At 43.7% G+C, this 120,259-nt stretch overlaps 10 protein-coding genes, 1 long non-coding RNA gene and 1 pseudogene across 23 annotated transcripts; 5 read left to right on the forward strand and 7 right to left on the reverse strand.

The window, feature by feature from the left end:
- Positions 1-5,456: 5,456 nt before the first annotated feature.
- LOC133931046 (glutaminyl-peptide cyclotransferase-like) lies at positions 5,457-9,285 on the forward strand. 2 transcript variants are annotated; one of them, XM_062377878.1, is made up of 11 exons: positions 5,460-5,815; positions 6,017-6,073; positions 6,172-6,207; positions 6,348-6,412; positions 6,532-6,595; positions 7,236-7,353; positions 7,431-7,528; positions 8,228-8,298; positions 8,379-8,406; positions 8,620-8,674; positions 8,802-9,285. In XM_062377878.1, the coding sequence occupies exons 1-11, from the start codon at positions 5,519-5,521 to the stop codon at positions 8,909-8,911; spliced, it is 999 nt and encodes a 332-aa protein (XP_062233862.1). In that variant the 5' UTR covers positions 5,460-5,518; the 3' UTR covers positions 8,912-9,285. The 2 variants fall into 2 exon arrangements, 1 of the variants encoding a protein (XP_062233862.1); XR_009911837.1 differs by lacking the exon at positions 8,802-9,285 and having other exon boundaries at positions 5,457-5,815; positions 7,431-7,741; positions 8,620-8,636.
- LOC133931043 (glycine--tRNA ligase, chloroplastic/mitochondrial 2) lies at positions 9,221-21,853 on the reverse strand. 2 transcript variants are annotated; one of them, XM_062377875.1, is made up of 37 exons: positions 21,417-21,853; positions 21,289-21,339; positions 21,132-21,199; positions 20,447-20,528; positions 20,259-20,322; positions 20,027-20,082; positions 19,773-19,850; positions 18,935-19,009; positions 18,596-18,666; positions 18,243-18,359; positions 18,061-18,162; positions 17,377-17,497; positions 17,155-17,241; positions 16,898-16,984; positions 16,559-16,660; positions 16,234-16,297; positions 15,755-15,810; positions 15,094-15,165; positions 14,388-14,470; positions 14,222-14,270; positions 13,707-13,769; positions 13,343-13,432; positions 13,161-13,247; positions 12,963-13,037; positions 12,815-12,873; positions 12,516-12,609; positions 12,212-12,430; positions 12,015-12,109; positions 11,735-11,825; positions 11,564-11,668; positions 11,439-11,477; positions 10,938-11,027; positions 10,658-10,759; positions 10,474-10,555; positions 10,260-10,360; positions 10,024-10,158; positions 9,221-9,674 (listed from the first exon to the last, which is right to left on the reverse strand). In XM_062377875.1, the coding sequence occupies exons 1-36, from the start codon at positions 21,651-21,653 to the stop codon at positions 10,060-10,062; spliced, it is 3,213 nt and encodes a 1,070-aa protein (XP_062233859.1). In that variant the 5' UTR covers positions 21,654-21,853; the 3' UTR covers positions 9,221-9,674; positions 10,024-10,059. The 2 variants fall into 2 exon arrangements, with proteins under 2 accessions (XP_062233859.1, XP_062233860.1); XM_062377876.1 differs by lacking the exon at positions 9,221-9,674 and having other exon boundaries at positions 9,768-10,158; positions 10,260-10,345; positions 21,417-21,850.
- Positions 21,854-22,001: 148 nt separating this feature from the next.
- On the reverse strand, positions 22,002-28,867 carry LOC133931044 (peroxisomal acyl-coenzyme A oxidase 1-like). 2 transcript variants are annotated; one of them, XR_009911836.1, is made up of 15 exons: positions 28,554-28,867; positions 27,584-27,692; positions 27,429-27,490; positions 26,883-27,092; positions 26,680-26,767; positions 26,443-26,605; positions 26,160-26,358; positions 24,308-24,505; positions 23,709-23,840; positions 23,418-23,538; positions 23,160-23,270; positions 22,970-23,039; positions 22,671-22,854; positions 22,279-22,582; positions 22,002-22,143 (listed from the first exon to the last, which is right to left on the reverse strand). XR_009911836.1 is itself a non-coding variant. In XM_062377877.1 (14 exons), the coding sequence occupies exons 1-14, from the start codon at positions 28,701-28,703 to the stop codon at positions 22,373-22,375; spliced, it is 2,007 nt and encodes a 668-aa protein (XP_062233861.1). In that variant the 5' UTR covers positions 28,704-28,867; the 3' UTR covers positions 22,158-22,372. The 2 variants fall into 2 exon arrangements, 1 of the variants encoding a protein (XP_062233861.1); XM_062377877.1 differs by lacking the exon at positions 22,002-22,143 and having other exon boundaries at positions 22,158-22,582.
- Positions 28,079-28,669, forward strand: LOC133931047 (uncharacterized). Its single transcript, XR_009911838.1, has 2 exons — positions 28,079-28,193; positions 28,281-28,669. It is a non-coding gene; the product is annotated as an uncharacterized LOC133931047 (long non-coding RNA).
- Positions 28,868-30,528: 1,661 nt separating the features above from the next.
- Positions 30,529-32,385, forward strand: LOC133931048 (uncharacterized protein At4g28440-like). The gene is made up of 2 exons (XM_062377879.1): positions 30,529-30,954; positions 31,824-32,385. Exons 1-2 carry the CDS (start codon positions 30,657-30,659, stop codon positions 32,018-32,020), a joined length of 495 nt encoding a protein of 164 aa, XP_062233863.1. The 5' UTR covers positions 30,529-30,656; the 3' UTR covers positions 32,021-32,385.
- A 764-nt stretch (positions 32,386-33,149) lies between these two features.
- LOC133883705 (GDSL esterase/lipase At5g45950-like) lies at positions 33,150-35,605 on the reverse strand. Its single transcript, XM_062323123.1, has 5 exons — positions 35,029-35,605; positions 34,526-34,656; positions 33,771-34,001; positions 33,428-33,680; positions 33,150-33,337 (listed from the first exon to the last, which is right to left on the reverse strand). Exons 1-5 carry the CDS (start codon positions 35,498-35,500, stop codon positions 33,150-33,152), a joined length of 1,275 nt encoding a protein of 424 aa, XP_062179107.1. The 5' UTR covers positions 35,501-35,605.
- A 10,869-nt stretch (positions 35,606-46,474) lies between these two features.
- Positions 46,475-47,975, reverse strand: LOC133931050 (uncharacterized). Its single transcript, XM_062377881.1, has 2 exons — positions 47,593-47,975; positions 46,475-47,354 (listed from the first exon to the last, which is right to left on the reverse strand). Exons 1-2 carry the CDS (start codon positions 47,884-47,886, stop codon positions 46,635-46,637), a joined length of 1,014 nt encoding a protein of 337 aa, XP_062233865.1. The 5' UTR covers positions 47,887-47,975; the 3' UTR covers positions 46,475-46,634.
- A 373-nt stretch (positions 47,976-48,348) lies between these two features.
- LOC133931051 (uncharacterized) lies at positions 48,349-52,354 on the reverse strand. Of its 4 annotated transcripts, none has more exons than XM_062377883.1 (5): positions 52,196-52,354; positions 49,945-50,043; positions 49,487-49,705; positions 48,893-49,289; positions 48,349-48,795 (listed from the first exon to the last, which is right to left on the reverse strand). In XM_062377883.1, exons 3-5 carry the CDS (start codon positions 49,694-49,696, stop codon positions 48,776-48,778), a joined length of 627 nt encoding a protein of 208 aa, XP_062233867.1. In that variant the 5' UTR covers positions 49,697-49,705; positions 49,945-50,043; positions 52,196-52,354; the 3' UTR covers positions 48,349-48,775. The 4 variants fall into 4 exon arrangements, with proteins under 4 accessions (XP_062233867.1, XP_062233866.1, XP_062233868.1 ...); XM_062377882.1 differs by having other exon boundaries at positions 49,487-49,778; XM_062377884.1 differs by lacking the exon at positions 49,945-50,043.
- A 13-nt stretch (positions 52,355-52,367) lies between these two features.
- LOC133931049 (U-box domain-containing protein 12) lies at positions 52,368-54,899 on the reverse strand. Its single transcript, XM_062377880.1, has 4 exons — positions 54,464-54,899; positions 54,270-54,386; positions 53,751-54,164; positions 52,368-53,664 (listed from the first exon to the last, which is right to left on the reverse strand). Exons 1-4 carry the CDS (start codon positions 54,680-54,682, stop codon positions 52,603-52,605), a joined length of 1,812 nt encoding a protein of 603 aa, XP_062233864.1. The 5' UTR covers positions 54,683-54,899; the 3' UTR covers positions 52,368-52,602.
- Positions 54,900-55,237: 338 nt separating this feature from the next.
- LOC133931052 (uncharacterized) lies at positions 55,238-62,553 on the reverse strand. Of its 2 annotated transcripts, none has more exons than XM_062377887.1 (18): positions 61,337-62,553; positions 60,779-60,850; positions 60,489-60,693; positions 60,299-60,410; positions 59,888-59,971; positions 59,734-59,809; positions 59,589-59,648; positions 59,451-59,503; positions 59,211-59,368; positions 58,869-59,073; positions 57,909-57,966; positions 57,659-57,715; positions 57,264-57,509; positions 56,519-56,583; positions 56,360-56,428; positions 56,188-56,281; positions 55,876-56,016; positions 55,238-55,791 (listed from the first exon to the last, which is right to left on the reverse strand). In XM_062377887.1, exons 1-18 carry the CDS (start codon positions 62,345-62,347, stop codon positions 55,708-55,710), a joined length of 2,850 nt encoding a protein of 949 aa, XP_062233871.1. In that variant the 5' UTR covers positions 62,348-62,553; the 3' UTR covers positions 55,238-55,707. The 2 variants fall into 2 exon arrangements, with proteins under 2 accessions (XP_062233871.1, XP_062233870.1); XM_062377886.1 differs by having other exon boundaries at positions 60,779-60,856.
- Positions 62,554-86,150: 23,597 nt separating this feature from the next.
- LOC133931054 (E3 ubiquitin-protein ligase RING1-like) lies at positions 86,151-89,904 on the forward strand. 6 transcript variants are annotated; one of them, XR_009911842.1, is made up of 3 exons: positions 86,151-87,205; positions 88,685-88,760; positions 88,867-89,904. XR_009911842.1 is itself a non-coding variant. In XM_062377888.1 (2 exons), the coding sequence occupies exon 1, from the start codon at positions 86,248-86,250 to the stop codon at positions 87,157-87,159; it is 912 nt and encodes a 303-aa protein (XP_062233872.1). In that variant the 5' UTR covers positions 86,151-86,247; the 3' UTR covers positions 87,160-87,205; positions 88,685-89,904. The 6 variants fall into 6 exon arrangements, 1 of the variants encoding a protein (XP_062233872.1); XR_009911843.1 differs by having other exon boundaries at positions 88,903-89,904; XR_009911840.1 differs by having other exon boundaries at positions 86,152-88,580.
- A 17,421-nt stretch (positions 89,905-107,325) lies between these two features.
- LOC133930298 (BTB/POZ domain-containing protein At2g30600-like) lies at positions 107,326-110,601 on the forward strand (annotated as a pseudogene).
- The last annotated feature ends 9,658 nt before the right edge of the window (positions 110,602-120,259 follow it).

Consider the following 120,259-nt stretch of genomic DNA (forward strand, 5'->3'; position numbering starts at 1 on the left):
TTATGGTTCTTCTTGGTTCACCAAATTGGACCTTAGGGCCGGTTACCACCAGTTTAGAATGTGCGAAGAAGATGAGATGAAGACTGCATTTCAGACACACAATGGACATTTTGAATTCAAAGTGATGCCCTACGGTCTATGTAATGCCCCAGCCACATTCCAATGTGCAATGAATGAAATATTGGGCCCCTTCTTGAGAAAGTTTGTTTTGGTCTTTATTGATGACATTCTAGTTTACAGCTCCTCTCTGCCTGATCATTTGAACCATGTGAGGCAAGTGTTTGAGTTACTTCAGTCTCATGGTTTGAAAGTCAAGAGGTCCAAATGTACTTTTGCTCAACCTCAAGTATCATATCTTGGTCACTTAATTTCTGTTGCTGGAGTATCTCCTGGTGACAAAGTGCAAGCAGTGCAGCATTGGCCTCCCCCTGCTAATGTTAAGGAGTTGAGAAGTTTCCTAGGATTGGCAGGTTACTATAGGAAGTTTGTACCACAATTTGGTCTAATTAGTAAACCTTTGACAGATCTTTTGAAAAAGCAGGCCGTTTTTGTATGGACTCCTTTGGAGCAGACTGCATTTCAGGAGCTCAAGGATAAATTAACAAATGCACCAGTCTTAGCTTTGCCTAATTTTTAGAAAACTTTTGTGGTTGAAACTGATGCCAGCGACAAGGGAATTGGGGCTGTTCTTATGCAGGATAATCATCCTATTGCATACTTAAGTAAAGCACTTTGTTCAAAGAATCAAGGACTAGCAGTTTATGAGAAGGAATGTTTGGCAATCTTGTTAGTTGTGGACCATTGGCGCCCTTATCTCCAGCAAGCTGCTTTTCTGATTAGGACAGACCATAAAAGTCTAATACATCTTACTGAGCAGAAAGTAAACACACCTATTCAGCAAAGGGCCTTGACTAAACTGCTGGGATTGAATTATCAGATTCAATATAAGCAAGGCCACTTCAACAGGGTGGCAGCATGCATTATCAAGAAGACCACCAGCTGAAGACACCGAACTGGTTTCTATCTCCATTAGTCAGCCAGCATGGTTGCAGACCATAATCCATAGCTATCAGGCTGATCCTCACACCAAGCAAATCCTCGAGATCCTGTCAATACCTGGAGGCACTCATCAAGATTACACACTAGTAGACGGTCTTCTCAGATTCAGGGGCAGAATATGGGTAGGAGCAGACCCTGAAATTCAGCAGCAACTTATCTCTACTTTACATGCAAGTGCAGTGGGTGGGCACTCAGGATTCTTTGCCACTTACCACAGGATCAAACGACTTTTTGCATGGTACAACATGAAGCAACATATCAAGAGTTTTGTCCAACAGTGCTCCATCTGTCAACAGGCAAAATTTGAGAGGATCTTCACCAGCAGGTCTGTTACAACCTCTCCAAATTCCTGACCAACCATGGGTGGTGGTCACTTTAGATTTCATTGAAGGACTTCCCAAGTCAGCTAACTTTGACACCATCCTAGTAGTGGTAGATAAATTCTCCAAATTTGCTCATTTTATACCACTCACACACCCTTTTACATCCCTCACAGTAGCCAAATCCTATATGAATCATGTGTTTAAGATTCACGGTATGCCTAGAGCCATCATATCAGATAGAGATAGAATCTTTACTAGTAACCTTTGGCAAGAACTATTTAGACTCTCTGACACCGAATTGAGAATGAGCTCAAGTTATCACCCACAAACCGATGGGCAAACCGAAAGAGTCAACCAATGTTTAGAATCCTACTTGAGATGCTCAGTTCACTCATGTCCAAAAAATTGGTCCCATTGGCTACCTCTTGCTCAGTATTGGTATAATACCACTTATCATACTGCACTTGGCACCACACCTTTTGAAGTCATTTTTGGAAGGAAACCAAGAGACTTTGGCATCATACAACTCTCTGAAGCCACTGTCCTTGATCTGGTCACTTGGCTGAAAGAACGAGCAGTGATGCAAGAGCTGTTACAGCAGCAACTTCAGAGGGCTCAGACTCGTATGAAGAACCAAGCGGATAAACACCGTACGGAGCGACAATTCGCTGTGGGTGACGAAGTCTATCTCAAATTGCAACCATACATCCAAACATCAGTTGCTTCTCGTCCCAATCAAAAACTGGCTTTCAGATACTATGGCCCATATGTTATTCTTCAGAAAATTGGCACTGTAGCTTACAAGCTCCAGCTTCCTCCAGGCAGTTGGATTCACCTAGTGGTGCATGTATCTCAACTCAAGAAAGCTATTTCTTCTTCTACCCCTGTTAGTACTCAATTACCTCCAAGTGTTTCAGTTTTGCAGATTGATTCAGTCCCTGAAGCGTTTCTCACCTGCAAATTGGTCAAGAGAGGCTCCTCGTCAGTTCGTCGCTTGCTCGTCAAGTGGACCGGGTTGCCCACAAATCTGGCCACCTGGGAAGATCAGACCACTCTACTCCAACGATTTCCCTCCTCACCGGCTTGGGGTCAAGCCGTTTCTGAACCGGAGGGGAATGTCACGGAGGACCAGGCGGGCGAGCAGCCTGACGATACTGAAGGCAAGCCTGATACTGTTATCAGTGAGACAACAACGAGCTGAAGGCAGAAGCGGCTGAAGACTGGTCTGTAGCCGACGTATGCTATCAAGGCGCAACGTTATTGCTTTGGCGTAATCAGAGGTAATACGTTAAGTGAATACTGAACTTGTAATTCGTGGTATGCGGACTGGCGGGATATATAAGTCAGCCGGGAAACACTTATTGGATCATCGATGAAAATAGAACCTGCGCAATGACCATGCCGGTCTTGCGGCTACCCTCCCAGATTCCCCTTTCCGTTGGATTTCTCCCTGAATTTGTGCTCTGATTCTCTCCTTCATCCTCCCTCTACTCCAGTCTACTCTCCGATCGAGTTATTTTACCTTGGTTAACAGGGGCCAAGGCATGGTGATGCAGCCAGTCCAAGGCTTGGTGTTGGTTAACAGGGTGCCAAGAGGAGTGATCGACGCACGACAAGAAATGGCCGATCTCGCCACCTCGTCATTGGCTTGACTACCGAAAGCCAACACTAAGGTCTGTAGCTTCGTGATCACATGTGTCGCCTACTGATCTCACGACTCCCTAGCTAGAGGCTGCGTGGTCACGAGCTGATTGAGTGGAAACTCAATGCTCCCTTTGCAAAGACGGGCGGTGACACAGGCCGGCTCACCATGGACATGGAGCTTTCAGCATTGAGCTTTTTCTTCTTTTGCCTTGAACAATTTGTTGAAAGAGCTCGGCATCCCTAGGAGCTACTCTCGATTTTCTACCAAATTGCATAGTATATGCTTCAGATTACATTTTGGATGAACATTTTTTTGCTAGGCATTACCGATTTGCTTTTCAATTTGTACCAATTTTAATTTCCTAGAAGATGCATCAAGTGTCGTTTAGATTAACATGTATTTATTTTTTAAAATTTATCCTTGCTATTCAAAATTATGCCTAATCGATTTGCTTTCCGTTTGTACTAATTTGTCTAGAAGATTCTTCAAATTGCTTTTATACGAACATTTATTTGCTTCGGAATTATTGCAGTGCCTCCAAATGTACTAATTTGGATTTCAATGGTTTCTCATTTTGCAACAAAAGTTTTTCTAATTCACACAACAATCTGCTTTGACTTTGTTGAATAATTAATTTGAATTGCCTTCACAGGGTTCATCAAGATTCATTCTGGATGAAGTGCTGAAACAGTTAGGTCTAGACCTAGCAACATACATAAACACATGAAAGTTACAGAAGACGGGCGTTATTGTATTGAAGCTTCTACCCTTCTCAGAGCACAAGAAGAAGCAGCTGACGCCACCGAGCTATCTTACTTATGCAAAAACAGCGGAGATTCAAGTGTGTTATTACAGCTACGCAGCAGTTCATGATTTGGAGCAAAAAAATTATCTGTGCCTCAGTTTAAGTGTCTGGATAAGCAGTGGCGGAGCTTCAACAAAAATTAAGGGGGGGCCAGTTCAAAAGATTCATCAACAAACTTATGTAAAAAACTAATTTATTACTTGATAAATACATGTTTACTGTGCATTACTAAGTATTTTTTTTAAAGATAAGGAGGGGCCAAGGCCCCCCTTGGTCTCCATTAAGCTCCGCCAGTGTGGATAAGCATGATACATACCCTAGACGGCCTAAAAACATCTGCAAGCACGCAATAGTCTTACGCTGCCCTCCAGATCACATGGGTAGCCTTTTTATTTTGTGGTACTTGATGTGTTATCTTTATACATGTTTGTTGGTACGATGTTCCTTGTGGCATATTTTCGCCTTTTGAAGGTGTTAATGTACAACTGAATCGATTTTGTTTGTTATTTATAGACTGCTGAATTTAGGGTGACTGCTATGCTAGCACGACCCCATCCAAACCATGCTAGCTAGGACACCAATGCAATGTGATGCGGAAGAGGAACACAATATGGCTTTTTAATTTTCTAGTTTTTGAGGCAGAGTGAGTTCATGGTTTTGATTCTTAAATTCGGTAACAAGATGCTTCCCTAGCTAGGCCTCAAGAACACTCTCGATCTTGTTTGTGTTCTGATTTCTTTCCTTTGAAAGAAATCAGAACACAAACAAGCATTAGGCTTTTCAAAACAGGGATAACGGGCCTAGCCTCGTGTGTGGGCCGAGCGGGAGGGAAGGCCTGAGAATTTTTATATTTACAAAATTACACTTCTAAAAATTTATAACAATAGATTACCTTCGCCGGTTTATCGGACGAAGCAAAGTCTCGCTCCATGAACTTGCGACAACCTGCGGGCTACTCATGTTCGGCAAAAGTCCTACAATACTTTTAAGTTAATTTTTTTAGCACGGTAAGTACATGATAACAATTTATGTGCATGCTTTAATAGAAAGTTTACACTTAAACTACGTAAAATGTCTTCAAAACATATGCAGTATCAATATCATCATATTGGGCTCATCGCATAGGACACAACGGTACAAACAGAACTTCCACTCCACGTAAAATACATATGATTTAAAGTAGGAGCTAAGGAGGGGGCACGGGATATCCCGATCATTTTTACAAATCTAAAAGCTACTTGAAGACTTAACTAAAAGCCAATTTATTTAGAAATAGTACATGTATTTCAAAAAATAATAATTTGGATGTCCCGACAATAAGACGAGAAATCATTTCACGAAGAAACTTGATACCAAATAGTCTCTTAGCCATGTTTTTAACCTCGGAACCTGCTCCTCTGATAGAGAGGAGTCAGGGAGTTTAAATTTCCTCCATAAACCGTAGTAGTAAACAGTATTTTATAAGCAGTAACCAATAAACAGCAACTTATGAACAGTATGTTTATAGACAGTATTTGTGAACCATTTCTGTAACCAGTAAATCACTGTTCATCCGGACTTGTAAGGCTGTCCGTTTGTGTTCCCGTGACTTAGCCCCTCTACGTCAGATGAGCCGGTTCCAGATATAGAATAACCTGTTGACTTTTCTACTACCCAAAGGCAGAGCTGTTGACCTCCCCTCCCCAGATGCCCGTCGGCTCCCAACGGAAGCCCCCGCCGCTGCACCACCGTCGCGCCATGCCCCCCGCCCCCTTCTCCTTCTCCGCCCCCAGCGCCGAATCGCCCTCTCCACTCTACCCCCGCCGCCCGGTCATCGCCGCCGCCGCCGCGCTTGCCGCGCTCCTCCCCCTCGCCGCCGCCTGCGCCCCCTGGCGCGCCGACTCCCCACCAACCGCCCTCTTAAGCCGGCCAGTGGCAGCCACCAGGTTCTACTCCTTCGACCTGGTCCGCGAGTACCCCCACGACCCTGACGCATTCACCCAGGTATGTCTGCTTCCCCCCATTCCTTCTTGACATGTCATCTGTCCAGTGGGGAATTCCTTTCTTGATGACTGTATCGCTCAAGAAACCATGAGATGTCTACCCATGAGCTTGCTGCTAGAAACGCTGAAGCACAAAACATTCATCATTTTCTTCATCGTGATAATGATGCATTCTTTCTTCTCTGCTGTGTCTGTGCTATAGGGTCTCTTGTACGGAGAAAATGACATTCTTTTTGAGTCGACTGGCCTTTACCATAGGGTATGTAGGATCCTACCTTGTCCAAGAATCCTCTAGTGATTGTAACCGCGCTCGGTTTACTAAATATCACTAATGCCTCTGCTTTGGTTTCTGAACAGTCTTCAGTCCGGAAGGTTGAGCTTCAAACGGGAAAAGTGCGTCACTTTACTTTGCTATTCGTATTGATCATTGCATATCTCATATTTGCAACGTCGTCTCCTTTTGCTTTCTTCACTAAATGCACATTCTTCTGAATTTCGTAAAAGAGATTGTTTTCCATTTTATCATCTCTTAGGTTTTGGCTCAGCACCAAATGGACGGAGATATGTTTGGAGAAGGTCTAACCCTTCTCGGCAACAGGTATACCTCAAATACACCTTACGTAACAATTGCTTTCTTCCAGATAATGGGCTTACTTTGTTTCTATTCTGTATTGCCAGACCTCATTTCATTTTTTTTTTCTCCTTTTCAATTTGTAGATTGTTTCAAGTTACTTGGTTGAAGAATGACGGATTTATATACGATCGGCATAACTTCAGCAAAGTATGCATCTGCCCCTGTTTCTATGCTTACCCCAGTTCTGATGATTCAGACCTGTTGTTTTAATCCCCAGCCAATTATCCTGAAGCCCCACTTAGTTTGGTTATCAACTTCATTTTGTTGGCAGTAATCTTGTGAATTTTGGGTGTACAGTTACTTTGCATTTTATCGATATCACTTAAGCTATATTCACATCTTTACTTTCAAACTTTCAAATAAGAGATCCGATTGTGTTAATTAGGTTTGTATCTAGTACACTCTCCAGCCTTGCTTAGCTTCTCATAGTGTACATGTCTGTGCTATACGCATGGCATATTTAAATACAAATTAGTAAGTTGGAGATTAGTTATTTTATCTCTTATTTTCTTCAATCACCCTTCTATCCACCTTCTATAGTATTATCAGAAACGTATAGTCAATGTTTTTGTTGTTCATTGGGGTTCATTTCCAGTGTACAGAGGATCATACACACAAATTTTAGTAATAGAGGGCCCTTATTATAGGCTTCCAGCATATAAGATCCAACTTAGAGGATGGTCTTGACTGCTACACATATTTAGCTCTTTGATTGCCTTTTCATCCGCCATAATTTCTGACTAATGTTTTAGATGTCATGTTAACGTGCTATCTACTGAATATGCAGCGTGAGAGCTTTACCCATAAAATGCGTGATGGTTGGGGTCTGGCAACTGATGGAAAAGTTCTTTTTGGCAGTGATGGTACTTCAAAGTTGTATCAACTGGATCCAAAATCACTTGAAGGTTATTATTCGTTATGCTCGATATTCTGTTGGCCTCAAGACTTCACCTTTTTTATTTTAGCCTTTCTTTTGATGCAGTCACGAAAATGGTGACTGTCAAATATCATGATAATGAAGTTCCCTATCTTAATGAGCTGGAATATATTGATGGTGAAGTGTGGGCAAATGTCTGGCAGGTTAGATGTCTACTTCCCCCTGGCTGTCAGTTCCTTATTATGAAGTATCTTAGTGCAACTATATAATTATATTGAGAAAGGACCACTATATCTGCTGTTTGGATATCTTAGTATTGCCATGGTGTTGCCTGTTCTCATCCATGAATGCCTGGTCTAGACCAAATGTGAATGAGGTTTATAAGCTTCACCGACTAGGCGACGATTATATGTGTGGTGTGTACCTCAACTTTCCCCAGAATTAAAAAGTTTCACTGTGCACTTCTGTTCTTCATTTGGCCCTTTGATGCACTAACTCAGATTTTACATGATAATTAGCCGTCTCAGTATCGTGTTGATTGGGGATTCATCACCGTAGTGTTAGTAGTTTTATTCATCAATTAAAGTGGCTGATCGAAAACCTTCATAAGTCATAATGCAACTTTACAGTATCAAACCAGGAGCTTGTTTTTCGCAAATTTTGTTAGCTGATGTGGTCTATTGATTTCAAACTCGGGAACAAGAGCTGGAATCTCTCTCTCTCTCTCTCTCTCTCTCTCTCTCTCTACCTTTAGCCGAGCAACTTGCGTGGCTATCTGTAGTGACATATAAAAATTTATTGTAATACAGTAATATAAGATTTAGCAACATATTGAGAGATACCTCCTCATTTTCTGTAATATTGTGAACTGGACCTCTCAGTTTCAAAGCTATGATATGTAGACAGATTGCATAGCTAGAGTCTCACCTGAGGATGGCCTAGTGGGGGGCTGGATCTTTCTTCATGAGCTGAGGTATGCTTTTTTTTATTTGACATTGATAATATTAAGTATTCACGCTCAGTAATAATGCTTGTGTTCCTGTAATTGTGCAGGCAGCACTTGTGGAATTCTGGCAATACGGTGCGTAGTTATGGTCTTAATGTTATGTATTGATTTTCCTTTACTCCAATATCCTGATTGCGACCATCCATTCTGGAAATAGCTTGAATTTGTTCAGTACCACAGGGTAGTTTTGTTGGGGGAACTGAATGTAGCAAGTAAATAATTCCATCCTTTCAAAAATCTATACCTATCAGCAGAAATTACAAGAGTTGAATCTGCTCTATGTTCCAGGCTATTGATGTCCTAAATGGAATAGCATGGGATGCAGAAAATCACAGATTATTCGGTGAGTTTTTAGGATATGCAGATCACTGTTTCTGTCCTTTCATGTCACCTTCTGGTCAAAGAGTTTTTCATTTTCCGAGAACACCTTGTGATCAAAGAGATATGATTAAGCTTTTTTACACTTGCAGTGACAGGAAAATTGTGGCCAAAGCTTTATGAGATCAAGCTACGGCCGGTAGATGGTCCAGCAGATGGATCTGTAGAAAAGCTATGTCCAAAAGCAAGCCTTTATCGCTGAAAAGTGACCAGTACGACTGACACCTTGTGCTAACACCGCAAGATGTGAAGATTGTGGAAGAGAAAAGAGTATACCAGAATGTCACATATTTTGTGATTCAAGGTGATTTGCAGCTCCCCCACAGTTTTGCGTAAAAAAGAAGGGTGATTTGCAGCTTCCCATCGAAGGATTTAGTTGTCTTATCCTTGACAAAACTGCATGTACCTAGATAGGGATCTGATGGGAATTGCTTACTGGTTTTTGCTAGAGGTTGGCTGGTATAGTTGTGAAATCATATAAAATGTTTTTCCTGATGTAAAATGTTGCAACTTGTATGGATGATTCTGTACTGTTGGGAACAGAGATGCCTGTAATAATGTATGCATCAACATGTACCTGAAGGATCGGAGTACCTTGATCTGAGATGAACTAGCACAATATATCTACGAGAAAGGACCAGAGTAACTTATATTCTCGATCAGCAATGCAGGAGTCACAAACAACTCAGAACAGATGCTTCATGGTTCAGGAAGCAGCAGCAGCAGCAGTGGTGACTGGTGACCGATTTGGTGAGTGTGAGAGCCAGCAGCAGCAGCTCTCCGGCCGGCCGAAGGTGCGTCCGTCCAATTCACGAGCAGATCGACCATCTCCGCCGCCCTCCAGTCGCCTCCTCGTAGATCGACGCCGCTTTCACACCCCTTGGCGACGGTGCCCTTGAGGGAGACGTGGCCGTCGTTGGCCTTCAAATTGATGATGATCAAGCCGTCGGCGACTATAACTAGTGCTGTTGCCGGCGGCAGCGAGAGCAAGAAGCATCAGGAAGAGGAGAAGCGCGACGGAGGAAGAACCCTCCATGCGTTTGGATTATGCAATGAAATGAGGGGCTGACATGACGAATCACAATACACAAGCTAAGTTGTACTACAAAATCCTACAAACTATAATTTGGTAGGAATAAACTTCTCTACAGAATCTAGATTGCGACAATCCACAACAAAAACAAATTGAACCTTAAACTAAACATTGCTAGGTGCAGTTTTATTATTTTCCGGCCATTGCAATATTTTTTTAAAGAAACTCTACAAATAAATATGAATAAGCACACATACAAAACTGGCTCCGATTTCATTCACCTCAAGAAAGGGACTCAAACAGAAGTGGATCCTCGACTAGAACCCAGGTAAAACTGACAGGTCCGCTATTCCCTTGGGCAAACTCTCAATCTTTCGTAGCAGCGCCAGCCGGTTGTTGCGAATTTTCTCATCTTCCTGTGCATACACCATCAATGCATCAGAGGCAGGATTAGCAAGAAATACTACAAAAGGGTGGGGTATGTTCAATGGAAAAGAAACACAAGGTCCAAACTCACCGCCATGACGAAAACATTGTTGAAGAAATCTTCTAGGGGTTGTATCAAGAGCAGAGAAACATTGGCAAATGTTTTGATATCAACACCTACATGGTGGGTACCTTGCAGGTAATTAGAATACAGAGAAAACAATGACGGCCAAAGTAAAATCACCTCATGTCACAATAGTCCAGTGAAAAGAACTGGAAATAGTCATGCCAAAAAAAAGGTGTACCAGGGTGAATCTTATCGGCAGCCTCCAAGTAAGCACTCCATAAAACTTTTTCTTCATCTTTATCAAAAACATTTGGATCAACCTACATATAAGTTCACAGTGAGGAAAGAAATATTGCAGCAATAACCGCTTCAACTTTGATCGGAGTTCATAATGATGCATATTTGTGCAAAAGAGCCAGTACCTCCAAAGCAGACTCAATTTCTTTTCCACGTATAATTCTTGTCGGCCTTGAATATGCTTCAACAATTTTGGAAAAAATTTCTGTTCTTGAAAATGCTTCCATCTGCAAGTGCCCACATAGCAAAGACCATTAACAGGTTAACCACAGACCAGAATCCTTGCATATATTTCAGCAAGGTACCAAGCATTTAAAAGCCATATCCAGTTCCTGACTTCATGGAGTATTCAGAAGAACTAAAGAATATTTGGGGTGGGTGGTGAGAGGAAACATAACATCGTACTTCAATTGCTGTTTGTGATGCTAGATAAGGGCAGTTTGCACGCTCCATAAGCACTGAACGGACTATCTCACAGTTGATTCCCCTGTCCACCTGGTAAAAATGATGGAAACAGATGCCACTTTGAAAAAAAAAAATTGAATTTCAATGACTAAGGTTTTGATGACATGGAGCAAAACGAATTTTACATTAGATACAACTGTACCAGTTCAATGTTAATGCTAAATCAAAGATAGGATGAGCACAGCAACAGGAGAAGCATTATCAATATTATTGTAGCTATTCTGATAAGGCAACATGGAATTATATGAAATAGTGATAATATGCATACTTGTCTGTGAGAAGAAAAACACCTTACTGAAACCAATCTGTACACTCAAAAAGAACTTCCATGGTCTATGTAACCATCTACCTCTATTCTTAGTAGACACCCAAAAAGGTGGAATCTTAGGAATAGCATTGAGTATAACTCGACTCTTTATTAGAGGTCAAGAAGATATGTACCAGAAGTTGTTCCAGCCTCCGTGTGACAAATTGTACTGCCTGAAAAGAATTTGACAATAAGAGCTGGCGGGGAACCATATATTAATGAACATAGTACATAACGATGATCTGAAATGCATACTGACCTCATCTATAACATTGCTTTCTATTTTTATAGGTTGCACCTCTGCCATTAAGATCAGGGCTTTCCTGAGGTCAAAGTTCTTCTTGTTCTCGACCAATATTTGGACCTAATTAAAAAATATGTGAGAATATTCTGTATGTAATGGCAGGTGGACTTTCTCAAATTCCCTTACCAGTCCATAAGAGACCCTTCGCAATCCAAATGGATCATTCGTAGAACTTGGCTGGCATCCAGCTCCAAACAAACCAACTAGGCTATCCAATCTGTGAAACGAATGAGAAAAAGTTAGCAGCTTCTCCAACTTGTATCAACTCTATGCAACCTTATATCTGGGAAGTTCCCACAAAATTTCTGTAGGATAATAGTATTAACAACTGCACCATAGAAGTTACTTTCGGTTGGTTGAGAATGCTACAAACATCGAATGGAAAAACTCTGCATGCAAAAATTACCTATCAGCAACTGCAAGGACTATGCCAGCATCTGTTTTTGGAAATACATCACCAGAAAACCGTGGAAGTGTTATCTCAAATAGTGCTTCTGCAATCTTTGGCATGAATAGTTAATCGGTCAAAAGTGGACAAACTGCTAAAACTTTCACCACTGAAGAGTGGCAATAAATTAACCACGTTAAAAAAGAATCAGCAACCTGTTCTGGAAGGCCATCTCTCAAAGCATAATGGCGTGCCATAATTCCAGCAAGTGAAGTAAACTCTGTGACAATGGAAGTGGCAAGATCCGACATAGCCAACGCAGCAGCTTCTTTGATAATTGGGACCACACTCTCATTTATTCCGAGAACAAGTGTCAATTCAGCAACAGTATTCTCAACACGTGTCATTTTGTCAAGCATCGTGCCAAGTTTTTCCTATTCAATGCGATGTAACTTATATAAAAGATAAACAAGACAAAAGGCATAGTGCATTTAAGATAATTCAGTACGACGTACTTACATGAAAGAGAATGCTGCTGAGCTGGCCTCGGAATTCAGAAAATTTCTTTTGTGTATCCATCTTATAAAAGAATTTGGCATCCTCATACCTTGCCCTGCATTACATGCAGATTCAGAACCTACAGTTGACTAGAGTTCTTTAATCAAACAACAATTCTGAGGGAAACAGGAAAAAAAATTCAAACATAACACTGGTAAGCTGACTATGGCCATTGTTGTTCATATAAAAAAATCGACTTTAAAATGTATGCTGCAAATCGTTAGAAGTATCAGAAAATCCTCATTGGGACATTGCATAACCTTAGAACAGCTTCATTCCCTTTGCAGACAACTTCTTCTTTAACGGCACCATTGGCAACCTAAGACAAATCACTTAATTAAAACAAAGGTAAAAAACCAAAAAAAACATTACTCGTGTCAAGTATATGATGGGAAGAAATAGTCTCACAGTAATAAAATATGGTAGCAGATTGCCTGTGGTCTTGCAGATTACAGGGAAATACTTCTGGTGTTTCTGCATAACCTGCAGATGCGGTTCTGAATTAAAAACATGCACATTACGGGCGTATGCTTTTGGTTACTGATTCATCAGAATTAGCAAATTTGGTGCTGCTTTTAGGCATCACCAATCAAAAGCTGAGCATACCGTTATTAATACATCTTTAGGAAGTTCTAAGAAGGAATCATCATATCGACCAAGAATGGGCACAGGCGCCTCCACAAGATTGATAACCTGCATCATGTGGTTTGAAAATCCCAGGATAAGTTCCACTTTCATTCAATAAAAATACACAATAAAAGTTAAATATGGAAGAAAGGAATATCTACCTCCTTCAGCAAGCTACCAGGTGCAATGAAATCTCCACCAACACCTATTGCCAATATACTAGAGCCATGCAAGATTTTTTCTTTGCGTTTCTGTAGTGGAGTATTATATGCAACTTAATGTACAGTAAGATCTTGAATGTTGAGAAATCAAAATTCATTAATGGGTCAATTTCGTATTTTTCCTGTTCCAATAGTTTATAAAAGTTGGTCCAAGATCAACACCAATATTCTCATGTGAAACAAAGTGCATGAAAATTACAACTTGCTGCTGCGAAAACTCTGAAGAAACATGAGTTTATTGATACAAAAAAGAAAACATGAGTTAATGGACTGCATATGAACTGCTTATATGTGCTCATCTCACCTTCGTATCAATCAAGATCCCAGCTTTTTCCACATTATGTAAGTATGATTCTGCAGTTTCCACCTGAACATTGGAGAAATTTAAAAAATACATTATTAAAATCTATTAATAGCTGGATCGGCAAAAACAAATGCTTCCTAGCTGTCACACATCAAAGAGTGAAATCCCTCTAAAATAATATAACACAGCAATGACAGTTGTTTCTGGACACTGGGTCACTATGCATTATGCAAGACAAGATTGTGTATAACTGTATTCTAATGAGTTCAGGACTACGGAAATTCCTAGCATCAACTGGTAATATGTTGTTTTAGTTATCATAGTTTCTGTTCAATACAAGAGCAAGGACATACATTATTACCCAAGAAGGAAAAAGAACTACATTATCTCCATATTGCTCTCTGCAATACAATGTGGGATATCATATTTTTTAGTTCATGTGGTATCATTCTCACTCAAAGCAAACATCAGAGCAGAAAAAATAAATAAAATAGACAAGAAAGTCCAACTGGTACCTTAAAATTAGCCAAAGAGGAGTTACGAAGGCCACATGATCGGTTCCCACTGCCATTGCAAATCATGTTTGTTATAACTGATAGAAACAATAATGCTCAAGGAATTGATACAAAAGGTGGCCTAGAACTAACAAGAAATGAAGTGTAATGCACACTTAAATATTACCTTGAGATGCTAGCAAAAGAAAATGGCACAACAAAATCTCCATGGAGTGCCAAGATCCAGCGTATCGGACGACTAAAAACAATCTGCAAATGAAATTATCCAGAGATGATGCAAAACATTAACTTGAATAGTATGCTAATATGCGTTGCATTTGTGATGTGATCTATACAGCACATTCCTCAAACAAAATAAGTAAATATTGTTAATTAAGAATTATGCCAGCTTAACACAAGGTATATGTGAGGAAGAGGTGTTTCTATGTTGATCATTTTGTACATTTATTAATGTATACTGTTCCAGTAAGGCTCTCCCCTAGTGTTCCCATAAAAAAAGAAAGCAAAAGTGAACTAGACTATAACTAAGTTCTGCGACAAACTGTACTAGTATACTGCACACGTGAGCACCTGCAGAAATCAACGATCAGGTTTTCCTTTTATTTCCACAAAAGCACACCAACACATAATTAACCAGTTAGATTTGGAATCTATAATGGCATTAGATTATTTAATGGATGAACAGGATCCCTCAAAAACAATAATAACATTAAAAATGTCAATACCATTCAAGCTTTCGTAAATCAATTGTTTTAATTGTAATCAAACTGTTTTTTATCTCTTAATACAATGACGCACAGCTCTCCTACGTGTTCGAGGGGGAAAAAACAATTGTCAACTGTGTGTAAAGTAAAAATTCGAAGTATTCATACATTAGAGTTCCAGCGCATAGACTTGGGAAATGAAATACCGGATATAATACTAGGTAGATCTTCAGTTAGGACCTGCAATTCACATGCTACAATTAGTGAACAGGTTCGGAGAAAAACAGAAGGACTACCAAAAAGGCTCAAGATCCACACATGTTGAGCTAGGTACTGGAAGCTGCATGATGCTGAGCACAATACCTACTACATTATTGCTAATAATAAATATTCAATTAAAGGTGCTCATCTTATTAACCCAGTAGCATGATAAAACATAGCATCTTATTTACTGTAAGCTATGGAGCTTGACTAATGGTGCACGATGGCGGAGTACCTAATCCGCTTGACCTTGGATTTGCCATCTGGCGCAAAGAATTGCTAAACATGATCTGACAGGATTAATCTGTCGATCAGAGTACAAGCAAGGGTAACACAGAACATCCTAACTGATGCAGCAAATGCTTAAATTTTTCATTCCCATGCCCAAAAGTTCATTCCTTAAACCTCCGACAATATACAAGGAACACGCTTTTAACTCTTGCAAATGCTGATGTTGATGAAGTAGGTGTCGATGAATCATCTGGTTTTATCAATAACCAAAGGTCCTACTTACTTCAATTGCCTAAAACTATCATCTGTCAAGCATATATGAAGGATAAGAAAGAACCTCATCAGCAAAGCGTGCAGACTCTTTGACCCGAGCATAGATATATTCAGTTTTACCTGAAAAATGACCTCCTTAAGAAACAATAAGAACAGATATTTAAGAAGAAAAAAAAGGAGGGAACCAGTGGGAAACAATTGGCATTTTATACATGCATTAGTGATTTGGATTAATCTAATCAAATCAGTACCCCAATTTTTAGCAATGAATTATTAGTCAACACATGGAATACCTATATATGAAGAACAATGAGACCTGCAGAGCATCTACAGTAAATGTATTGAAACATGATTCCACATATTGATTTGAACAGTAAGCAGGACAAGAAATGGAGATGCATGTAGGTAACCAATGAAAATGAGCAATAGAAAAATCATATAGCGATGAAGATATAAAAAAAGGGGATAGATGTTGGCAACTCTTCCTTCCGAAAAAAGAAATTGTATACCAACATTTTAAAGAGAAAAGCTTGTGTTGCCTACCATCAGTTCTTCTGTATAGACAATCTATGGGGACATTATTCTTTCTACAAAATCCCTCAGCTGCCTGAATAAGAATAGAGAAAATTATTCCGTAACGATCCAGTGACAGCCTAAATAAGAATGAGAAATTATTCCAAAAGGAAGTGTCCCTCATCAGCAATGGAACATTATTTAAAATAAATAAATGTACAAGATGCAGCTTTTGAAAACATTGTAATGAATGTTGCTGCTGACAATTCTTCATTCATGCATGCTCCAAAGAGATCCAGGAATAAGAAATATTAGAGTCGCAGAGTAAAGCCCAGTTTCTTGTGGGATAGCGAACCTTAGTGGGTTTTCCTTCTTGGTCAAATGCCTTCGCAACTGGTGGACCACGTAGTTCAACTTCTACCTCCATTTGCTTCACACTTAAATTTTCAACAACAATCTGCAAATCAAAGCTGGCCTTCTTATAGCATCAGATTGGACTAGAGCCCTACCAAGATGTCAATTCTTTTGAAAAATGTTCCCATTCTAATGCATATCATTTTTATGTATTTCCATATAATAAAAAATACACAAAACATCACTGAGAAAACTTGACAAATATGATGGTATAGAAAAGAAACCACTGGGAAAGCTGATTATGAAATTAAATGTAATATAAGAAAGGTCAAGATGATACCGCTAATCTCCTTGGTGTCCCATAAGAACAGACTTTCCCATGGCTCAATCTACGTTTCTCCAATATTGTCACTAGAGATTTCTCTAGCTGAAGAAGGTCAATGGACAAGAAATCTCAATTCATTCCACCTTGAACTAAAGTAAATAAGTTCTATAAAACATAAATTAGTGCTGCAAGGATCACTGTGTTGTTTTTATGAAGATGGAAAGCCATGTTGAATTAATCCCATAAGGGTGCAGGAGGAACTTTGCTTTTACCTGTTCAGTTGCTTCTACCACATCATGGGGTGGCAACTCTTCTGTTCCTATTTCAAGAACAAATGCCCGTGGCTGCCCCTGCCCTTCCTAAAGTACAGAAACCAAAGGCTTAAGGTAAACAATGTGTTTATCACTTTATTGTAGAGTCAGCAGCGTATTATATGCACAACATTATTTTTGAAAAATAACACTCAACGGTACATAGTCATATAAATGAAGTACCTCCCTACTAGGCTTTTTGGAGACATGAGGATAGATAAGATTAGCCTCTTCATAAGTGCCCAATGGATGCCCAAGTTCCTCTCGTGTTTCCACCCAAAGCTGAGCACATTGACGAGCAAGACTGCCCAAAATAGCCAAGCAGAGTAAGAATGGCATTGTGACTTCAATCCAGAAGCTAGAAGAAAGAACAATACTGAGTAAATATCAAACAAACTAATGAATGGTAAAACACTGAATCAACTCGGTAAAACCATATAAAGTAACACGGAAGCAACTAACAAGAGAATTCAAAACCCAGAGCAATGAGGTTGGATAGAAAGTTGAATTTTTAATGCAGTGAGAAAAATCTCAGTACAACTTAAAACAAAATGTGGAACGCTAAACCTCCTCCAAGAAAAGAAAGAGAAAACATGATGCTCTCGAGAAACATTTGTTACTCTAATAGAGCTAAAGGATTGAATAAATTCAACACTGCTACATGGATATCTCGTAATTATCAGCAAACGATGTAAGGAAAAAGAAACGCATACTGAAACTTGCAATTTTATCTTGATGAGCAGAGAGCAGAATGAGCACAACAGTGCTGGTTCCCACTTGAGAACAAATAGGTGAAATTGAATGTTTCCAGCCAGGATACCAGATGAGATGCGGCTTAGAACGAAAACAATGAAAGTAGTTCCACACCTCCGCATGCGACCAAAATATCTTGCACGCTCTGTTACACCAACAAAACCTCTTGAATCTAAGATATTAAAAGCGTGAGAGGCCTTCAGAACCTGATCGTACCTAATCCATTGTAAATCAAAGGTGAATACATCAATTCTACCACTTAACTGTAACAAAAAAAAAACATCAGTCAAGCATACGCAGGAATTGGCAGCCCAAGTGATAATAAAGAGCGAGCCTCTTCTTCAAAATCATCAAAGTGCTTTTGAATGTGATCAACATCCGCATGCTCCAAATAATACGCACTCATCTCCTTCCTGCAATCAAGAAACCACAAATGAGGACCTGCACTTTAAGCACGTGTCTTAATAGACTGAGGCGGTTAATTTTCAATACATTTATATTAACACAGAGAAAGCAAGAACATATCACAAAATTACTATACGTGGTATATAAGAAAAGGGAGGGCAACAAGGATGAAAAATTGCAGGTAAAATGCTAAAGAAAAAGAAAAGATACACATAGCATCCAAAATTGTCAGGCAGGAACATACTCATTCTCAAGGAATAGTTCTCCATATGTAATTCCTTCAGTGTATTGTATATTCTTGAAATGATCAACTCCCTGTCACAACATCTAAACTAAAGTAAGGTCAGCTCTTTCAAAGGGCATATGACCCAGCAGAGCATGGTGGAAATGATACGAAATGAGAAGTTAGTGTTAGATTTATTATGCTATAAAGATATAGGAGGCAAGATTCCATAATCAACAAAATCAAGAGCACTAATCATAATCATTTTGTTCATCTTCTACCCAAAAAAAATGCTACTAAACACTGTGGATGGATGCATGACTCATACAACGAGAAGTACAAAATCATTACTGAACTTACCTGAAGGGACATGAGGATGCGTTCAAGTCCATATGTTATCTCAACAGAAACAGGCAGCAATGGAAGGCTTCCTGACTACAATAATTAAGATTAAAATAAGAACAAATAAAGTGATGGCAAAGTAGTCAGCACGAGGCAGCAAGGGAACCAATGCAACTAGTTGTCAGTTCCTCGGTGGGATGGTGCAACGGAATATTCTAAACAAAACCATCAAAAACTTCATAAAATCCAATTGACTGATAAAAGTAGCATAGGTACATATTTAACATTTTCAGAAGACCAAAGAGGAACATAGTATCTTTGGCAATTTCCTGCCATCTAAGGAGTTTGGTAGGGGAAGAAAACTCTGCCTGGATTGGAATTTTTTTGTATGGTAAAAAGTCAATTTAATTACATCACATAGGTAATTGATTTGGAGGGTCAAGACAAAGGTTTTCAGCATTTTTCTTGTATCTTCGTCTTTGTGTTTTTCTTTGTCTTTCTGTTCCTTTTTAGTTTGAATTGCTCTTGGGAAGTTTGACCTTACTCTTAAACTTAAAGTTTCAATTATGTTACATATAGCCATCAAAACCAAGTTTTGCTTCACAATAATTCAAAAGACTTGCTGAGAATTGACTAGTAAAGCAAGAAAACCAAATGCGCAGCCTAAGTGCCTAACCGAAAACCTTGCACCTAAAAGCTAGAAAATGAAACAGCATAAGGCATCTTTAGCTTGCCTACTGTATTTTCCTTGTCTACTACCAAAATATGTGAGGCAAACAGTTATACGATCCCAGTGAGATTTGAGCAAGATACATGAAGAAAGACACATGATTTGTACATATTTTTTTAGTTCTACCTGCTGAAAATATGTGAACTGGGTAATCTCCATGCCATCCATCCAAACTTCCCAGCCCAATCCCCAAGCACCAAGAACCTGTCATCAATGAGAAGAAACATCAACAAGGTAATATAAATTAGGCTATTGGATTGCAACAACGGTCACTGTGACCAAGTAGGTATGATTTGTTATTTTTCATCAGAGTTTTCTTCATTCGGGACATGGATTGACAAACAAAAAAGCATAACATAAAAAATGAGGTAGAACGTCACCGGACTCTCCCAGTTGTCCTCTACAAAACGGATGTCATGTTCACGCACATTGATCCCTGCGAGACAAAGGATTAAAACCAATCGCTGACTTCATTATTCATCAAAATGTACAAAAGAATTAACTTTAGAAATATAAAAACATCACCATGCATAAAAAAAACATTATCAGACTAGTAGTCCTTGGTAAGACAATGATCTATTAGAGTTAAAGCTACATAATATTTAGTCATACCTAATGCTGAAAGGCTGTGCAGAAAGAGATCTTGTGAATTTCCAGGATCCGGCTTCAAAATAACCTATTGACAATTTGACAGGAGTGATTAAAAAACTAAAAGCAGATAATCGGCAATGGTGTGGTCAATCAAATAAAAGAAGTTGAAACAAAATAAAGATTACGAAATATTTGGAACTTCACTCAACCTGAAACTGAGTATGACGTTGAAGCCTATTAGGATTGTCCCCATAGCGACTATCATCTGGTCTTATACTTGGCTCCACATAACTTCAAGAGAATGTTTGCAATCAAAATTGGAGCAAAATGTAATACAACATAAAAAAGAAAGGAATATATTAACGATGTCTTCATCGAAATGAGATCATCTCTTCTCACAGAGAGAACTACTAAGGTTAAACAGCAAGCATCACAGTCCCAAATGGAGTAGGAACAGATGCTCAAACTTGATCAGATGATAACCATATCAGTTTCATCAGGGCCCCTTCTGAATATCAAATTTTTTGAGATTAAGAGAGATTATTTATAAGGAAACAACTTCACCCTTGTATAGCCATAATGGAATTAAGCATGCGCCAAAAAAGATGGCTAATTTTAGCACTTGTCTTGCAATCTGTATTTTTCTTTTTTTTTTTCTTTTTGTGGTAAACTGAAAGCCAATAGCACCCAGGTGGCCAAGAATTGAAGTCAGGAACTGAATGAAAACCGTAATAGGTTCGATCAAGAGAAGTGTGGTGGTAAAATTGGAGTCTGATGGCTAGAGGTGACATGTACAATATACCACAGAATGTGTTTGACTAGTAAAACATGTGGTAGCTAACAAAACCGTAACAGGTTCGATCAAGATAATGATGGATGAGAAGATGCACTTACGCGACGTTCCATGGCTCAGGGCCTAAAACTCTAAGAAATGTCAAAGGATTCATTGTCCCTGCTCCAACCTGAATGAGTGCGAGGGATAAGTTAACTATATGGACATTCGTTTAGCAGGTGAAGCCAAGGTCTGAGTGAAAGGGAACCCAGGGTTCACCTCAGTGTTGCTGCACTGCATGACGGCGCATCCTACGGAGGCCCAGTACTCCTGTGGGCGGGGGGATGTGATGTTACTCAGCGGAGAAGATGAGTATGGTTTGGGAATTTAGCGAGAAGAAGCGGAACCTGTAGGCGCTGAATGGCCTGCTGGAAGGTGAGGACGGAGGAGGATGGGGAAGAGCCCCGTCCCTTCCCGGCGGAGATGGCGGCGGAGGCGTCACCATCGGCTGCGGCAGCAGATAAGAGGCGCGGGCGTCGGCGGTGGCGAGGAGAGAAGAGGCTGGGCAGGGGAGGAGGAGGAAGGGCGCAGGGGGGTAGTAGCGTTTGGTGCGCTGGGCGGAGGAGGGAAGGCGGAGGAGCCATGCGAGCAGAGGATAAGGCGGGAAGAAGATGAGGTGCCCCCTCCCCTCCCCTACTTAGTCTAAACTCAGCTCCAATCCAGTAAGGAAGTTCTGCTTTGGTGGTGGTTCAATTTGGCCAAAATTCATTTCAACTTCAAATTTCAAATCAGTTTAGTAACAACAAATTCTACTACTGTACTATTGCAACACACTTACTGTCTAAATAAATGGAATATATATATATATAGGAAAACTAGTATGTATTTCTAGGTGTATGTACTCCCACCTCTCATATACCATTTTTATACGTGTGTTATACTTCTTTATCACTTTAAATATACTTCATTAGTAATTATAAGATACTACAATAGAAATCCCACAAAATTTTTTATGAAATTCCATGATTTTTATCATAATTTGCGTATATACTTCTTTTATGTATAAAAAAGAGTATATAGCAAAAATGAAAGGCTAACATTGAAATTTTTTTTCATACAACTCATATTGGAGTATCTTAGAATTAGTATTAGAGTATACTAAAAATGATAAAAGAGTATAAAGTGTTTGTTTAGGCGGTATATTACATGTGGGAGTATATACTCCTAGGAGTATAGAATAGGTGTCTTGGCTTTGACCAGAATCCAATCGAATCTCTCTTATTCCACTCATTCAGATTCAGATTCAGATTCAGGTTGAGAGTCTCCGAGGAGCAGCATAGATAGCATAATGACATGACACAGGTCACAGCCTCGACAGGTTGAGCTGCTGCTTCAAGAGGGGGCGGAGGTAGTCGTGGTACCCCTCCGGCACCACCGTCTCGTTCAGAGGGTCCTTCCACGCCTCCTCGTACAGCGCCGGATACACGTTGCCGTCGTACCGCCCAAGAACCGACCCCAGGTAGTGGTCCGTGTAGTTGAAGGCATCCACCAACGCCACAGCATTCGGCCGCACCTGCATCATCATCCAACACAACACCATGCCTTCAGCGTCAACTCTTCTTGGTAAATACAATACAATACACAATATGATGGACACCTACCTGGGCGTAAAGCTTTCCAAGCTGCTCGTTTGCCAATGCTCCCTGCTTAGGCGTGATGCAACCAGCCGCCAGGAAGTCTCCAAGATGCTTGTGGAGAATGAACAGTGCATAAACATTGCAAAGGTTCTGGAGTTGCTCCTTTACTCCATGTCCAGGAATGTCCTGCTGCACTTTCTCGATGAACCTAACACCATACAAGCAAGAAAAAAAAACAAATGAATCTCTTTTCGAAAAAAAAAACACAAGACAAAATAATAATAATGTCACGCACTTCCTGAAGAAGGTTAAAGATTACTCACTTGGTTACAGTAATCAACTGGATGTGAGCTACCGCGGCCTCAAGCAAATCTGGGGACCGCTCATAGAAACCTGCAAGGAATGAGATCATCATGAGTACACAGTTAATCTCCAAAGAGACTTTAGCAGCTAATGTTGTGTAAAAAAATGTGCTTCTGGCTGGTTCTTAATTAACATGTGCAAAACACTAACCATCTTCTTGGCTTGGCGCTTGGCTTACGTTCTGGGCGCAATTTACCGCCATCCTAAGAGCCCTAGCTTCAAATACCTCTTGTATGGCAGCAGGATTAAGCCAATCTTCGGCTGTTGAGAGTCAGGAAATATAAACGTTCATCATCATCATCATCATCAATACAAGTTAATAGCCTCCTCAAGAGGCCTGGACCAAGTATCAAATATACAGGAGAATGAGATAACATGATGAGACAGCCAAAATATCTTACTACATACCTGTATTTACAGCACATTTGCATTGCATCAAATATTGTATTTTACCCATGTAAGCCATTGTACCAACAGGTTGTTTTCCAGAAGCCAATTGAGAAACAGTCTTCATTAGAATCCTTGCAACCTGCAGATACACTGAAGGCTATTACTACGCCATTGAACAAAACTGAGGTAAGCGAAAGCAGACTAAAGAAAAAGGGCTCTGACGGAATACAATATGTACTCAACCAATAACAGCTGCTAAAAGAATGACTATTGATTAGTATCATCAGAGCTAAGGAATAGCATACAAACCTGCAAAAGCAAAACAACATTGTCTCCTTCATAAGTGCAAGCAGGAACATAGACAGCAAACAATTCAGGAAGCCCACTGCTGTTCAGGTAACCATGCCCACCACAGAGCTTTCGGCATTCTTCAATTGCATCCTGCATAACAGAGAAAAATTACCATTAGAACAATGAATTGTGAAATTTATTGATGTGTATACCTACTAGAGACCATGCATATAGCTAAACCATAGGACCATAATTTACCGCACAGAGAATTGCAATAGAGCTTCAGTAATACAAGTAAATTGACTAAACCATAGCAGATAGAAGTCTGTGTAACTAGTGGTCTCAGCTTATGAATGACATAACACAAAGAGTACCTAAGAAACATGGATGTGATGAAGGGAACTTACACCCATCTGGCAGAGTGATGGGCTGATGGCTTTTAGAACCCACTTTTATACTACTGGGGAATAATCAGATTATTAACTCAAGTCGGCAGCAAACTAAATTCTACAGCAGAGCCAAAGAGGGCCAATGAATAAACCCCATTCAGTATGACCAGTAAACCATTAACATGTTTAACAGCTAAAAGCGTTACTGAATCAATTCATTCCACGTACAGCTGTTGCAGATGTTGTCACAGCCTTCAGACCAGCAGTACAGGCATGAGCTTCTTGCAGTGTTGAGAAATCCTTGGCTTCCAGTTTCTGTGTAACATCCGTGTACAGCCACTTGAGCCAATCACCCACGAATCTGAAAGCATATGCTGAGGCCAGCAAAGGAAAGAGCCTGCTCTGTTGAGTCTTGTAATTAAGGACCTGTAACCAGTTTGAATACATTAACTGACAGTCGTTGGTAGTGAAAAGTTGCAGAAATTATCCTTGTACTAGTATGCACAGTAACAGTGGACAAATTAATTCACAAACTTTGAAAACTTAAGAGGCCTATGGATAGTTTGTCCACGCAGTTGTGTGATAAAAATGGAAAATAATCAGCACCAACTAAGCTGCTCATTTCTATGGAACTGCAAGTGGTATTTGAGGTGCATACGAGCATAAATATAATCACATGATGTCAACAGTCAGCATGCTTGTACTCCCTACGATGCCTGCCTAATGCATAGCTATCATTTATTAGTTATTTTCATATGATCAGTTTAATTTTTAGTTGAGTAGAGTAGTGTATTGATGCATCCAAAATACGCATCATATTTCCTAGTGATTTCATGAATATCTTTGCGAAGATCTCGTGAAAACAAAGTCAACTGTACCAGCCACGCTTTGATTGGACACTCCAAAAGGTTTGGAGCAGTGCAGTACCCGCCTGACCGTACCCCCCCCCCCCCCACACACACACACGGGTTTGTCACAAACCAAACAATTTTCGTGAAGGCAGTGGGGTCCAATGACTTTCAGAGACAGCACAAAACCCTATCCCAGCGGTTATTTAAAGACGGCATCAATCCACATCAAAGGGGTGACCACAGAACTATCTCAAGACACCAAAAAGCCACCAGGAGACCTAGCCACCACCATTTTCACCATAATTCATCCATTAGATCCATTGTAATGGGTCTCCTCCATCATTTCTCAGTATAAACATTCATCGCATCAAGAAAGTTATTCATCTTTGCCTTTAATTGTGTGTCCCATTTATTTGATGATGATCTTCCCCGTTATTATTATGAGTTTCATTTTCATTGCGATGAGCGAGTAGTCCTCTTAGGTATAGAGGGAGGCAACAACTGCGTGGATGACCAAGTTGTTGATCGGGGCTCCATGACAGGGACTACACTTGGCTGCAGCGAAGAAGTTCCACAGGGGATCAATGGTGTACAACCATGGCATGTAAGATGTTATTCCAGGATCTGTCTCTTAATAGATGTGTATGACGACGATGTCATGTGCACTGAAGGATGATCGTTCTTGTCCAATGACCGGCCACAAGAGACCGGAGGGCAAGAGGAGATTAGGGTATGCCACCCATCTGACAAGCATATTTAATTCCTATGGTCAATCTTTATCTTATTTATTCTGTAACATGTAGATCATTTCTCGATCTGTGCAACCAACTAGCTACGTGGTTTTGGCGTGTCCTCTACCCTACTTTTATTTATTGTTGTCATCCTGTTAATTTCAGCATTATTTAGTTCTAGCAATTAATAGTAGAATTATTATTTAGGATTTTATAATTACAAGTATTTAATCCCCTACATTAAAACCAAAAGATTCAGTAATTGCAGGGTTAGACTACGGTGCAAGTTCGGTAGACCAACTACCTGCATGACGAATCGATATTTAAACCTAGGATCACTTTAGGGATTTCGTGTTGCACGTTCTCCGTAGTGACATTGGGAGAACAGCCGCATATAACAAGGACGCGTTACAAAGCAGCACGTATTCAGAAAATTACTTCATAGCTCAACAGAGAAAATGAATAAATAATGATAGAAAAGGCTTGGTATTGTAGTACCTGAGTCTCAGGGCCACCAACTTGAGAGCCAAACTGCTTTCGGATAGCGCTGTATCGTACAGCAATGCAAACAGCACGGGACAAAGCCTTAGAAGCATCTGCAACAATTGACTGACGAACAAAAACCATTGTTCCATAAAGCAGCTGCTTTGGAACATCTGAGTGTACATATTTCCCCTCCCTCGTAACTTGTGAAAGCCTAGAAAGCAAGAAACCGTGTCAAGTTTGAGGAGGGTCACACCAAATACTGCCAGAATAAAGCATGGCAATCCAATGGACAGACCTCATCAACATCTGATCCCTCGGGATGCGCACATGGTCAAATCGTAGAACACCATTATCCATACTGTTATATGCACCACTACCAAATTTTCCACCAATATCACCAAGGGTAACACCAGGAAGCGGTGAGTGATCCTCTAAGCTTCGAAGTTGCACAATGAAACCTGGAAAACGGGCATACATGAGATGCAACAGAAGAAACCGCTTAAATGTCACCTTAATAACCAAAACACTCTACCGTGTATGCCGTAGTCCTTTCCTTCAGTTATCAGTCGGGCATACACAACTGCATGAGTGGAAGCTTTACCCAAGCCACCAGGCCACCACTGTACACGAGAAAAAAATATATATAAAAAAAAGAATTAGGGAACATGATCTTGGCCAAATTTCTAATGTTTTAAAATAAACCAATATGGTAACAGTTGATTTATAAAATTTTACTTTGCTGGAGGTCAGAGTTGGGCTGTGGATAACAAACTCATCAGTGTTCGGATCAAACGTAGCAGTTGTTTCAAGGCCCTGAACATTTGATCCATGACCAAGTTCAGTCTGAGCATAGCATCCAATGATTTGGAACTTGTAGGCCAGTGGTAACCACTTCTGCTGCTGCTCTTCAGTTCCTTGCCCTTTTATGGCAGGAACAAACATGCCCTGCAAAGGAGTATTGTGTCAATCTTGGTGTCAATTTGGAAGAACAATTTATTATCTAGTATGGGAATTCAAGCCTGCTAATTATAAATTTATAAGTGATTCAGATGAAGCTTGCACAAAGCAAGCTATCTCAGTGTGATATGCATCTTATTTTTATTTCTCATTAAAGGGAAGGTCATGGTTTGTACAGAAACCCAAGAACAATATGAAGTGTAGTATGCCGAGCATAGTGTAGCACTAACTCCAGAAGACCCTTAGCACACAACGCACACAAGAAGACTTGATCGTGGTATGATCAGCACATATATTGATGAAATAAAGAGTTGATAGGAATACCCAATGCAGATCAACATAACCAGGCTGGTCGACATATAGCCTCAGCAAACTTGCTTCCTCTTCTGTTAGTTCACATCAAAATAAGACAGTACATGAGTTAAGACTGCTGTACAATGACTCACAGAACTTAGGTTACTATTGGAAATCCATGGAACCTGTAAGACGTAGTTCGATGATGCGCTTCCACGCATGGGCGGCCTTTTGTAGTGTGTCCTTGAACAAATCCTTCCTGGAGAGCATGGTCCTGTTATCCTTGCGGAACACCTATATTGCACAGGAGTATAGGTAAGTTGACCATTCCGGAAGAGGAGTTTAACAATTGTAATCTCAAACAATACAGCTCAATGCAACAGCTTGTCTTGGGCACATACATTGCACAATCAATGGCCGGGTGTGTGTCTAGCTCAATGTCAATTTGTACAATGGAAAAAGGAGTTCTCTGGACAAAGCATGGACTTGCTGTTGCACACATATGGAACGGAGTTTGAAACTAGAAAGCGATCATAGAATACCCTCTAAGACATTACTGTTGAGCGAAGAAAAGTTTAAAACTTTGGGTCACCATCGTGAGGCGACCAAGCCAAACAGAGGGAAACACTAAAAAAGGTAGCAGGCAGCGGTGGAGCTTAGCATACTAAATCATAATGTAAGGAAAAAGGTGAGGTGAAGCGTTCAAAGCCGAAGGTGGTAAGCCGTGTTAAGTGGCTGCTGGTTTTGCCAAATCAGGCGGCTAAGCTACAGACAAGTCTTGTACGCTGTCGAAAGGTAAAAAACTATTATTTTTTTCCGTTTGCACAAAGCGAATATACGAAATCAGATGTAAAAGTCTTTTTTTTATTTGGCTTAAAAAAGGTTGGAATCGAATCATTCATCCAGCAGTAGATGCATAATCCGGAGCTGAAAAGCAAAATAGAGGTCAAGTAGCAGCGAAGCACGGAATCCCCAGCAAGTGAAGGATCCGATTTACTACTCAAGTAGCTAGATGCAGCAGCCTAGCAAGTAAGGAGGAGGAGGAGGAGGAGGCACATCTGAACGGAATTTGGTGCAAGGGGGAGAGAGATCCGTGACTGGATTGGGAATTGGGGAAGCAGAGGGTCGGGAGCAACTGGAGTAGTTAGTAATTACTGGGTCGGATGCGACGAGTCTGGCCATGCGGTCGGCGACGTCGACGGCGTGGCGGGAGCCGGCCCATGCGACCTTCATCTGTTCGACGTCGAACTGCGCGGTGGCCCTCTCGGCGGCGAGGTGGTCCACCTCCGCAGCATCCATCGCCATCGCCTCGAATCCCTCCTCAAAGCCTGCCTTTGTTTCAAGTCGTGCGCTGTGCTTGATCTGGCAGGCTGAATCCAATAAATAGGCGAGAATTGCGATGTGGAAGACGAAGAAGAGGACGGCGCCGCGCCGTGGTGGTGGTTTCAGACAGACGATCCGATCCGATCCGATCCGTCTTTTCTTGGATCCGTGCCTGTCTTTTCTTTTCCTACTAGTACTAGTATATTCATACTACTAATAATTTGTTTTTGACCCACATCAAACATGTGGCGTATAGTACTGTAATATAATAATAATCTAAAATAAGTGATGCAGTTGTAAACAGTACTAGTACTAGTGGAGTACAAATAATTATATTATATTTTTATTAGAAGAAGAAGGAGAAAATCAGTTGTCATTGTCTCATTGATAGGGTAATTAACGCTGTCGATATTGGTGGACCTTTATTCATCATCAACTAATGGATTTTCCCTAAACCCTTTTAACTAGTAGTACTCTAAACAGGTGTTTGGTTTGAGAATTAATTCATTCTAGTACGGTACATTGGACGGCACATCTAGGAGTGGCAATCCGCGGAGAATTCTTTTATTAAAGAATGGATATAAGAAGATTTGATCTCCCGTGAATTTATTTAACCTATTTTGTATTAATTACTCTTTATACATCAATAAATTATTTATTTATATTACGAACATATTATTAATATATAAAAATAATCAACTATAATTTAATTTTTACATCCACATTAAGGATCCAATTTTCACAAAATTTCTCGTAGAGATGGAGACGAGAGAAAACTTAGCTATTTGCTAAATATAGACAGGAATAGAAAAGCGTTCTCTGATGAAGGATCAATCAATTATATTTCTCAAACCAAACAAATAAATAACGATCAAAGAAAGCCCAAAGATGATTTCTCAAACCGCATACAGATAGGTTATAAAAGGCGGCACGTGTGGAACACGAAGAAAAGAAAAGAGATGGTATCACTATCAGGCTATGCTATGATGGATGGAGTAGTACTTCTCCGGCCAGGAAAGAGATCAAGGCCAACACGTGCGGACTCCTAGCTGGACAAGACGATGTCAGCGTAGGCGTGAGTGTTTCACGTTGCCACCGTTCACTCGCTCATGTGCCCATGTGGGATGCATTCCATCGATACACCAAACATTCGATTTTGATTCAAAAATATTAATAAAAAGACCTCTATCTCTTTTAGTAAACATGAGATGAGCCAGATCTCTATCTCTTTTTAGTAAAGATAAGATGGGCTCATCTCAAAACCACGTAATTTCTTTTTGTTCCCTATGAATTCACACAAACCGCACCATCTAATGAGATCGAGACCAGAGATCAAACCTACAACCGACCATTCCACCACGGGGAACCAGACCAACCGACTTAAGATTATGCCCAAGGGAATCATTTCACGACTCAAATTCCCGTCATGAAGGGATTTTCGTTTCCTTCAGCGCTCCAACAGTTTCCTTTTACGGTTCCTGTCACGAAGGGATTCTCAAGGTTATTCCCTTCAGGACGGGATTCTTTCTCATTTCCCTTCGCGATTCTCATCGAAGGAAATATGTTGAAGATGAGAGAAAATAAAGAAAATAAAAATGAAAAAAAAGAATCAGAAAATGAATAAAATGAAGAAAATACAGTGCTCGTTCCTCTCTGAAGTTTTTGATGAACTTGAAGAATGTGACTACAGATTAGGTTAGTGGTGGCAGCAGTCCAGCCCAGCCCAGCCCAGGTATGTATGTATGTATGGACCACTGCAACTGGCGCGCGTGAGGCCCAATAGGATGGCCGTGGAGCCCAGAGCCGGCTGACCATCCGGGCCCGCATGCCAGCCAACCCTTCGCCTTCAACGCGTCTACTCCACTTGCTTCTCTCGCCATCAACTGCCGCCGCCGCCGCCGCCGCTAGGGTTTAGGATCCACCACCCCTTCGCCGATGTCGACGACAAGGCGCCCCCCCTACCGCCGCGGTCCCCCCACCGGCTACGTGCGCCGCGGCCCCGTCCCCCTCGACGCCGCCAAGCCTCGCGCCCCGGCGCCCCTGCGCAAGCCCGTCTTCACCACCATCGACCAGCTGCGCCCCCAGACGCACGGCCACACCCTCACCGCGCGCGTCCTCTCCGCCCGCACCGTCCTCGACAAGGCCTCCCCGCACCTCGGCCGCACCCGCGTCGCCGAGTGCCTCGTCGGCGACCACACCGGCACCGTCCTCGTCACCGCGCGCAACCAGCAGGGTACGTCTCTTGCCCTGATTTCAACAGATAACCGCTCAAATCATCAGTCGTGATTTTCGTTTGGGCATACTCACTCGTTGGTCTTGGCTGCGGATCTGGCATTCATCTTTCTGATACCCCTATTGCAACTGTTGCCACCTGCCACCTGCATTTGTTAGATATACGTCATAGTTTCTGCGCTCTTTGATTATGAGACTTGGTTGTCGCATGCTTATCGGATCATTGTGCTATGTGCTATTACTTGACTCATTACTTTTTGGGTGTGCAATTATAATGGCTGTAGTTTGCACTGGGTTTCCTCCAATATTGTTTGCAGAGTCGCATGGTATAGTTGCCCACAAGGGTATCTGGAAGATTAATTTGTCTCTATGCGAAAAATATCTCATAAGTTACCTAAAGTGGCATGTAACGGACAGTTTCACTTGCGTTCAAGCATGGAAATTCTTGAATATCTATGCTTAAGGCAATTGCAATGAATTGCGGATGGTTAAGCGCTTCTGTAGTCCGCCACACTTGTTTGATAGATTATGAAGGAGGATTATAAGACTTGCTTCTGAAGTTATTATACAGAAGCCGCTGACTGCAAAAGTGATGTGCACTTGTTGCGTCTTTACATGGAAACATATCCCATGCACGACAACCGTCTCTAATTTCCACATACCATGGTCTCATGTTGCACATACTATTATTAATGGTTCAATTCCCTGATTTCCATGTCTATTTGTGTATATACCTGCACAGAATCACAAAAGCTCGCTTATGCTTTTGTGTTAAATAGCTTGTTTTTTCTCTCCTCACAATCATCACTGTTTGTTACAAGTTGCTGTACAACGTCAGTGACATTAATCTTACCTTTGCCTTGTGGTCAGTCGACCTGGTGGAGCCTGGCACCACGGTGATCTTCCGCAACGCCAAGATTGACATGTTCAAGGGGACAATGAGGCTGGCGGTTGACAAGTGGGGGCGGATTGAGGTGACGGAGGATGCGGATTTCCAAGTGAAGGAAGACAACAACATGTCACTGCTGGAGTACGAGCTGGTGGACGTGGTGGAGGAAGAGGATTGAGTGATGCCTTGGCTTTAGTGAACTCCAGCTGTGGACATATAGATTTTAAGGAAGGCAGTAGCAGCAGTAGGGTCCTTGATTTTATCGTGGAAGGCTATTGGAAGTTTAAGAGTTGAAGAAGCAGGTTATGTACAGCAGGTGCGACGGATGGTTTCTGCAAGGCCTGGCCTCGGTTTCATGTTATGTTGCCGGCGGTGATTTAGTTATTGGGCAGCCTATTCCGTTGAACTTGCCCCTGTTATTGTCATGAAGTTGGATCATAAGTTGGCGATGGTTTGGTGTTGATCAACTTTTTTTTTTCTGCTCTGTGTTTGTTACAACAGCTTGCTCATTGCCCATGAAATCCTATCTGGATCAGGAGATTATTTGCTTGCCATCCGGTTGTTTGCCATTGCTTGAGAGTGAAGAAATAGAAAAGGTGTAAATGACAAGTTTGTTGTTGGCACGTTGTGATTTGATTGCAGTAGCCAAATACTCCTACTAGAGAAAAATCTGCTGTTTATTATACATACTGAGACAGAAACTAAAGGCAGGCCCGCCTGAGTGTTGAGGTGAATGAATCAATTATTCAGCTGAATATGTACTGTAGGAGCTATCCACCATCCTAACTAGTAATAAGCATAAAGCAGAGAGAGAAGTGCATCCGCGTTGGAAGGGAAATAGCGAAATCACATCTATCCCTTATCTATACTAGTAGTAGTGTTAGTTGAATGAAGAATACATGGTGATTGGTGTGGTGTCAGCCATGATTAAACTCCTCGGCTGCAGTTAAACTAGAACCTAGATGCTCTTCGGTGGATGATCCTATCGAATGCGCACACACAGCCATCACCATGGATGTAATTGCCTTTCTTTTACCTGCTCAAGTAACATAAGAATCAGAACTCCATGTGCATCAAGATGGCAAGGCTGATGTAGTATTTATTTATTTTTGTCAGGGAACCAATGCAAATACATTTGCATTTTCTTGTCTGATGCAGTTCCGTAGATAGCAACGCACGTTTCTCCAAATTCAACTAGATTAATTCTATTACATCTCATCTGGCCTATAATTCTATTACATGACTCTGATACAAGTGTTCCTTTGACATCCAGGCTCCAGATCATAACCCTATCTTATAGGCCTAGCTTAGTTATAGAGTTGTCTAATAGAATCCATCATCACATTTGTGATAAGTTGGTTGGTTCTCTCTGTTGGATGGACAGCATCCCAGTATAAGTACTTGGTAGGATCTCCACACGTTCTTCGCCCTCGGCATGTTTGCCCAACTTCAATGACCCCCGATCCGCAGCACCCTCTTGATACCTCTGATAGGCCTACCGTTCCAAACCACAAGCAAATTTATTAGCCACAAAACATCTACGCCAATCATATCAATATCATCAACTAACTGTAGCGTTGCATACCAAAGTTCTTAGGATCCACTGTTGCGTCATGGATGATTGTATACGTGTCTATGTAACAAGTTTTTATCTGGTTTTGATAATTTATAAAATTCAATAGCTGAACTAGCTTCGAGTTGAATGAAGTCGCAAGCTGATTTAAGTTGTCGTCGCATCTATCTGATCCCGTGCCCAGAAATGTTCGGACAATTGGTAAACAACCCAATGGTGGCAGTCCAACAAAGACAAATCTCCTCCCTCCAAGCATTCTCATGACCTAGAAATTATAACACAGACCAGATCACCAGAGTTATCCACAGAAACGCATGTCAGTCAGATAAGCTAGTTTCGCAAGGGAAATGCGTACCTGGGTATAATTAGCAACACGTGCTATCAGGTAATTCTCGTACACGGCCGTACTAATTGCAGTCGAGCGATTTGATGCAAGATAGATATTAAGCATATCATTGGTACCAGTGCTTATGACGAAGGTAGCCCTGTTAACAAGTCGCTCTGCTCTTCTTGGTCCGAGCAATGTTCGGATGAGTAGCTTGTAACGGAAAAGATTGTGCAGTTGTGCGGTGAATGATACCACATTCTATAAGCAACAAGCTTAGCTGGTTAGTTGTTCATACCCTCAAATTAAACCTGGACACGTTACAATGCATAACTTAACCATCTAAGAAAATCTGCTCTCATTACCTCACTTACTGTATCTAAGTGTAATAATACTTGAATAGCTCAATTTCTCTTTGATCCTCAAACTATATCATAGATTTACCAGTGAAAAGAATAAAATAACTATCCTATGTTTTACTCTACAAAGAGTACTTGGTCCAAATATCTTTTTTTTTTCTTTTCAGATGGGTCTTGTTGCATTTGCATCATTAGTTTCATTGAAGAGGTCATATTGGTCCTGACACTAAACAAAGAAAATTCATGGGCTGGACAAATCGTGGTATTATAGTCTGCTCTGTGAGCTAAACTCTACTGAGATAAGATTTATATGTGTCAATGATCACACATATGGTCCTTTGTGTTTTACTAATTAACTGAAGTCACTGTCTAGTCGCCATGCGGTGGACTAATGGAAAATATTTACAGCATATGCTGATAACATACTAATCTGTTGGCAGTGCTGTCGTCGTATCCAGAACCTCCTGATGCAAAGCTCACACCCCTACTGAGCTGGACCAGCCTCAAATTTGGGTCATAAAAGCCTGGAACGGTCCTTCCTATACCTAGCCTCTCCGCTGCATAACAACAAAGCTGTCAGTAAGTGTCCTAAACATCGGCCACCTTGAAAGGACAATATATATTTTCCCATTGACATGGTATCAATATTCTTCTTTGTCTATGGTAAAGCATAAATTCCATTACTATCATGTATCCAAAGGAGGGAATGACTGTATGATTTGGTAGGAAAACCACTCATGGCCTGCTACATTAATCCTAGACTTCTACCATTAATCTGTTGTCTGACTGCATATGTACTTTTTTGAAAGGCACCTACTGCATCTGTTCTGTGGTTGTATTTATTCTACCATTATGCATATTTGAAACATGCTGCGAAACAGAGAGATAGTATCGTAAGCAAGAGGCGGTACAGAAATTTCTCTTGTTACCTAACATATCTGTGGCTAACCGTCCATTGGAGAATCTGCCGGTCGGCCTCCGGCCGAAGAAGTTCAAGCCGTAGGGCAAGAAATTTGCCCTGGCTGTCGTAGAGAGATGGTTGTTGTTTCCAGGGTCCACTGTTGAGTCCCCGAGTACAAGAAGAGTAGTACAGCCCATAGTGCGGTTGATCATTCCAGGTGGTGCTGGTGCTGCCACCCCAGGCTCCTGTGGTGGTACAACCAACCGCGGCGGTGCTGGATCCTGCTTTGACGGTGGTGGTGGTGGTGGTCGTCGATGTGGCGATCCTCGTCGCCGTGGCGGCGGCGTTGGCCCCGGTGCCTGTGGTGGGGTTTGCTGATCTGCTGGTGGTTCGGGAGATTGTGGTTGTGCCTCCGGCGCATCTGCTGGTGCTGCTGTTCTTGCGTAGTGCAACTCCCCAATAAGCAATGCCACTACAAAAAGTAGTTGAAAACCCCTCATGGCTTTTGTCGGCCGATGCGTATGACAGGAATAGAACCCAGGCTTCACAAGGGAAGTCAGGCTAGTTTTTTCAGCTATGGATGCATGTATGCTAGTACAACGCTATAAACTGCAGTAGCAGGTCAACTCCCATGTGTGTGTGTGTGTGTGTATATATATGCAAGTGAATGAGCAGGGCTAGCGGGCCAATGAGAAAAATGCGGTGCCCTGCCAAACCCATGAAGTTGCAAAGGTGCCTTGGTGCTTGTTAGGTGAGGACTAGTTATTCTGGGGTTACTTTGTGTGAGCTCGCAAGAAGCAAATGCAGATGTATCAAACTGGTATTGTTTCCCTGTGTTGAAAACAAGAATGCAATGCATACTTGGGAATCTTCTAGAGAAGTCGCGTGTAATGATACTTGGGAACTATTCAGAGTTTCATTCGATATAGTGCATTGTAGTGATTTTCTACACACTATACGACTTTTTCATCTGCATTGACAGGGAACTGGGTGACTTTGCGGTGGCAATGGTTCTTGCAGGTATTTGGAGGTGTTCTTTTGCTGAGCTTCAAGACAGGTTGCCAACATAAAGAATGGCAAGTTGGAGTCCCCAGCTTCTTCTTTTGTTTCTGCGATATCTTTTTCAGATACCTTTCAATATAAGCCGAGGTCTTACTCTTTTGAAAAAAAAACATAGATATAGAGTCAACAGAGTCGCTGTGCTCTAGTTTGGTGAGTTTCTGTTTATTTTCGGAAGTGACATGAGGCGTGTAACCATGGCCATGGGAGTAGTAGGATGGAAGCAGAGAAGCTGCATTTTCTGTAAAATGCAAGTAGCATGTTAAGAGTTTGCTGATCCTCTTTCGTCATTTTAGCTACAATTGGATATTTCTTCCAGGAGAGTATTGTCTGGATGGTGAAATGGAAGGAATGCTGGAGAAGCAACAACAGCTATTCAATCAGTGGGTCTTGGTCACTGGTTGCGTGATCGGACGGTCCAGATGAGGATAAACATGTAACGTCGCTGCTCAAGTCAGCATAGCAGCAGCAGCAGCAGCAGGAAGCAAGACAGTCGCTTGTCTGTCCCCGCTCGTCTCTCCTCCTCTCCTTTGCAATCAGCGATGGCCATGGACGAGGAGGCTGCTCAGACGGCGGCGCAGGACCTACGCTACCTGCCGGGGCTGGGCAACACCTTCTCGTCGGAGGCCGTCCCGGGCAGAACAGCTCGCCGGTGTGCCCACTGGGACTCTATGCTGAGCAGCTCTCCGGTACGTCCTTCACCACCCCGCGCGCCCGCAACCTCCGCACGTACTTTCCACATGTTAAATTTTGTCTTGTCTGTTGGAAATCTCGAGCCTAACACACACAAACACGAGCAAAACACACACGAGAACACGCAGAAGTTTTTATGCTGCGCTGAACTGCTTGCAGTGTTTTTTGATTTTATATTGCTAGAAGTAAAATGCAATTACATTAGCTCTTAAGAGCTAATTACAAATGGTAACATTCATGCAGAAATTAACTCAGCCTAATATAGAAAATAACCGACATGCACATGCAAATGAAAACGGCCATGCAATACATTATGTCTCTAATCAAAGGAATTAATGCTAGGCTTTATTGCTAATTCACTACCATGCATGCGATAGGATTAGCTCAACAGGTCACCCCTTAATCCTGATGCAGTTCTTTAATGTTGATGATGCCAATCTTCGCACGGGTTATTGAAACTTGACGCGACCAAGGGACTTTGTGAGAATATCACCAAGCTGCTCAGCTGTTCCGACAAACTCAACATCGATCTGACCCTTTTCCTGCACACTCCCGGATGAAGTGAAACTTTGTGTCGATGTGCTTGCTCCGGTCATGATGCACTAGGTTCTTGATTAACAAGATTGTGGACTTGTTGTCTACCTTCAGGACTGACACACTGGGCTCTAAGCTAAGCATATCACTCAGAAGCCGTGCCAGCCGAACGCCCTGGCACGCCGTGGAGGACGACAATGCCACCACCTTCTGCTTGGACGACTGCCACGTGATGGGGTTGCCATCAAGGAAGAAGATCATCCCGGAGGTGCTCTTCCTATCATCGATGTCACCGGCCATGTCACTATCACTATAGCCCAACAAATATGGCCACACGCTCTTCTTCTTCCCGACCGTGTAGAGAACACCCAATATTCTTGTCCTTGCAACATAGCGCAGTATACGCTTGTATGTGAGTTCTGACACATCCGGATAACGATCATATTACAGACACGTTCGTCTTAACAACCATCTGTGAATATCTTGTTAATGATGGATCCTAAGAAACCGTCTGTAACACTTCATCTTCTTTTATTGATTTTATGGTAGTATATATGGCAATATACTTTTGTATGTATGCCGTCACATGTGATGTTAGTTAAACTGCATGTATAAGTGCTTGATCCATATAAAATATGGCAAAGTCTTGTCAAAATTTTAGGCATGCATTCAGCCGTGCAGGTAGCGAACCAAGGCGCAGGCAGCAAGTGAGCAAGCCAAACAAACGCGCAGTCGGCCATTGAGCCAAGTCAACCGAGGGCATAAGACCATCAACAACGGTTTTCTTCTGTTTTTCTTCTTCTCGTTGTATCTGAGTTTGGCTCGGCTTCTTGGTTATGGCGCTCGGATCTTGGGGCGGTTTGTCTGCGACCATCGTCTGCGGCGGCTTGACGTCGTCCTGGAAATCGCCAATGCCGCTCCCCGGCAGCGAGCTTGGCACGCTGGAGCTGAAAGGGAAGCCAGCGCCATTGCTGCCTTGAAGCAACAGGTGATCGGTGTTGCTCTGTATGGACTGCAGGAGAGCAGATGCCATCACCGGATGAGGCTCACACGATGATGGCAAGGGCTGGGGATGGCAAAAAGAAGATGCCTGTGAATGCAGACATGCATCAACTATATATCTCATGCAGCTGATCGATCTATATAACTACTATACGTACTGTCTCTAATCTAAGCCCGACCATATATAATAATCAGCACCTCTAAAGCCTCGATCACAGTGGATGCTGATATAGCCGGAGTCGGAGTCTGGCAGGCCCAGTCATCATCCGCCAACAACTTGTCAAGCTTGGCTGCATCGCACCCTTTTGTGACTCCTGCTGATATACCGCCGCAACTCGTCCCGCCTGCGTCGGCGTTGCACAGAAGCCCATTGCCCATGAGATGACCGGCGTTGCACTGATATTTGGATATGCATGCAAACAGAAATTATCCATGCACGTACCGCGGTCACTTGCTCTTGAAAAAAAAAATATTATCCAGGATTTAATAAAACACACTTCCTATATCTCATACGTCTAAAATTTATGAAAGATTTCAGACACTTAGGTGAACACACTGTCATTGAATTAGAGGAGAGGAGTTTTTTGGGTGCTGGATTTAGAGGACGGTAGGCAGGCCGTGGGCGGGGTTGACAGCAGGGAGCGCGAAAATGGAGTGGTTAGCGCGCGAGAGCGAGACGAGTGTCGGCGTCGAGCTTGTCGCGTGTGAGAGAAAGCTGCGGGGGGTTGGAGATGACACCTTAACCCCTCGATCTCTATCCAACTGTCCATGATTGTCGACAATTTTTTTTTAAAAAAAAAATCAGACATCTGAAGAACAGGATCACCCTTAATAAAAATACCACTTTATTTTAAGTTTGAAAGGAGAGATTAGTATGTAAGAATATTATCAGATCACACTATTAAGCTAGCTAGGTCGTGAGATGATATTCAGACCTGAGGCACCATGTCGTCGTCCAAGAGGTGTGGCAGCTTGTCTGCCAGCCAGGCGTCCTCCTGCGGCTGCGGCGCCTCGACGGAGAGGAGGCGCACCATGTCGGCGGGCCCGGGGCAGCCAGTGTACTGGGTGATGCAGGTGCGGGTGCCGGGGGGCGCGACGCGGTCTGCGCACTCGGCGCAGAGCGAGGCGGTGGCGTCGCATAGCGAGGCGCGCCGGTGGAGCCCCGCTAGGGTGCTGACGTCGTGGTGCACGGCTGCGTCGCATTGCATGCACAGCCTGGCGGCGTCGACGGGGCAGAAGACGACGGCACGGCGCGCGGCGCACAAGTGGCAGGCGTAGAGGGGCGGCTTGTCCGCCGCCATGCCGTTGCGTACGTCGATGATCCCTCCTGCATGCATGTACGTACCTAGATGGCTGGCAGGTGATCGGCGACGACGTACGGATGGTGGCCGCGGCACGGCGATCGAAGATGAATAAGCAGCAGCAGCAGCAGCAATGGATCGGGCCGGGGGAGAGAGCGAGTCATTCCATGGCGGTTGGCAACCGCCGATCCCGACGATGGATCGACGCCAGACCGCGCAACACCGGCCTTGCTACCCATCATTTGGCAACACCTTAATATAATATATATGTATAATATATGCATGCCAAGCCTTACATCTTTTCTCAAAACCGTGAGCTTTAGCCCGGCCCCTATACCATTCCAAAGTGGTTTTAGCTGATCGACAAGTGGTTCCACATCACTTGGATCTTGCTAGTCTCCTCCGATCCGAATTATATTGCCTCCTGTTATCGACGCCAATCAGCTATTGCTCGAAGAATTATATATGTTGCGGAGGCGTAACCCGAGCTGACGGAGGCTGAGAGCGTGGCAATGACGACGTACGGTCCAACTCCGGGACAGCCGCGCTGCAGGAAGAGAGACAAGATCGAGAGGGAGAGTTTGGGATTGCTGGGAGAGCTCCGGCCGGCAAGAAAGAGAGGTAGAGGCCTGGCCGGCGACATGGATATCATATATCAACAAGAAAGAGGGACAAGGAAACATGCACATTAGAGGCTGGCAACTCCGAACAAGTGAGGTGGATGGATTCTGACAGGTGGGATCCACACCACATTAGCTGGTGAGAAAACCACCTTTCTGGAGTTTGGGGGTGAAAACCTATACTTTCTTCTTTCTTCTTTTTTAAGAATAGGCTTTAATGTTGCACTCGTGTTTTCTCAGAAAAAAAATCTTGAAATCTCTATCTCTCTCCCTCTCCCATCCATGTGACCCGACGCCGCTCTTTGTTCTGCAGCCATCCTCACTCCCAGCGCCACTCCCTTAAGCCCCGTGCCCCGCAGCGCCACCGTACCCATACCGTCACCACCTATAACATGAACAATGCCCTTTTTCCCGCTCTCTTCCACACCGCACAGCACCACCTCTCCTCTCCACTGCCCCCTCCCCCGCTCCTCTCCACACCACACCACCACCTCTCTCCCTCACCTCCACCCGAGCAAAGTACCACCGCCACCACCACAGTGAAGCCCGCCGCTGGTGAGCTCCACCACCCTTCTCCTCTTCCTCCCTTCCCCAAATGAGAAGTCCCAAGATCCTCAAATCCGGCCCCATACCTTAGCCTCGCCGCCCCACCTCCACCATGGTGTAGATCCGGCCATCCTCGCTCCATTTTGTTGGTCATCGAAGCTTCTCCTGCCCCGATTCACCATCGACTGCCACCCTATCACCCCTCTCTCCATCTGTTCCGTCTCCCTCTCGATCTGTTCGGAGTCACAGAATGACCATCGCCTCTCTCTTCCTTATCCCTTCGTGCTAACGTGTGGGTCCCACACTTTAGCCGAGCCCCTTAGCCGAGCCGTGAGCCACCTCCCTATGTGAGCCAAGCCAAAGACAAAGAACTGAGCCCGAGCCATTAAAACTGACCCGAGCCATATCGACCTGAGTCAAGTCAAAATCCACCCTGAGCCGAGCCGATCCCACCAGCTAAAGCCGAGTCACTTAAGAGCCAGCCAAGTTGAGGAATATTCTGAAAATATTTCTTTTTCTTTTCCTGATTTTACCTCTCAGCAAGATTCAAACGGCCGTTTCTCCTCCATCCTAACTCCGTTTTTGACGATTCTTCCACCGATATTCATCTAAATTCGAGACCCTAATCATGTTAATTTTATAATTTTTGTAATTTAATTAGTTTTTTATATAATCATTTGATTGATTGCTTGTGTGTGTGATTTTGTCGTTTGTTGCATTTGTTAGAGGAAGGCAAATTCGAGGAAGATCCAGAGGATTAAGAGATTGAAGAAGGAGCAGATGAGGATTTCAACGAAGGCAAATCCTACATCGTTGATCATGTTGATCTTATGTTTTCAAACACAACCTGTAGAACCATTGTTTTAAATTATAGGGATATGCATACTTAAGTTAATAACTGTAATTTTAAAAATATGCTAATGTACTTATGACCTAGCTTGTTTATACCATGCCTTAATATTATCACATTTATTCCGTTGAAACTCTAGAAGGTCCCTAACATCAACTATAATGATTATTTGGATGAATACTTGTTTACTAGCATGCTTAGAATTGCTTTGCTCAAATGAAAAAAATGAGATAATTACATATGTTAATCATGCCTTTTCAAAAAGTATGAAGTGTTGTGTGCTTAGTGTGTGTAAGATGTGTTCGTGGAAACTCTAGTGTGTTTTTGACGAGGGTGAGTAAGATATCCCACAAAGGTAGGAATTACTTTAAAGCAAGGTTCGCCTTTGTAGTGTTCTTGTTGTAAGACATTTGCCTCGGTCGTGTAGGACCAGTTCACTATGACATCCTACCTAATATTCAATAGTACAACCACATGACTTGAATGAGTATAACTTGACCTAACCTCTTCAACTTAGTTCAGTACCCACTCGGAGGCCAGCAATGACAACGGGGACCAGGAGAAGACTTGTGCAGTGCGTAACTCAAGGTCTGACTCGTGATGTGGTTAAGGCTATGTCAGAGCCTTGGGATTGCTAAGTGGTCATTCCCGTGAATATTGTTAGGTCCCTGGTATCTTAGTGCACCGTGGGTGGATATTGTGGCTATGTTGTTGTCACGTTCCAAATTCCATAATCACATAATTAAGCATAATTATGCTTCTTAAGTATTATGTTTAATTTTGTGTAATTCATTTTGTGACACTAATGCAATTCGTTTGAAATTATTTGGATGAGAGAAAGAAATTCGGGAGAGAAAAAGATTGATTTCGTAGCAAAAATGAACCCTTTTCACTTACCTGTGGGCCCCACATGTGGACCCACTCCTCACCCACCCTCTCTCTCATGTGGGCAACAGCCCACCTACTCCCTCCTCACTCTCCCACACGCTCCACTCGTGCTCCCCTCCCTCTCACTCTCCCTCTCACTCCCTCTCTCTTTTCTTCCAAAATCCGAGCTCAAGAGAGGGATTTGAGGTGAGTATGTGGTACCATTGTGATCACAAGCTCACAAGCATTCCATTCCTCCAATTTGTTTGCTCATTCCCGAAGGATTTGAGCCGGATTTGGTGTCTTTTGGTGTTAGGGTTGAAATGTGAAGAACACCGGATTTCTTTGTCTTCCGAGCTTTTTCCTCCGTTTCCTCCTTCAATCGACGGTCCACAACCTCGGTAAAGGCCATTGGGTGAGTCCCCTAAACTCCCATGGCAAGAATCCGCCTTTTGGATGGTTGGATTTCGTATTTTGAGCGAGGATTGTGAAGTTCATGAGTTCTTGATGAATTAGAAGCAATAGCCAAGTTTTTGTAGATTTCGGCATATGCATGTTGTCCTATGCGGTAGAGAAAATCAATATGATGCTCTATGTCCAAGTCCCCACTCCAAATGTCACCGAAATCGTCGCTGGTGAGCTCCCCAAGTGCCCCCGGCGACTCCCAGCGGTCTGACCGCCACCCTAGGCCAGTCAGACCACCAGGGGTCAAAACTCTCTGTACTGGGGCGGTCTGACCGCGTTTCCGGCGGTCTAACCGTGAGTCTTGGCGGTCTGACCGCCAGTGACCCTCGGTCTGACCGCTGTACACCCAGACAGCACGTTTACTGCTTGCTGAAACTTGTAAAATTCATAATAAATTCTCTGTAGCTCAAAAAATTATGAAACAAATTTTGTTGGTTTTATAATAACCTAATCTACCTATTAAAAATATCTCCAGCCATGAAATAATGAATTAAATTTCTGAGATTAATTAATTATGTTAAAGCTTCATTAATTCACCGTTAATTCATCATAAGTCCAAAATTGATGAATCCAATTTTGCTAGTTTCCTTATGACTTGTTCTATCTAGTAAAAATATTTTCATCCATTATATGCATATTGTGGCATGTATTTTCACTTCATTCATACTCATTGCATTGCACGCGTTGATCCTTTTTAGAGAACGTCGATCCGTCGATCTCGGAGGCCGAGGTCGATCCCGACGCGCCGCAACTTTGTGAACCAGTGTATCAAGGCAAGCATCTATCATATTGAACCCTGTCGATTGTATTGAATGGAGTCTAAATATTGATAAATTATGCTTATGTATAGGTTTGCATGTATAGGAAGTCAATGTTGGGTTTTGTTGGGTAGGTCCTATGTTGAATTGCATTATCTCTACCTTGATGTATTGTTGATTCATATCCCTGTAGCCTGGGTTTAATCATGTTAAGGTCTAACTTAAAAGTAATGCGAGATGCTTAGCAATGCATAGGTCCTCGGTAGAAGTCGAGCGGTGGAACGTCCCATCGTTCGCGAGTTGTAGGTTAATTACTTTCACAATGATTACAATGTTGGGTCGATGATATTGGTTGGTCGAGTGGTGAGTATGAGACGAGATATGGGCGGTGTTAGGGGTGTCATCTGCCCTCAAGGAAAGTCCGGGGGTAGTTCGGGAAGGGAACCCGGACACCGTAGGCCGCTTGCATCGTTTAAGATCGATCGTCGGGGTAGTTGGCTTTAGCACTTACCTTACTCATCACATGCCGATCTAATGGTAAGGCGAGCCGAATAACTTCGCAGTTGTGGCTTTGTGGTGCCTGAACAATGACGGTGTGAGCGGACGGGCTTGTAAGCGGTACTAATTTGCTCCGGGAGTAGTTCTGGTACCGTCACACCGAGCGTTGCATGTCGCACACGGTTGGAGCTGGTTGGGAAAGGTTGACATGGGTACCCCCTTGTGTGCACTTTAGCGGGTGGCACAAGCCGTATGGTCCCCGAGTCGTGTGGGTCCAGGAGTATCCCCCTGCAGGGTGTATAAACAGTTCGAACTGCCGCGCTCTCGGTCATGAGCAGGCTATTGTTTCAGTTGCACCCGGTCGTAGAGTTCTCGTGGTTGATTCGGTTGTATGGTTCGGAGATGTGGTTGTGGTTCGAATATGTGGGAGGTGGTCGAGATGGTACTTGTTATACATTGATACTAATGTGGTTTCAGTTTCATATGATCAATTGGTAGTTGCAGGGTAGTTTCATATATGTTGGTTAAGTTAGTTGCTCACACATATGTCTAGGTTGCTTACCGCATATGTTTTACTTAACCTTGTGGCCTACTCTTGCTAACAGCTCAATGCATAATCCTTGGAGTCAGGATATTATATACCCATATTGTGTAAGACTTGCGAGTAACTTCGTACTCAGGGTGCTACCCTTAAGTTGATGCAGGTTCACAGGTCGGCGAGGAAGAGGCGGTGTTTGGCTACTTTGTGCCTGCCGATCAGGGTGGCGGGCAGGAGTAGCACATTCTACTCCAAACTCGGTGTTCTTGATATGGAGCCTAAGGGCATGTGGCTCCATATCCTTTTGTTGTATGGTTTATTTTATTCTACTGCGTAGATCTTTTGTTGGTTAGGAGTTGAGGAGTTTTGTCTCCTCCTAGCTCGCTTTTGTTGTAAAACTGTTGAAATCAGTTGCATGCTTAACTTTTGTAATATAAATGTTTATTACTTGCTCTTTATTAAGCTATGTTGTGATGCACTATGTTGGAGGCATGTGTTCCGATCCTTGGGCACAAAACACGTGCCGGGACTGCCGGAATGGTATTCGGGTTAATCGTCGAGGTTGGATTATGAATAATGATCTGCCTGATGATTAATTTGAATACTGTTTGGACGGGTCCTCACAGTTATAAGGACGTTGCGTCTTATTATGACAGTTCCACCAGTTGCTAAGGTTGGAGTATGTGCATATCTTGTGGGTAAAGTGTACAATCTCTGCAGAGTATTAAACCTATCCGAATAGTCGTGTCCTATGTCAAAAACATGCTATGATTCAGTCACAATGATTAGCTTTTCGGCGTGTGTATCTTCTTGACGTGTGAGTGGGCAATGTGCCCATGTTTTCAAAAAGTTTTTGGCTATGTGCCTGGAGTATCCCAGACTGTGTGTCCACCGGCAAAAGAAGTGTGGAACTGGCAGGATAGAAGTACCTCCCCCAGAGCCAACCACCCCGTAAGCTCAACTTATGTGTTCCCTCAAAAATGTTTTAAGATAGTCTTTGCAAATTGAACCTTACATTAAAAACTAGTTTTCTACAAAACCTAAAGACTCTACAGTCTTATTTTTGATATACTTTTATGCATCTAATGTCTCACCTCGAGGTAGGACTTGCTGAATACTTTATGTACTTATTCTTGCTATATGTGGATTCAGATGATCTAGATGTCGCTTTCATTGAATGTGAAGATGAAAAATAGAAAAGTTGGGTTTCATCCGCACTCAAACTACCTGTATGGCTTGGGTCACTTTTGCGTTGTTTCCTATGCGGCTTTATTTAATTATATCTACGATCCTTTATTGTAATGAACTTTTTATTGTATTTTAATATCATACTTTAATCGATATATGCTTGTAAAATCTATTTCTATTGAAAATATATACGTAACAACTACTGATTAGAGACTAGTGTGAGTTGCACGAGGTGATAAAAAAAGTCCGACACTTTACTTCAGATGAGCTTAGGTCTGCATATGTGCTAGCTTGCTATATATTCATAGTCAGTCATTGGTGTAGAGACTCAGTGAATTAAGTGTATATATAATCGGAATCTGCAACTGATTGATAGATTGATACCAGACAGACGGAGACATGCATGTTTTGTCCCAGCCAAGGAACAAAATATATAAACAAGGTGAAGCGAAGGACCAACAACCACTAAAATTAGTGAAGCGTGCGTTGCATGGCATTTGTTTGACGAATGGCTTGTTGGGTAGTGGAGAGACGAGATGAAACTTAAGCATGCAATTGTTTGTAAGCATGGCATGGCACTATGGCAGTGCAGTGGGTCACTTCGTATTCTGATGAAGGAATTAGCGAGCCACCATGAACAACAAGACGAGCTTAGTGCAGTAGTCTGCTCTGCTCTGCTCTGATGGAAGCAAGCAAGCAAGCTAGCATTATTTGATTAGAGTAGCCTGAACCATGACCCAAGGAGCGGGAAAACTGCCACCAACAAGCGCATCAACAGTGGCGCCTGCCTGTACTTGCTACTTCTTGTTGTCATGCGTCGTCTTGGTCGTCTTCTCCTCCTTGCTATCGGAGCTCCCATTCCTAGTCCCACTCTAGGGCTGCTGGAAGCATCATCATCCGGATCCACGTCCTCCTCCACAGTCGCTTGGGGACTGAAGTAAGTACTAGTGTCGCCACCAGAGGAGGATGCCTTATTCTTCTCCTCGGAGCGGTCGTCGTCGTCGTCGTCATGGAGGAGTTCATCCCATCCTCCAAAGCCGCCGCCGCCACCGCTGCTTTTACTACCTCCGTCACCTCCCCTGTTGTTGTTGCTCTTGGTGGTGTAATCATCAGCATCAGTAGCAGCATCAAAATCGTCTGAAACCCATGACCGGTAGCTACTGCTGCTGTCTCTGTTTCTGTTTCTGTTTCTTCCACCACCTGTTTCATAGTCAGCGCTGGGCCAATCCTCCTCCTCTTCTTCTTCAAACGGTTGTTGCCTCCAACGGCTGTCGCGCTCGCTCCTCCTCCTCCTTCCCCAAATGGCGTCGAGCAGAAACGATATGGCGGATTGGGCCAGCGGGATGGCCATGGCCATCAGGAAGGCCCTTGGCCCCGTTGCCACCAGCATGGACGCCAGCATCACCGGTAGCAGGTACCCGTACGTCTTAAAAACCTGGCATTCATTCATTGCTGGTTATGCACAGCATAAACAGAGTAAATTGATCGATCGAGGAGGTGGAATCAATGGCAATTCTCTTCTCTTCTTACAGATTAAACTGCAAGTGCATTGCAGTGCTGTGCGCTGCGACGGATTCATGTAATTGTTGCCATCTCTTCTTTCGCCGGCAGGACAGGGCAGGGCAGAATGAATGGATGAACGAAAAATTAAATCTTTCTATCTCTTAACTGACCTTGGAGAACCATGGCTCGTCGAACAGCTCCCCACCCAAGCTGGGGAACGCATCCTCCTCTTCTTCTTCACCAAGGTCGTCTTGGTAGGCGTCGGACCACCACCGCCTCCTTGTCGCCCTGCTGCTCGTGCTACTGTCTCTTCTTTCGTCAGCAGCAGCAGGGTTGCAGAACCAGGAGCAGCGCTGGACCTGGCGGCGGCGGCGGCAGAGGGAGGGTAAGGAGGAGAGCGGAGGCGCAGAGGCAGCGGCCGCTCCTAGTCCTCCTACACCAACCGCAACGCCGACGCCGAGCATTTCTTCATTTCATTGCCGCCACCCACCCGCTGCTCTGGCTCTCTTCAGCACCCACGCAGCGCACCGGAGAAGATAATCTTGCAGCTTTTCACATGTATTTTCTCTTTTTTCTTTTAACAAGAAAAGAAATAAATTGTTTGTTTGACTGTTCCCCGTGAAGTAAAAAAAAAAAACAGTGTTTTGTGAGAGGATAAACAGCACATCTGACGCTGTAGCAGTAGTACTGTAGTAACAGAACCGTACTATCTAATCTAAAACGTCCCTCTCAAATCAACGGTTAACGGCTAGTTAAAGTCACCCAGACATCTCATTCCGATTACCACGCACAGGCACACAGCACATGCATCTACGCTGACAACTGATCTGTATCTGTATCTGCATCTGCATCTGTCTGCAGTAGGTATCACCCAACTCACCGGGGGGAAAAAAACAAGTGCAAATTACAACGCTATCTGTCACTAGTGTCAGAACAAGCAGCTAGCCAATTATATATATAATACTGATGAGAGAGAAACACGCACAAATGGACTATATCATGACATTAACTGCAAGCGTGGGTGGGTGGGTGGTTTGCTTGATTTATTACCTATATATCAGAATTAAACACCCTCCCCCTCCCTAATCACATAAGTACTCTACATGCATAGTATCTAGAAGCACAAAACTTCATCACAAGCAATTCTGCTTCAATTCCTCAGACTCTATCGATCTTCAATCATTCATTCTAGGCTTGCTTCAATTCCGTCTCGTCTCGTCTGGTCTGGTCTCATCTCATCTCATGGAAGGAACTCTGCTGCTTCAATTCCTCCCTTCCCCTGCCCGCTGCCGAATTCATCTCCATCCCTCTCTCTCTATGTAATGTATGCCCTTATTCGCACATCTTCACTAGTTAGAGCTCCAACACCACAACTGCAAATTAGTCAAATCACCAACGTCAGTCAGTAAATATACACACCTGATGATCACAGCAGCGTAATGTAAGCTAGATAATACGATAACAACTTACAGTCTGAATCGGTGGTGATCCAGTGCCCCACCCTGCAGCCTTCTTCCTCTTCCGCCTGCTGCTCCATGCTCTTTGGGCTGCTGCTGCTGCTGCTGCTGCTGTACAACATACTGGCAATCACGCTCTGCTGGCTCATGGACGACAGCCTCGACATGCACTGCTGTTTCCTCGACGGCGTCAGCATCTGCTCCGCTGCCTTTGCTGGTGCCGACACCAACGACAGCGGCGAGTAGAGAACCGCCGACGCAGACGCCGATGAGCAGCTTCCCACGTCCCACTTGAAGCTCAGCTTGCTCGAGCTGCAGCTCACGTCGTCGCTTGCCTCTCCATGTTGCTGTTGCTGCCCTCCCTTCGCTGCAGCGCCAGCCCCCGCCCTTGCCTGGAAGCTCAGGACCTTCTGGATGAAAACACAGATTAAATTAGGAATGTTCCACATTAGTAAACACTGACATAAAGCAGTAAAAAGCAACTAAGCAAGGATTGCCTGGGGAAGCAACAAAACTTGGGATCCTGATATCTGGTAATCTCATTCTCGGACGTGCTGTACAGCTATACAAACTAAACTTAGAGAGAATTAATGTAGGATATATATACCTTCCATTTCTTGCCACTGACGGTCGCGCTGTGAGGCCTGGCCTGAGCAGCCCGCTTCAGAAGCTCCTTCACCCGCGCCACGGCCTTCTTGCCGTCGATCTTATGCACCATCTTCTTCATCGCACCGTCGACGATGCCATGCTCGTTGAAGATCGGCAGCACTTTGCAGCCAATAACTACAGCGCCGGCAGGATCAGCAATGTGCCCCATCCTTGTTACCTGCAGATACTTAATGTCACCCCCAAAACAGCTCACTTCGCTCGTATTGCATCCCCTGTATATGGCTGGTGGCCTTTATAAGGATTCATTGCAAACCAAGCACCATAAGCAGGTCGTTTAGGGACAGGCAAGCAAGCAATCAACGCACACGATCAAGCACTCGGAATTAACCAACGCTCGGGATCAAACATAGGTTATTTCCATTTTCCCACAACAAATAGATAGTTAGACACTCCAACCTGTAGCAGCCAATCTGTACTCGATCTTGATCACTGATTTCTTATCGGACGGCCTGATACTCTGATAGGGTATGTATTTTGTTCTCGGCTGCGGACTCCCTTTGACAGCAAGTAGACAAGAGATTAATTAGTATCATCTATCATATAATTGCAGCAACATGGTGTGCAAAGCCAATAGCTAAGCTGGAATTAGCCGAAGTTAAACATCGCATGTGAAGATAGAATAATATCGCAATGCAACGCATGTTCTGGCTGTAACAAGTATAAGAATCTTGATTAAGTGCATGCAGTAGTGGTCAAAGGACAAAGCTGAACTCTACTACAAGGCCAGCATTTAGATCTCCTCAACCAACTTGCCTGTTTGTTTAACAGTTTAAGTGAAAGGATTAGATAGGAGCTGTGTCACCGCACTAGCTACAGGTAGTGTTGATTATTGATCCAAGGAGGGCAAAGACAGATGAGCTGCGAACGATTAAGCAACCAAATAATACTATCTGGGCATGCATGATTAGGTTGGAAGGGTGTCCTTTGCGCTGCTTAGGTTGGCCATGTGATGCATGTAAAGGGGGTGCCCCCTTCCCTAGGCTGCTGCATGTTGCTGTATACTGACATACTGTTGGATTGGAGGTTTTTTATTGTTATACTTCTGTACCGCTTGCCTCACTAGCTATGTAGTGTCGACGCTACAAGGAACAGGCTGTATAGTATTTGCTATTTACCATGCATAATGCATAGAACACACGCTGAAGTGCCATGGATTCAAATGAACCAAAAAAGTTCCATAATTGTTCAAGTAGGGATGCAAGTTTTGTATTTTTTGGATCATTGGATTGACCCAAAACTCACTCAATTGAACTAAAGGTTCACTTCCACCTACTTAAGGAAAAAAAAAAAGAACTAAATAGTGTCCCAAACTACCATACCCACTTGCATCCCTAAGTTCAAGGATTAAATGACCTCAGACTGACCTACTCTAACATGAAAAGTAGATTTCCGAAAGAATATCCCAAAATTCATCAAATAAACAGAAAACAACCCCTCTTTCTGTTCAGTTTTACTCTCTGAAATACAATGGTTCAGATGTTTCCGTTGAATAGGAATGGTATTGACAAGATCGGCAAACGAATCCACCCTTGATTTTCACCAGAGAATCATGGTGAGCTCATGCAGCTGAAGTAGTCTGGGCTATTATGTGATTATCCTTGAATCTATTATATATGCAATTTTAGGTTGTGGAAATAGCTTTCTGCTCGAGTTGGATGCAGATGAATTGATGCCCACATGAGTGACATGCTTCCCCACAATCTATTCTAAGTTCATTGTCCAGGATACAATACCATATCTTCTTTAGTCCCCCAAAGAGGGAGTGGGGGGGGGGGGGGGGGGGAGATGCCAAGACATGACTGACATGGTCTGAAAAGACCAGATTATGTGAACAACAGTTCTTGACAAGTCGACATGTAGTCATGGTTGCAACGTGTTGTGTATCTCACATACCACAATGCAGTGATGTTGTATAGCTACCACCGAATTATGTGATATGCTCCATGTGCTGCAGTTTTCAGCACATCTTGTCTACTTGGTTCTTTGTCTAGTTTCCATTTTACATCCAAATTTTGTTCTTGACCTTGATCAAGTGACTTGGAAATTAGAATCATAAACAAGTACATAATGATTTGAGTTAGTGGACTTCACTTTCTCTCTCTTATTCTTCCAGCATAGCTCTCTCAGTGTTCAAGAACTTTTCTGGACCTTTTGGACACAAGATAGATTTAACATTTAGCTACATATGCAGTGACTCTATCCATTTTGTTTGATTCTCTCTGAGTATTGAGTAACTGCAACAATAATAGTAACTGTCTCCTTGTTGGTTGTATGCATATTCCCATGGATGCAAGTATATCATATAGATATAGGGATGTAAAAGGAGTTCAAAGATGTCATTCTCAAGAATATTGAGGTACAATGTCTTCAGAGTCATTTGACGGGCTACAAAAAAAGATAGAGATGGACATCATGCGTGTTGATTTTCTCACCTTTATCTGATTTTAGCTATCATCGAGATAAAATGAGCACTATTTTGCCAACAAATCAGATAACCTGATAATAGCTGCAACCCCTGCATGATGTGGGTCTAAACTCTAAAGAAGCAATGCTATATTAATCCTCGTAATGGATGCTCGAGACTTTTACGGAAACAAATGAAAATAGCATCGGAAATTTGGTAACAATTTGCTGAGGGGAAACTTACTTCAAAATGAAGCCACCAAATGTACCACCCAAAAAACAGAGCCGTAAAACAATTCAGTTTCCTTTTTCTTATTATGCAGTCCAAGCTTCAAATGGAAATTTTCCTGTTCTACAAGTATTGAAATGTCCCATAAAGGGGAGTGGATTTGCATGCGTGAAACCTGAAACAATAATAAGCACCAAACTGAATCACATACAAGTTTATTTACTATCGTTTTTATCAAGTACAACTTGGGCTGAGTCAATATAATACAACCAATTTATATGTTACAGAAAAATCTTAAAGATCTGCCTAATGATATATCTCAAAAGTGAACACTATTCAGAAGCATTTAGTATTTATGTATTTCTGTGTACAATATAGCTAAGCCACAACCTCGAGTTCCAGCAAATCTATTATGGTCAGGTTCACGCTTCTTCAGCTTGCCGCATGAGTTCCAGAATGCTAGAAGCTTTTCTCTTTGCACGGTCTGTGCCGGATTCTGAAAGTTCCTTGAGTGCATCCTCCGCCCCAGCCACCTTTGCAGCCCTCGTTTGCTCGACATCAGCAGAACAAAGCGACCATAGAATGGCTGCAGCGTTCTCTCTGTTGCGAGGAGACCCAGTTTTAATCACCTCCACAAGTGGGGGAATTGGCTCTGATTGTGCAATTACAGCCTTGCCTTCAGGATTACTGACAAGAATTGCCAGAAGAGTGAGTGCCTCATCAATCATTCCCCCGGTAGGATCCACCAAGAAGTTCATCAGATGGACAACAATTCCAGCTTTCACTGCTCGGATCTTATTGCCCTGGTATATGCACAGATTAAAAATCGCTGTTGCAGCATCTTTCTTGCCTCGTGGGCTCCCATCGCACAGAAGATTAATGAGTGGAGGTATTGCACCGGCATGGCCGATGCTTACCTTGTTTTCATCTACAACCGACAAACTGAACAGTGTCGCTGCTGCGTTTTCTCTGGCTTCCATACTCCCAGTTTTCAGCACTTCCACTATCTTAGGGATAGCATTTGAGCCTACAATGCTTGCCTTGTTGTTCTCGTGGATGGAGAGGTTAAGTAGTGCTGTGACGGCATGTTCCTGTGTTCTTGGATCTGAAGAGGAGAGTAGATTGACCAGCAAGGGAATTGCTCCTGCTTCAGCAATGCATATCCGGTTGTTCACATTTCTCTTTGCAAGCAAACGGATCTCACCAGCAGCTGCCCGTTGCTCATCTTGGTTCGCACTCCTCAGCCTGTTCATTAACAAGACTAGACCAGCATGGTCATAGTCAGAACTTTTGGCTGCTTTCTTATCATGAGAATTTGCCTTGTTCTTCGGAAGCTCAATACCGTTGGCTTCACACCACTGTGCTATCAGGCTTTTGAGGACAAAGTTTGGCGTAAGTGAGGTATGCGACAGGGGCTGCTGTGTCTTAGGGCATGCTTTGTGCCCAGAATCAAGCCATTTTTGTATGCAAGATCGCTCATATGTCTGAAAGGAAGACAACAGTTGTGTGTTAATTTAAAACCAATGTATTTTAGAAGGAATAGTTTAAGTTGCCATAACTGAATGTATACCTGTCCACTGGAAACAATGACAGGGTCTTGCATGAGCTCGAGGGATATGGGGCATCTGAATTCATCTGGGATGATAGGAGATCTGTGCTTTATGGAGCCAGACCTGGTGCCGAGAGTCTCGGTGGTGGGAGATTCGGTGATGACACAGTCTTTAAGCTTCTTGAGCAATGAAGACATTTCCTCAACACAGCCATCAGGTTCACCACCACTGGAGATGACCATCTCATGCAGGGCGACGGATTCTTTCTTCATATCGGCCATAGTCTGTAGTTGCAGCTTCTCTGAGATCCTTGTTAAAACCGCAGGGTCACAAGTCTTGTCAGCAAGAGCAGAGGATAGATCCTTTGAAAGTTGCATGTCTGGTGAATCTGTTCTGGTTGCTGCTCTTTTGAATTGGGAATGCACAAGCGCAACCTAAAATAATCGGTTACAAGAATGGTAACAGGTGATCATGAGGACAAGATTGGGCATATTGAGTATGAGGAGATGTGTGTTTGTCGAGGGGCCGGGGAGAGGTACCTGCTCATGCACTTCTTCGGGCATATCGAAGGTGTGATAGGGCAAGTCATCCAACGCCAGCTGAATCTGTGTGTTGACACTTGCAAACCTGTCCAGGATACCATCCCCTCGCATCGCCTGCAAATTTTCATTCAGGAATCCTAGTTGATTAGTGGGGAAGAATGAGGAAGCCGCCGGGGAATCCTAATCCGAACCTGGTAGATCTTGCTGCCGTCGTGTACGGCGCAGAGGAGGTCGCGCGCGGCTCCCAGGGCGTCGGCGAGAGGCAAGGAGGGGTCTTGCTCTTGTTCTTGGAGCTGTTGGAGGAGGGGCGCGAGGAGGCGGATGCGGCGCGCGAGGTCGCCGCAGAGGCGGCGCAAGGGCCCGCGCGGCTCCGGGAGCGCGGCGATCTCGGCCGCGACACGCGCCGGCATGGCCGCCGCCGCCGTGGTCGTAAACTTGTTAACTAACTGGGCGGGCGGATTGACGGCTTCGAGATCAGATCCGATCCGATCCGATCGTCTTCGTTTCTCTCTACTCAACCCAGATGAGGTGAGGTGAGCCAAAGCAGGTAGCGGAGGCCGGAGGCGGAGGGAGAAGACAAGACGGACAGCAGGAGATAGACAGATCGGAGAAGAAAGAAAGAAAGAAAGAAGAGGTCAACCCAACCAGCAGGGTCTTCTTCCAACCCGACCGGTGGGGTAGGTGGATCCTAATGCGGAAAAGATATGATCAGATCAGGCAGGAATGCAAATCAGCAGCAGCATACGTGCAAATCTAATCACTCTAAAACAGATCGAGATCGAGATCGAGATCGAGAGACGAGCTCCGGATAATTTTAAATGTTAAAGGATAAAAAATTTCTGATATTAGAGTTAAAAGGATAAAAATTAAACCGTAGCGATAGCAATAATTGAAACACGAAAAATAATTTTTTTCCTTTGAAAAAAGAATCTAAGCTCCAGAATCAACTCTAATAGCACGGTAGATTCACGAATATAATATTTTTCTTAAAAAAACTTGGCCAATACAACATTTCTACATACTAACAAGTAATGTGACCGAACGCACAGATCAAAATTTTACTAGGAAAAGTGAGCACAGCAGTCCAGCGTCAAAATCCGCGGTTACTGGGGGCAGTAGGGGACTGACTGTACATCAAAAAATACCACTACTTCCCAGCGACACCCCCATTGCAACTGAAAACCAAAAAGAAGAGCAGCGGACGGCATTCCATCCATCTGCCCAGCATCTCCACATATATCTTCACTGCATCATCAAAAACTTCCCGATTGATACCATGGATTACTTTGCTTCCATCACCATCTTCTATCTTTTCTCCCTCTTGCTGTATATCATCGTATCGCCATGCTTCATCATCTTTTTTACAGTTACTATCACAACTCCCAAAAGACAAATCTCCCCGATCGAGCAAAAGGCAGTTACTTCAACACCAATGCTATGATAAAGGTTTAACAGCCTTGTACAGGTTCGATGTCCCATGGAATATAGTGAGGTGTGCCCCATTAAGATAAGCTTCCAACTGCAAACAACGAGTTCAATTAGGTTTATATTTCCACAGAACCACAATCAGGAAAAACAAGTAAATATGCAAATCGTAGCTAACCTGTTCTTGAGGGATTCTAGAGAAGCCAAATTTCTTCATCCAGATTCCTTCAGCTTCATGGGCAGCTGGAAGCACAAAGTGTTTGATCTTCAGCGAGGTTAGCATCCTCTCTATGCATGAGAACAAGGCTTGGAAGTAGCCCTGCATCGAGCAACAGGTGAAACATTAACAAGAAATGAACCAAGGACACGAAATTGACCACAGCATCTTTAGATAGCACCAAATTAAAATGCTATTGCTCAACAAGAATTCATATGCCAACAACAAGAGCAATATAATGCAGCATAATATCAAGCAGCAACTTAGACCCACCAGCCCTTGAAGGATCTGACTTGTAGCAACTAGTGGCAGTTCAGCTACATCACCTCCCATGACACGCAAAAGTGCTGCTGACACAACACTAGAGCTGCAACAAGCGAGTATGATTCAACAATATAAAATGCAAAAGTTTGGAAAGGTTTCCGTTTTAGTAAAGAGCTATTACCCCAGAGTTAACACTACACAGTACATTCCACTGTAATCTTGGCCAGGCATTCCATCCTTAGGTCTCCTCCTGGCAGATTAAATGAGGAAATGAGAAAATTAACAGAGCAGGTACGTACTAAGCATAGCAGTTACAAACATGGAAGGGCGGTTCTCTTACCCACCAACCATCTCAGGAATTAGATCTCTACCAGTATGAGCTTCAATGATTGGGTCAAAAGATTGCTGAAAGAAAACACTTCGTGAGAAACCAACAATCATTCAATCAGTATAAAACACTGATAAAATAGTTCGCTAAGAAGTACTAATGCCCTCCACTATAATAGCATGCTGGCAACTAATCTTTAAACTTGCATATGATCAGGTCATTTAATTGTTTCTGTGTACCCAACACCAGGCCACTGGTACATTTCTCTGGAAGTATGCACTCGAATGTGGACCAAACTGTAGCTCGAATCCATAACTAAGTCCAGCCATAATCGGTCGGCAACAGACTAGACATTTGCTATTTTCAATTCAAAGACACATGAGAAAATGACCACTGATCTTTTTTATGTGTCCAGAAGCACACTGCTTGACATTATGCAAATATCAAAGAATGAAGATCCCACTCAAAGCTGGCAAACTCGGTAGTAAAACGGACTAAACACAATTCCACTATTGATAAACAACTAACTTTTCCTAATATTTGATATAATGCATCCACCCGATACAGATTAAATACATTCATTGTTGACAAGAATCTGCCATCCACAAGAAAATATAAGAACAAAATCCCCAAAACAAACTATTGTCAGCCACTGGCCATGAAAACACATCAAAAGGAGGAAAGAAAGCAAAGGTACTTGATTCAGAATTTTATGAAGAAGATGCTCATATATGAGATAAAATAATGCACGACCTACATGAAAAATTGGGACCGCAGCAGAGAGCAATATGCTGTCATCTTCAGTAGCAATTCTACCAGAAAGTAATTGCCATCTGAGATCTGTACTGGTGTCCATGCATAAACCTTTTGCCTCATGTTTCTTCCTTATGATATCAATATCTGGCTCCGACAACAGCTGGGCTCTATCGGAGATTATCTTGTCCAATGAAGATCGTGTCTCAGAGCAACTACTGCAACAGAACCACTCCCCCTCTGGCAAATCCTGTAGAAAAGGAAAACATGCTATTGTGTTAGCATTCACCCAAGCCAAGACACCATTCTTCATCTGCAGTGAATATATCATGCACATCAAACATAAAAGTGAAGGTAATAAGTGCTTTCAAACAAATAACAAGGTTGTTATGCACTAACCTTTAGGTCTACCTGCCATTGACTCCGCAAACATCCTACGTGATACTCTTTCTCACACTGAACAGCAATAAAAGTATGTTAGCCAAGTATAACAATTAACTTGGGTATATATATTGTACTGAAATCTAGTGATAAAAACAAAGGGTAAATCCAACCAGATGAAGAAAAAAAAAAGCATGTCTTAGTATTAGAATTATAAGTTACTTGTAAGCAGAAATACAAAGCTATTGCAGAAATAGATAAAGCATACTTGATCACAGAGTATCACAGTTCGCTCATCAAATACGGCATTGTTGAAATCTTTCTTCCTGCACAGGGAAAGTTTACCGGTAGGAATATTACAAGAATGCAATAAAGATAAAGAAAATAAAATATCTAGCAGTTTTGGAGGCTACCCTACTGATAACAAGGAACCTTAAGAAAGATGGTGGCATATTTCACTGTTCTAAAAGATGGACACCTAGCCCGCCTACACGCCACCATCCCCCCTCGCCATTGGCTACCACCTAGCCAACCCAGGTGGCGATAGGCATTAGGTGCGACCCTACCGCCCGCCTAGCACCTAGCACTTTCTAGAAACAAATTTACAATCTTTTTTTTGTCTTCCAGTGATGGTAATTTCTATTAGATTCCGTTCGATTGACCTAGTGATATGAGCCTCGAATTCATCAGCAAGAGAATCTACAATCAGTAGCATGCCATTTTCTGCCCTTGTGCTCTTTCTCCATGGGACTAACAGCTTCAGTTGTACTTGTGCGTATTCCACTATTGAAAGTTACCAAGAGATTTTTCCGACCCACAAGTAGTTTTTTAGTGGAATCCACAAGTAGTTTGTTCTCATGCCTGTTGTTATACCATTGCTCAAGAGACCAATAAAAATAAAATAAAAACCTATGACCAATACTGGTTAAAAGATTTCAGCGCGGTCAAAGGTGCAAAAAATGGTCTCAGGCACTCTATTTTCTGCCAAATGTGCAAAGAGGCCTTATTATGTGCTACTAGTGCTTCACATGTTAAGTGCACTGGTATATTCATAATCAAACACTTAGCTCCCACTGATAAAACTAGACCGTAAATTGAGCAAGTACCAAAACAGATGCACCTTGGTTACTAAAGCTCACACTTTCCCTATCTAGAATTATCAAGCACGGCTTGTTAAGATAATAATAAATAGAGCAAAACAGAGCCAGCTAAGACAAACAATGCTCACTTGCATAGAGCACAGCCTCCAAGGTCATCAGAGATGGGGACAATTCGTATAGCTCTCTTCATTATCTGTTCAATGGAATCAACTCCAGCTTGCCTCCCAGCAGCTTTAGCATTTTTGTTTTCTGCTAAAGCCTTTTCTTTTTGCACAAGATTCCTGCAATTATCACAATACCACTCTGAAGGGACTTCAGGCAGTCCAACGCAAGCTGCAATTTGTACAAGAAGAGTGCCAATTGTTAAAACGGTTCTCTCCAAAAATAAAAACAAAAAAACAAATAAGTAATTAGACAAGGCCATTCCGAAAGCATTATTTGTAGTTAATTTCAAGGACACGGGAAACTACCTGGATGAAATGACCTTGGACAGATTTTGCAAGGGAAAATATCTCCCCCTTGACCACATTCTCTGCACAGATCATCTGTTTTGCGTTCCATATCCTTAGATATTTTCATTGAGAGCTCATGCAATGATACTCCATTTGACGTGAAGATGTTGTCATACCTGGAAGCAATGTAATACAGTAAGGGAAACCGTGATAACTGTGGGTAGGCATAACTTAAAACAGGAGACTATAAAGACTTACGGCTTGCGCCTTGATCCCTCACCCGCGTGAGCTTCAAATGCGGATGGGCTAACCTGAATATTCCACATAAAAAGGTCACTTATTTCATAAAAAGTATGATGGCCTGAATAAATACCTTAGACGAGAGAAGAGTCAGACCACTCTGTTACAGTGATTACAGTAGATTCTTTGATCCTTGATATACCCGTCAACCTTTCTCTGCATCATGCAAGTGCAAAATTTCAACCAATTAAACACAAGGTGTGATTGAAGAAAATCAAGAGATAACCCTTGGCCTAACAACCTGCCCATCAACATAGTAGGCTACTTCTGTGCCATCAAGCAAAACATTAAAGACCAATTTGTGTAGTCCGGTATCCCTGAAGAAAGTACCAAGCAAAGACCAATGAGTTCACGCACACATAATAAGGAAAAGATAACGTTTATAGTGTACCAACTTGTTTGTTACTTTGCCAGCACTCCCGCTGTTCTTGCTTGATGATATCTTCTTTAGCAAATAATCCTTGGAACTTGGAGTCAGACTACAGTCCCAAAAAAACAGGGAAAGGAACTAAGATTTTTAAATGCAATGACATAAACATGAATTTAGAAATGCACCAACAAAAGTTTACAATCAGAACTGAACAAAATTATGAACCTAGATATAACAGACAGAAGTAAAAAAAAATTCTTAGCGTCAAACCATGTCACGCAGGGATAAATGTGAAGAATTTATTTTCATATGGTTAACGAGTACAAAGTCAGAAGTCACATCTCTTGAACAAATTAATTACCTAAGACATGGCGATGTCATAGTTAATTGGGCATAAGACAATATTTAGGTACATTATGCTGCTTGAACTGCTTACCTGGAATTGCTCTTACATGCATATGATGGGGTAGGAGGATCTTGAGGTTGCTTTGTCTCAAGGCAACCGCGACACAGAATGCACTCAGTTTGTGATGAAGGAAGAATATGCTCTGCAGCATTAGGAGATGTAAATCAAATGTATCAAAGAGAACTAGCACTTAGAAAATACTCAAGCATGAAGGTCTTACCATTGCAATTCAGGCAATTAACGCAGCTCCTCTTCACCACTGGATCAATGGAAGAACGTATTGTCTTTTCCAGAGCCTCCAAGGGAGATCTTTCAGATGCACGTAGCACATCGTGCAAACTATTGCCATTCCCTAAGTAAATGTAGTCAGCAGGGTGTTTTTTGGTGCTTCCAGCATGTTGTTCGAAGTAATAAGCCGAAACAGCCTGTAAAATTGAAAAGGAGAACGGCACAAAGTAAACAGTTTGTGTTCTTTAATGTTTTGTTGAGTGTAGACTATGGAATACTAACCTTGGATCCATTACAGGATGGACAAAAACATTGTATATTGCAACCAGTAATCACTCCTTTTAGCACAGACCTCTGCAACTAGCAAGCAGAACTTTTGTCAATGGCATGACATATTAAAAACACGCTAGATCACAATCCACAGTAAATCAGTCATCAAAGGAACTTTCATTCTGCCATGGCAACAGAAAAGTGAGGCAAACGAGCCTTAGCGTGGGCCTCCCAATTTTTTTCTAGGTAGATATCACACAATTAACTGAATGCGGTCCATGGGTGGTGTTGAATAACAGAACAAGTCATCCTTTCATTGTGTCACAAGTTGGCTTAATAGAATCATGGTTAAGGCCTAGCAACTAGATGGACTGTCTTAGCATAGGAAAACTCTATCTTAATGTTACTAGACTAAATCGGTCAAAGAGTGAACAGAAATTTGTAAACCGCTAGCGCAGTGGCAATCATCTCATGTGTAATCCTAATATGAAGTATAGGAACTTATTGTGCTGGGTTGCTGGCAGATAAGAAACGGTTCATAAAACATTATGGTTAATTTTCTCATAGTACCTTGCTATGAGGGATGATGTACATAACTTGCATTCCCTCGAGCAGGCCGGTGTTGAGCAGCTCTCTAATGTTGCCTGGGTGCTTTGTGAGGCAGGCGACTTTCTTAGACATCTTCATCTCCATCTTCTTCACTGATGGAGGGGAATCCGATGTGCTGTCAAGCGCATCCTCAAATTCAATACCAGTGATGTTAGGTCGCGCCTCAACCTTTGTCTTGAGCAGTGACCTTGTGAACCTTCTCTGTGGCTTGTCAAGCAGCAAAGCCAAATCCATTGAGGCATCCTCTGGTGCCGCCTGACTTTCAGTAGCTGCTGTGGCCCCTTCTTCGTCTGGTTTATTCTTGAGCAGCGATCGTGTGAAGCGCCTTGCAAGCTTGAGCTCAGCGGTAGCAGCAGGCATGGCAGAGTCCTCCTCAGAAACAAAAGGAGCGGGGACTAATGCATTGCCTGCAGCATGCTGTAGTGGATTTCTTCCATTTGAGTTGGAGTTATCACACTTGTGGTCTCCAGCTGCATCAGCGGATTCCAGCAGAGTTGGTGTTGCATTCAGTCCAGCAGCAGAATCTTCCATGGGCACGTCCGGCTTTGCAATCACCTCCAACACTGAAGCCTCAGCGTGCGATGGTGGGGGGACCTCCATCATCTGCTGCACAATCACCTCCTCGGCAGCATTGGATTCATGAGACGTTGGCGCATCTGCGGTGGCAGGATTGGATCCATCGGACGGGTCGAGGAGGGGCTTGGTGGGCTTTGGCGGCTCGGCGTCGATGGGCGGCGTGGGCGGGGAGACGAGACCGGCGGCGGCGGACGGGTGGTCGGATCTCTTGCGCCTCTTGAGAGATGGTGATGATGGATCGGGGAGGGAAGAGATGGGGCGGCCGGAGCGGGTGCGGCCAGGGGAGGCGGAGATTTCGGAGAGCGAGCGGAGCGCGAACGCGAGCTCGCGCTTCATGGCCCGCGGCGGCAGAGATGAGGCAGAGCCACGGCCACCGGGGGAGGAGGAGGCGGGCATGAGAGATTGAGATTCCTCCCTTATTCGAATTGGAAGCTGATTAGGATTGCATGTTGGGATGGCTGCTGCCTAGGGTTTCCGTTTCTTTGGAGCACGAGAGAGGAGAGGAGAGGAGAGGAGAGGGAGGGAGATCGGAGCAGAAGACGATGAGCCAGCGGAGGCGGAACCGCACCACCCCAATTCATTACAATACTCCACTACGTTTCTTATTAATTAACAACGCCCCTAGCCTCCGGACGTCCGATGCAGACCATAGCTCCGGTAAATAGAGCACTTGAGTCTTGGTGACTTAAGGGGAGCGACATCCTTATGTGGATGCTCCAACGAGGATTAGTGGAGAGTGCCAACTCTTCGATACCTGGGGAAGAACTCGATGTCCTCTTTCCCTACTCTTGTTATATTTCGCATTTTGCTTCTAGCATTTACTTCTTGCAAGTTTCAATTCCGCACTTTTCTTATGTTCCACATCTATATGCTTGCATATTTGTTCTTATCATTCTAGCTTGTTAGTTCGTCTAGTTGCTTTTATTCATTCTAGGCTAAGGTTGCTCTTTGTTCTAGAATTCGGTAGTTGGTTTAAGTTTTTATTAGTGCCCTATTTACCCCCACCCTCTAGAGTCTTTAGATCCTTTCAATTAGTATCAGAGCCTCGTGCTATTGATATGCTTAAAATCCTAAAGCTATGGCCCTGGAGAATGGGAGTAGCATGCCAAGGTTCGATGGAAAGAACTTCGCCTATTGAAAAGTTCGCATGGCAAGCTATCTTGAGGTGATTTCCCCCGAAGCTTGGCTAGCCGCTTCCATTGAGTTTGATCACCCTTTTACCGACCAACAAGTTAGATGGAATGCAAAGGCAAAAAATGTTATATTTGAGGGAATTAGTGAAGATGTTTTCTCTAGAATTCGTAGCAAGGAATATGCTAATGAGATTTGGACCGCTCTTTGTGAAATTCATGAGGGTTCTAGGAAAATTCGTGAAGAAATATATCATGTGCTTATGAATGCTCTTAATCAATTCAAGATGCTTCCAAATGAATTGTGCAATGATATGTATTCTCGTATGAATATGCTTATAGAAAAGATTAACTCTCTTGAACTAACTCAATTGTCTCAAGGAAATATTATTCGTAGGATCTTGATGGTGCTTCCGAAGCTGCAATACAATATTATCATCTTTCTTCTTCATGAAAGGGACATTAATGATATGACCATCACCGACGCCGTTGGAAAGATATGTGCTCATTAGATGTTCTTGTTTGGAGATTATGAGTCTTCATCCAAGAAAAACCTTGCTCTCAAGGCAAAGATGGTTGACAAAAAGAAGAAAAAGATAAATCTCCCATCATCAAGCGAAAGCGATGAAGAAGATAGTGATGATGATGATGACTCCGATACCGAGCTTGCTCTTCTCATGAGAAGAACCACAAGGATGATCTCCAAATTCCAAAAGAAGGGCTACAACTATAATCCCAAGAAGAACAAATTTCGTCTAAAGAAATTTGACAAATTCTGTAGAGAAGATAAGAAGAGATGCTACAATTGTGGTGAACTTGGCCACATGTCATATGATTGCCCTCAACCAAACAAGAAGAACATGAACAAGGACAAGAAGATTGAAGCAAATGAAGATGAGGACAAGCACAAAAAGAAGAGCCAAGATAAGCATTCAAGGAAGAAGCTCTTCAAAAAGAAGGGTGGAGGACGCAAGGCCTACATTATTGGTGAATAGGTCTCTGGCGAAAACTCAAGTGATGACTCAAGCAATGATGAAGACAGCAACTTGGCGGGCCTCGCTATCACAAATAATGATGATGCACCTCTACCTCTATCACCTATGTGTCTCATAGTAAAAGGTAATAATAAGGTGAATAGTGACGAAGATGATAGTAGTGATGATGATGATCTTTCTTCTAATGATCTATCTAAGCTAATGAATAACTATACTACTATCATCAAGAAACAAAAAGTTAAAATCAAGTCTCTTAAAAATACTAATGCTATGCTTAGTTCTAGTCATAATGAGTTGCTTGCTAAATACAATGATGTGTTTAAGAAAAATGATAAAGTAGTTGCATCTAGCAAGTCTTTTGAGGCTAGTAACAAAAAGCTAAAACTTGAGCATGTTGACTTGAAATGCAAGTATCAAGAACTTGAACTTGCTTATAATGCCATTGGTTCTTCTCTAAATGAATTGTCTACTATTAAAGTAGTTAAGATCAATGCATCTCCATATTGTGATGATCTCCTTAAAATACCTTGCTCATCTTCATGTGATAATATATCATCTTTAAAGACTAACTATGCAAGGGAAAAAGAGCTTAGGGATGAGGTTGCAAGCTCAAATTCATATGTGGCCCGGTTGATTATGGGGGGTACAAGCATAAAGAAATCCTCATGAAGAATGCTATGGATTTCTTTATGCTATGTACTATAACAAAAGAAGCATTGGTTGCTTCCCCAACCCGGTGGAAAAGATCATCAAGTCACTGGAGATAAACAAGTGCTTCATCAAAGAAGTTGGATCCTATTGTCAACATTGTGAAGTCATCGGTCACCACACAAGGGAGTGTCTCATCCCTTCCAAACCCTTTCCCACTTTGACATCTAAATATAAGTCTACTTTTAATGATCATCATCTTCTATTGCACAAGTTTAAGAGTGGCAAAATCATGGAAGAGGTCCAAGAATTTTTTCATTGAAACTCAAGTCAAGGGCAAGCTTCCAAGGCAAATTTGGGTGCCCAAGAATCATGTGTCTCACATGAAAGATACCAAAATTGGTTGGGTACCTAAACAAAAAGCATGATCCCATGTGTGTAGGTAAACTACAAAGCCGACGGAAAGTATTGGGTGTTTGATAGTGGTTGTACACAATATATGACTTGTAATGTAAAGATATTCACCTCTCTAGAAGATGAAGTGGTTGGACATGATAAAGTCACCTTTGGTGATAACTGAAAACCAAATGTGGTAGGTTTGGGTAAGGTGGCAATCTCCAATGATCTCTACATCTCCAATGTACTTTTAGTTGAGTCTCTTAGTTTCAATTTACTTTCAGTAGTTCAACTATGTGATTTAGGCTTCACATGTTTATTTAGTGATGTTGATGTTGTGATTACTAGTAAGAAATATAATGATCTAATCTTTAAAGGTTTTAGACATGGACATATATATCTTGTAGATTTTTCGTCTAATGAAGCTAGCTTGATAACGTGCCTCTTCACCAAGACATCTTTGGGTTGGCTTTGGCATCGACGACTTGCTCATATTGGAATGAACCAACTCAAGAAGGTATTCAAGAAAAGGATGTAATCTTCGAGAAGAATAAATTGTGTAGTGCTTGCCAAGCGGGAAAGTAAGTTGCAAGCTCACATCCTTATAAGACTATGATGTCTACATCAAGACCCTTGGAGCTACTACACTTGGACCTCTTCAGACCAGCTACCTACAAAAGTCTTAGTGGTAATCTCTATTGCTTTGTCATTGTTGATGAATATATAAGATACACTTGGACTTTCTTTCTAAATGACAAGAGCAAGACCGCTGGGATATTCAAAAAATTCGCAAAGAGGACTCAAAATGAGTTTGAAGCAACATTGGTGAAGATCCGAAGCGACAACGGGACGGAGTTCAAGAATACTCAAGTTGAAGAGTATTGTGAAGAAAAAGACATCAAGCATGAGTTTTCATCTACCTATACTCCTAAACAAAATGGTGTGGTGGAGAGGAAAAATAAGACATTGATTACACTTGCAAGAGCTATGTTGGATTAGTATGGCACGCCGGAGAAGTTTTGGGTGGAAGCAATCAACATGGCATACCATGTGTCAAATAGAGTGTATCTCCACCGACTATTGAAGAAGACACCATATGAACTTCTCATTGGGAGGAAACTCAATATCTCCTATTTCCAGGTGTTTAGTTGTAAGTGCTTTATTTTCAAAAATAGAGAACGCCTAGGGAAGTTTGAACATTGTTGTGATATTGGTTTTCTTGTTGGTTATGCATCTAACTCCAAAGCATATAGAGTATTTAACAATGCCATCGATTTTGTTGAAGAAACATGTGATGTGGAGTTTGATGAATCTAATGGCTCCCAAGGAAAAGACATTGCTTGTGATAATGTAAGTGATGAACCATTGAGAGAAGTGATAAAGAAGATGACCATTGGGGATATCGAGCCTAAGGAAGATGACAAAGACATGCCTACTACTTCCACTCTACATACTTCCTTAGCACCCCAAGGGGATCATGATGAAGCAAAGGATGATCAACATCTTCCTATACATGATACACACATCTCTCAAGAGAAAACTCAAGCTCAAGCTCAAGACATTGGACCACCGCAAGACACACAATAAGTGCCACAAGTGAAGCAAACTCATATCTCACAGAATCATCCAATTGATTTGGTCATTGGGAGTCCATCAAAGGGAGTAAGGACTCGTTCTCAATATGCTTCATTTTGTGAACATTACTCGTTTGTTTCTTGTGTGGAACCCACTCATGTAGAAGAAGCCCTTAAGGATCTGGATTGGGTGATGGTAATGCAAGATGAACTTAATAACTTCACCCGCAACGAAGTTTGGATACTTGAAGAGAGGCCACAAGACAAGAATGTCATTGGTACAAAGTGGGTCTTCCGCAACAAACAAGACGAAAACGGTGTGGTGGTTCGAAATAAGGCAAGATTAGTCGCTCATGGTTTTGCACAAGTGGAAGGCTTGGATTTCGGCGAAACGTTCGCTCCCGTGGCAAGACTAGAAGCTGTATGTATCCTTCTTGCATTCGCTTCGCATCACAATATAAAATTATATCAAATGGATGTGAATAGTGCATTTTTAAATGGATATATAAATGAACTTGTATATGTTGAACAACCACCTGGTTTTGAAGATCATAGATATCCTAATCATGTGTATAGGTTGCACAAGGCATTTTATGGACTCAAGCAAGCCCCAAGAGCTTGGTATAAACGCCTACGTGACTTCCTCGTCATACAAGGATTCAAGATCGGGAGGGTGAGCACCACATTGTTCATAAAGACCATCGACAATGAGCTTTTCCTTTATCAAATTTATGTTGATGATATAATTTTTGGTTCAACTAACAAGGAATTTTGCAAGGAATTCGGGGACTTGATGTCAAAAGAGTTCAAAATGTCAATGATTAGCGATCTCAACTACTTCCTTGGGTTTCAAGTCAAGAAATTGAAGGAAGTAACCTTCATCCATCAAGAGAAGTACACGAAGGATATTCTCAAGAAATTCAAGATGGATGATTGCAAGCTAATCAAGATTCCAATGCCTACCAATGGACATCTCGACTTGGATGAATCGGGTAAATCGATTGACCAAAAGCTTTACTGTTCTATAATTAGATCTCTCCTTTACCTCACCACATCTATGCCCGATATTATGTTTAGTGTATGCATGTGCGCTCGCTTTCAAGCTAATCCTAAATAATCTCATTTTAGCGTCGTAAAAAGAATCTTGAGATATCTTAAGTATACACCTAGCATAGGCTTGTGGTATCCCAAATGTGCTAGTTTCCTACTCTTAGGTTACTCGATTCGGACTTTGCCGGATGCCGTGTGGATCGTAAGAGTACTTCGGGTGGGTGCCACTTGCTAGGGTGCCCCCTTGTTTCTTGGTCTTCGAAAAAGCAAAATTCCGTAGCTTTGTCTACAGCGGAAGCCGAATATATAGCTGCCAGAGCATGTTGTGCTCAAATCTTTTATATGAAGTAAACTTTGTTAGACTTTGATGTTAATCTAGAGAAGGTTCCACTCGTTTGTGACAACGAGAGTGCCATAAAACTTGCAAATAATCCGGTTCAACACTCTCGCACAAAGCACATAGATATCTGTCATCACTTCCTTAGAGACCATATGGCTAATGGTAATATATCTCTTAGTGGTGTAAGGTCGGAAGATCAATTGGCGGATATCTTCACAAAACCTTTAGATGAAGCCACTTTTAGTAGGTTGTGAAGTGAGCTAAACGTTATAGATGCTTCAAATGTCATGTGATGTCTTGATCATATAGATGCATTCATGATAGTCGCTTGTCTAACCTTCTCAAGATAGTGGTGAACACGAGTTTTGCTTGAGACGGTGGTTTCCTAGTTTTTTAAAGGCATGTTGTTGGATTCACCATGAAGAAACTTGAGAAGGGAAGTAATATGATAAGATAGTTTAATTTATGTTATGCATTCACATGCCATATAATTTGCACTCGTGTTTAAATTCATGCACTTGTTATGCATTGCATGTGCATTGGCCGTAGAGATCACAGAGGAGATTATCACTTTTTGAGAATGTTGTTTGCTTTCCATATGAACATACACCTCTATAAATGTGATTAGAAAGATATAAGTGCTTAATGCCTATTGAGTCATTTCCTAGTGAATTTAAAGTTTTAATCTTTGAATTCATAGGCAATATGGCTCAAATATTTCCTTGGAATTTTCCCCCTCTTTCTTTGGTTTTTATTTGCCGATTTTAAAATTATTATAAGACAGCCTTTCAACAAATATTTGAAAAGGAGTGTTTGAGAGGGTGAGATTTCACTCAAACTGGTCCAAACATGTGTTTTTGTTGTGTGTTGTTGATAGTTTGGACTCAGCGTGAGATTTTAGTTCAGTGGAAATCTTTCATTCTCACCGGATGATTCGGTGCTCCTGTGGTTAATCTCAACAGATCATCCGGTGCTTGGTTACCGGTGTTTGCTAAGGTTTTTGGAAAACTGTCCGGTGCTCTTTAAGTTGGCTTCATCAGACCTTCCAGTGTTCATATCAGAGGCAGAAAAATCACAGTGGAAAGAAATAGTCCAACGAGTTCAAAGTTTTGTTCACCGGACCATCTGGTGTGCTTACTGGAATTTTTAAGACAATATGGTCCGGTGGGCATAAGGTCAGATGTCGGACTATCCGGTGTTCAGATTTCAGCGGAGATTCAAAATTTCAAAGGTTCTGTTGATTTGTGCAGCGTATTGTTCGGTGTTCACTTCTGCTATCACCGGACTATCCGATGCTCATATTTTCGGCGGGACCCACCTGTCATATATCTCTTGTCCGTTCGGCCGAACCTCTTCGATCTATCGGCCGAGCTCCTCACCTCCACCGTTCTTGCTACCTCCGCACCAGCCGCGCCGTGCCACCCCAAGTTTCACGCCTTCGGCTCTGCCTCCCTAGCTCGCCGCCGGCCACTTCCTCTACAGCGCTGCCGTTCACTTTGAGTTTGCGTCGCTGCCTTGCTCACACCGAGCTGCCGCCGCAATCGCAAATCTCCTCAGCGCTGCCACCATTCGAGCTCGCCGCTAGCCACAGGACAACCACCAAGCTCTAGAATCATCATCTCGTCGTGGTGAGCTGATAATCCTTCAACTTTCTCCAAATCGTCAAACCCTAGCTCGATTTTCTTCACATTCATTCAAATTTGTGCAAACTTCAAGCAAATTTGAGTCAAATTGCTTCAATTAAGATCATACCCCATGCAATTGGACTTCAATTAGTGTCACAATATTGAATCCCTAGCATGTTCATCTAAATTCTCCACAAATTAGGGCTTAGGATTCAAATTTGGCCAAATTTCATTCAAATTTCAAACACCCGAAGCTCTCGCTCATCCATATTGCATCTTTTGATCTTCTAGATAGGTCATGAGCGTCGTGACAAGGGCAAGGCCATCGAGCAACCGAAGAAGAAGAAAACAAAAGAGCAGAAGGAGTGGGATCGGGCGATTACAGTCGCCGATGCCCCACTTTCTCAGCGAGGTTTGTAGATCAGAGGCACAGATGTGACGCCTCGCATTAGTCCACCCGCACTTATCAGGCAGCCGGGTTGGGATCGACTCCGTCCGGCCAGGAGAGCCGGAAGAGGGCTCATCAGGAGCCTCAATGAGAGTCTGATTCATAGCAGACAGAGGAGCCACAACCTCAGGGGGAGATCAGATTATTGGACTTGACATCTTACAAGTCCCCTACGATAAAGAAGCTCAGATTTGTGCCGATCGATGAGTGGTTTACCGGATGAGAGGGTCAACCCCAGGTTCTAGACTATACTCTAGGAGAGCTTTCACGCTTCTTATCTCAGGAGGAGAGTCAGTCTGAGTGTACATAAGAAGATTAACTGGCATTATCTTGAGTTGGCAGCTGGTAGAGTTGATATGAGAGCTCACTTTGAGTCTGTTCCTGGTCTAGCTGAGTTAGTCTCTGGAGTGAGCTGATATGTTGAGGATTGGGTAAGAGTGTTTTATGCCACGGTCTGGATAGCACCTGAGAGAAACTTCATTCAGTTTATGTTCCAGGGTGAGAGCTACTGACTCTACCGGAACAACATATTAGAGGCGTTGGGTCTTCAGGCGAGCTCCCGGTCACTACATGAGGTTGTTCACCCTCACGCTCAGCCACCCTGCCGTCCTCTTGTTGGTGGAGTTTTCCCAACAGACGAAGAGATCCAACCAATCTTCAGGCCGCCTTTTGCTCCAGGATCACCGAGAGTGCCAGATATGTTGATTCCTGAGGCGAAGGCGTTACATCTGGCATTGAGACGCAGCCTTCTCTCGAGGATAGGATATGGAGAGGCGATCACCAGTTTGTAGCAGTGGCTGATTCTATCCATCCTCACTCACCAGAGATTTGATGTGGTTCATTTTCTCCTTTGCGAGATTGAGGATGTGATTGCTAAGGGGATGACCATGGCTAGATAGCAGCCTTATGCACATTTCATATCCCACTTGATTGCATATTCGGTCAGATTCCCCTAGTTTGTCCAGGCCTACGAGCAGTCGCCTACACACTATAATGTGTATGCTCCCACAACACCTTCAGACAGGCGACGAGGCCAGCGTGCGATGTTTCATGCTCAGGAGCAGATGCCAGCTGATGTTAGAGAGAGAGCAGCAACCGAGGATCAGGCCCTTGCAGCGGCCTAGGCAGCGCTCCCACACGCATTTCACTTGAGTGACAGCGACTCAGATTCGTCAGATCTTGAGTACTTCCCACCGGTCGCTAGGTCACATAATGTTAAGGTTGGAGGGTCTTCTCAGGCTGTTCCCACTTCTACAGTTCCTTCAGCTCCTGAGACAGCGACCTTCGTGCCCCCTGCTGCACCACCGTCAGAGTTTATTTCCATTCTTCAGCAGATGCAGTAGCAGCAGGCAGCCTAGGCAGAGTAGTAGGCCAAGCTATAGGCAGATATGCTTCGGCAGCAGGAGCAACAGCTCATGATGATGTAGTCACTCCAGCAGCAGTAGCAGGCCACCTTAGCAGCTCTTTAGGTCGATTGAGATAACAATGACCGCATGTTCACGTTCATCTCTGGATGTCTTGGGTCTCTCTTTCAGGTTTCAATTCTACAGCTACCAGATGCTCCTTGTACTCTAGCCCCAGCACTTAGTCCTCTCCCGGGCAGTGTTAGTGGTCTCTTGGGTACACCAGTGTCAGCATTCCCGTTGTCACCTCTCTTTAACACTGGTGCGTTCTCTCAGCCTGTCGGGACTTCGACGAGGCCAGTACTACCTTTGTTGTCTACTCCTTTGACTGGCGCTCTTCGCTTTGAGGACTCTCCACAGCCGACAGTGCCGTCTTCGTAGCCATCCGCTCAGACTCCTCCAATTGTTTAGTCTGCCTTCGAGGAGCTCGATGCAACACTACAGGAGATGGCTACTCAGGGCACCACTACTACTACCAGCTCGGCTTTAGCTACAGTCTCAGAGGCACCCTCAGAGCCAGCTCTGCCTCCTCAGCCAGTTGTTGGCCCCGCAACTGTTGAGCTATCGGATTCAGATACAGACTCAGGCTCACAGTTCGAGGTGCGACCATCGCCAGTAGTGCTGACTTCCTCCTCTCCTCCGGCTCCGGATGTTTAGGAGTGTGCTCTTTTTGGTGCTTAGATGCCAAAAGGGGAGAGAGTCTAAGTAATAAGGGGAGTTCTTTTGGTAGATGAGTTGGTGGTGATATGCCCTAGAGGCGATCGAGTTTGCGGATTGGATCTACTAATGGGCTTTAATTAAAGGTCCATTAGGGTTTAGAGTCATAATGGGCTTTAATGTTGATTAAAGGCCCATTAGCGTGCTCTATATAAGAATAGGCAGGGGCCAAGGCGCATTGAGTTTTTCTGAAAAAAACCGATCTTGCCACCAAAAACCCTGGCCGCCTCCTATTCCCGAACTTCCTTCGAAACCCTAGCCGGGCGCGCGGTGCTAGCACATCGGCACACGGCGATTCCATCCTTGTACGTGTGGATACCGTAGAGGCGCTGCTATTATTGCGATGCTGATCTGCTCGGGGTACTCGGGACGTGCTCGGGGTACTCGGGACGTGTTCGGGGTGCTCGGGACGTGCTCGGGGTGCTCGGGACGTGCTCGGGGGTACTCGGGACATGCTCGGGGTACTCGGGACGTGCTCGGGGGTGCTCAGGACGTGCTCGGGGGTACTCGGGTCCTGCTCGGGTGTACTCGGGACGTGATCGGAGGTACTCGGGTCCTGCTCGGGAGTACTCGGGACGTACTCGCGAGTACTCGGAAGGTGCTCGGGACGAGGTTGACGATCGACTACTTGACGCGCACGACGTTGGATTGGTCTGCTCCAACTCTTCTTCTGCTACACTGCTCGTCAAGTGGTAATGATTCATGATCCCCTACTCGCATGGTTTCCTGGTTGAATGCGGTAGAGAAAATTTATTTTGTGCTAGCGTAGCCTACCTGTTACCCAACATGAGTGACTAGTGAGCTTTCTAGTTCATAGACTTAGGGGGGAGCTTGTGTAGTATAGGGTTAGAGTGTTGGATTTTCGTGGATTTTGATGTAATGACAAGCTATTTGATTCTTAATCGATGTGTTTCGCTTGTCATCGCATTGTGTTTCCTTTCGTGCTTTGTTTTAATTCTTATTCTACTAGCATGATAGGTTGTTCTAGTGCTAGGCTTTCTTTTGCTTAATTGTTATATGCCGTTCATTTCTTAGCATGATAGGATGTTCTTCATTTCCATTTCTTAATTCCTATATGTTGTTATCAATCATCAAAAAAAGGGGGATTGTAGCATCTAGGTCCCTAGGTAAGTGGTAAGTGTTTCGATGATTAATGTCAGTCATTTCATTGTGACTAATGCGTTTGTTTTGAAGGGAATTGATTTTTTAGTATACAATGATTGAATGGGTTTTCTTGGTCCCTCATGGAATTCTATTGGTCGATCAAAAGGATATTTGCGTCAAGACTAAGAATCTTCTAGTTCTAAGTGTCACAAGGTGATGAAGGACACTTAGAGTAGATATTGATCTCTTTTTGTCTTTTTGACTGTACTATAAAGGGGGCTAAGTGTTGTAGCTTGATCTAGTTGAGTCTAGACATAGTTGAATGCACACTATACAACCATCAACAAAAACAATGAGAAACACACAAGAGCATCAACAAAAAAAAGAACAAACACAAAGGACTCATTACAAACCCACGCCAAAAAAAAGTTGACACATATGTAGGAGTATCTAAAAAGTAGTCTTGGTATAGCCTCAAATGTCCGACTTGTCTATTGCGATTAATATATTGATGTCAAGACATAGAACCATCATATCGTGGAGCATTCATACGCTTATATTGAATGTGGCATAGGTGTAAAGTAAAAAGAATATGTTCATCGCCATCATTGTTCGATGAGGATGATGAATCTAAGAAAGATGGATGACTCATTTCGGGTAGAGGAGAAACTACAAGGCAAATGATTTGGCTCAACAACTAGCGGAATGGCCTTCCATATATATACCCGAAAAATGTAGCCGTTGGAAAATATAGCCGTTGGAAATATAGCTGTTAGAAATATAGCTGTTGGAAGATATAACTGTTGGAAGATATAGCTGTTGAAAATATTTGCCGTTCGAAAAGACGTCGTTAAAAACAATAACCGTTGCAAATGATGCTGTTAAAAATATAACGGTTCAACTTGCTAGTTACATGATAGTAGTAAAATATATATGAATTAAATATAAAGAGCCAAAAATAGAGAAGTCACTAGAGTGCGCAGAGAAGTAAGGAGTGAGTCTGGATAGGAAGACTCTGTTTAGGGATATAAGGAGCTAAAAATAAAGAAGTCACTGAAGATGCTCTTGGTCCTTACATCAAAATACAGTAAAACAAATCAAGTAGTACCGGCAGAATTTGCTCATTCAACGTCTTAGTCATTACATCAAAATATAGTAAAACAAAATAATTGATGACCATTGTTTTATTTGGCGGTAAAAATACGAATTTGTACAATATACTTGAGCGTATTTATTGAAATAGACAATAAATAACTGTATTCACGAATTTAGCATCTGTATTCGGCACACGGTGTGCCAAAAATTGTTTTTCGGTACACGGTGTACCGAAAAAGGCATCTTCGGCACGCCGTGTGCCAAATACAGGGAACAATGTGTATTCGGCACACCGTGTGCCGAAATACACTTTTTCGATAATCATGTGTCGTCACGTCATGTCGCGTCACGTTTTACTTTTTATTTTCTTTACACTTTTGCTTTTTTGCTTTATGCTGTCGGCCGGCTGGATTCGTGCCAATTTGCATCGCGCGTGGCAGAGCGGCGGCTATAAAATGGCTCCCTCCCCTCCATCTTCTGCATTCATGTAGAGCGAGCGCGAGCAGAGTGACGGCGAGCAGAGCGAGTTGGCTGCGTGAGCACGAGCACGAGCAACATTTGAAGCAGCAGTCGAGCACGATGAGTTGTAGTGCAGCAGCAGTCGAGCGCAAGCAGGAGTAGAGCAGCAGCGCGTGAAGAGGACAGCCTTCCGTAATAGTAAGTACATAGATTATGTATGTACGTAATATTTAGATTAGAAAATGTAATTAAAGTAAGTAGAGTATTTATTCCGTTCGAATACATTGGTTAAATGGTATTAAGTTGATAAAATAGAGTAGGTATAATATTTGCATATTTTATGATGTTGTGATAGAATCTTCTATAGTGTAACAGTAATTTTGATCCTAGATTATGTATGTACTTAATATTTAGATTAGAAAATGTAATTAGAGCAAGTAGAGTATTTATTTCGTTTGAATACATTGGTTAAATGTTATTAAGTTGATAAAATAGAGTAGGTACAATATTTGCATATTTTATAATCTCGTAACAGAATCTACTATAGTGTAACAGTAATTTTGATCTTAGATTATGTATGTACTTAATATTTAGATTAGAAAATGTAATTAGAGCAAGTAGAATATTTATTCCGTTCGAATATATTGGTTAAATGATATTAAGTTGATAAAATAGAGTAGGTATAATATTTGCATATTTTATGATCTCGTAACAGAATCTATTATAGTGCAACAGTAATTTTGTACGTAGATTATGTATGTACTTAATATTTAGATTAAAATTAAAATTAGAGGAAGTACAATATTTATTCCATTCGAATATATTGGTTAAATGGTATTAAGTTGATAAAATAGAGTAGGTATAGTACATACACCTAAGTAGTTATTTGTCCATTTACGTTTGTTTAGCAGAGACGCTATGACTATCCATATTTATTATGGAGAACGTTCCGATGTTTTGCATGGGAGACACGTATCAATTCAGAACTACCAGCGCGTAGAGAGTACGGTTGAGCTACTTATTGATTTAGAAGGCTTAAAATCACATGTTATGAGCCTTGTGTTTGAACCAGCAGTCCTATAATGTTGTCCTAGAGGGTGTGCGGCCACGGCTTGTGCCAAAAAGCTCGCTCATTGTCCATACGTTGTTCGATTTGAGAAGGAACAATGCATGGGCTTTGTACTCATGCAAGGTATTAGAGGAGAACTTTGAAATATGAGTGTACGTATACATAGTATCACGACTGGTGCAAGGTAAAGCGATGCCTAGCGTGGAAGGATCAGACCATCATGTGATGCATGATAAGGCGGGAGGGCATGTTGGGGAGGGCACTTCCGGTACAGAGGGACCTGAAGTGGACTATGATGAGGTAGATGCAGGATGCATGGATGATGAAGCCGGTGGTAGTGGGGATGAAGAAGGTGCTGACAACGATGACCCGGTGCCGGCGATCCAGTACTTTCATGGTTCTGGGCTGTTAGATTGTACCATCGTTGAGAATAACATCCTATCTAACTGGGGATACCAGAATAGCGACATCCAGGTGGGACAACGGTTTTGGAACAGGGAGGAAGTCATCCACTTTATTAGCAACTATGTTGTAATCACAAGAAGGGACCACAAGTGCGCCCGGTCTAACTATACGGAGTATGAGGTCAGGTGTATCAAGCACCCGAATTGTCCTTACTTCGTACGAGCACATAAGCCAAAGCACGAGAACTATTTTGTGCTGAGTAGACACACCCCACATACATGCAGCGAAGAGACTGTTGGGAATGTGAGCCACGCTGTTGATGCGAGGTTTATAGCCTAACTCCTCATCAACCTTGTTGGCACAAACATATGTTTGTCGCCAAAATCCATTATGGACGAGGTGCAGACTAAGACGGGTATACTTATCAATTACCACACCGTGTGGCGAGAAGACGTTGAAGATGCTGTTTGGAAGTTTCGAAGAGTCTTACCACTATACCCCGAGGCTATTGCAGAAGATTGCCATGACCAATCCAGGGACCCAGTGGGCCATGGTGGATGAGCCGATCAGGCTGGAGGATGGGTCATACAGCAGCACCGACCGATACCTCATTAGGTTTTTCTAGTCCTTTGCCCAATGCATCGAAGCTTTCAGACATTGCAAGCTGGTGGTATGTGTGGATGCCACATTTCTTAGCGGTAAGTACCATGGTAACCTAATGACAACGATGGCGGCGGATGCAAATAATCAGATCATTCCTTTCACGTATGTAATGGTTGAGAGTGAGAACAATGATAGTTGGCTGTGGTTCCTCACCTTGTTGAGGACACGTGCCATCGGCAATAGGGAATGAGTCTGCATCATCTCAGACTGCAACAAGGGCCTCTTGCATGCGTTGGAAGTGCTGCATGACAGCACAAACCACTCCATTGCATGGCCTGATGTGGAGAGAAGGTAGTGCATGCGACACTTAGGTGCGAACCTTTACTCAAGGTACCACAACAAAGGTCTTGTAAAGAGGTTCAAAGGGTTGTGTCTTCAGAACCAGCAGACGAAGTTCAACGAGATATGGCGAAAGTTAAATGAGACCACTCGAAAGATGATGGAAGAGCAGGAAGCACAGGAGGACCATCTGCGGATGCAAATGGTGGGGGGCCAAACCATCATTAGTCGTTCACGTGCTACGTTTAGCCAGTGGATAGCGGGAAAGCCGGTGGAGCGTTGGACCCTGATCCATGACACTCACGATTCCAAGTTAGAACATAGCGTTTGAAAGATCGTATTTTACTTTTGGTTACGAAAATATCCCATCTAAAATTATTGTCTCTCATATTATGTATACGATCATGACAACAAACATAGCGGAGGTGTTCAACAATGTCCTAAAGGGTGTACGTGGCCTCTCGTTGTGTGCCATCATTGAGCTCACATTCTATAGAACGGCTAACTACTTTCAAGACCGTGGTATAGCTGCAATAGAGTGCAGCACGCGGTTTGCATCTAAGGTGGAGGAAATCATATCCAGAAGGAGGAGTAAGGCACACTTTCATAAGACTAGAATCTACGACCAGGCCAACAATAAATTTGAGGTCATATGTCGTCGTCGGTACACTTCAGGATATAGCGCGGGGGACACCATGCAATAATGTCAAATTGGTCCTCACGAGGTGAAGTGCATATGCAATAAGCCAAAACTGCACCATATCCCGTGCTCCCATGTCTTGTGCTGCTTGCAGGGACATGGGTGGCAACGATGGATCACAATACGTATGACCTTATTTCACGATCGATGCACTGAGGAGCACATGGCTTTCAAAGATGTGTTCCTTCAACATCGGAAGTAGCTACAAAGCAATCGAGGGGCCTAAGTGGGTACCTTATCCCAGAGCTCGATGCACAGATCCTAGAAGGCCTAGAGCCACGAGGCTCCAAGGTGACATGGATGCAGCAGATGCTATTGATGGACTACGTAGGTGCAAAATATGCAAACAATCTGGGTGGTTGTGCCCTGCGTTCTAGGGGTACGACGTACCCGCCATGGACCCGTCCCGTGCCTCCCACAGTAGGTGCTTGTCCAGTGCTTATGAGGCACATTCTCGGGAGGCACCTTCGTCTGCGGCCCATCATGTGACACGTTCTTGTGCTAGAGCTAAGGAGGTCACGGAGGCTCCTGTTCCGAGCAGTGTACACTGAGTTCACAACCCCATAAGTTCACACAACCTACTCAGGCTATGCAGACTCCTCCACCAGTATTATCAACTCACCACGAGGACGTCATTGACTGCACGCAACAGACGCCAACCTGGAGCGGCACACAAGATTTTGACTGGGCTGCTGCATTGCAAGCGGGCAGCTTCACCGAGCTACTGAGCGGCCAATACCCCCAATATCCCGATGCACCTGAGGGTTCACAGTGGTACCATCAAGCTGAGACTTCAGCATTTCGGACTCCATCCGAGCACGTACTACCGGCATCCACACTCCCGCATGACGATCCTATATTGTGGTACATGCAGGGCCGAGTTAGCGGTTCTAGATACACATTCGGTGGAGTTGGAACAAAGCACGACAATGAAGATGACGACCAAGGGCACACGTGGCAGGGGCCAGCTCAGGCCGCTAGAATGAGGGCCACACACCCGCCAAACGCTTACACTCCTGGGGATTGCTTGCGGCATCGACATCGTTAATGAGCCAGTGCAATATATTGTGTACTCATCTATTTTGTGTACTCATCTGTATTATGTGTTATTCACTATATTATGTACTCATTTTTACTATGCCATACACTTCAGTGTTCAAGTAATTACATTTAATTTACATAATCTTTGTCAACTAATTAGGACACATAACTTATTTATGAGTAACTTATTAAGTATTTGTATATATCATTTATGATATTTCATACATGTTTAATGTTTATTAAATAACAAGCGATTCGTGCTTTGGTGCAGAGCAAAAAAGTTGCAGTCAAAGATCAATACCTATATGGCGGGATATTCTAGTACTAGCTACCCATGGACACCTACAACGATCGATATAGCATTAAATGCCTCCTTGCAGGCTGTGCATGGAGGGAATGATGATTCTTTCAATGAGAGCAACCTAATCCAAGTTGTGTCTAAATTGCATGCAAAACCGCCATGCTCTGCATTCATCGTTCCACTCCTACATGTAACAACCGACGAACCTTAGGGCCCTCTTGCATGAGCGCCGCCAAATATATCTCAAGGTGTGCAAACTGGCCAACCATCCTTCTGTGCTGGGTTTTTGTATGAGGCAAAGAAGGACGACGATGTTGCCCGACCAGTATGCATCCCACATACAGATTCGTCATTTTTTATTTGGTCACCATACTTATCTTATTGTTATTGATTCGAATGCTTCTCTTCTGCGTTAGGCGTTCCCAGAAGACACAGAGTTAATCAACAAAGAAATCCCACACTTCTTGGCAATGCATATGCTCTTCGGCAGGGATGTAATACCTGGTTCGCGTAGAAGACGACGAAGATTAGCGAACCTAAGGGGTATAAGAGCTGATGATGATTTCATGCCACCAATACCTCGACGTTCCACCAGCCATATAGGAGAAGGTTCAACGAACACTACAAGGGGACGTTCACACACCACATCGACATAGTGTCCAACCAACAACAAAATAGGACATGCTCGTACCGTGATACCTCAAAACGACGACGACGATTTCATGCCACCTCGACCCCTCCCTGCGAGGCCTCCATCTCCGGAGGACCGTGAAGATGATGTTGGATTTCCTTGTACCCGTCCTCCTAACTTTCAACCACCACCTTGGAGACGACAACCATCTTACCCTGATAGCCTTGACTGGCACAACTGGCATTCTTTCGCTAATGTACGTCGTCACTTTTCGCTACCATCTTGAGATGATCAATGATAAAATGGTTAATGTTGTGCATGTTCAAACATACCTAAGTGTTAAGACTGCCCGCCGCCTTAGAGACTATATGCTTTTTTTCTCATACATTTTGAAATGTACAGTTAAATTAGCAACTAATTTCTAATTTTGTTGAAAGTTACTAATTACATGAAATAACATTACACCGGTACATAAAATGAAGTGCCAACTCACCGAGATAAAATGATAGTTAAATTAACCACTCGTTTCAAATTTAGTTGAAAGTTACCAATTACATGAAATAACATAATACCGGTATCAGATGATAGAAGCGAACCGATGCCGGTCACAATCATATTTGCCACACACCAACAAAAAAATCAGGTTTTTCGGCACACCGTGTGCCGAATACATGTGATTTTCGGCACGCGGTGTGCCGAATACGCACTTTCCTGTATTCGGCACACCGAATACATATGATTTTCGGCACATTGTGTGCCGAATAGTACACCGTTTGCCGAAAATGTCTTTTTGGGTACACTGTGTACCGAAAATGGATTTTCGGCACACCATGTGCCGAATACCATTACTAGATTTGTAAATACAGAAAATATTATCTATTTCAATAAATACGTTCGAATATATTGTACAAATTTGTATTTTTCCCTTTAGTGGCCTACCTGTCCTTTGTAGCAGACATGCCAATCTGGAGGCTACAAAAGTTGTCACCGACCTGTTCAAACAAGAAACTAACGTGTCAGGTCAGACAACATTCCTCCCATTCAAAAAATTGGCACTTGGTTTGATAACCGTAAACAAAGTGCCGTACATCATAAAATGATTGATGGTTGTATAGTTGTATCTAACATCGAGTTTGTTGTATGCAAAATTGGAGGACAGAAATATATGAATTCAGAACTTCAGATAACCAGTAGGAGGCCAAGTAAATCTTTGGGAGATGTAAGAAGTCAGCATGATATTAGGGACTGTTTGGTTCCTTCTTTTTTTTCCTTTTGCTTCCAAGAAATCAAAAGTCGAACTAAACAGTCTAGTAGTAAGCTAGTTTTTTAAGATGAAAAGCTGATTTATGAGAAAATAAACTAAAAACTGAGAAGCTGGTTGAAAGAAACTTTCTGAATTTTAGTGTGCTGAGAAACTAAAAATTTATTAAAAAATCAATAATAAAAAAATAACAACCAGAAGCTAGAAAAGTCAAAAGTTCAATCAAACAGACCCACGGTGCTTCGAACGATCAGCACAATAGCTCACCGTGCATGTGAGAACTAAACTGAACTAAAGTGAAGAAGCATAAGTATTTTGCAATTTGGTATTGTATCTTGCATGCTGCATACCATATTTCACATTAGGGTGGCACAGGCCAATAAACAGTTAAATGTTAGTGTATAGTACACATTAGTCAGAAGTCAGCACAATAAGAAATGTTTGTGTGTAGTACACTATGCTATTGACCAATACAAGAAACCAAGAGGATATATATACGAAGAACAATAAGAAAATGTCACCAAATTTTTTCTCTAGAATCATACAAGAGCACGAAATCCATCCCGAGTCACTTATCTCAATTCGAGAACATTTTCTTATAAAATATGACATATTGCCAAATCTATTTATAATCAAACACTTTTGAATGAGAGACATAAGTGACACAAACTAAACTCTAAACATGATACAAAGAGAGCATGCAACTAGCATGTTTAAAAAAGAGCAACTTAAGTAGTTGATTCATATTAACACGACATATTATGTTATTCCACACATCATATATGCTATGTTTCAACAATTATTGTGGTTCAATGATTCTTGATATGGTAACATGCATGTAATTAACAACTTGACAAGGTTACTAAGAGTTTCGGTGGTTACCTGTGCCACACGGGACTGCCAAGGGCCAATTCTCCTCAAGTTTTCCAACGTGCAGGTTTTCCTCTGCAACAGAAAGTATCACCAAATGAGCGATGGCCTGTACTGTTTTTTATAGGGCAATCAAGACTTGAAACAACAAAGGCTAATTGGAAAGCCTGGCTTGTAGGTACCCCTAATTTTGTTTTTTTAGAGGATTGCCCTAACTTTGTATTGCTCGATGCTGACTGCAACAAGATCGTTACTTGTTCAGAAATGAAATCAGGTTGGGAACCTCTGTCGCCTGTTGAATGCGTCAAAAAAACAAAGGCTAATTGTAAATCTATAACATATATTATCGCTCCAAGATTTGGAGCGCTCTCATATGTTCGGGCATTGTAGCTACTGTAGCAGTAACCCTACATATATGTATGTATAGATATACAGATACACATATATACATATATGTATATATTTACACATATAATATAATTTTATTTTCGAAAAATTCCAAAAAAATATTAACAGGAATATTAGTTATATTAATAGATCGACTGAAATAATCTAAAATACAAATATATATATATATATAACTCAAAAAATATGAAACAAATTTTGTTAGTTTCGTATTACTGTTGTCTACATGTTAAAATTATGTGCATACATGAAAGTACTATTGTTTTCTCTATAATTAAATGAATGTGTTAAATATTGATAAATATTGAGATATCATAAATTGGTTTCTTTTGTCATGTTCTGTAAAAAAAAGGGCGCGACGTAAGCGCGCCAATCCGTCTAGTACATACTGTCAGCAGAACAAGTATGGCAAAGAAGAGTGTTCATTGAATTTTGGATATGTGGCATATCTTAAAAAATGCAAAATTTGTGTGAATCGACAGGAGGGGACAGCGGACCTAAGAGCATCTCTAACCGATCCCTCATCCCACTCACCATCGCTATATTTAGCAATCGAGCCAAAAAAATTGACTCCAACTGGCTCTATACTCCACTCGCCATCTCCTCCGATCGCTTGCTACATTCATTGAACGGCAAACGCGTTCGCTATCTCTGGAATGGACGATGACCTGTGGACCCACTAAACAGTACTCGACAGATCTAATTCCCCTTCCCATCTTATCTCTTCAAAATAGTAGTCTTCTGTTGCTCCAAAAATCATAGAATTTTTTGTACGTGTTTCATAATTCGTATGCAACCTATTTTAATTGAATTCATCTAAAAAGTCTGTGTAGACTTTAAACTAAAATTCTCTAAAAAAAGCTATTTTATAACTTTTAACAATTGTTAGGGCCTCAAATAAATTTAAAAAATATGAAAAATTCATTAATATTCTTCTTATGTGATGAACTAATTTCTAAAATTATTTTTAGCCCTAGGTTATATGGTGAAAAGGTGAATTCCTCTATAATGCTCTAATTATATGCATTTTTACCATTTAATGTGATATCCTTCTTTTAATTCAATTTGAATTCAAACCAAATTCAAACATATACAACATTTAGACGTTGGAAATAGCCATTAAAAATATTTTTTATTTATAGGATACTAATAAAATATAGGTGACCAGAGTTTAGGGAGTCGGTTGGAGCGCGTAGAGAAATAGAGAGAGAATCTTTTGGAGATGCTCTCTATACGAAGATATAGTGAGCGAGATTTAGAAAGTCGGTTGGAGATACTCTAACATAAGGCATGCGGGTTCATATGAACACAACCCCCCCCCCCCAAAGGAAAATAAACCTGAAGCAAACAAATCTGCAAGAAACATGACATACTCAAGAGGAGGAGGAAATTTTCTACAGAAAAGAAATCTAAGAATTCTTCCAAGGGTAGGGTAGGTTAGGGTTCCTTACCAATCGAAACGTGGAGGGAAATTGGGACTGGTCACCAATCCACGGCAGCTGGGTACCAGCAAGGTGAGGACGAGGAGGCGGTGGAGGCCTGTTGGATCTGGAGGGATGATGCGGAGGGGGAAAGGGGCTGACAACACGGAATGAGGGAGCAGGCGTGGCGACAATGGGCGCTCAGCCTCTCAGGCTCTCCGCACTTGGACCCGGGCACTCGGTAGTCGACAACTCGGCACTTCGCTCTCGGGCGGTCGGGCCTTGGGTTGACACATGGTCTTAACCCACGGTTTGGACTAAAAAATTGAACCCATTTAAACCCAAACCAACTCATTCTAACTGCTAGTCCAAACCGAACCAACTCATTAGACATCTCAACCCATCCCCTACCAAACCAAATCAATCCAACTCAAAAACCAACCCACTAAAACCGGTTTGAGACCAAACCATTACCAGGTTTAATCGCGACATAGGTGTTGTATTGTAGAATCAATCAGACACATTGTCTCCATATGGTAAAGGAAGTTCAAATGCTTTGATAGAAAGTAAGGGTGTGTTTGGTTGCTCGAATATCTCTCAGCCTAGCCTGGTGAATGTGTATAATTTCATAAATAAATGAGTTTGGTTGCCCGCATCTACTGTTCCAGCTAGACTCGGCGAATGCAAATATACGGACTCATCCTGGCCCGCCAGATGCAGGTCTACATCCACTCATGCAAGTGAGCCTACTTGTTAGTATCACAAAATTATGTTCATGTGAGTAACCGATCATAATCTTAACTCTTGAATCTACTCCTACGGTCTCAGATTCAGTCAACCAAATAGAAACTTAGTTCAGCCTGTCCAGACAGATACAACAAACCAAATAATCTTCTTTTCAACAAATATAACTCTGCTAAATATGATTCCCAGTTTGCTTATACAGTGCTAGTATACAAAACCTCGTCTACAAAATCAAACACACCTGAATGATTTCCTCCAGCAGCCCGGTCTTTCTCTATTTTTTACACGAATTAGGTTATCTCAGGGTCTGTTTGTTTTTTATTGTGATTCTAACAATCCAGATTTTGATTCTCACAATTTAGAATATGGATTGTTAGAATCTAAATTGTATAATCTAAAACAAACAGCACCATATTATTAGAATTTCTCCTCTTCTCTCTCCTCTCACAGCGCGCAGGAGCTGATTGTTGCATGGCCGAGCTCGTTTGGAGTTGTGCCAACGCCGTTTGTACGCCGTGAGCCACCCCAGCCCGCCTCCTCTCGCTGTCTTGTGGCCTTGGCCTTGACACCATCGCCGTTTGCCGTTGATGCCCTCAGCTAAAATGGCCGGCCCTCTCGCAAATCGAGTGCAAGCAGTAGTAGCTCCGCCTCTCCTTGGACTCCCCACCATCGAGATCCAACTGAGAATCTCACCCGTGAGCTCCTCCGCCGTTGGCTGTCTTCCCCACATGGTAGCCGTGCCGAGCTTCGCCTTCCTCTACTCCGATCGCCCCGTCCCCTTGTGTATCTCCTGCTCCGCCACCCCTCCGGCCCAACCGATGCCACGGTGAACTCCACCATGCCTCGTTGGGTTGCGCGCTCCCTTCTTTTTTGTCCCATTCTATTGCAGCATGTTCCCATCCTAGCTTCGAGCCGCCACATTGTCATTACTTGGGGTACTCGATACATGCTTGAAGTTTCCAGCAGTTTCCTCAGTCGTCGTGCCTTTGTTATTGCTCCACCTCCGGCTGGCTCTCTGTTGAGCAGTCGGGGTCTCTCCATCCCTCACTTGCATGGCAACAGCCAGTGAAGCTCGGAAGAGAGGGGAAATGGAGCTTGAGAGAGAGGAGAAAGAAACGAAATGCTATGTTTGTAATAGCAATTGTGAGTAAATATGTGTCATAATCTGATAGAAGAAGTATTTTTCTGGGATTATAAATTATAACATAGTCTAGCCCTATATTAGAAATTTTGAATTGTAGAATCGGTCTACTCGTTTTTGATTATATTTTTAAAAGGTAGAATACACGATGACGGTAAAAAACAAAGAGGCCTCAGATTGGCTTCTTAATTCTGGAGCATTCTGGACCCTTCTGGATGGAGGCTAGCTAGCTGGGGTCGTCAGAGTAGACCAGGCCATTCCATTGGGTCCACAGGAAGACTCAGAAGAGAAATTAGATAGATTTCGGGATCGATCGATCGATCACCTCTCAATCCAGTCCTCTTAAATAGAGTAGATTGCGGGCGGCGCGGCGCGGCGCGGATGTCGTCGTCGTCGTTTCCACCGTCGCTCCTGCGCTACTACTGCCACCAGTGCGACCGCGACGTCTCCATCGCCCCTCCCGCCTCCCCCGACGCCGACATCCTCTGCCCCCGCTGCGCCGGAGGATTCGTCGAGGAGCTCCCCCCGCCCCCCCATCACCCCTTCCTCTTCGATCTCCGCCACCCCAGCGACCTCTCCGCCTTCTTCGGTCCGCCCTCCCCCGCCTCCCCCAACTTCGACACCTCCAACTTCCTCCATGACCACTTCGGCGGCCTCCTCTCCGGCGGTGCCACCATCCAGATCGTCCTCGAGGGCGCGCCCACCCTCGCCCCAGGCCTCAGCCTCGGCGACTACTTCATGGGAGCCGGCGGCGGCCTCGAGCAGCTCATCCAGCAGCTTGCCGAGAACGACCCCAACCGCTACGGCACCCCGCCCGCCGCCAAGTCCGCCGTCGCGGCACTCCCCGACGTCGCCGTCTCCGCCGACATGATGCAGGCCGACGGAGGGGCGCAGTGCGCCGTCTGCATGGACGACTTCCACCTCGGCGCCGCCGCCAAGCAGCTCCCCTGCAATCACGTCTTCCACAAGGACTGCATCCTCCCATGGCTCGACCTCCACAGCTCCTGCCCCGTCTGCCGCTTCGAGCTGCCCACCGACGACCCGGACCACCAGCACCAGCGCGCTTCTGCTCCCGCTGCCTCTTCACCCAGGGTGGCCGAGAGAAGGTTCAGGATATCGTTGCCTTGGTCTCTCAGGGCCGCCTTCGGTGGTGCCACCACCCAGGCGGAGACCAGCAATCTAAACACTCAGGCTCAGGAGGGCAGGAGGGACGATGACGCGCCTTCTGGTGGCAACAGCAGCAGCAGCAATGCAAGTGGTGGTCCTCATCGTGGATACGATGATCTTGACTGAAGGCTTCGCAGCCTTCTGATGAAGAGGGGCGCAGGGGAATGAGGAGGTTCGATATACCTGCAGATTTCAGGAAGCAATATGCTCTATTTACCTGTTATTGTGTTATTACATTTTAGCGGGAACTGTCAATTTACATCATCTGTTGCTGCCTTCTATACAATCGACGACTGCCAAAGAAAAACAAAAATATGCCATCCTTGTTTAATGTTTGTCAATCATCTCTGCATTCTATATCTGGTGAGTAGCCAGCAAAGCATGGCAGCAATTGGTAATCAGGGTCTTGGTTACGGGATGGAACCAGTTGGATAGCTGTTACCTATCCACGACTTCTGCTGGGCCGTGCAGCTTTCCCTGCATTAAAATGATTTACTAAGCAGTCAGACTGCTTGCATTTTTCTTTTTAGTTTATTAGTGTGTATGAAAGCGCTTGTCGATTATGATGTCCTTGAGTTTATGGTGTCTTGTTTTTATCTTTGTTGGTTTGGTTCAAAGCTTCTGTAGTCTTATTGGGGCATGGGTTTGCTAAAAAGAAGTGCAATGTTGAGCAATTCTAGATTTGGAAGGAGTTGCACTGTGCAAGCTGAAGTAGGTTGCCATTTATGACCGTTATATCATAGATCAATGTTGTATGATAGTCAAAACTGCAATGATGACTCCCTTCGAGAATAGATGTCGAAGCAATATCATCCTGTTGATCTTGTGACGCTGTATGGCCTGATGTTGTAATCAGGTTTAAATGTACTCCAAAGATGAAAGATAACATATATTCATCTATTGTGAACCAAAGTAAATGTGGATACAAAGTTTGGACTTTTTTTTTTCTTCTTGAGAACTTAGAATTTGGAGGTATTTAGAAGGTAGGGTGTACCTTAGCCGAATGATGATGGCTTAATATTATTTGATATATGCTGTGTTTATAAGTTCTCAGAATTTTACTTCACCGTATGCCCTATTATGTTTTTGGAGCATCACTTGAACTGTCAGCTCTATCATTAACTCATTATGTCATAATATGGTTTTGGGTAGGTTTCCACAAGTGATTCATAATGTCATAGTCTTGTTTTTCATTTTGCAATCTATTTCTTGTTCCTAATTATTTTTTTAATAAAAAAGTTACAGTTTGTAGTCATCTATAGCTGTTACTTTTATGCGTGCTCCTTGCTTTTTTATTCAATTGTTAATGAAAAGGGATGGGTTCCAGTTTGTTTAGAAGTTGCGCTGATATGACGATTGATTAAGAACAGTTATGATGTATTCTTTTTGAGATGCAGTAATGCCTTCTCTATTGGGGGAGGAACGGGACAAGAAACTGAAACTTGTTTAGTGAGCTAGGTTGGCGGCCCGGGACTGATCGAAGTCTGGGCACAATTCGGACCAGCTTATTTCCTTGTAGGCCAAGATAGTGATTTGCATTATGTCTGGTGGGCAAATTATGGAATCAGTGCATGCTGTTTCATCCTTGGAATGCCCGAGTGGGATGCTGAACATAGTTGGATGGTTTACTGACGAGTGGTTTCTGATGCAGGGCAAGGTAAGGAGGGACCAGAGGAGATGTGCGGTGGAACGAAAACTGGCGCCGTAGTCTCTTGTTTGATTTACTGGTACGTAATATTCTGTATGTACTGGAAGCGAAGAAGCTTTATTAGCTTGTCCGTACGTCGGAGCTGGCCTGGCCGGCGGTGTGATTGGTTTGTGTTGATTGTTTAGCTCAAAGGATTCTTTCGGGTTTGGATATGGAAGCAGCAGATAGTCTACTGCATGAGCTGGGGGTTAGAAAAGACGCAGATGGGCAACTCTGCCTGCCTGGGGCTGGGGCTGGGAGGGCCGTCTTTCAAGCTAACGGACCCAGAGGCCAAGGGACGCGGATCCTTGGACGAGCTGCGGGCTTGGGCCCCACGTGTCAGTGGGCGTAAAGTTAAGTCGGTGTTCAGCCATACAATTAGGGGAAAATGCAAAAATTCCTCAAAAGTTATTTAGATTTTGATTTTCCCTCTGAAGTTATTTTGTTGAAAAAAAAAACTCTTCAAAAGTTTGGCTTTGTTGTAAAACCCTTAAAAAATTAAAAAAAAATAAAAAAAATTCGTAGCAGGTTTTAAAATTATCTCTAGTTTTTTTTTAGTATTTTTGTGATTTTTTTTTAATTTTTTAAATTTTTGGGTGTTTTTTAATAAAGTCGAATCTTTGGAAGGTTTTTTTTATTAAAAAACAACTTCTAGAGGAAAATTAAAATACAGGTGACTTTTAGGAAGTTTTTATATTTTTCCATATAATTAATTATTTCAATAGCCCACGAGGGGCTCGCTTCGCATGCCAGATTTATTTTCCCCTTATCTCTTCCACTAACCCAATGCAACTTTATGCAACTAATCCATACTTTCTTTACCAACGACCTACTGCCTTAAGCTCTCTTTTAGGGGAAAATATAAATTTAGATAATATATCTGAACGTATTTATTGAAATAGATAATATGTGGGTGTATTTACAAATCTAGAATATGTATTCGGTACACAGTATGTCAAAAATTATTTGTATTTGGCACATTGTGTGTCGAATACAGGTAACAGTGCGTATTCGGCACACTGTGCGTCGAAATGTCTGTTTTCTGACAATTTTTTACGTGTGTTATTATTTTATGTAATTACCAAATATGGTTGTGGCTGGCTACGGTTCGTTTCTGTCATCTGATACCGACATGTTATTTATGTAGTTGACAACTTTCAACTAAATTCGAAACTATTTGCTAATTTAACTGTCATTTATGCTGGTGAGTTGGCACTTTATGTTATTGGCAAATTTTAACAAAATTTAAAATTATGTACCAGTGTGTTGTTATTTTATGTAATTGCCAAATTTTAATAAAATTTAAAATTATTTGCTAATATAACTGTATATTTCAAATTGCACGAGAAAGAAAACATATAGTCTCTAAGGCGGTGGGCAGTACAACATTAACCCTTGTATCATTGATATCTTAAGATGGCGGTGGAAAGTGACAATATAAATTAGCGAAAGAATGTCAGTTGTGCCAGTCAAGACTATCAGGGTAAGATGGTTGTCGTCTCCGAGGTGGTGGTTAAAAGTTGTGAGGACGGGTATAAAAAAATCCAACATCATTTTTACAGTCATCACAGTCCTCCGGAGATGGAGGCCTCGGAGGGAGAGGGAGAGGTGGTATGAAATCGTCGTCGTGTCATCTTGAGGTATCACAGTAGGAGCACGTTCTATTTTGTTATTGGTTGGACATCATATCGATGTGGTGTGAACGTCCTCTTGTAGTGTTCGATGAACTTTCTCCTGTATGGCTGGTGGAACGTCGAGGCATTGGTGGTATGAAATCATCGTCCATATTGGTCTCGTCATTTTCAGGTAGAATAGTAGAGGACGCTCTTGTACCCTTTAGGTTTACTGATCTTCGTCGCCTTCTACGGAAAACAAGTATCACACCCCCGTCGAAGAGCATATGCATCGTAAAGAAGTGTGGTATTTCTTTATCGATCAACTCTGCATCTTCTGAAAACGTCTAACACAGAAAAGGAGCATTTGAATCAATAACAATAAGATAAGTAGGGTGACCAAATAGAAAATGACGAACTTGTATGTGGGATGCATACTGGTTGGGTAACATCACCATCCTTTTTGCCTCATACAGAAACGTAGCACAGAAAGATAGTCGGCTAGTTCGTATACCCTGAGGTATATTTGGCGGTGCTCGTGCAAGAGGGCCCTAAGGTCATCGGTTGTTACATGTAGGAGCGGAACGGTCAACGCAAAACAGGGCAGTCTTGTATGCAATTTGGACACAGCTTGGATTAGGTTGCTCTCATTGAACGGATCATCCTTCCCTCCATGCACAACCTGTAAGGAGGTATTTAGTGCTATATCGATCGTTGTAGGTGTCCATGGACAACCTGTACTAGAATATACCACCATATTTGTATTGATCTTTGACTGTTATATTTTTGCTCTGCACCAAAGCACAAATCGTTGGTTATTTGATAAACATTAAACAAGTATGAAATATCGTAATTTATATATACAAATGTTTAATAAGTAACTCATAAAAAAGTTATGTGTCCTAATTATTTGATAAAGATTATGTAAATTAAATGTAATTACTTTAACACTGCAGTGGATAAGATATAGTACAGATGAGTACACAATATAGTGAATAACACGTGTCGGTAACAAGTGCCAGTGCATGGAACAACTGCACTGGCTCATTAACGACGACGCCGCACGCAATCACCAGGAGTGTAAGCGTCTGGCGGGTGTTTAGCCCTCATCCTAGCGGTCTGCGCTGGCCCTTGCTCATCATCTTCATCGTCGTGTGGTGTTGCACCTCTACCGAACGTGTATCCAGAACAGCTAACTCGGTCTTGCATGTACCACGATGTCTGACCCTCATGTGGGAGTGTGGATGCCGGTAGTACGTGCTCCGATAGAGTCTAGAATGTCGAAGTCTCATCATGTTGGTACCACTGTGAACCCCCAGGTGTATCAGGATATTGGTGGTACTGGTCGCTTAGTAGCTCGGTGAAACTACTCGCCTGCAATGCAGCAGCCCAGTCAAAATCTTGTGTGCCGCTCTAGGTTGGCGTCTGCTATGTGTAGTCAATGACGTCCTCGTGATGAGTTAATACTACTGGTAGAGGTGTCTGTGTAGTCTGAGGAGGTTGTGTCAACTGAGGGGGATAGGAACCCAGTGTACACTGCTCGGGAGCAAGAGTCTCTGTGAACTCCCCGACTTCAGCACAAGAACGTGGCACATGATGGGCCGCAAATGAAGGTGCCTCCCTTGATTGTGCCTCACGAGCACTGGACGAGCGCCTGTTGTGGGAGGCACGAGACGGGTCCATGACTGGTACGTCGTACCCCCTCAAATGCGGGGCACAACCACCTAGACCATGTAACGTGGACAACAAGCGAGACCCTCCCGTCCTCATGTAGTCCCGGAGAGGGTTCCGATCGCTCCGTGTTGATGACCCACTTGCTTCCTCACATGCTTGCTCCGCCTGCGTATGCATTTTGTACCCCGTTTCAGTCTGTATTTGTTGAGGGTCATGTTAGTAATACGAATGTGTAACTAATGAAAATCGTTAGAAGTACAACATCACTTACCACCATATGAAGAAGACAGGCACGATCCTTAGGGAAGCTTCTGGGGGCAGGCGGTACGTTTCCGCTGAGTAAGGTGGCACGCGTGCGGGAACGGTACCACAAAAGGTACTCCCATTACGTGTCGTCGTCGTACTGTCTCGCAGTAACGATGACATCCACTGCGCCTGACTCCATCCACCTATTTATGTGCTCCGCATTAATCTCAGACTAGTCATGCGTGCCTGCGTTCCCCTGTGCGCTCCTCTTGTACGTGACATAAACATTTATAATTTCGTAACATGGATCACCTAACGTAATAATGGTACGTACAATAACACACTCATGCGCCCAACCAGCGTCTCGTAGGGGAGGTACTGGCACCAACTGTCGGTGACCGAACTGTCTCTATACATGCTCAGGAGAATACACTTCCATATTGTTCATGTACAGCAAGAAGCATCTGATCATCCATAAGTCCGAGTCACGAAAACAAGAGGATGCTATGATGCCTCAGGTTGCAATTTCAGCCACTCGTTCCATACACCATGGATCCCACTCCACGAGATCGGCGCTGAGGACGTCCAGGTCACTGATCACGTGGGAGTAGTTACCATGGTCTTGCTGGTGAGTCCATCTCAGCTTGGTATGAATCCATCGACACCCCATCATAGGCCTCATATCATCGGCAACGCCATCGGAGATGGGGACTGGATAGTGGGTCTTGCTCATCCACGGTCGACAAACCGGGAGGTACTCCCAGCTCCAGAGCTGTAAAAGGTGTAGACAACCAGAAATAGAGCCCATCTTCTTTGATTGCTGGGTTATAGCACACAATCCTTCGTACGTAGCAGCCAACACAGTCGATCCCCAACTGTAAGATGTCGGCTCGTAGGGAGGTAACTCGAGCTGACCCGCTAACCATACAATATGAGGAAGTACATAATCGTCTGCCGTGTTGCAGAACATGATGTCTTCCAGCAAGATGTACAAGTACATCTCGTAATGCTGCATAATTTTAGCCTCGTCCACATCCGGTGGGCAAGGACCAAACTGTGGTAGCCCATGAATCCATGACTTGAAGAGTCCAACATCCTTCATGTCATATTGCACAACAGACCTACAAGATGCAGAGACTTAATGAAGCACGAATAATACTAGAACATATGAAGTACTTTACGTAACAAATAATTACTTGCCTTGAATATAACTCTTCCACTGCTCATTTGCTGGTCGTGAAAGTACTAACGGGGTGCCTCTGATCGGTAGCTCGGTCAGCATGGCCACGTCCCGTGAAGTTACGATCATCTCTCCACAAGGAAAGAGGAACGTGTGCGTCTTAGGACGCCAGCGGTTGACGAGGCCTGTGAGTAGTGACACCTCAATCGACGGGAGGGGAGTCCTGCCACTGCCCTCCATGGGAGCTCCAGCCATCATGAGAGCGAACGGTAGCAGTTCTGCCTGTGCGAGTGGCTCGTGGAATCGAGGGTCTAACTCCTTAAGTTTGCGCACACTCCTGGAACGCAATGGGACCAACTGCAAAGGTATGTAATACATTTATTGAGTAAGTACCAAGTTATCAGGGCAATTGAAAATCACGTATTATTGTTGTACCTGTTGCCCTGTGAAAATTATCCTTCCCCTGTGGTTCTCATCATACCGTAGCTGAAGAAGCTCGGGAAGATGAACGTGAGCTATGCCAATGATTTCAAGCCTCATGGTTCAATAAAAAAACAACGTAAGACATCAGCTATTACAAAATAGGTACAACAACTAATATGTGCATAACAAATTATAGTACAAACTATGTCTGCGATTAACTTCATAAAACAAACTAAATTGCAACAAATCTAATACATTCTAGTTCGATCATAGCCTGATAATTTACCGCCGGGTCGGACAAGTCCTCCTGTCATGGTTAGATTGTTTGCATATTTTACACATACGTAGTCCATCAACATCATCTGCTGCATCCATATCACCTTGCAGCCTCGTGGCTCTAAGCCTCCTAGGATCCGTGCGTCATGCTCTGGGATAAGGTACTCACTTAGGCCCCTCGATTGCTTTGTAGCTGCTTCTGATGTTGAAAGAACGCATCTTTGGAAGTACGTGCTCCTCAATGCATCGATCGTGAAGTAGGGTGATACGTACTGTGATCCGTCGTTGCTGACCATGTCCCTGCAAGCGGTGAAGACATGGGAGTACGGGATATAGTGTAGTTTTGGCTTATTGCATGTGCACTTCATCTCGTGAGAACCAATTTGACATTGCTGCACGGTGTCCCCCGCGCTATACCCTGAAGTGTACTGGCAACGACACATGACCTTGAATTCATTGTTGGCCTGGTCATAGATCCTAGTCTGATGAAAGTGTGCCTTATTTCTCCTTCTGGATATGATTTCCTCCACCTTAGGTGCACCATGTGCTGCACTTCATTAGCTATACCACGGTCTCGAAAGTAGTCAGTAGTTTTATAGAATGTGGGCTCAATGATGACACACAATAGGAGACCGCGTACCCCATTTAGGACATTGTTGAACGCATCTGCTATGTTCGTTGTCATGATCGTATACCTAATATGAGAGACAACAATTTTAGATGGGATATTTGCATAAACAAGAGTAAAATACGATCATTGAAACGCTATGATCTAACCTGACACCGTGAGTGTCATGGATTAGGGCCCAACGCTCCGTCGGTTTTCCCGCTATCCACTGTCTAAACGTAGCACGTGAACAGCTAATGATGGTTTGGCCCCCCACTATTTGCGTCCGCAGATGGTCCTCTTGTGCTTCCTGCTCTGCTATCATCTTACGAGTGGCCTCATTTAACTCTCACCATATCTCATTGAACTTCGTCTGCTATTTCTGAAGACACAACCCTTTAAATCTCTTTACAAGACCCTTGTTGTGGTACCTTGAATACATGTTTGCACCCATCGCATGCACCACATTCTCTCCATATCAGGCCATATAATGGAGTAGTTTGTGCTGTCATGCAGCATGTCCAATGCATGCAAGAGGCTCTTGTTGCGATCTGAGATGATGTAAACTCTTTCTTTATTGCCAACGACACGTGTCCTCACCAAGGTGAGAAACCACAGCCAACTATCATTGTTCTCACTCTCAACCATTGCATACGCGAGAGAAATGATCTGATTGTTTGCATCCGCCGTCATCGCTGTCATAAGGTTACCATGATACTTGCCGCTAAGAAATGTGGCATCCACACATACAAACAGTTTGCAATGTCTGAAAGCTTCGATGCATTGGGTAAAGGACCAGAAAAACCTAATGAGGTATTGATCAGTGCTGCTGTATGACCCATCCTCCAGCCTGATCGGCTCATCCTCCATGACCTGCTGGGTCCCTAGATTTGTCATGGCAATCTTCTGCAACAGCCTCGAGGCATAGTTGTAAGACTCTTCGAAACTTTCAAACATCATCTTCAACGCCTTCTGCTTCGCTCGCCACGCAGTGTGGTAATTGGTCAGCATACCTGTCTTAGTCTGCACCTCCACCATAATGGATTTTAGCGACAAACATATGTTCGTGCCAACAAGGGTGATGAGGAGTTGGGCTATAAACCTCGCATCAACGGCGTGGCTCACATTCCTAACAACCTCTTCGCTGCATGTATGTGGGGTGTGTTTACTCAACACAAAATAGTTCTCGTATTTTGGCTTATGTGCTCGTACGAAGTAAGGATAATTCGAGTGCTTGATACACCCGACCTCATACTTTGTAGGGTTAGACCGGGCACATTTGTGATCCCTTCTTGTGATTACAGCATAGTTCTTGATAAAGTGGATGACCTCCTCCATGTTTCGAAACCGTTGTCCCACCTAGATGTTACTATTCTGATATCCACAGTTAGATAGGATGTTATACTTAATGATGGTACAATCTAGCAGCCAAGCACCATGAAAGTACTAGATCGTCGGCACCGGGTCATCGTTATCAGCACCTTCTTCATCCCCGCTACCACCGTCTTCATCATCTATGCATCCTGTATCTACCTCACCAGGGTCCACTTCAGGTCCCTCTATACCGGAACTGCCCTCCCCGACATGCCCTCCCTCCTCATCATGCATGACATGATGGTTTGATCCTTCCACACTAGACACCGCTTCACCTTGCACCAGTCGTGATACTATATTTACGTACACTCTCATTTCAAAATTCTCCTCTAATGCCTTGCGTGAGTACAAAGCTCATGCGTTATTCCTTCTCAAATTGAACAACATATGAACAATGACTGAGCTATTTGGCACAAGCCGTGGCCGCACACTCTCTAGGACAACATTATAGGACTGCTGGTTCACGCGCAAAAGGCTCATAACATGTGATTTTAAGCCTTCTAGATCAATAGGTAGCTCAACTGTACTCTACGTACTGGCAGTTCTGAATTGATACGAGCCTCCCATGCAAAACAGCGGGATGTTCTCCATAATAAATAGGGACAATTGCAAAAAAACCACTACTCCTGGTGTTATTGCAAGCTTGCCACTAGAAAATTATAAATATGCCATTAAAACTGTCATTCGAGTGGCATCCTTGCAAAAAATAAAAAACTAGGGAGGTATTTGCAAATGCCCCTAATAAATATGGATAGTCATAGCGTCTTTGCTAAACAAATGTAAATAAGCAAATAACTACTTAGATGTATGTACGATAAACAGCTAATTACACCTCATACATTATCATAACTTCGGTTATCATGCCTATCGCGGGATCAAAATTACGGTTACACTATGGTAGATTCTGTTACGAGATCATAATTACTATCACGAGATCATAAATTATACAAATATTATACCTACTCTAATTTATCAACTTAATACCATTTAACCAATGTATTCGAACGGAATAAACACTCTACTTACTCTAATTATATTTTCTAATCTAAATATTAATTACATATCTAATCTACATACTTACTATTATGGAAGGCAGTTCTCTCCTCGCGCTGTTGCATTACACCTGCTCGTGCTCGACTGCTGCTTCAAATGCTGCTTCGCAATGCGCTGCGAGAACCAATTTATAGTTGCGCCGAACGAATCTCGCATGCGGTGATTGGCGAGCCTAAGGAATAAAGTGTAAAGCGAAAGTGAAAAAGTAAAGCGTGATGTGATGTGACGTGATGGCACACGGTGCGAAAAAGGGTATTTTGGCACACCGTTTGCCGAATATTCTATGTTGCCTGTATTTGGCACACGGTGCGCCGAAAATGCCTTTTTCGGTACACCGTGTATCGAAAATGAATTATTGGTACACCGTGTGCCGAATACGGATGCTAGATTCATAAATACACCGACATATTGTCTATTTCAATAAATACGCTCACGTATATTATCTAATTTTGTATTTTTTCCCCCTCTCTTTTAGCTGTAGTTTTAACTTTTGCCATGTAAAATAAGGTTACAATAAATTATTCTTTGTTTGACATATTTATCATTCACGATTTTTGTCGTATTCAATATATGACTCTAAGCCATCAATCCACTGTACGTATTTAATTGAAATTTCACTTTTTAACAGCTTTTAAGATGAGTATTTTAGTTAAACATCATTTTGAAAATCTAAAATGACATCTATTTGAAAATAAAATTAAGATTTTAAAACATCATCTATTTAATTTAAGAACGGAACGGATGTGGTATGTTATGCGTTCAATGTGGCCCTTTTTTTCTCCCACAAACTTTGTTTTCATGCGTGCGCCAACATGGAAGGAGAGAGACGTTGTAAATCAAGCAAGTATCACACTAAATTCTAGGTTTGCGCCGTATCAACTGATCAAAGGAGCCATTAGGTTTGGAGGAGTTTAGAGGCGGTGTGTGTGTGTGTGTGTTTTTTTTTTTGACAAACCTAACCCCTTGACTTCTGGGGGTGGTTTCCGATTTCTTTTTTTTAAAGAATATTAGAGTTTTTTTTTTTTGGTTTCTATTGAATAGTTATTCTGGTGTCCATGCAAGGGCAGTACTGGAAAGCAACTCCACTAGATTGAGTGATCTAAAGCATATACAATGGGGTGTTTATATGAGGTATTTATGAAAAAACTAGATTTTTTTTCTCAACTGCAGTAATACATGTGTTTAAACAGAGAGTAATGTGCTTATTTAAACATTGCTGCTTATATTAGTACTAATAAGATATATAACTATGTTTAAGTACATATAGTTTTTGTTTGCATTGAAAATTATAATTTTTAAGTACCTATAGTCTTTATTTGCATTAAAATCATAATTTTTATGTAGGTGTTAAACCCTTTATTTCTTTAAGCACCTAGCTATAAACACATAACAATCTATGTGCTCATGCCGTAATGGCCGGTTTTCCTGTCCTGCCCTGCTCCCCCAAACTCTTTCTCCTCATCGCCCGCCCGGCGATGTCTTGTTCCCCTCCCCTTACCAGACCTCCGCTCATCCATCCATCTGGATTTGGATTTTCTTCGTTTGTTGGTAAGGATTAATAACTCAAGCTTGAGACTTACATTTTCTTTTTGCAAAATTGTATGTATAGAAAATAACCGTTTTGCAAATATTTGTTCCCAGATTACTATTTTAGCACCGTGTATTTCCCGATTTTGCTCCGTCTATCACAGTACCAAATGAAGCTGCCGAGGCCTGGACGACGCTTAATTCTTTTCTTTCACCAATGAATGAAGGCACCTGAACATACCATGGTGTCAAGCAAAATATTGTATTCACACCATAGTGGTTTACTTATCTTTAGAAGAAAAGATAGAGCACTTGCAGTGGAGATCAAAGTTTGGAAAGGGGGTCAACTGAAATTGATTTACAAATACCCTGACGACCTGAGCGTTTTGGAAGGTGCTCTTCAAGATCAATATGGACATTTGTCAATAACAAATTGACGTCATCTTAATCTGAACAGGCATTCGCACTTACTACTGTTTTAGTGTTTTTGCCATCTTCTCTCCCCTTGCTGTCTAAGAATCAGTAATACAAGGAAGGAAGGAAGGAATACAAGGTTTAGGACACTGAGGGCCATGCACATGAGGTAGAGACGAGGGTAGAGATCTAGATGTAGTAGGACGGCCTACCCCGTCCATCCTCCGTCCTGCCCCATTCTGCTTTGATGTTGGGTGAAATTCTCTTATCCCGTCCTATGGAATCCTGACTTTGACATGTCCTGCCTCATCTAAAATCGTCAAAAGCTCTAGATCAAATTTAATTATGAGATAATAGCAATCACAATATATAAGTCAATAAAAAACCATATATAAGATTCACAAGACCTAATATAATATGACAATAGTTACATGCATCATTAGTTTACTAAAAGTTTTTGTACGACTGCATTTTGACATTGCCCATTTTCATATCTATAATATATTTGTTGATACATATGCAGACGTATATGCATGTTGTATATGCATGTTGTATATACATATGTATAAGAAAAAAGAAAATAAAAAGGGGCCTCTCTCACTCCAATGGGCCATATCGGCCCATGGCCGCATTGCCTTCCCTGGCCGGGCTGGCCCAACCCAAGCCGCCCTCTCCCTATCCTCTTCGCTCGAGAGGACCATGCGGTATTGTGCTTCTTCTCCCCGCCGCCTCCTTCACCCACACACACCACGACACTGGGCCGCCTCTCTGGACCCGCACGCGCCGCACCAATCCGTCGCCCCTGGCCGAGCCCCCGTGCCGCTCTGTCCCTGGGCCTAGGCCACGCCACCATGGGCGCACCAAGCCGCTTTCTCCTTCCCCTTTATCTCTGTCTATGCGAGTTTGAGTTAGCCCTGAGTCCGATTTGTTGAGATTCGGTTGGGATTTCCCTGATTTTGGGGGATTTGATTCGGCTTTCTTCGGTGGATTAGGATGGACTCTATCTCTATCTCTATCCCGGGCAGCCCGAGCCGCCTCAATAAAGGCAGGGAGGGGCTCTCAGTGGAGGAGGATGGATTGAGGGGGAAGATTTGCCGAAGCCTTGCCCGTGCGCTCATCTGCTGTTGCGCTCCGAGATTCTTTTGCCGCCGCCACGAAGGCCCCTGCTGCTTCCCCATCTCTGACTAGAACAGGTTGCCATCTGTCCCCGTTGCAGCAATGGCTTCAACCTGAGGTGAGACCCCGACGTCATCCCCTCCTCCTCTATGATGTTCTGCAATGGCCGTCCCTCGTGCCGCGCCGTGCGATGGAAGTGCTATTTTTGTTGTGTGCTGTGGTGTTCATAATTGAACCCGGCTGCCGTAGTTCTTTTGATTGGTGGTGGTTGGCGATGGTGCTTCGTACCCATGTCCGTGCAAATAGGTGTGGTCCTGGTCGGTGCTTGGTCACCGCGACCGTGGAGAGGGAGATGTTGTGATTTGGTTCAGCTGTTCTTCATTCAGTGATATGCGCCAGTCGGCCCTCGTTGCCGCGATCGTGGAGATGGAGACGTGTTGTTTTAGATGGCTGTTCTTTTGTTGTGGTGAAATCCGACCGGCCCTCGTTGCCGTGACCGTGGAGATGGTGACGTGTTTGTTGTGGATGGCTGTTCTTTTGTTATGGTGAAATCTGGCCGGCCTTAGTCGCCGTGACCATGGTGATATGCTACTGTGATCATGTATGGCCCGGCTGGGGGCAGAGGGCTGCCGGCAAGCCGGTCGGGTGTCTGGGAGCCGCCGGCCGTGTATGCTGAACGCCGGGCCCCATGGGTGTGCGTGTGTACCCTCGTCGCCAAGCTACTGTTAGTGTTTCTTTGATTTGTGATGAGCTTCGGTTAGCGCTCACGCCATGGCCATGGGAGTTGTGCTGTGTGCATTGAGTTGATACCCTAATCGCCATCGTGCCACGCGTGTGCCGCATCGTCGCTGGCCCGAGTTTGATCCTTGCGTGAAAATCGGGAGCGGCAGTCTAGTGCGATGTGCGCGCGTGTGGTTGCTGTGTTGCGTTTGTCCCCGGCTTTCGTGCTGCAGCGCTCCTTGCTAGTGTGATGTTGCCGTCGGGCTGTGCCGCCTTGCCGCTTTGCTGCTGACTTCCTCGCCGTTGGCTAGTGATTGAAACTGAGGCCCGGCAGTGATTCTCCCTTGTGCTTTGTGATAGCCTGGCTTTCATGCCGTCGTGCTCGCCATCGGCCGGTGATGAAAAAATTGAGACCCGACCAGTATAACTCGCCTTGTGCTGGTTCTGATGCATGCCGATATGATGATATTGAGTTAAGAATGATGCCAATAGGGGCAATGATAGTCATATTGCTACCCTGTCCACTTTGCCTGTTGTTACCTCATTTTCTTGCCTTTGAGGAAAGGATTGTCCTTTTTGCCTTGACTGAAGGATGGTCGAAGTTATGATGTTATTGTGGCTTGTTGATACGTGCCCTCTATTGCCTTGTGATGCTAATTGCAAGGTATAAAGAGAAGTGTTGTTGCTTTATTGCCGGACAAGAGGGTGAATGGGGCTACTTGTGATATGCTACTCTCTCTATTGCTGGCTATAATCTCTGTTGGGTGGCTTACTTGATGCTGGGCTTTTGGTCTGTTGTCAGCCCATCTCCTGGCGTTTGATCCTATGGCTGGTTCTGTTGGCGGCTTTGCCTTAGTACTGAGCCCCCCAAACTCTCCTCTTGCCGGTTGTGATGTTGCCCTTTGGTGCCCAGCTATGCTACTGTAGCTCGTTGGTGCCTACCCTCTGATGCATATGTGCTTACCCTTACTATGATCACTTGCTCTTGATGCTAACTCCAGAAAATACATGCCTATACAGTTGATGCCTTTGTGGCTCACATGTTATCCCCTTGCCTGCGTGGCTTTGCCTTAGTGGCATAACGCCTATGTGGCTGCCCGATAATGAGTACCATAAGAATATATGCCTATGTGGCTGGAGCCTGTGTGGCGCAAAAGTAATCACCCTCTCCTTTGTGGCACGTTGCCTTCGGAGCTGGACGATGAGGACAAGTCTGAGGCCCAAAGAGGAGCTAGTGAGTCAAGCACGGCGTCGGGGCTCCTGGTCGTGTTCAAGCGGCCGCTTCCGCTGGAAGCTACGCGTCGTGTTGCGCTCCTAGCCCACCTTTTAACACATACATATACAATTCTGATGCCTACTTGGCCGATGATGACTCATGATACATAAATAGTCCAAAAAGCTCATGCTAGACTGTTGTCCTGTTCTCTACTGTTTTATTTCTAACACTTAGTTTGCTTAGTCTTTGTTGTGTGTGACTACAACCTTGCAGATTCGGAGACGACCTCAGTATGACGACTATCAGCGCAGCTTAATTGGAGGCTATTTGGGAAGCCAGATGTAATTAACCGGAGGTCTTGCGAGACCAAGGGAACTAGGACAGATGATCGCTTGAAGACTTAGTCAGTAGCATGTGTGTTGTACGTGTGTGTGAGCAATTGTAATCAAATGAAACTGCATTTTATGATTTCGATAATAAATGAATAAAGTTATGTGTTTCTATTACAATTGTCTTTGTTTCTTTCCATATACTGTGTGTATATTGGCACGCCGCGATACAACGATATACATACACAACAATTCGAATACAAAAGCACGTGTTTTGAATCCGCGAAACAGTTATATTATAAAAGGATAATAAACTTGTTAATAAACCCAGTAAACGTGTATATAACATATACTGGGGGAGGGCGGACCAGGACCCGACCCCGCCCCACTTTATCTTGCCCCGATAATAATTAAAATAATAATAAATCCGCCCCAACTGGAGCAGGGTGGGCGGAGTTCCGTTCAGTCAGGTGGGAACTTAGACCTCTAGACGAGTGCGATGCTCTGGAATCATATCAACTGAAGGCAGGTTCGTTTCATCAAGGGAAGGACAAGACTAAACTCCCATTTGGATAGGTTTCTTCAGACTTTTTCCTGAAAAAACTAGAAACTATCCAAACGACTGGTTTTTGGTCCTAGCTTCTGGTGGCTATTAGTTGGCTGAGAAAACGACTGTGGCTGAAATGAACTAGAAGCTGAAAAGTAGTATGATATAAGCTTTTATGGCTTTTTGGTGTACTGAGAAGCTAAAAAATTATTGTAAAAGCCAACAATCGAAATTCAATGGCCACAACCGCTTACTCCGCTAACTAGAAGTTTCGAAACCACCGCCTATCCAAATGAGGTCTAAGAACAATGAGTCAAAGCTCAAGTGGTGGACTGGAGGAAGCAGATGACGCCACACCTGCCCTGCACAAGAAGATGAACAAACCAAGAAACACGAGACATGACCAAACCATGGAGCTGCGATGATGACTCAGATATTGGAGACAGAGTTGAGTAGTAGCTGCAATGAGAAGTATGCCACAGTAGAGTAAATGAAAATAAACTTCCAATTTTGTTCTAAAACTTTAATACACTGGAATTGATATCTCAAAAAACAGTAGAGTATATTTGAGTTTAAACAAAGGATTAAATAGAAGTATGCCATAGTAAAAACATTCTTCAAGAAATGCCACTCTTTGAACACATGCCCCTACTCTCATAACCTTCTAATCCGGTAGCCCCTCCTTCGAGGCTCCGATTCCATCAATGGCAGTATGGCACCTCAACCTCCACTATCATCTTGCCCCCTTCCATGGTGGCGGAGTTGGATCATGCTGGCGGCCATGGGGAGGTGAGGATCGGAGATGAACAAGACGAAGAAAGGGGGAACTTTGTTAAAGAAAAAAAAATGTTCATGATGATATCTAAGCGAATACTTAAATAAAACGTAACATACTAAACCATGGGAGACTGACAGAGCATGACATCTAGATTGACAGTCCACTAGAGTATCCATTTGCAGTCTCCTTCCCACTCCTCTACGCACGCAGACAGTCGCGCTGCCACCGCCGCCGTCACCTCTCTTCAGCGCTCCTCCCATCCTTCTTCCATCTGGACCATCTTCTCTTGGTAAGTAATTGTCACACCCGGTTTTCAAGGGAACAAACCAGATGTATTCCACATATATGCCAGGATCAAGTTTCCATATATGCAGTGACATAATTAGTGACAACATAACTATGCCATTAATAACAAAAATATTCCTTACAAAAGGACCCGCAGGTCTAAAAGAAAACACTAATAAATCTTCCAGCGGTAGCAGGACTTCCATCCATCCACAGACAATGTTCGAGGGAACGCCAGCCTATGACATGGTCTTCAGAGCGACGCCTTCCTTCACCTAGAACTCAGCACCATCGTCCAGAAGGTCTTCGAAAACTTCGCCTTCTGAGCAGCATCTGGAAGTTGGGAGAAGGCAAGCATGAGTACATAGAGTACTCAGCAAGTGAGGGAAAAATATGACATGCAGGCTTTATAACAAGAAAAAGCTTGACTCGGGATAACTGCAACTATGCCCAACTAAACTAGGACTCAAAAAACTTAGCAACCTAATTACTAGGTTATGACTCCAACAATAAAGGAACACAACTCATCGAATTCCATCCGACTACCAGACTCACCAGATATCCCATATCCGGCTACCGACTCATCGGGGGTTCCACCACCCGACTACCCAAACCAACCACTCAGGATCCCCACTAATTATGAAGAAGTCCAAACCCGCTCTTAACCATGAGTATGGCTGATCGATCAGTTTTATTACTTTGCAGAGTTTGCACACTTTACCCACGAGTCGTGATTCCTGTTTTGCTTTACACTTCCGGGGTCTAGAGCCGGGGTCTCACTACAAGGCCGTTACAAAGCGCCTTCAAATCTATATGCACCCACTAAGGTTTCACCGCTAACAGGGATTCCATCCACTGCAGAGACCCTCTCTTGTGCCACTTAACCGTCCACTGGTGTGTACAGGATATGAAGGGTAGCTAATTATTTGGCCAGGTCGTACCCATATAGGCCTCGTGGTTGTGTTGTTATGCCGGGTAATAGGATTCACAAACCGGTCCTTAGGATCCTACACAGGAACAAGCACAACCCTGCTGTGCAACTCCACCTCAAACTAGCCATCCAGTTGGGATCCCTGTTCCATGTTACTACAAGATTACCATACCCAAATTCTTGTTACATAAACATTAGTCAAGATTAATATTTACTCCAACCATGACAGCACTAGCATAGCTACCCTTTTATTTCCCATGACCCTTCAAAGGCTACAAGAAAATGTCACACAAATTCTAGTAAACCCTAACCATGGGATTCCATATTAAACAAGCATGCATCTAGGGAAAATAAAATCTACAATATCCGACAATGGTGTCAAAGTGGTCAAGAACACTTGCCTTCGAATACAGGTTGCTCAAAGTCCTCGAATGCCTGGTCCTGCAAGCTGACACACTGCTCGTCTCCTAAAGCAATTGCACACACCGGAAAGCAAACAAACACAACAGCTAAGTACAACACACAAAATAGAGGCAAATCACTCTAAAAAGGTTACTAATGGACAATACACGCTGCTACGATCTCGTGAGCGCAAAAATCACCTAAATCGGAGCTCGTATGAAAAAGTTATGATAGTTTTAACCTTCAGGGGCTTTTCTGAAAGATTACAGGGACTAAATTGTAAAAATAGAAGGCTCTAGGGACCTATATGTAAAATTCAGGGACCTATTTGTTATTATACAAAAGTTTAGGGGGTTAAAAGCATAATACAGAACTAACCAGGGGCATATTTATGAAAACAGAAAAATTTGGGGGCCTAAATGTAAAATTAACTATTTTCTGGGTATAAGGGAATTATTTTTGTACTGGAAAACCTATTTATTGCGTCAGCAGGTTGACTGGGCTCGGTGGGCTGACGTGGCGGCTTACGTGGCTGCTGGCTCGGCGCAGATGTTGACATGGCGCCTATAGGGCTGTTGACCGGGACGGTGGACCAGTACCGTGGACTGGGTTCGCGGGTCTACGGTGGACCAAAGGGGCCGTCGGTGAATGATCTAACGGCTCTCGACGGTCGGGGGGTTTAACGGCCGGCGGAGGCAAAAGGACGGCGGCGCCGCCGCGGACATGGCCGGAGCTTCACCGGCGACACGCGAAAACGAGCTACGGGCTACCAGAAGCTACGGGAAAAGGCGCAATCGAACGGGAAGAGGACGTGGGTTCTCACCGAGGGCTTATCGACGACCGGAGAGGTCTTGGTGGCGGTGGACAATGGAGAGAAGCGGCAGCGAAGGTCAGAGCTCGACAGGATTGACGATCGGAGGAGTTTCTTCGAGGCTCTGCGATGCCAAAGGGACGGTTAGATGGCCATGGGATGCAGCGGGAAAGGCCGGCGACGGTGAAGGGCGGCGAAACTCATCGGAGCTCGGCGGGGAGGTGGTTCCAACGACGGAGAAGCGAAATCGAGGGGTGGAATGCTCTCCATTGGTCCTTGCGGTGTTGATGGCGGTCTCGGATGCGGCAGAGAGGGCTCGGACACGGCGAACGGCGCTTGGCAGTGTTCGGCGGCGGCAATGGCGCTCGGTGGTTTCGACGAGATGGAAAGATGGTGCGGCGACGCTCTGCAGGGCGACTTGATAGGCGAGAGGGAGCGTGCGCTGTTGTGGAGACGTGGGTGCGAGGGGCGGAGACGTGGGTGCGACGGTTCGACGAGCGCGGCGCAGCGGTTGCGGGCACGGCACGCGGGAGCGGCGCGACGTGGAGAAAAAAGCACTGGCTGTCAGTGAGAGAGAGAGGAGGAGCGGGCTGAGCTGCGCTGCGCTGGAGAGTTGGGCCGTGACTGAGATTTTGGGCTAGGCCGCACAAATTCAAACGGGCGTGACAGTAATCCTACAGAACTTGCCTTCCTTAGCAATTGTTCTTAGAAAGAGTTGGCTGGTCTAGTTTGTTCTTAATCAAATCCAAATCTTTCGTTCTTTCTTTCTCTCGATTCAGTTAGTCATGAGTTTCCTGCTAATCCAGTCCATCCATCCGTACCCAATTAGCTGGACTCTGTTCCTCTTCAGCACGCAAGAACAATCAATTTCTCAGCTGAGTCTTGGTAACTGTAGCAACTCTCCTTTGCTTTGTGAATTCAATTGCTGTTGTTAGTTTGTTCTCTGCTTCTTTGACAGCTCCCGTACTCTCCAACGATCTTTTTTGGTATCTTGGGGACCATTCAATTCAATTCGTGATGTGCTCCTCTTTTCAGCTAAGCTACTCTCTCTCCCTCCCTCTCTCTGTAGTGTAAACAACAACAATGAGATTAGTAGAGGAGACGAAGAGATCCCTAACAGTAGCCCCCTTTGAGTGCGCTTGGGGCGAGGAGTTTCGCTTCGGGGAGCATGGCCGCGGCTGCAGGCATCTGCACACAACGATGTTACCCTGGTGTTCCGCCAACAGCTTGGGAGGCAGCACTACCACTATAAAATGGACAACAGTCGTCATTACACTGTCATCTTGGGCAGCCATAGGAACAAAAGATTGAAGATTGAGGTAGATGGAAGGACCGTTGTTGATGTTGCTGGCATAGGGCTATGCTGCTCTTCATCTTTCCAGAGCTACTGGATCAGCAATTCAGCATCTATGATGGATTCATAAGCATCGGACATGGAAAGCATCCAAACAAGAATATCCTGTTCCAATGGCTTGATCCTGAACCCAACCGGAATGTTCAGTATGTGGGACTATCCAGCTGGGACAAGCATGTCGGATACAGAAACATAAGCATCCTTCCATCAGCTCCCCAGAATAGCATCCTTTGGAGCCAAATTGAGTATGCACATGTTGAGCGGGATGGTGACGGAGACTATGCGAGTAAACAAGTGTTAAAAGATGACTGTGAGCAAAGGGTACTTGCAGATTTTCTAGAGAATTGGGACTTCTCCGATGCTGTATTTGTGGTTGGCAGTGAAAGAAAGGTTATTCCCTCACACAAAGTTGTCTTGGGTGCTTCTGGAAATTTCCTTTTTAACTTAGTGGATGGATTCGAGGTGTTAACACAATACGCTAGAATTATATTGGATATCACGTGTCAATATTTTTGGACGTTCTTTCATACTTTTTTCTAGCAAACCCTATATTTTCTTGCGCCACTGTTACGTCGTCGCATGTATCCAGTCTTTTATTCCTTTCCCTACCGATATTATGTCATCGCTATAGTTGGGGTTTTCCTCGGCAAATAATGTCATAAATTCATAGAGGATATTTCAAGAAATATTCTATCTTCTTTTTCCTTTTAACCCTAATTTAATCTTCTGAAACCCTATTCTCCTCCTTCTGAACTCTAATTTGAGCAGTTCTTGCACCTAAATTCTTCTAAAATCATATCATATCTAACTATAGTATTTTTATGATGTGTTGTCTCTGTTTGGTGTATTGTTTCTTAGTTGTTTTATGCTTTCTCTTTTATCGGTAGATCTTGTGAGCAGAATACGACGTGTCAAGAAGAATCGATGAGCTACAAGGTTGAGACTTCGAGATATGCTAGAACCGAGTTTACGAAGATAACTGAGTAGCAGCTAGGCAAGTGTTTTTGAACATCTTGCACCTATTTTAGGAATTTAGGTTAGTTGTTTATCTTTTATGCATGTTTGTCTAAATTGGAATCCCATGATTAGGGTTTACTAGTATTTGTATCATTTTCCTTATCGTCGTTGATGAGTCTTGGGAACAAAGGGTAGATATGCTAGTCGTTGTCATAATTGAGTTATGAGTTAAACTTGACTAATATTTATGTAACATGAATCGGGTATGGTATCTTTTATAGCAACATGGTATATGGATCATAACAGGATGGTTTGTTTGAGGTTGGTGCAAGAAGGCGCATATGTTATGCTGCACGTTAGGAATATGTATGTTCCTGTGTGGGGTCCTAAGGACTGGTTCTTCAAGCATGTAACCTGGCTAAACAGCGCAACCACGAGGCCTATATGGATACGGTCTGGCCAATTAATTAGCCACCTATCTGATTCTATGGGCATCAGTGGACGGTTGAGTGGCACAAGAGGGGTTTCTGCAGCGATGAAATCGTCTGTTAGCAGTGATACCTCAGTGGGTGCCTATGGATCAGCGAGAGCTTTGTAAAGGCCTTGTAGTGATCTCCTAGCAGCATACCATAGGAAGTGTGCAAGTACTTGATCAGCACGAACAATATGGAGACTATCACCAGGTAATGCGGGTGATAAAATCATGACTCGTGGGTAAAGTGTGTAAACTCTGCAGAGTATCAAACTGATCGATCAGCCGTGCTCACGGTCAAGAGCGGGCTTAGACTTCTTCTTGATTAGTTGGGATCAGGGTGGTTGGTATGGATGGTCGGGTAGCCTGGTAATGGAATTACCTGTTGAGTTTGGTAGCCGGATATGGAATATCTAGTGAGTTTGCTAGTCACATAGAATCTGATGAGCTGTTCCTCTTGTTTAAGTTATGTCTTCACACTTAGTAAATAGGATGTCTGTTTCTTGGAGTTATAAGTTAAGGTTGCTTAGTGCAGTAAATCAGTGTCTAACCTTTTTTTTAATTAAGCCCTCATGTCAGACTTTTCTATACTTGCGGAGTACATTATGTATTCATACTTGATGTTTTCAATATTAAATACTGCTCAATTAGAGAAGACTATATGGAGATCAAGGAAACTGAAGACTACAATGAAGGCGGAGTGTCCTAGGTTGCGTTGGCCCCAGTCGATTGTCTGTGGTGTGACTAGAAGATCTATAGGAGTCCTCTTGTGTTCTTCCGCTGCTGAGTAAACTCTGGTATTTATTTTAATAAAGTTGTTTTCTTCGATATAGAATTGAAACTGATCCTTACATACATGTGAATTGCACCCGGTGATTCTTCTAAAAAACCCGGGGTGACAATTCTTCAGTTTGAATGCTGTAAACGAACAATGGGATGCCTTTCAGAGGTACCTATTTTTTTTCTTTCATATAAAACGGTACACCAAGAGAAGTTACTGGTACAACTCAGTCGAACTAAAGACTACTTATGACAAATACATCACCAGTTTGTAGATCTGTGTGGTTCTTAAAAAAGCACTTGTGACACTTCATTCTGCATGCAGCAATGTTCGTATATTGCCAAAAGGAAAATGTTGTTTTTTATGCAATATCTCATGGCTGTAGACTTCTGTTATTGTTTCAGATTTCCGGGCCTTTCTATTTTCCCTTTTGCAAATACTGATAGCTATATTTGTGGCTGTTCAAGACTTGCCGTGGGCTGTGGTCCATTAGCCTCAGAAATCAAGTATATGAGATAGTATTACTTTCCACATGTGTCATACATGCAGAATAGCTCCACGACGTTCATGAGGTCTTGGGTTCTTCAGGTAATTCACGTGTGTTAAAGATAGCTAGCTAGCCTTGAGGAGGCTGAGCTGAAGCTGAAACTACGAGTCTGTCTGTCTGTGTGCCAGGGATCAATGGATGGTGTTGGGGATGATCTCCCGCCCTCCTCCCCCTCGGAGGATAGCTCGAAGTCTGTCGGAGGCTTCGTACTCTTGTCACTGCATGTTTGTTTCAGGGACTGCAGGTGAAGGTAGAAAAGATCGCGAAGTACTCTCGATCGAAGGTTGTAGGCATGCCCGCAGTCCCGGCTTCCCGCGTCGGCGAAAGCGGTGGCGAGCTTCCGGCCGAAAGCCAAAGGCTACACCAGCGGTTTTGTTGACTGGAGTGGGCGAAGATAGCAGTGTGTCTTCGACCTGGAGCCGAAGACTAGCTCGTGGCGCCGGAGTGGAGAACCCTTCGGCGGATTTCGGGGGACCGAAGACCATGATTGGATAGCGGGGCCCGCTTTAACTGTCCGGGGCAGAGTTGTGATTATGTAAATATGCTTGATTGTACCATAATGCCCTCGGATATTTCAAGAATGTAACAGGTAAGGGGGTAGAAACTGTAAACCACGCGTGGAGTGGTTGAGTACGGGCTATAAATAGGGTCATACTGTATCCGAGCGAGGAATTGAAGAACAGTTTTACCTTAAGCACATGTCACCCCAAGAACCCTTCGACATTCTCCATAAGCGAAGGTCCACCTTGTCTGGGGCTTCGGTCCCAACAGTTGGCGCCGTCCGGGGGATCGAACCCATCGAAGCCATGCCACCTAAGAAGAAGACGAAGCCAACCGGTATAGTGGAGGCGTTACCGGAACCTTCGGCTGCGGCCGGGGCTTCGGTCGAAAGACCCCCTTCGGCGCTGCCAGGGTCGAGCAATGCTTCGGCCGGAGGAGCTTTGGGCGGGCGCGAGCAATGCTACGGCATTGAAGTAGCGCCACCAGGAAGCAATGATGACATGCACGGAGAGACCGTCCAGATAAATGTGGCACCGGTGCGGGTCACGGAAACAAGTGATCGCGCACGCTTCGAGCCTTCGGCACAAGGAGGGAAGGTGCGAGACGAAGAGTGGGAAGACCTGGATGACTTCGTAGAATATGAAAATGAAGATGAAACACTGGAGGAAAGGACAACCAGGCTAGAGGCCGAAGAGCTTGAAAGGCAGATTGCACAGAAGAAGCGCACGTTAGACAGCCTGGCAGCAAGCCGAAAAGCTGCGGAATATCACAAACGGGCAGAGGAAGCTAGGAAAACATTGAAAAAGATGCAAGAGGAAATCGATATGCTACATCGTGCAGAGGAAACGGCTCGCCAAGTGTCACCGTCCGAAGACACGGCACGACCTTCAGCGGTGATCATCTGCGGGAGACCCAGAATCTCCGCTATCCAAGGGTCTGCAGAACCAACCATGGCCAGCGGGCTTCAAGATGCCCAGAGTAGTAATGTTTGACGGAGAGTCAGACCCAAGGGAATTCGTAATGAGCTTCGAAGCGACGGTCGAGTTCGCCGGAGGAGACGGTGCAACACTGGCGAAGGCCTTCGTGTTAGCTGTAAAAGGGATAGCAAGATCTTGGTACTCTGCGTTGCCCCCGGGATCCATATACTCATGGGAGCAATTGCGAAATGCCCTGTACAGCAACTTTTAGGGAGATCGGGCAGACAAGATCACCGCGAGTGACCTCTTCGCACTGAAGCAACAGCCAACAGAAACATTGCAGAGTTATATGCGCCGCTTCATGCACATACGTTGCCAAGCGAAGGGGCTGAGCGAAGACACAATCATCGATGCGGCAATACAGGGCATCAAAGGGGGACTCTTAGCAGGAAAGCTTACAAGAAAAAGACCCGGGAGTGTACAAGACCTGCTCAATAAGATGGAAGAATATGCAAGATCTGAGCTCGATCATCTTCGAAGGAAAAATGAAATGATAGCCTCAAAAACAGTAAAAACAAATACAACAGCCAGGGAGGCAAGCACTGGCCACCCAAGAGACAAATTGCAGCACGCAAGGAAAGCCGAAGCATCTGACTATACAACAAGGCAAAAAGAGGTCAATTAGATAGACTCTAGCCCATTTGAAGTCACTCAAGTGGCAGGCGAAGCTCAGAGTGCGGCTACTCGAGGAGGCTGAAATAGTAGAGGAAGGGGCCACGGGGGCCGAGGTGGACAAGTCCCGCAGGACCCGGCCACGTTTTACTGTGAGCTACATGGCGAAGGAGCCGGCCACAGGACCAAGCAGTGCCTGCAGGTCATGGCCATGAAAGAGAGCTTGCAAAGCAATCATTCGATCGAGCAAGAACCATACACCACACAACAAATTTCAGGCGAAACGAAGCATGGGAAAACCCCAACCCAGGCACGACGTTTGCTAACCAGTGGCGACCGATGCTCGCGCCACAATATGCCCCTGCAGCCTCGGCTCAGCTGGATCAAATGAGGCAACTGACCCTCCAAGGGGAGCTACCTCCGCCACCACCAAGGCCTGCGATCGAAGCACCACCAGAGAGCAGCAAGTTTGTGAACACGGTAAATCGTGGATACAATATGGTGTTGGCGATCTCAGGAGGATCTAACCAATAGACAGACTCTAAAAGACAGCGGAAAGAATACGTGCGAAGGGTCAACCACATTGGTGTGGGGCCAACGTACATTCATTCAAGGTGGTCTAATGTGCCCATTACTTTCTCGCAAGATGACATGAGGGTCTTAGATTACCCACACACGGATGCCTTCGTTATCGCAGCAAATATTTTGAGAAACGAAGTGCATAGAATCTTGATAGATGGAGGAAGCTCCGCGGATATCATCTTCGCGGATGCCTTTGACAAAATGGGTCTACGTCGAAGCGACCTGAATCAGGCTGGATCCCCATTGGTAGGCTTCGGCGGGAATGCAATCAACACTCTGGGAAAGACAACAATCCCAATGTCGTTTGGCGAAGGGATAAATTTTCGAACGGAAGGTATTACCTTCGATGTGGTCGACATCAATTACCCATACAATGCGATATTTGGTAGAGGAGTCTTGAACACATTCAGAGCAATACCGCACCTTGCGTATTTGCGCATGAAGATGCCTGGTCTTGGAGGTGTCATAACAGTGCTTGGAGACCAGCGAGTGGCCCGAAGAATCGAAGTGGGAATCACTCCAGGACGGTGAAATGTCCGCATGGTGACAGAACCTTCGGCAAATCGAGAGGAGAGTGATATCCTGCCGAAGATGAACAAAGCAGCGAAGGCTGTACTGGAGGGGGCAACCAGAATAGTGTCATTACATCAAGAAAAACCAGATAAAAAAGTCACCATAGGGGCGGAGGCCCCAGAGGAGGACCAGCAACAACTCATAATGTTTCTTCGCAGCAATGAGGATGTCTTCGCTTGGTCTCTGAAGGACCTACAAGGAGTCAGTAGGAAAATCATTTAGCACAGCTTAAATGTAGATCCCAGTGCGAAGCCAAGGAAGCAAAAGCTTAGAAAAGCTTCGAGTGAAAGGGAAGAAGCAGCTAAGGCAGAGGTAAAAAAGCTGCTCGACGGATATGTGAAGTGTTGCACTCAGAGTGGCTAGCCAACCCAGTATTGGTCAAGAAAAGCAACGGCAAGTGGAGAATGTGCATCGACTTCACAGATTTGAACAGGGCTTGTCTGAAGGATGATTTTCCATTACCTAGAATCGATCAACTGGTGGATTCTGCAGTTGGTTGCGAGATGTTAAATTTCCTAGATGCATACTCGAGGCACCACCAGGTCTGGATGGCAAAGGAAGATGAGGAGAAGACAAGTTTCAGGACCTCCTTCGGCATATACTGCTTTTTGAGGATGCCATTCGGCCTCTGAAATGCTGGCGCAACCTTCACTAGGTTGGTGCAGGCAGTGCTAAGCTCACAGATAGGGCGAAATGTCCTAGCATACGTCGACGACATAGTGATCAAGAGTGCCAGAAGAAGCTAGCATCTCAAAGACCCACTTCGGAAGCTTGCGAAGGGCGGGGCTAAGATTGAATCCAGAAAAATGCACCTTCGGAGTGCAGTCCGGAAGGCTATTAGGATTCTTGGTGTCGAAGAGAGGCATCGAAGTGGAACCCCAAAAGATACAGGCGATAATAGACATGAAACCTCCACAAAACAGAAAGTAAGCACAACGTCTGGCAGGAAGGTAGGCGGCACTAAACAGGTTCATTGCAAAATTTGCAGAACGAAGTCTACCTTTCTTCCAAACGTTGAAAAGCTCCGACCCATTCAGATGGGGCGCGGAGCAACAAGAAGCCTTCGATGAATTGAAGAACTATCTGACGAAGCTCACAACCCTTTCCAGCCCCGATCCAGGCGCAGATTTGTTATTATACATAGCGGCATCCCCTTCAGCAGTGAGCGCTGTACTTGTGCAAGAAAGGCACAAAAACAACAAATTACAATAGTTCCCAATATACTACGTGTCAGAAGCTCTCGCAGGCTCAAAGAGGCTATACACCGAAATGGAAAAAGTAGCATACGCACTCGTCATGGCATCTCGCAAGCTTCGTCATTACTTCACATCACACAAGATCACAGTATCAACCTCCCTACCCCTTCGCGACATGTTTGAGAACAGAGAAGCTATAGGAAGAATAGCGAAATGGACAGCAGAAGTTGCCCCACTCATGATAGTTTTTGTAGCAAGAACAACGATGAATGGGGCCAAATGGACGCCACTAACTGAAGCCCTAGAAGAACCGTCAGAACCAATCTGGATCGCATATTGCGATGGGGCATGGGGGCCACAGGAGTAGGCGTGGCGTAAAGTTGAGATATGCTACCAGATTAGAATTTTGGTCTACAAACAATACCGCAGAGTACGAAGCAGTCCTCCTTGGACTTCGCAAGGCGAAGGCTTTGGGTTTTCGAAGGGTGCTGGTTAAAACAGACTCCAAGGTAATAGCAAGCCAAATCGATAAGACGTTTCAGGCAAAAGAACCAGAGCTTGTTAAGTATAAGGCAGCAGTCCGAAGTATGAAAAAGTATTTCCTGGGGTTCACGGTCAAGAGTATATCGAGAAATGACAACTTCGAAGCAGACGAGCTAGCCAAAGCCGCCATGCAAAATCTGCCTATGCCACTAGATGTATTCTACCAAAAGCTGACCGTGCTAGCCGTCGACGACACTTCGAGACCAGCGCGTTCCGTTGCTATGATCGAAAGTGAAGATTGGTGCTCTCCGATAATAGCTTATCTTCGTGGTTATTACAAGCTCGAGGATAACGTTGAGGCGAAGCGTATGGCCCAAAGAGTTAGAAATTACAAAATTATGGAAAACAATTTGTACAAGGCCGGAGTTTGTGCACCTTGGTTGCAGTGCAAATCCCAGGAAGAAGGGCAGAATCTGCTAAAAGAAATTCACGGTGGACTGTATGGTTCGCATGTGGGTACACGAGCCTTAGTTGGAAAAGTATACGGACATGGCTTCTTTTGGCTGAAGGCAATCAGTGATACGGATTACATAGTTCGAAGTTATCAACAGTGTCAATTTTGGGCGAAGGGGTCAAGCAGGCCTTCAACGAAAACACAACTAATCCCACCAGTTTGGCCGTTAACGCGGTCGGGAATTGACATTGTCGGCCAGCTGCCAACCGCTCCAGGAAATTTGCGGTATGCCGTCGTTGCGGTCGAGTACTTCTCCAAATGGGTGGAGGCAATGCCACTCGTAAATATAACATCGAGAAATATCCAGAAATTCCTGTGGCACAACGTCATATGCCATTTTGGAGTCCCGCGCAAAGTAACAGTAGACAACGACACCCAATTCAACAGTGCAGGATTCAGACACTTTTGCGAAGGTTTGGGGATCAAAGTCCTTTTTGCATCTGTATACCACCCACAATCTAATGGAGCCGTCGAAAGAGCAAACGGCATCGTCTTCGCTGGTGTCGCGAAGCACCTGCAGGGCCTGGCAAAAGGGAAATGGGTCGAAGAGTTGCCCAAAGTCTTATGGTCTATAAGAACAACGGTAGCAAGACCAACCGGTTTCATACCGTTTCACCTCCTCTTCGAGGAGGAGGCAATGACCCCAGAAGAATGCAAGAACAAATCATTTAGGGTTGTAAACGAACCGGAGCAAGGCAAAGAGTCAACATCAAAGGATTCCCTCAAGGAAGTGAGATTGCAGGCCGCCGAAAATCTGAGCAGGTATCAAGAGGAGACAAAAAAGTGGAGAGACAAGAAGATATCCGTAAAGAACTTCATCCCCGGAGATTTAGTGATGCGAAGGCTCGGCAATGCCTCACCGGTGAGAAAACTACAGAGCAAATGGGATGGCCCCTTCTTGGTCAAAAGGTCATTAAGACTCGGCTCATATCACTTGGCTAATATGGAGGGCGAGGAGCTCCCGCATACTTGGAATGCGGATAACCTTCGCAAATTCTATGCGTAGCAGCGGTGAAGGCCTTCATGCATCTCGGCAATGAGTCCGTGCCAAAGCGAAGTTTGTGTAATTTTCTTGATGCAATTTTTCTTTTCATGTAATCAAAATGTACGGGAACTGCACTCTTTTCCTCACGGGGGGACCCCTTCGTTAGGGCATGAGGTTTTTAATGAGGCAGGAACCCTTGTAAACATCGATATAATAGAAATACCCCCAGAAAAAAGCACTTGTTTTGAGTATTAATAACTTGTTGATGAAGTGTGCCAGCCTCTCAGAACAAGGTTGCACACCAATCAACGAGTGAAGGGCCGGAAATAGACGGCAAAACTAGAGGTGCGAAGTGTCAACGAAAGACGACGTACACTTTCGACCTTAAAAAAAATAGCCAAAGTGTCGCTCGACCTAAGAGAAGGCGGTGCACTTCAAGCTAAAAAGTCAGGGGCTAAGAGTGCCTGCTCTCGCACCGAAGGAAAAACAAACCTTCGGAAGGAAAAGTCGAAGTGTCGCTCGACCTAAGAGAAGGCGGCGCACTTCGAGCTAAAAAGTCGGGGGCTAAGATTTCCTGCTCCCGTACCGAAGGAAAAACAAACATTCGGAAGAAAAACCTGAAGTGTCGCTCAACCTAAGAGAAGGCAACGCACTTCGAGCTAAGAAGTCAAGGGCTAAGAGTGCCTACCCCCGTACCGAAGGAAAAACGAACATTCGGATGAAAAACTACCCTAAGAGCGCCCGCTCTCGAACAAAAACAATAAATTTCTATCAGTCGAAGATACCTGCGACCAAAAATGGGGGGGGGGGGATGGCGTTCTCGGAATAGCACTTCTCTAGCAGTTGCAGGTAGCTGCGGCAAAAAATCGGGGGGAAACGGCGCTATCCAATCTTAAAAATTCATCGCTGCCGAAGCATCGCCCCAAATAAATAATCAAGAATATCGTTCGCCGAAGAAGACTTCGCTCAAGTAAGTGAGAAAGCGTTCCTAACATCCGAAAACATTGCGAAACGCGCCAAAGTCACTTCAAGCGCGGTGCCGCCGAAGTAAACGCCCAAAAAAGCGAAGTAAAAATAATGGTAAAAGCACCCTTTATTCCGCAAAGTGATCAACGTCAGGACCAATAAAATCCTTATACCACCGACTAAAAACAAATTGAAAGGCTATGCCTTGACTAGCATGAAAATGCATGGTTGGGTCCAGAGGGGACCCAACATATGCTGGTGGAGATGCATGAAGGGCACCTTCGCCTTCGGTGTGTTCAACCAATTGCGAAGAGGGCCCACGGCGGTAGCAAAGCTGCGGCTGGTGAGGTGGGAGCTCGTTGTCGTCTTCGGGCTCAATCTTCGGCTCAATGAGCATAGCCGGACGCTCGACGTCTTCACGCACGATACGGCGCAAGTTGCGCTCAGCTCTGCGATTAACTAAGGCCGAAGGGCTAAAAAATTTCCAAAATGCTTTAGTCCTATTATTCATTGCATCGTATGCCTTACACTTTGCCTGTCAGTACCGCTCGGACTCAATATCTAGATGACAGTGGTGAAATAATTCCCAGCAAGACCAAGACACAAAAAAAATTGTCCCTCATCATAGTAACAGGGATAGCCTCTTCGGCTACCTGCGCAGTGTCCGAAGGGAGGACTTGCGCAGGGAGCGCAACAAGTTAAGAACATTTCGCAACAAATAGAATATTATATATTACATCGTTAATGTATGATATTGCCCTAGCGTATAAGGAAATCTCAATAAACAAAACGACGCTTCGCGCTGAGTCATCCCACCTTCCCAGTTTCTACGACCGTCGCGGTTGTAGCTTTAGACGAAGGATCGTCCCTCACCTTCACCTGCAAAAGAAATATTTCTTCAAAGAGTACACGACCAAGAAGACAACAAAACTGTTAGTATGAAGCAACGTACTCGCTGGCGGTTGATCTCTGCCTCTCGGAGGGTGAGCTCGCAGTCGTGTCTACACCAATAATTGGTGGTAAATGATCGAGCAGTGGCCTTCGACGCCCTCATAACGGCTGAAGTAGACATATCCGTGGAGTACCAGAAGGTGGACTTTTGGAGCGCAGTATTATGGTTGCAGCCCGTCATTTCAATCGACTGGACAAGGCTTGGGGCGGCAACCATCGCGCAGAAGTTGCCATATAACTGAGCGGCTGGGAGAAGGCTCCCACTGGTTTTATTAATCCAACTTATAAGATCGCCCAGCCTGACAATGTTGAGTGTTGGGGGCGTGGCCGAAGCACCAATCCCTTCGAAGGTATTGCTGATAGCTTTGCATGCAGCGACGGCCTTCAACTTTAGCTCCTCAAGCGCATTTAAGGCATCTTTGGACAGAGCCTTCACCTCGCAAAGCTCTTCTTGCAGCGCTGTGTTTTAGTGCTCTCTATGGCGCAAAGCGCCTGCAGGTCAGACACTTGCGCTTCAGACGATTGCAAGTTTTGGCGCAAGCATTTGACTTCCTCTTCGGCCCCTTGTTTCTTCGAGCGAAGGGCGCTGAGTTCCTTCTCGAGTTGCTCCAAACGCAACTTGGCTTCCCTTACTCGGCGCGAAAATTCACGCTTCTGACCTTTGGCTCTTTCAGCCCGCTTTTGCAGCATATCAATCTGCGCATCCGCACTTCGGGCGTAGGCTTCATAATTCTCTGCCTGTTTGCGCTGAGCCCGTGAAATTAGCACAACCTGAGACGTCGTACGGATATGAGCGATTATTAAAAGGATAAATAATAAATAATAAATAATAATAACAATAAGAATAATAATGGAACATACTAGTATACCTTCGCAATCGCCACGTCAGAGGCGTCAATAAGTTCAACGACGGGCTTCTGGGCGATCGAAATTTCAAGCTCGAGGAGGACGAAGGTACTAAAAATCTTCTTCGCATCATTGACCTCCCCGGTGCTTGGTTCAAAGGAGGAAACCTTGAACGCCTCGGGGACGATGGCCTTCGTGTCAAGTAGCTCGCCGTGGCCCATCAACCCTTTCCTGCCATGGTGGGGCGTGCTTGGAGTTGATGCCTCAGTCCCGGAGGACGAGCTCGAAGGCGATGAGGGCGAAGAGTAGACTACTGCTTTAATATTTTCAGTCCCTTCGACCTTAGTTTCCCTGGCGGTAGCCTCAATGATAGTTCCCGTCTCTGCCAACTCCTCCTCATCGTTGCTTAAAATTAGCGTGGGAAGATCCACGCGAGAGCAGAACCCCGACTTTGGAGAAGAACGGGGATCCTGGGTGCCCTCCGAAATCTCTTGCCTTGGAGGCACGTCGCGCGGTGCAGCCGAACCCTCCAGAGACGCCTCTTCACGGACATCATCGGGGACAACTTCGCGCAGCCTTTTCTGAAGGGCCAACGCCTTCTTTTTTTGGCCTCCCTGTGGCGAGTGCTCGGGCTGCTTTCATTTCTTCAAGGCACCCGTGGGAACCTCTTCGCCAACGTCTTCTGTCGAGGAGCCCTCTCCAGGACCCTGCAGCAGTGCG

The sequence above is a fragment of the Phragmites australis genome, chromosome 10, assembly GCF_958298935.1.
Source record: "Phragmites australis chromosome 10, lpPhrAust1.1, whole genome shotgun sequence".
Taxonomy (NCBI): Eukaryota; Viridiplantae; Streptophyta; class Magnoliopsida; order Poales; family Poaceae; genus Phragmites; species Phragmites australis.

Coding starts and splice junctions, on each gene's coding strand:
- LOC133931046 (XM_062377878.1), top strand. CDS start 5,519: ATGCCCGTCGGCTCCCAACGGAAGCCCCCGCCGCTGCACCACCGTCGC. Junction 5,816..6,016: donor ACCCTGACGCATTCACCCAG/GTATGTCTGCTT, acceptor TCTGTGCTATAG/GGTCTCTTGTACGGAGAAAA. Junction 7,354..7,430: donor GGATCCAAAATCACTTGAAG/GTTATTATTCGT, acceptor CTTTTGATGCAG/TCACGAAAATGGTGACTGTC.
- LOC133931043 (XM_062377875.1), bottom strand. CDS start 21,653: ATGGCTCCTCCGCCTTCCCTCCTCCGCCCAGCGCACCAAACGCTACTA. Junction 16,985..17,154: donor TGGTAGAAGCAACTGAACAG/GTAAAAGCAAAG, acceptor GACCTTCTTCAG/CTAGAGAAATCTCTAGTGAC. Junction 11,669..11,734: donor GAAGGGTCTCTTATGGACTG/GTAAGGGAATTT, acceptor TTTTTTAATTAG/GTCCAAATATTGGTCGAGAA.
- LOC133931044 (XM_062377877.1), bottom strand. CDS start 28,703: ATGGCGATGGATGCTGCGGAGGTGGACCACCTCGCCGCCGAGAGGGCC. Junction 23,040..23,159: donor AGCGCCAAGCCAAGAAGATG/GTTAGTGTTTTG, acceptor CATTCCTTGCAG/GTTTCTATGAGCGGTCCCCA. Junction 22,855..22,969: donor CAGTTGATTACTGTAACCAA/GTGAGTAATCTT, acceptor GTATGGTGTTAG/GTTCATCGAGAAAGTGCAGC.
- LOC133931048 (XM_062377879.1), top strand. CDS start 30,657: ATGTCGACGACAAGGCGCCCCCCCTACCGCCGCGGTCCCCCCACCGGC. Junction 30,955..31,823: donor CACCGCGCGCAACCAGCAGG/GTACGTCTCTTG, acceptor CCTTGTGGTCAG/TCGACCTGGTGGAGCCTGGC.
- LOC133883705 (XM_062323123.1), bottom strand. CDS start 35,500: ATGAGGGGTTTTCAACTACTTTTTGTAGTGGCATTGCTTATTGGGGAG. Junction 34,002..34,525: donor ACAGCACTGCCAACAGATTA/GTATGTTATCAG, acceptor TGTTGCTTATAG/AATGTGGTATCATTCACCGC. Junction 33,338..33,427: donor AGTGGATCCTAAGAACTTTG/GTATGCAACGCT, acceptor TTGGAACGGTAG/GCCTATCAGAGGTATCAAGA.
- LOC133931050 (XM_062377881.1), bottom strand. CDS start 47,886: ATGCTCGGCGTCGGCGTTGCGGTTGGTGTAGGAGGACTAGGAGCGGCC. Junction 47,355..47,592: donor ACGAGCCATGGTTCTCCAAG/GTCAGTTAAGAG, acceptor AATGAATGCCAG/GTTTTTAAGACGTACGGGTA.
- LOC133931051 (XM_062377884.1), bottom strand. CDS start 49,696: ATGGGGCACATTGCTGATCCTGCCGGCGCTGTAGTTATTGGCTGCAAA. Junction 49,290..49,486: donor TCAGTGGCAAGAAATGGAAG/GTATATATATCC, acceptor GTTTTCATCCAG/AAGGTCCTGAGCTTCCAGGC. Junction 48,796..48,892: donor GATCACCACCGATTCAGACT/GTAAGTTGTTAT, acceptor ACTAATTTGCAG/TTGTGGTGTTGGAGCTCTAA.
- LOC133931049 (XM_062377880.1), bottom strand. CDS start 54,682: ATGCCGGCGCGTGTCGCGGCCGAGATCGCCGCGCTCCCGGAGCCGCGC. Junction 54,387..54,463: donor ACGGCAGCAAGATCTACCAG/GTTCGGATTAGG, acceptor GAAAATTTGCAG/GCGATGCGAGGGGATGGTAT. Junction 53,665..53,750: donor TCATTGTTTCCAGTGGACAG/GTATACATTCAG, acceptor TCTTCCTTTCAG/ACATATGAGCGATCTTGCAT.
- LOC133931052 (XM_062377886.1), bottom strand. CDS start 62,347: ATGCCCGCCTCCTCCTCCCCCGGTGGCCGTGGCTCTGCCTCATCTCTG. Junction 59,649..59,733: donor CCTACTATGTTGATGGGCAG/GTTGTTAGGCCA, acceptor TGCATGATGCAG/AGAAAGGTTGACGGGTATAT. Junction 57,510..57,658: donor AATGGCAGGTAGACCTAAAG/GTTAGTGCATAA, acceptor CCTTTTCTACAG/GATTTGCCAGAGGGGGAGTG.
- LOC133931054 (XM_062377888.1), top strand. CDS start 86,248: ATGTCGTCGTCGTCGTTTCCACCGTCGCTCCTGCGCTACTACTGCCAC.